The 143574-nt window shown below is 45.6% G+C and overlaps 3 protein-coding genes and 1 non-coding gene across 8 annotated transcripts; 1 reads left to right on the top strand and 3 right to left on the bottom strand.

Moving 5' to 3' along the window:
* Positions 1 to 78947: 78947 nt before the first annotated feature.
* LOC135363860 (ral guanine nucleotide dissociation stimulator-like) lies at positions 78948 to 128827 on the bottom strand. 3 transcript variants are annotated; one of them, XM_064586337.1, is made up of 7 exons: positions 128754 to 128827; positions 107506 to 107617; positions 82730 to 82840; positions 81376 to 81566; positions 80711 to 80770; positions 79643 to 79836; positions 78948 to 79379 (listed from the first exon to the last, which is right to left on the bottom strand). In XM_064586337.1, exons 4-7 carry the CDS (start codon positions 81492 to 81494, stop codon positions 79012 to 79014), a joined length of 741 nt encoding a protein of 246 aa, XP_064442407.1. In that variant the 5' UTR covers positions 81495 to 81566; positions 82730 to 82840; positions 107506 to 107617; positions 128754 to 128827; the 3' UTR covers positions 78948 to 79011. The 3 variants fall into 3 exon arrangements, 2 of the variants coding, with proteins under 2 accessions (XP_064442407.1, XP_064442408.1); XR_010410093.1 differs by having other exon boundaries at positions 78948 to 79836; positions 81430 to 81566; XM_064586338.1 differs by lacking the exons at positions 107506 to 107617; positions 128754 to 128827 and having other exon boundaries at positions 82730 to 82997.
* On the bottom strand, positions 128640 to 128711 carry TRNAE-UUC (transfer RNA glutamic acid (anticodon UUC)). Its single transcript has one exon. It is a non-coding gene; the product is annotated as a tRNA-Glu (tRNA).
* Positions 128828 to 129476: 649 nt separating the features above from the next.
* Positions 129477 to 133822, bottom strand: CCDC115 (coiled-coil domain containing 115). 2 transcript variants are annotated; one of them, XM_045869112.3, is made up of 5 exons: positions 133666 to 133822; positions 133487 to 133590; positions 133317 to 133399; positions 132522 to 132668; positions 129477 to 130746 (listed from the first exon to the last, which is right to left on the bottom strand). In XM_045869112.3, exons 1-5 carry the CDS (start codon positions 133774 to 133776, stop codon positions 130634 to 130636), a joined length of 558 nt encoding a protein of 185 aa, XP_045725068.1. In that variant the 5' UTR covers positions 133777 to 133822; the 3' UTR covers positions 129477 to 130633. The 2 variants fall into 2 exon arrangements, with proteins under 2 accessions (XP_045725068.1, XP_045725069.1); XM_045869113.3 differs by having other exon boundaries at positions 132522 to 132653.
* A 129-nt stretch (positions 133823 to 133951) lies between these two features.
* On the top strand, positions 133952 to 141729 carry IMP4 (IMP U3 small nucleolar ribonucleoprotein 4). 2 transcript variants are annotated; one of them, XM_045869111.3, is made up of 9 exons: positions 133957 to 134594; positions 134746 to 134854; positions 136986 to 137069; positions 137783 to 137892; positions 137967 to 138099; positions 138187 to 138341; positions 138427 to 138521; positions 138642 to 138715; positions 138798 to 141729. In XM_045869111.3, exons 1-9 carry the CDS (start codon positions 134592 to 134594, stop codon positions 138908 to 138910), a joined length of 876 nt encoding a protein of 291 aa, XP_045725067.1. In that variant the 5' UTR covers positions 133957 to 134591; the 3' UTR covers positions 138911 to 141729. The 2 variants fall into 2 exon arrangements, with proteins under 2 accessions (XP_054362243.1, XP_045725067.1); XM_054506268.2 differs by lacking the exon at positions 138187 to 138341 and having other exon boundaries at positions 133952 to 134594; positions 137967 to 138020.
* Positions 141730 to 143574: the final 1845 nt, after the last annotated feature.

The raw sequence follows: 143574 nt of genomic DNA, 5'->3' as shown, positions 1-143574 counted from the left end.
AATAAATAAAATCCTAAAAAAAAAAAATAAAAGATTGAGTGTAGCAGTGGACATTTTATGCTTCTAGAGCTGACTAGAAACACTCTCCTGTGTGTATTTCTTTGTCATCTTCCCCCTTGTGCTCATGGCTGTAGAGGTACATGACCTCCCAGGGAGGGAGAAGGCCCACGGTGGAGGGACTCTCGGGTCTTGAATGACCACAGGAAGGCACTCCATCTCCCACCTGATCAGCCTAGTACCTTTAAAAATGACCAAAGGGGCACCTGCCTTCCTCAGTCAGTAGGACACGTGGCACTGGATCTCGGGGTGGCGAGTTTGAGCCCCACATTGAACACAGGGTTTACTTAAAACACAAAAGAAAACAAAAGGACTTCCAAATGACCCAAATCTATTAGGCTCCAACAATTGAGCTGGTCGGTGGTGGGATGGAACCTCTGGCCTGTTCATCAGCCACTGTGCCCTGAGCACTCAGATGATGCAGGTGCTTATCAGCCAACCAGGTTTTCCCTCTAGGAGCTCAGGGTCTAGAGGGAAGATGGACAAACATGAATGAAAAACATGAATGAAAAGAGCAGTTGCTCCCCAGGAAGAGAGCAAGGGGCTACAACTGGGTCCTGAGCTCCAGCAGGTGAGGGGTCTGACAAGGCTGTGCTGAGGTGACACTGCAATTTCCTGAGGCAGGACAAAGAGCCAGCCTAGCACAAATCCAAGTATATGCAGCCCAGCAGAAGGCACCATGGTGCAGAGGATTGGAGGCCCAAGTTGATGTTGCCAGAGTGGAGGTTAGAAAGGAGGCCAGGTGTGGGGATCCTACACCACTGGTGAGTGACAGCCACTCGCACTGGGGATGGGGCACAGATTCGCAGACAGGTAGCAGTGGGAAAAGGACTTTAGGGCAGCCCCCAGGGTGGAAACCCAGAGGAGCCGGTCCACATCTGAACTGGGAGCGGCTGGTGGTTTTAGAAACACAAAGAGCAGAGATGTGCCCCGACCTGGAGGCAGTACTGGGAGCGCTGAAGAGGGATGCACAACCCAGGACACTGCAGTTTATAGCAGCACGGAAAAACGGAGACAGTGTGACCTGGAGGGCTCCCTGAAGAACAGACTGCGATCTCTCTGCTCTGACGCAGAGGGTTGGAAATGGTCTCTTCTGCTCTGACTCTCAGAAGAGACATGGAAAGCCACCAGGGAAAACCGCCAGACTACAAAAGCCCCCAAAACTGGTTCCCACTGAGCCCATCCCCCACCACAGGGGGGAAGGGCAACTCCGCCCAAACAGGGTTGCCTAAGTAACAGTGCGGCAGGCCTCTCCCCCAGAAGACAGGCTGGGAAAACAAGAGGTCAGCAACCCTAAGGTCCCAAGAAAACAGGTGCATCTTGCTTGGGTGCTGGTCAATAATTTGGACTCTATACATTCCCTCAACCACCCATCAACAGAATGACTAGGAGGAGGAACCCCCAAAATAGAAAAGACTCAGAGATTATGACTTATGCAGCAGATTTACAAATGGATGCAGATATAACCAAGATGTCGGAGATGGAATTCAGGCTAGCAATTGTGAAGACAGTGGCTAGAATGGAGAAATCAATTAATGGCAACATAGAGTCTCTAAGGGCAGAAATGAAAGCTGAATTTGCAGAACTTAAAAATGCTATCAATGAGATCCAATCCAATCTAGATAATCTAACAGCTAGGGTAAGTGAGGCAGAAGAACGAATAAGCGACCTGGAAGACAATATACTAGATAAAAAGGGAAAAGAGGAGGCCAGGGAAAAACAATGCAGAATCCATGAAAATAGAATCAGAGAAATAAGTGATACCATGAAGCGTTCCAATGTCAGAATAATTGGAATCCCGGAGGGAGTGGAGAGAGAGAGAGGACTAGAAGATGTATTTGAGCAAATCGTAGCTGAGAACTTCCCTAATCTGGGGAATGAAACAAACATTTGCGTCCTAGAGGCAGAGAGGACCCCTCCCAAGATCAAGGAAAACAGGCCAACACCTTGGCATGTCATAGTAAAACTTGCAAATCTTAGAACCAAGGAAACCATCTTAAGGGCAGTTAAGGGGAAGAGATCCCTTAGGTACAGAGGGAGGAACATCAGAATAACGTCAGACCTATCCACAGAGACCTGGCAAGCCAGAAAGGCCTGGCAAGACATATTCAGGGTACTAAACGAGAAGAACATGCAGCCAAGAATACTTTATCTGGCAAGTCTGTCATTTAGAATGGATGGAGAGATGCAGAGCTTCCACAACCGGCAGAAACTGAAAGAATATGTGACCACTAAGCCGGCCCTGCAAGAAATATTAAGGGGGGTTCTATAAAAGGAGAAAGACCCCAAGAGTGACATACAACAGAAATTTACAGGGACAATCTATAAAAACAACGTCTTCACAGGCAACATGACGACATTTAATTCATATCTTTCAATAATCACTCTCAACGTGAACGGCCTAAATGCTCCCATAAAACGGCACAGGGTTGCAGATTGGATAAAAAGACAGGACCCATCCATATGCTGCCTACAAGAGACTCATTTTGAACCTAAAGATACATCCAGACTGAGAGTGAAGGGATGGAGATCCATCTTCCATGCCAGCGAACCTCAAAAGAAAGCTGGGGCAGCAATTCTTACATCAGACAAATTAGATTTTAAACTAAAGTCTGTAACTAGAGACACAGAAGGACACTATATCATTCTTAAAGGGTCTATCCAACAAGAAGATCTAACAATTGTAAATATCTATGCCCCCAACATGGGAGCAGCCATCTACATAAGCCAACTGTTAACCAAAATAAAGAGTCATATTGATAACAATACGTTAATTGTAGGAGACCTCAATACTCCACTCTCAGCAATGGACAGATCATCTAAGCAGAAAATCAACAAGGAAACAAGAGCTTTGAATGATACACTGGACCAGATGGACCTCATGGATATATATATATACAGAACATTCCACCCTAAAACAACGGAATACTCATTCTTCTCGAGCGCACATGGAACTTTCTCCAGAATAGACCACATACTGGGTACAAATCAGGTCTCCACCGATACCAAAAGATTGAGATTATTCCCTGCATATTATCAGACCACAATGCTTTAAAACTGGAACTCAATCACAAGAAAAAATTTGGCAGAAATTCAAACACTTGGAAGCTAAAGACCACTCTGCTCAAGAATGTTTGGGTCAACCAGGAAATCAAAGAAGAACTTAAACAATTCATGGAAATCAATGAGAATGAAACCACATTGATCCAAAACCTATGGGATACTGCAAAGGCGGTCCTAAGGGGGAAATACATAGCCATCCAAGCCTCACTCAAAAAAATAGAAAAATCCCGAATTCACCAACTAACTCTACACCTTAAAGAACTAGAGAAAAAGCAACAAACGATGCCTAAGCCATGCATTCGAAGAGAAATATTTAAAATTAGGGCAGAGACCAATGAATTAGAAACCAGAAACACAGTAGATCAGATCAACAAAACTAGAAGTTGGTTCTTTGAAAGAATTAATAAGATCGATAAGCCACTGGCCAGATTTATCCAAAAGAAAAGAGAAAGGACCCAAATTAATAAAATTATGAATGAACGGGGGGAGATCACTACTAACACCAAGGAAATAGAAACAATTATGAGAAATTATTATCAACAACTATATGCCAATAAACTGAGCAATCTGGATGAAGTGGAGGCCTTTCTGGAAACCTATAAGCTGCCAAGACTGAAACAGGAAGAAATTCACAACCTGAATAGGCCAATATCCAGTAAGGAGATTGAAGCAGTGATCAAAAACCTCCCAAAAAACAAGAGTCCAGGGCCTGACGAATTCCCTGGGGAATTCTACCAAACAGTCAAAGAAGAAATAATACCTATTCTACTGAAGCTGTTTCAAAAAATAGAAACAGAAGGAAAACTTCCAAACTCATTCTATGAGGCCAGCATTACCTTAATCCCCAAACCAGGCAAAGACCCCATCAAAAAGGAGAATTTCAGACCGATATCCCTGATGAATATGGATTCCAAAATCCTCAACAAAATCCTGGCTAATAGGATCCAACAATACATTAAAAAGGATCATCCACCACGACCAAGTGGGATTTATCCCCGGGATGCAAGGGTGGTTCAACATTCTCAAATCAATCAATGGGATAGAACACATTAATAAGAAAAGGGAGAAGAACCATAAGGTCCTCTCAATTGATGCAGAAAAAGCATTTGACAAAATACAACATCCTTTCCTGATTAAACCTCTTCAGAGTATAGGGATAGAGGGAACGTTCCTCAAGTTCATAAAATCCATCTATGAAAAACCCACAGTGAATATCATCCTCAATGGGCAAAAGCCGAGAGCCTTTCCCTTAAGATCAGGAACACATCAAGGATGCCCACTCTTGCCACTATTGCTCAACATAGTAGTAGAAGTCCTAGCAACAGCAATCAGACAACAAAAAGAAATAAAAGGTATTCAAATTGGCAAAGAAGTAGTCAAACCCTCTCTTTTCACAGACGACACGATACTTTATGTGGAAAACCCAAAAGACTCCACCCCCAAATTACTAGAACTCATACAGCAATTCAGTAATTGACAGGATACAAAATCAATGCACAGAAATCAGTTGCTTTCTTATACACTAACAACGCAACTGTAGAAAGAGAAATTAGAGAAATGATTCCATTTACAATAGCACCAAAAACCATAAGATACCTGGGAATAAACCTAACCAAAGAGGTAAAGGATCTATACTCTAGGAACTACAGAACACTCATGAAAGAAATTGAAGAAGACACAAAAAGATGGAAAAATATTCCATGCTCACAGATCGGAAGAATGAACATTGTTAAAATGTCTATGCTACCCAGAGCAATCTATACCTTCAGGATGCCATCCCGATCAAAATTCCAATGACATTTTGCAAAGTGCTGGAACAAACAATCCTAAAATTTGTATGGAATCAGAAAAGACCCCGAATCACCAAGGAAATGTTGAAAAAGAAAAACAAAGCTGGGGGCATCACGTTGCCCAATTTCCAGCTATATTACAAAGCTGTGATCACCAAGACAGCATGGTACTGGCACAAAAACAGACATATAGACCAATGGAACAGAATAGAGAACCCAGATATGGACCCTCAACTGTATGGTCAAATAATCTTTGACAAAGCAGGAAAAAACATGCAATGGAAAAAAGTCTCTTCAATAAATGGTGCTGGGAAAATTGGACAGCCACATGCAGAAGAATGAAACTCGACCCTTCTCTAACACCATACACAAAGATAAACTCAAAATGGATGAAAGACCTCAATGTGAGACAGGAATCCATCAAAATCCTAGAGGAGAACATAGGCAGTAACCTCTTTGGCATCGCCCACAGCAACTTCTTTCAAGATACATCTCCAAAGGCTAGTGAAACAAAAGCAAAAATGAACTTTTGGGACTTCATCAAGATAAAAAGCTTCTGCACAGCAAAGGAAACAGTCAACAAAACAAAGAGGCAACCCACAGAATGGGGAGAAGATATTTGCAAATGACACTACAGATAAAGGGCTGGTATCCAAGATCTATAAAGAACTTCTCAAACTCAACACCCAAAAAACAAATAATCAAGTCAAAAAGTGGGCAGAAGATATGAAAAGACACTTCTCTGAAAAAGACATACAAATGGCTAACAGACACATGAAAAAATGTTCATCATCATTAGCCATCAGGGAAATTCAAATCAAAACCACATTGAGATACCACCTTACACCAGTTAGAATGGCAAAAATAGACAGGGAAAGAAACAACAAATGTTGCAGAAGTTGTGGAGAAAGGGGAACCCTCTTACACTGTTGGTGGGAATGCAAGTTGGTACAGCCACTTTGGAAAACAGTGTGGAGGTTCCTCAAAAATTTAAAAATAGAACTACCCTATGACCCAGCAGTTGCACTCCTGGCTATTTACCCCAAAGACACAGATGTAGTGAAAAGAAGGGCCATATGCACCCCAATGTTCACAGCAGCAATGTCCGCAATAGCCAAACTGTGGAAAGAGCCGAGATGCCCTTCAACAGATGAATGGATAAAGATGTGGTCCATATATACAATGGAATATTACTCAGCCATCAGAAAGGATGAATACCCAACTTTTACATCAGCATGGACGGGACTGGAGGAGATTATGCTAAGTGAAATAAGTCAAGCAGAGAAAGTCAATTATCATATGGTTTCACTTATTTGTGGAACATAAGGAATAGCATGGAGGACATTAGGAGAAGGAAGGGAAAAATGAAGGTGGGGAAATCGGAGGGAGAGATGAACCATGAGAGACTATTGACTCTGAGAAACAAACAGGGTTTAAGAGGGGAGGGGGGAGGGGGGATTGGTTAGCCCGGTGATGGGTATTAAGGAGGGCGCATACTGCATGGAGCACTGGGTGTTATACGTAAACAATGGATCGTGGATCACCACATCAAAAATTAATGATGTATTGTATGGTGAGTAACATAATAAAATTTAAAAAAAAAAAAGATGAGAGGACGTAATAAGGGTTGCCAGCCCACTTTGCTCAAGAAGATATACCATTTTCCTAATCTACAAAAAAGGGGGCCATGAATCCAAACCTCTGAGGCTGCTTCTAACTGAAGGGGACCTGTGCAACTCTCTTCTTATACTTTTGCATTCTGCAACCCTAGTTAAAATGTGAAAACACTGCTCGACTGCCATGGCAAGACAGAATGACAAGACAGAAAGAAAATTGTGAATTCTCTTAAAAAGATGAAATATTCTATTTCAAGGACAGTCTATACCAATACCTGTAACAGATTCACGTTTTGTTTTTCTGTAATTCTTTTAAAGTATGATTAATAGGGGCGCCTGGGTGGCTCAGTCAGTTAAGCAGCTGCCTTCAGCTCAGGTCATGATCCCAGAGTCCTGGGATCGAGTCCCGCATCGGGCTCCCTGCTCTGCGGGAAGCCTGCTTCTCCTTCTCCCACTCCCCCTGCTTGTGTTCCCTCTCTCACTGTCTCTCTCTCTGTCAAATAAATAAATAAAATCTTAAAAAAGAAATATGATTAATAAATACACACATGATTAACAATGAACAGATTTTTTTTTTTTGTAGAGATTTTCGACATCCACTGATTTTCTTGGAACAGACATTCTTCTTCCACACATTAAAAGCCTTCCATTTCCAGAAAAGTGCAAATATGGGAATCTTAGTGAGTTCTCTGTGTTATAGATATTCCTGTTCCCATTGGTCAATTTCGATATATTCAATGTCCTCATTATAAATGTGCATTACTGCTTTTTTGCTAATAGTATAGTAGTCATTTTTATTGATGTTTTCATAACTTACAACTCTATGAACAAATAAAAATTGAGCCAAGTGAATAAAAGTATTCAATAAAAAATACTATCATTGATAGAATAATACAGGAAAAAACATAATTAAAATCATCAAAACAGGGAGGATGGGTTAGCCTGGTGGTGGGTACTGAGGAGGGCACATTCTGCATGGAGCACTGGGTGTTATGCACAAACAATGAATCATGGAACACTTCATCTAAAACTAATGATGTAATGTATGGGGATTAACATAAGAATAAAAAAAATCATCAAAACAAAAAACAGAAAGAGGGATAAAGAAACAAAGAGCAGAAAGGTGGCACAAAACAGAAATATTTGAATGTAAGTATTATTGTGCATCAATGATTCCATGAAATGTAAGTAGACTAATGAGAAGAAGCAAATTTCAGCAAACACAAGAAGACTGAAATAAAATAGCAGACCAAACTATGCTGTTGACAAGTAGCACATGCAGACTGAAACTGAAAAGTTGAAAACAAAATGGTGGAAAAATGAACACCGTACAGAAACAACCCAAAGAAAGCTGTGGAGCTCTATTACTATAAGACAAAACCAACTCCAAGTGAAGAATTATTACCTGAAGCAAAGTGGATCATTTCATTATTAAGAGGATAAGGGCAGCGGGATAACATAAAAATCCTATATTTATATGCACGTAACAACATGACCTCAAAATAAAGGAAGAAACAGAAAATCCCAAACCATCACTGGAGGTTTTACACACCTTTCTCAAACTAATTGCTAGAACAAGCAGGAAAACCCAATCGTGCAAAGGAGACTAGAAAAACATGACTGACCAACTGGACCAAATATATCCAACACTACACACACCAACTCCAAATATCCGTCCTTTGGCATTTAAGATGAAATGATCACCAAAACAGAGTGTATGTTGGATGATGAACCAAGTCTCAACAAATATTAAAATACTGAATCACACTGAGTAAGTCCTCTGAAAAGTGTGGATTTCAACAGGAAATCAACAACACAGAGAAACCTGGAAATCCCCTCCCATTTGGATGTGAAGCAACACTTCTATGTGAGCCATGGGTCAAGAAACATACCACAGTAAAATTTAGAAAATACTCCCGACTGAATGGTAAGAAAAACAAATTTTGTGTGGGATGTAGTGTAGGAGGACAGTGAGAGTTTCATGTGTCTTAGAGAAGAAGAAATGCTCAAAATCAATTAAGGAAGCTTTTCCCATAAGAAACAGAGAAGGAATAGCAAATGGAACAGAAAGAAGTAGAAGCAACTACATTACAAATATAAAAGCAGAACTTCATTAAAAGAAAACAGATGCACGGTAGGGAAAAACAGTAAAGCTTAAAATTGGTGCTCTGAAAAACTGAGATAAATGTGACTAAAAAAAAAGAGTAGGCCGAAAAAAAGGTAACCACTGGAAAGCTGATGATGGAGACCAGTGAAGTGTTGGGACAGAAAGCTCTGCCCAGAGTGTCAGCATCACAAGACAAATGCACAACGGGAAGCAGCTAGCTCAGTGTGCCTTGCATTGCTTGTTAAGGATTCCCTTGTTCTTTCCCTCATGGACACCAGATGGCGCCACAATGCCAAGACTTCACTGCCACTGCCACTCCCAGCCCTGAACCCCTCTGTGTCAGGGACCTGTTCTGGCCACCCTTGATGCTTCCAAAACCCAGACGCATGCACCAATTCTACCAGAAAGGTGAGGAGCCTCATTCCTTGAGTAGCTTACTTCTCAACTGAAATTTCATCAGACAAATCTGACTGGTGGAGTTTTCACCCCAGCTGTAATTCTGTATTCTTTAAAGTTCTCTTTTATCCTTGTGATAGGGAAGCACATTTTCCCAGGATATAACTGATCCTATTGAATTGTCCCTGTTTCCTACAGGGGTGGTTCAATATTCGCAAATCAAACAACATGATACACCACATTAATAAAAGAAAGGATAGGAAGCATATGATCTGCTCAAGAGGAGCAGGAAAAGAATTTGACAGAATACAGCAGCTTTACTTGATTAAAACCCTCAACAAAGTAGGGATATATGGAGCATACCTCAATATCATAAAGGTCTTTTCTGAAAGAACCACAACTAATATCTTCTTGAATGGGGAAAAACTGAGAGCCTTTCCACGATGGTCAGGGTAAGACAGGGACACCCCCTCTCACAATTACTATTGAACATAGTACTGGACGTATTAGCCTCAGCAATCAGAAAACAAAAAGGAATAAAAGGCATCCAAAACAGCAATGAAGAAGTCAAACTTTCGCTATTTGCAAACGACATGATACTCCATGTAGAAAACCTGAAAGACTCCACCAAAAACATGCTACTACTAATATATGAATTCAGTAAAGTGGCAGGAAATAAAATTAATGTGCAGAAAACTTGCATTTCTGTACACAAAGGATTAAGTTTCAGAGAAAAAAAATCAAGAAATTAATCCCATTTGCAATTGCACAAATAACATAGGATAGATACCTAGGAATAAACCTAACCAAATGGGTAAATATCTGTACCCCAAAAACTATAGAACACTTATGGAAAAGATGAGGAAGACAGAAAGAAAAGGAAGAATATTCCATGCTCATGGTATGGATGCACAAACATCATTAAAATGTCTATACTATCCAAAGCAATTTATGCGTTTAATGCAATCCCTATCAATATTATTCTAGAACTGGAACAAACAACCTTCAAATTTGTGTAGAACCAGAAAAGACCCCAAAAGATAAATATAACGTTGAAAAGAAAACCAAAGCTGGAGTCATCACAATTCTGGGCTTCTACAGTATTAAAAATCTGTAATCATCAAAACAGAAAATTAGACATGTAGATCGATGGAATAAAATACAGAACCCAGAAATGGACCCTCAAATCTATGGTCAACTACTCTTTGACAGAGGGAAAGAATATCAGTTGGAAAGAAGACAGTTTCTTCAATAAATGGTGTTGTGAAAATTGGACAGCCACATGAAAAAGAATGAAACTGGACCACTTTCTTACACCCTACCAAAAAATAAACTCAAATTTGATGAAAGACCTAAACATGAGACAGGAAACCATCAAAATCCTAGGGGAAAACACTGGCAGAAACCTCTTGGACCTCGGCTGCAGCAACTTCTTACTAAATACATCACCAGTGGCAAGGGAAACAAAAGCAAAAAGAAACTATTGGGACTTCATCAGTTAAAAAACTGCACAACGAAGGAGAAACAATCATCAAAATAAAAGGCAGCCTACAGAAATGGAGAAGAGATTTGCAAACAAAATATCAGATAAATTGTTAGTATCCAAAATCTATAAAGAACTTATCAAACTCAACACCCAAAAAACCCAAACAATCCAGTCAGAAACGTGAAGAAGACATGAATAGACCCTTCTGCAAAGAAGACATCCAGAAGAGAGGTCGTATGAAAAAATGCTCAACATCACTCATTATCAGGGGACTACAAATCCAAGCCACGATGAGATACCACCTCACACCTGTCAGAATGGCTAAAATGAACAACACAAGAAATAAGAGGTATTGGAGAGGATGCTGAGAAAGGGAAAATCTCTGACACTGTTGCTAGGAATGCAAACTAGTGCAGCCACTCTGGAGAATAATATGGAGGTTGCTCAAAAAGTTAAAAATAGAGGTACCTTACAATCCAGCAATTGCACTACTAGGTATTTACCCAAAGGATAAAAAAATACAGATTCAAAGTGGTCCATGCCTCCCAGTATTTATACTAGCGTTATCAATAATAGGCCAGCTGTGGAGAGAGTCCAAATATCCATTGACTGATAAATGGATAAAGAAGGTGTGATATATATATATACATATACACAAAATGGAATACTACTAGCTATCAAAAAGAATGAAATCTTGCCATTTGCCACTACATGCTAAGCGAAATATGTCAGAGAATGACAAATACTATATGATATTACTCATATTTAGTATTTAGGAATCAAAACAGATGAATGTATGGGAGCGGGGAGGGAAAAAAGGAAAATAAACCACAGAGATTCTAAACCATAGATAACAGAAGGTAGAAGAAGGGAGGTGGGTGGGGGGATTGGCTAGAAGGTTGAAGTGTATTAAGTTGGGCCCTTAATGTGATGAGCACTGGGTGTTATATGTAAGTGATGAATCACTGAGTTCTACTCCAGAAACCAGTATTTTACTGTATATTAGTTAACTTAAATCAATCAATCAATCAATCAATCAATCAATAGGCTGTGTTCCAGTCATTGGTGGGGTCTGCATCCTGAGTAGACCCTGACCTTGTTAACACATCTCATGTTGAACTGCACAGTCTGGGACTTGACTTTGAATGTAACAAATACCAATGCTCTAGGGAATGGGGGAGAAGTGATTGTGAAAAACAAAAGGGATATTTCTGGAGTGAAGGAAATGTTCTATATCTTGTTTTGAGCAGTTGTTACAAATATTACTGAACAGGACATTGTGAAAGTTTCTAGAACTTTGGAATCTATTTCCAGACAAAATAAAGAACTTCCATAAATCACACAATATCCCCAAAATGACTTAATATGGGCCAGACACCCAAATAGGAACACTAAAATTGTAAACTTTTAGGAGGAAATCTGGACATTATCTTATAATGCATGTTATATATATATGATATCTATTATGTTTGCTGTATTCAATATCAAGTATTTATTGATGCATTTGTGTAACACCTCGCAGCCCAAAATCTCATGAGATCTCACCCAAATCTCACCTCCGAGGGCCCTTCTAACCTCATTCTCCTAAGAACATTTTGGACAGATTCAGGCAGACATGGGAAAGCTCAACCCTCCTCTCTGGGCTGTCCACATTGGAGAGCAGAGGGGGACAGGCGCCCAAGGAGTCCCTAGCCCCCACCAGCCACTGGCTGACCCAGGTGGGAAGGCCCAACCTCCTGGGGGGCCAGGAGAAACCCAAGGGTGACAGGTGCCAGAGGAGAGGAAGAGCAGGGCGTGGGTGGAGGGGAAGGGAGCTAACCAAACAGCCTCCTCCCAAACCAGCTCCAGGCCCAGGGCTGCGGATTTCACTGAAGGACCAAGGAGCCCTGGGAACATTTCCTGCCCTACTGCAGCCCCCTCCTGTCAGTGACTGCTCACTCAGCTCAAGGTTAGCTCACTGTTGGCTCCTCAAGCAGTCTTCCTTCCTTCCTTCCTCTTTCTTTCTCTTCTTTCTTTCTTTTTCTTTCTTTCTTTCTTTCTTTCTTTCTTTCTTTCTTTCTTTCTTTCTTTCTTTCTTTCTTTCTTTCTTTCTTTCTTTCTTTCTCTTTCTTTCTCTTTCTTTCTTTCTTCTTTTTTCTTTCTTTCTCTTTCTCTCTTTCTTTCTTTCTTTCTTTCTTTCTTTCTTTCTTTCTTTCTTTCTTTCTTTCTTTCTTTCTTTTTCTCTCTTTCTCCCTCCCTCCCTCACTTATCTCTCTCCCTACCTCCCTGCCACACGCCTGCCTCCTTCCTTCCCTCCCTCCCTCCCTCCCTCCTTCCTTCCTTCCTTTTATTTGTTTAGGGGCGAGATTTTGTGAAGATCTCAGGAGATTTGGAGATTTGGTCTCCGAGGCTTGGATGCCAGCTCGGGGATTTGGCATGATATCTCACAGGAACTCTATGAGATCTCATGGGATTTTGCCAAAGATGGGCTGAGATTTGGGTGAGATCTCACGAGACTTGGACTGCAAGGTCTCCGAGACTTGGATGTTAGCTGTCAAGATTTGTGTGAAATCTCACCCGAGCTCCATGAGATCTCACGAGGTTTCACCCAAGGCGGGGGGAGGGGGAGATTTGGGCGGGACCTCATGAGATTTGGAATGCAAGGTCTTGGAGGCTTGGATGTGATGTGAGCTGGCAGAGTTTGGCGGGAAATCTCCCCCAAGCCCCCTGATCTCAGGGAATTTTGCCCAAGATGGGGCGAGATTTGGGCGAGAGCTCACAAGGTTTGTACTGTGAGGTCTCGGAGGCTAGGATGCGATCTGTCAGGATTTGGAGAAAATCTCACCGGAGCTCCATGAGATCTCAGGAGATTTTGCCCAGGGCCAGGGCGAGATTTGGGTGAGATCTCACAAGATTTGGATGCAAGGTCTTGGATGGTTGGATGCGAGCAGCCGAGATTTGGAGCCAAATCTCTTGAGAGTTCCCTGAGATCTCACAAGATATCACCCAAGATGGGCTGAGATTTGAACAAGATCTCACAAGATTTGGACTTCTAGGTCTCAGAGATTTGGATGCTAGGGTTCAGGATTTAGTGAAATCTCAACTGAGCTACATGAGATCTCACGAGATTTGGCCCAAGAAGGAGTGAGATTTCAGTGAGAGCTCTTAAGATTTGGAGTGAAAGCATGCCTGAGCTCCATGAAACATCACAAGATTTTGTCCAAGTCTGGACGAGATTTGGGCTTGATCTCACGAGATTTGGACCATGAGGTCTCAGAGGCTTGGATGCATGCTCAGGGATTTGGAGTCAATCTCACTGGAGTTCCATGAGATCTCAGGAGATTTGGAGTGAAATCTCGCCCAAGCTCCATGAAATCTCATGTGATTTCGCCCATTCTGAGCGTGATTTGGGCAAGAACTCAGGAGATCCAGACTCTGAGTCTCAGAGGCATGGCTGCAAGCTGGCTGGATTTTGCAGGAAATCCTCCCCTAGCTCCATGAGATCTCTCAGGATTTTGCCCATCTGGGTGAGATTTGGGTGAGATCTCATAAGATATGGAGTGAAATCACACCCCAGCTCCATGAGATCTCACGAGATTTCCCCCAAGAAGGAGTGAGATTTTGGTGAGAGCTCTCAAGATTGGAGTGAAATCATGCCTGAGCTCCGTGAAACATCAAAAGATTTTGTGCATGTCTGGACGAGATTTGGGCTGATCTCATGAGCTTTGGACTGTGAGGTCTCTGAGGCTTGAAAGCATGCTCAGGGATTTGGGGTCAATCTCGCTGGAGTTCCGTGACATCTCATGAGATTTGGAATGAAATCTCGCCTGAGCTCCATGAAATCTCACCAGATATCGCCCAAGTCTGGTGAGATTTGGGTGAGATCTTATGAGATTTGGACTCTGAGTCTCAGAGGCACGGTTGCAAGCTGGAGGGATTTTGTGCAAAATCTTCCCTGAGCTCCGTGAGATCTCTCAGGATTTCGCCCAGGTCTGGGAGAGATTTGGTTGAGATCTCATGAGATTTGGAGTGAAATCACACCCGAGTTCCATGGTTTCTCATGAGATTTTGACAAGATGGAGTGAGATTTGGATGCAAGCTCTCGAGATTTGGAGTGAAATCTCCTTGAACTCCATGAGATCTCATGATATTTTGCCCAAGAAGGAGCGAGATTTCAGTGAGATCTCATGAGTTTTGGAGTGAAATCTCACCCGAGCTCCATGATGTGTCATGAGATTTCACTGATATCTGGGCAGGATTGGGCGAGACCTCACAAGATTTGGACTCTGAGTCTCCGATGCATGGTTGCAAGCTGGCAGCATTTTGTGCAAAATCTCCCCCAAGCTCTGTGAGATCTTTTGGGATATTGCCCAAGTCTTGGTGAGATTTGGGTGAGATCTCATGAGATTTGAAGTGAAATCTTGCTGTGCTCCATGAGATCTCACCAGATTTCACCCACGTCTACGTGAGATTTGGGTGAGAGCACACGAGATTTGGACTGGGAGGTCTCAGTAGCATGTTTGTGAGCTGGCATTTTTTTTATGCGAAATCTCGCCAGAGCCCTGTGAGATCTCACGAGATTTCACCCAAGATGGAGTTTGATTTGGGTGAGATCTCATGAGATTTGGAATGAAGTCACATGCAAGCCCCATGATTTCTCATGAAATTTCAAGAAGATGGAGCGATTTGGATGCACGCTCACGAGATTTGGAGTGAAAAACTCTTCGAGCTCCATTAGATCTCACAACATTTCAACCAAGAAGGAGCTAGATATCAGTGGCTTCTCACAAGATTAGGAGTGAAATCTCCCCGGAGTTCTGTGAAATCTCACGAAATTTCGCCCCAGTATGGGCAAGATTTGGGGAGATCTCACAAGATTTGGACACTGCATTTCAGAGGCATGGTTGCAAGCTGGCAGGATTTTGCCTGAATTCTCCCCTAAGCTCCATGACATCTCTCGGGAATTCACCCAAGAATGAGTGAGATTTCGGGGAGAACTCATGAGATTTGGAGTGAAATCATGCCTGAGCTCCGTGAAACATCAGGAGATTTTGCCCAAGTCTGGATGAGATTTCGGGGAGATCTCATGAGATTTGGACTTCCAGGTTTTGGAGTCTTGGATGCGTGCTGAGGGATTTGGAGTAAATCTCACACGAGCTTCATGAAATCTTACCAGATTTTGCTGAAGTCTGTGTGAGATTTGGGTGGAATCACACGAGGTTTGGACTCTGAGTCTCAGAGGCATGGATTTAAGCTGGCGGGATTTTGCATGATATCTCCCCCGAGCTCTGTGGATCTCTCGGGATTTCGCCCAACTCTGGGTGAGATTTGGGTGAGATCTCATGAAATGTGGAGTGAATTCACATGTGAGCTCCATGATTTCTCATGAGATTTCAACAAGATGGAGCGAGATATGGATGCGAGCTCACAAGATTTGGAGTGAAATCTCTTCAAGATCCATGAGTCACGAGATTTTGAAAAGACGGACTGAGATTTGGATGAGATGTCACAAGATCTGGAGTGAACTCACAACCTAGCTCCATGGTTTCTCACGAGATTTTGACAAGTTAGATTGAGATTTGGATGCGAGCTCATGAGATTTGGAGTGAAATCTCATCGAGCTCCAAGAGATCTCACAAGATTTTGCCAAAGAAAGAGCAAGATTTTGGTGAGATCACATGTGATTTGGAGTGAAATCTAGCCCAAACTCAGTGAAATCTCATGAGAATTTTCCTGTCTGCACAAGATTTGGCGTGATCTGATGAGATTTGGACTGTGAGTTCATGGAGCCTTGGATGAAATTCAGGGATTTGGAGTTAATCTCACTTGAATTCCTGAGATCTCACAAGATTTGGAGTGAAATCTTGACCAAACTCCATGAAATCTCATGAGATTTCACCCAAGTCTGGTAGAGATGTGGGCGAGATCTCAGGATATTTGGACTTTGAGTATCAGAGGTATTTTTGCAAACTGGTAGAATATTGTATGATATCTCCCCAGAGCTCCGTGAGATCTCTTGGGATTTCACCCAACTCTGGGTGTGATTTGAGTGAAATCTCATGAGATTTTGCCCAAGTTTGGGTGAGTTTTGGGCGAGATCTCAGGAGATTTGGACTCTGAGTCTTAGAGGCATGAATGCAAGGTGGTGGGATTTTGTGCGAAATCTCCCCTGAGCTCTGACAGCTCCGCTCCCAGAGAGGAAGTGCTGAGAGGCAGAGTGCTGTGGGGGCAGTTTTCCGGGAGGAAGAGACTGGTTCCAGTTGGGAAGCACAGAGCAGGCCCCTGGATGAGGTGACATTTGAACTGAGCCATGAGCGATGGTAGGACCGCACCCTGCAGTGGGGAAGGGCACCCTGGGATGAGAGCAGCAGAGACAAAGGCCCAGAGGGGATGGGGCAGGTGGGCCCCATGTGCCCCCCGGGGTGAGGGGCTGGAGGGGGCTGACAGGGCAGGGTGGGCCCACTCCCAGAGGGCTCTGTGTGCTGTGCTGAGGGCTCAGCTTTCTCCCCTGGGTGAAGGGGAGCTGGGGGAGTTTCGTAGGAGAGGGACAGGTGTTGCCTACCAAGAGGCGACAGAAAAATACTTGTCTTCTGGGGCACCCGGGTGGGTCAGTCAGGTAGGTGTCTGACTCTTTGTGTCAGCTCAGGTCAAGAGCTCATGGGTCCTGAGATCAAGGCCCTCCTAGGGCTCCACGCTCAGCAGGGAGTCGGCTTGAAGATTCCCTCCCTCTGCCCCTCCCCCCAGGTTCACTCTCTCCCTCTCTCTCTCTCTCAGGCTCTCTCTCGAAAGTAAATACCTCAAGCTCTCTCTATCTCTCTCAAATAAATCAGTCTTTTTAAAAAAGTTCGTTGTCTTCTAAGCTCTAAGTTTCTTGGGGACATGGCTCTCACTCTGGGGACAGGGTTAGGAAGAGTAATGCTGAGGACTTGTAGAAAGCCATTCACCCCGAGGATTTCTCCTCAGACTCTGGGAGTTGCCTTGGGAATTGCCCTTAACCAGAAACCAGGAGGTCGGGGCCCAATTCCTGCTCCATCACTAACTCACTGCATAGCCTTGCTCAGGTCTCTCTAGGGGCGTCAAGTTCTTCATCCGTAATACCAGGGGGCTGATCCCCTCCGAGGGCCCTTCTAACCTCATCCTCCTAAGAACACGTTGACAGATCCAGGCAGACCTGGGAAGGCTCAGCCATCCTTGCTGGGCTGACCACATGGAGGACAGAGGGGGACAGGCGCCCGTGGAGTCCTCAGCCCCCGCCAGCCACTGGCTGACCCAGGTGGGAAGGCCCAACCTCCCAGGCGGGCGGCTGGGAGAACCCCGAGGCGTGACGGGTGCCAGAGGAGAGGAAGGGCAGGGGGTGGGTGCAGGGGAAGGGAGCTAACCAAACCGCCTCCTCCCCAACCAGCTCCAGGCCCAGGGCTGCGGATTTCACTGAAGGACCAAGGAGCTCTGGGAACATTTCTCACCCCACTGCGGCCCCCTCCTGCCAGTGACCGCTCAGCTCAGGGTTAGCTCGCCCTGGGCTCTTCAAGCAGTCTTCTCAGGAGAGCTGTGCGTCCAGGCCAGGGCCTGACTATAAACGCAGGCTCGGCACCACACCGTCAGCGCCCTTATGTGGCTCTCCAGCCTGGGCAAGGGAGCTGCGAGCTTCCCCGGCCAGGAGCCGACCCTCCAACTCTTCTTTCTCCATGCCCCTCCGCCCGCCAAACGTCTTTACAATCTTCCTCCTGGAGGCCCTCCTTGGTTGACTCGCCCACATTAAAACTGCCTTCACAATTCTTAGGTCACGGTCTGCTACAGCCTCCTGCCTTCAAATGTTCTGCTTTCTGTCATCCTTCAGGGATTTTAAAAAGCATTTCTCCCATGTCTACGACAGGGTCTTCTTCCAGTTCAGTTGGGTCCCATGCTTTCTTTTTATTCTTTGTTGACTCCTTCAATCCTGAGGGCAGCCAGTAGGAGGTGTCAAGGAAGCTGGATGGCACTTTCTTCGAAGCCCCCTAACACCTGCTTCTCCACCATTCGGGGAGCATCCCTGCTCCTGCAACCAGGGCTCCCAGGTGTTTCTTATTAGATGGCGCCCTGGCCAGCCCTCAGAACCATCTCTGGCAGGACCGATGAGTAAACTTGAACCCTACCTTCAGGGGGGATTCTGCCCATTGGGTAGGCTACTGCTTGTCCCCCAAGAGCCCAGTTCTGGGACCCTTGGCCTGTTCCAGATCACTGGCTACACTGCACTTCTTGGCATGCATGTGGGCAGGATGCACCCATTTGGCCGACCAGGGCCTTACGGGGCCTGGCATGCCTGTGGAGCTGGAGCCCAGACCCAGCCACTTGCACATTCACCCTGAGGTGGTAGATGCACCTTGGTGACAATCTGTCCCCTTTGGACTTGCCACCTATAGGGTCCCCCGCTTCTCCAACAGCCAGGGCACCGAGTGTCTCTGATTGGAGGTTACAACAGCCAACCCACCGGCCCCACCTTGGCAAGGCAGGGCAGTGTGCTCTCTCTCTGCCTTCAGGAGAAATATGCACATTTCTGTAGCTTAGGGTTTGGGATTATACAGATGCCTGGTTTCCCCAAGATCCTGCTCCTGTGTCCCAGTGTCTCCTGACCTCTGCCCAGTTCTAGGTCGTTGGCTCCCATGACCTTCACGGCCCAGACATGGGCAGCTCACCTTCATCACCAGGCCTTGGGTAGCTGGGACCCCACAGGCCCAAGAGAGGCAAGCCCAGCGCCAATCACCACACAGTCTCCAGCATGGAGGGGCGCACACACTTAAAGCCACCCTGAGGCAGCCGCGACAGACCGAAGCCAGTCAGTCCTATTGGGCCCGGTGCCCGAAGGGCCCCGTGGTTCTCTCTCAGGAAGAGTTCCCAGGTATCTTTTATGAGATGGTACCCCCCTCCCGGCTGTCAGGACCCACACAGGCAGGCAGTCAAGGAACCTCAAGCCCTGCATTCAGGAGAACTCTCCCCACACTTGTCCTGTTCCACATCACTGGCTACTCTGCCCCAAGCTGGCGCATGCGCAGCGCTCTCCTCTCAGCTCACCCGAGGCACTGAGGGCCCTGCAGGCCCCTGGAGCCGGGGCTGGTCCCTGGTCACCAGGGTAGTGGGGTCCACACACCAAAATTAACCATGAGATCGATGGGGTACTCGACAGACGCCAACTTCCAAGCACTAAGCTACACAAATGCTCATCTTTTCCCCTACAGTAGAACCACAAGTATCTGCACTGCTTTGCCAGGATGGAGCAGGCAACTGACAAAAGCAGCCCCGGCCCGATATGAGACACATGGGAATACTGAGTGTGGGAAGCCTTGGACCCCATCAGGCTGACTGTCACCATTTAAAAGCTGCTTCCGAAAAATTTGGGGGGTTGACTCCCTCTACCCTGGAAGGTATGCAGGTGGTTGGGAGGCAGCCTGAGCTACCTAGGCCTGCCCAAGCCTGGCTGATGGGGTTCTTACTGTGCATGCACACGCTGTGCATCAACAGGGCAAGAAACGGGAGAGGCCGGTCAGTGGAGCAGGCTTCTGGGGGAACAGGGCCACCTGCCTCATTACAAACTCTAATTACACAGTTTTCCTTTGAGGGCAGAGATAGAGAAACCAATCTTGCCAGGACAGAGCCAGACAGGCTGGGTAGGGCATCTTCCAGCAAGACACACTGGGGAGCCTTTACTGCTGGTCAAGCCCGGGACCCCATCCAGAGTGGGTCCAAATGGGTTCTGACTCTGGCCAGTTGAAAACTGCAGCCTCCACGGAGGTATCACATTGCCTGATTTCAAACTCTACTATGAAACTCTAATAATCAAAACAGTAGGGCACTCAGACATACAGGTGAATGGAATCGAACAGACAGCCCAGGAGAAGCCATGCATATAAAGGTCCATCAACTGATGACAAAGGAGGCAAGTCCATACAAGGGGGGAAGGACAGTGTCTTCAATAAAGGGTGCTGGAAAGACTGGACATGCGTAAGAATGAAACTGGACTACTGTCTTCCGGCATACACAAAAATAAACTCAAAATCAATTACAAACTTGACTGTAAGACTGAAACCATAACACTCCTAGAAGAAAATATAGTCAGGAAGCTCTTTGACATTGGTCTTAGCAATATACTTTTTGGACCAGTCCCCTCAGGCAAAGGCCACAGAAGTTAAAATAAACAAGTGCCTTAATAGCAAACTGAACAGTTTTGCACTACAAAGGAAACCTACAACATAACGAAAAGGCAACCCAGTGAATGGGAGAAAACATGTGCAAAAGGTACACCCAATGAGAGTTAATATTCAGAATATGTAAAGAACTTATACATCTTCATGGCAAAACCACAAAAAACCTGATTTAAACATGGGCAGAAGACTTGAATGGACTCTTTCCTAAAGAAAGCACAGGTGGCCAACTGGCTTCCAAAAAGCTCTTCAACATCACTGATCATCAGGGAAATGCAAATCAAAACCACAATGAGATATGACTTCCTACCTTTCAGAGTGGCTATTACCAAAAAGACAAAAAATAACAGTGTTGGCGAGGATGTGGAGAAAATGGAACCCTCGCGCACTGTTGCTGGGAATGTGCATTGGTGCAGCCACTATGGAAAACACTACGGAAGGTCCTCAAAAGATTAAATATAGAAATACTGTATGACCCAGCAATTCCACTTCTGAAGAAAACAAAAAACACCAATCCGGAGAGATATAAGCATCCTTGTGTTTCTGGCAGCATTATTTACAAGGGCCAAGATACGGATGCAACCTTAAATGTCTGTCGATAAATGAATACAGAAGATATAGTACGTATATATAAGTAATCTTCTTCAGCCATGACAATGAATGCAATTTTATTTGCATCTGCAACAACTTGGGTGGACCTAAGAGTATTATGCTAAGTGAAATGAGTCAGAGAAAGACAAATCTAGTATGATTTCATTTATATTGCAATCTAAAAAACAAAACAAAACATAACCAGACTCATAGATGCAGGAAGCAAGCTGTTGGTTACCAGACGGGGAAGAAGGGGTCAGGGGCAGATGATACAGGTGAAGGGGATTAAGCAGTACAATCTTCGAGTTATAAAATAAATAGGCCATGGGGATGGAATATACACATAGGGAATATGGTCAATATAATTCCAGTCACTTTGTAAGATGACGGATGGTAACTAGACTTACCCTAAGGATCATTTCGTAATGTATAAAACTACTGGATCACTCTGATGTTGATCTACCTCAAACTAGAAGATATTGTGTATCAATGATACTTCAATTTAGCAATTGATTAAACTGAAAATATAAAAAATAAAACTGCTACCTCACAAAGATTCTGGGGCTGGGCTCCCCCTACCAAGCATACTGTGCAGTTGCTTGTGGCCAGGCCCCAGCTGCCCAAGACCTGCTGAAGGAGTGTGCCCTGCACATGCAGGGCTGCTCAGTGCAGGGCTCCCAGGGATCTGGAGCAGTGCAAGGGTTTGCAGACGCTGGTTCCAGGAGCTGGCGCTCGGGGTACAAGGGGTTTGTACAGTCACATGCCTTCTATGCACAACACAGCCTAGGCTCACCTTAGGCACAGCTGGAGGATACTGGACTAGCCAGGGCAAGGAAGGGCCACTGGCTGGCAATTCCTCCAATAAGAGACAGCTGAGCTGTCTGGCAAGGGAGACATCTGGTCCCCAATCAGGCAACCGGTCCAGACGTACTGTGCATGGACTGTGCCTGTGGGCCTAGCGGTTCAGGGTTGCCTGGGATCTGGAACAAGGCGAGTGTCCAGGTCATAGGCTCCGTCTCTACAGGGATAAGGGGTATGTCTAACTTCAAGGCATAACCTGCAGAAATGAGCATAAGTTTCCCAAAGGCACACCTGGAAGAGACTAGAATATATTCCCAGGGCGGTGCTAGTTGGCTGGAAGGTGATTCTTCCAAGAAGAGTCCTCTGGGTTCCGTGGTTCTGGAAGAGCCCTGGACCCAATTAGGCTACAAGTCCAAATAAGGATTTGCAGCTGCTGCCTCAATGTGATTCTCAGGGAATGAGCTGGGGACAGTGCTCCCCAAATCTGGGGCCGGAGGCCCTCCCACCTGCTCTGTGCTGCCCTGCAAGCAGGTGAGCTCCAGGGGAAGCTGGTGGCCTCTCAGGCTGAAGTCACACATTTCCCATTCTCGGGGGTCTTCATCCATTCTTGTTCACCACAAGTCCCTCTCCATTGGGTTGTTTGGGCCCCATGGTAGGAAGAAACTCACTGGCTGTGCCCACACCGCACCGCGCTCGGGCCTCCAGTGGAGGCTCCACGGTGCAAGGACCTGGGGTTTGCTCACCTCGCAGCCAGAGCAGGGCTGTCTCCAAACAGGCACCTAGAAATGCTGCAGGAAGGATGGATCCTGCCACGAAGTCCGGGATGGAGGAAACCAGGAGCTCTACTGGGGTACAAATCTTGTAGGGTCAAAACTCCACCTCCCAGCCTGTGGGAGGAGTCTCCCACATGATCCAAGCAGCCTCTATTAGAGAGCGCACCCCTGTCCCTCACAGCTACTCCAGCCCCGAGAGACCCTGTGATATCTAATCCCAAAGCAACCTCGGGGGCCAGCACTGATGTGGGAAGTAAAGGCAAAAGAAAAATTTTGTAACTGCTATTTGTTTCTGTGTTATTGAGTTGTATGAGTCTCTAATAATTTGGATATTAAACCTTTATCAGTTAGGCAGTTTGCAAATATTTTCTCCCATTCAGTATGTTGTCTTTTCACTGTGTTGATAATCGGTGACCCTCACAAGTGTCTGCAGTTGGCCATGTCTGTTCTTCTAGGTCACAGTGCCCTACATGCTCAGAAAGGAGACCCCCAACTACAAAATACATTCTTCTCTAGCCTGACCATACCCCATATCCGGGTCAGAGCACCTCGAAAACCTGTCACCTGCTGCTCTACCTGGCCAAGAATCAGCTCCTCCTCTCACCCCCATGGGCGCGGCTGCAACCCTCTCACGACCTTCAACACCCCTCAAAAGGCCCAGCCTGACAGAAACTCGGGGCTCACCTGTCTCTTGGTGTCTGGCCCCTCTCTTCCCTTGGAGAGTGAACCAACTCTGTCCTGCTTGTGGCTCTACTCTTTGTGCAATTCCTTTTTTTAAATTTATTTTTATTTATTTATTTTTAATTTTTTAAAAAATATTTTATTTTTTTGACAGAGTGAGAGATAGTGAGAGCAGGAACACAAGCAGGGGGAGTGGGAGAGGGGGAAGCAGGCTTCCCGCTGAGCAGGGAGCCCGAAGCGGGGCACCATCCCAGGACCCTGGGATCATGACCTGAGCCAAAGGCAGACACTTAATGACTGAGCCACCCAGGTGCCCCTCTTTGTGCAATTCTTTGCTGCCCGCGGCACCGGCCACCCTAACCCTAACATCAGAATACATTACATCTTCCAAAATTAGAGAAAAATGATACTGGTCGTTAAATCTGTTTAGAGTTTATTCTTTTCTCTTAATCCCCACTTGATCCCTACCAGGGTCTTCATGACTTCCTGCATAAGCATCCAAGAGCTTCCCCAGGGTCTGGCCTTTCTATGCGGTAGTTCCTCCTGCATCACCTGGCTCCACCCACGGCTCCTCCTCCTGCCCTTCCACCCCTCCTAAGGACCCTGGTGGTCCTGCTTGTCATTCCCACAAGACCTCCCTCCCTCTAGCAGGCCGTGCTCTCAACACTGCCCCCCAGAGCCCACGTCCTGTAACTGCCCTGTAACTGCCCCGTGGGGGTAAATCAATACTTCCTGCTCTAGAAAGCCCTGCCTTACCTGCAGAACTGGGGCAGTGACTCTCCATCCAGTCTTTTCCACTGTGCCCATGCGGAAGCCCTGAGCCCCAGCAGGGGTCCGCAGCACACTGTCATGGTTGCGGGGGTAGCTCAGCTTGCACCGCCTGGGCCAAGGCTGCGAGGCACACTGTCCAAGCCCTCAACTCTTGAAACCTCACTTTTCTCACCTACAAAATGGAGAAATTAATGTCTATGTCATAAGAATGGATGCCAATAAAATAGAACAATCTGTGTGACTCAGTGAGACTAGTATGCCTGGTCCACTTTAAACAATAAAATAAAGCAACTTGAATCAAACCAGAGTGTAGATCAGATGAGCCTGGGTTCAAGCCTCCACACAGCCAATAGTCACATATCCCCAGGCCAGTTTCTTAACTTCGCACGTCTCAATTTCCTCACTGAAAAATGGGTGTAGGTGTGATAATCCATTTATTCCTCTATTCATAAGAACACCACCAGATTGTGTGGTACCATACATCAGGCCCTGGGCCACAAGGTAGGAATGCAAGGACAAGAAAGGAGCACTCCCAGCACTGGGGGCACAGAGCCACTTAGAACACAGACCGCAGAATCACAGTCCTGGCTAAATACTGGAGTCCCCTGAGCAGGGTAAATAATCCTGATGGTGGGCTCTGCCCAGGGATTCTGAGCAGGAGGCCTTGAGGTGTGGCTTTAGGAGGGATTCAGAGCTTCCCCTCAGACCCCAACAGGCAGTACACATTGAAAACTACTGCTTTCCTTACTCTCAGAGAATTCCTTTACACCTGATTTGTTGCAGAACATTTCCCCCAAAGATTGTTTGAAGTACTGAGGACACAGAGGTGGGGTGGTCTTCAGTCCTGGGACAGGGTGTCCCAATTCCCACACTCTCTGTCAGCTCAAAGGGAGCCAGAAGTTCCACTGGAGTTCTAGTGGGTGGGTTTGCTCCAATCTTAGCTGTTTACAGCTGATAACAAGAAAGAACCTTCCCCAGAGCCAGGGACCCGCTGCCCCTCACCACGCTTTCAGCCCTTCTCAGGTAGCTGCTTCCAGCTGGGCCTTGCTCACCAAGAGAACCTGGGCTCTTCAGCCGTGAAATGCAAAACTTCTTTTTACAATACTTGTGGGTAAATGAGAGCACGTGACAGCCCTTTCCCTTCCTGGAGCTGCCTTAGGCAAACAGCCAGAGACAGGACTTCCATCCCTCTTTCTGGCTTCTCAATCCTGTCTTGCTGGCAGGACATTTCCTTTTCTTTTCCTACAGGTTCCTTGTAAAGTGTATATTTTCAGAACCTTATCTGACACAGAAGTTATCATGATTTCTGAGATTTGGTTTCAAAGACTCCAGAAAAAAAAAATGGGGGGTGGGTGCTGAATAAATAAGATTGGCAAAGGTTGACACTTAATCTCTGAACCCCAGTTCAGTGAATCATTATCCTGCTTCTTGGGTATATTCAAAAGTGACCACAAACAAAATATAATGAAAGGCAGTATGGGAGGAAATACAATTTTGGATACTACTCTTAGAACGTTAATGTCATAAGAATGGTTTGAATTCATTCGATATTATCATGTAAACTGAAGTTTTAAAATTTCATATTCAAAGAAATATAGCCCTTTAGATTATACATGGTTTGATTTTAGCGTACAATCCATTTTGCTCAAAAGAGTTTCTCTTGATTTAGAGTCATATAATTTTATATATAACTAAACTATGCAGTGAACAAGTAATAAGCATTAAATTCAAAGGTATTTGTCATGCCTGCAGTCACAGATGATTCCCCAAAGGTGTGAGGGGTCCTCCTCCAGAAAGTTTGCCCAGCCAGGTCTCCTGGTCCCGCCGGGGTCCTGGCAGCTCACAGAACTAGTCCTTGGGAGGCCCACAGGAGCCAGGCTCACCAATTCCCTTGGCTCTATTGCTTTATTTATCAGCCTCTGGAGTAAACCTCACATTTAAAGATTTTGAAAATTAAATCAGTATCAAGGACTATTTCATCCTTGGAAAAAGCATGCTATTTCTAGAAAGCCGTTTTTATATTAAAATCACAGGACGATTTGCCCCAGAGTTGCAAAGTATCCTCTTCAGTGATGATAAAAGGGTCCCAAGGCCTTATTTTGGCAATCACTCCCTTCTTGGATCCAGAGCTTAACATCAGACAATGACTGGGGCAGTCCCCTCGCCACTCCGTGGTCTTCACACACTGAGCACATTGTAGGCTTCCTCTCATAAACTCTGTACATTACATATTGTTTGATGATCTAACTGCCACAGGGACTTAAACTAAGCCTCCGTTGCCTCTCCTTTTACATGGGGGATAATAAAAACACTGCCCCAGAGGCATGCTGTATTAAATGGGCAACGTACATGACACAGTCACCACCATGCTGGGCACAGAGAAAAGGCTCCGTCTGTGGAAGGATCGATACATCCTCAGAAAGCAGGTGGGGAAATGTCTCCCTTTATATTCATGCTCCCCAGTCAAGACTTTTGGGACCCATGTCTGCTGCTTAGGTCCCACCCAAGGGCTCCCTTCTCCAGCTGGGCCCTTACCACCATACAAGGGTATGCAGTATAAAATTTCCATTTTCCTGTGAAAACTTCTTTTCATGTTGAGATTTTAATTTTTTGTGTGTTTTGTTTTGTTTTTTCGGTGAGGAAAAGGCTTGTTGCCTTAGCCACCAATGCTGATATCAGGGATTGACTACTCCTGTTGCTGTCAGCCCTGTTAACACCACTGAGGGGAGAATCAGCCCAAGTCTCCAGCCCCCACCCCACCGCCACCAGGTCTCACTGAGGAGACAGTCCTGGAGGCTCAGCATGGGCCCTGCCTGTCACAGCAGCTGACTGCCTAATGGGCTTCCACAGCAGAACCCAGAGATCTCACTGTTGTTTCTCATGGCCTAGAGAAGAAGAGGAAAGATCTATATCTTCTTTGCTTATCCATTTTATGTCCTAATGCAGTTATTCCACGACCTGGAGTAAAGATCCCTTCAAAGACAAAACCCAGTAAGACTCGACTTCCTTGGAAACAGACCTCCACTTCCTTGGAAATTGATCTTCAATGTACTGATGAGAGAAGGAGACTCTCACACCAGACGTGTCAGTGGGAAACGACCCGGAGACACCCTGTTAGGTAAGGACATACATCATCCAGATCTGAGGGCCAACAGGGGCATATAAAAGCCTCCAGAATAAACCAAAGTGAAAGCACAGATGTTCCTTCTCATTAAGGGACATGCACACTTCCTTGGTCTCAAAATATTTAAGTCATGACAACATTAATGACCTTATATCTACAAGTTACAAAATGATGGCAAAATATTTATTATACATTACATATTGTATATACTTATGTTTATATATGATTGCTTTACATTTTAAGCATATGTACATTTCTACTTTTATTTTTAATATTTTAAACTTCAAACATTTTCTTTAAACATTCTAGGCTTCTGTTTTTGTCAGCTTCCCATTATACATCACCCACTATTGCTTAATCATCATCAGTCTCATAGTTTCTTTTTTTTTATTCTTATGTTAATCCCCATACATTACATCATTAGTTTTAGATGAAGTGTTCCATGATTCATTGTTTGTGCATAACACCCAGTGCTCCATGCAGAATGTGCCCTTCTCAGTACCCACCACCAGGCTAACCCATCCTCCCACCCCCCCTCCCCTCTAGAACCCTGTTTGTTTTTCAGAGTCCATCGTCTCTCATGGTTCGTCTACTCCTCCGATTTCCCCCGCTTCATTCTTCCCCTCCCGCTACCTTCTTCTTCTTTTTTTTTCTTAACATATACTGCATTATTTGTTTCAGAGGTACAGATCTGAGATTCAACAGTCTTGCACAATTCACAGCGCTTACCAGAGCACACACCCTCCCCAGTGTCTATCACCAGTCACCCCATCCCTCCCACCCCACCCTCCACTCCAGCAACCCTCAGTTTGTTTCCTGCGATTAAGAATTCCTCATATCAGTGAGATCATATGATACATGTCTTTCTCTGTTTGACTTATTTCACTCAACATAATACCCTCTAGTTCCATCCACGTCATCGCAAATGGCAAGATCTCATTCCTTTTGATGGCTGCATAATATTCCATTGTATATATACACCACATCTTCTTTAGCCATTCATCTGTCGATGGATATCTTGGCTCTTTCCACAGTTTGGCTATTGTGGACATTGCTGCTATAAACATCGGGGTGCACGTACCCCTTCAGATCCCTTCATTTGTATTTTTGGGGTAAATACCCAGTAGTGCAATTGCTGGATCATATGGTAGCTCTATTTTCAACTTTTTGAGGAATATCCATACAGTTTTCCAGAGTGGCTGCACCAGCTTGCAATCCCACCAACAGTGTAGGAGGGTTCCCCTTTCTCTGCATCCCCGCCAACATCTGTCGTTTCCTGACTTGTTAATTTTAGCCATTCTGACTGGTGTGAGGTGGTATCTCATTGAGGTTTTGATTTGGATTTCCCTGATGCTGAGCGATATTGAGCACTTTTTCATGTGTCTGTTGGCCATTTGGATGTCTTCTTTGGTAAAATGTCTGTTCATGTCTTCTGTCCATTTCTTGATTGGATTCTTTGTTCTTTGGGTGTTGAGTTTGATGAGTTCTTTATAGATTTTGGATACTAGCCCTTTATCTGATATGTCATTTGCAAATATCTTCTCCCATTCTGTCGGTTGTCTTTTGGTTTTCTTAACTGTTTCCTTTGCTGTGCAAAAGTTTTTTATCTTGATGAAGTCCCAATAGTTCATTTTTGCCCTTGCTTCCCTTGCCTTTGGCGATGTTTCTAGGAAGAAGTTCCTGCGGCTGAGGTCAAAGAGGTTGCTGCCTGTGTTCTCCTTTAGGATTTTGATGGACTCCTGTCTCACATTGAGGTCTTTTAACCATTTTGAGTCTCTTTTTGTGTGTGGTGTAAGGAAATGGTCCAGTTTCATTCTTCTGCATGTGGCTATCCAATTTTCCCAACACCATTTGTTGAAGAGACTGTCTTTGTTCCATTGGACATTCTTTCCTGCTTTGTCAAAGATGAGTTGACCATAGAGTTGAGGGTCCATTTCTGGGTTCTCTATTCTGTTCCATTGATCTATGTGTCTGTTTTTGTGCCAGTACCATGCTGTCTTGATGATGATAGCTTTGTAATAGAGCTGGAAGTCTGGAATTGTGATGCCGCTGGCTTTGCTTTTCTTTTTCAACATTCCTCTGGCTATGCGGGGTCTTTTCTGGTTCCATACAAATTTTAGGATTATTTGTTCCATTTCTTTGAAAAAAGTGGATGGTATTTTGATGGGGATTGCATTGAATGTGTAGATTGCTCTAGGTAGCATTGACATCTTCACAATATTTGTTCTTCCAATCCATGAGCATGGAACGTTTTTCCATTTCTTTGTGTCTTCCTCAATTTCTTTCATGAGTAGTTTATACTTTTCTGAGTACAGATCCTTTGTCTCTTTGGTTAGATTTATTCCTAGGTATCTTATGGTTTTGGGTACAATTGTAAATGGGATCGACTCCTTCATTTCTCTTTCTTCTGTCTTGTTGTTGGTGTATAGGAATGCCACTGACTTCTGTGCATTGATTTTATATCCTGCCACTTTACTGAATTCCTGTATGAGTTCTAGCAGTTTTGGGGTGGAGTCTTTTGGGTTTTCCACATAAAGTATCATATCATCTGCAAAGAGTGAGAGTTTGACTTCTTCTTTGCTGATTTGGATGCCTTTGATTTCTTTTTGTTGTCTGATTGCTGTGGCTAGGACTTCCTATACTATGTTGAATAGCAGTGGTGATAGTGGACATCCCTGCCGCGTTCCTGACCTTAGGGGGAAAGCTCTCAGTTTTTCCCCATTAAGAATGATATTTGCTGTAGGTTTTTCATAGATGGCTTTTATGATATTGAGGTATGTCCCCTCTATGCCTATACTCTGAAGAGTTTTGATCAAGAAAGGATGCTGTACTTTGTCAGATGCTTTTTCTGCATCTATTGAGAGGATCATATGATTCTTGTTCTTTCTTTTGTTAATGTATTGTATCACATTGATTGATTTGCGGATGTTGAACCAACCTTGCAGCCCAGGGATAAATCCCACTTGGTCATGGTGAATAATCCTTTTAATGTACTGTTGGATCCTATTGGCTAGTATTTTGGTGAGAATTTTTGCATCCATGTTCATCAGGGATATTGGTCTGTAATTCTTTTTGATGGGGTCTTTGTCTGGTTTTGGGATCAAGGTAATGCTGGCCTCATAAAATGAGTTTGGAAGTTTTCCTTCCATTTCTATTTTTTGGAACAGTTTCAGAAGAATAGGTATTAATTCTTCTTGAAATGTTTGGTAGAATTCCCCTGGGAAACCATCTGGCCCTGGGCTTTTGTTTTTTGGGAGATTTTTGATGACTGCTTCAATTTCCTTAGTGGTTATAGGTCTGTTCAGGTTTTCTATTTCTTCCTGGTTCAGTTTTGGTAGTTGATACATCTCTAGGAATGCATCCATTTCTTCCAGGTTACCTAATTTGCTGGCATAGAGTTGCTCATAATATGTTCTTAGACTTGTTTGTATTTCTTTGGTGTTGGTTGTGATCTCTCGTCTTTCATTCATGATTTTGTTGATTTGGGTCATTTCTCTTCTCTTTTTGATAAGTCTGGCCAGGGGTTTATCAATCTTGTTAATTCTTTCAAAGAACCAGCTCCTAGTTTCGTTGATCTGTTCTACTGTTCTTTTAGTTTCTATTTCATTGATTTCTGCTCTGATCTTTATTATTTCTCTTCTCCCGCTGGGTTTAGGCTTTATTTGCTGTTCTTTCTCCAGCTCCTTTAGGTGTAGGGTTAGGTTGTGTACTTGAGACCTTTCTTGTTTCTTGAGAAAGGCTTGTATTGCTATATACTTTCCTCTTAGGACTGCCTTTGCTGCATCCCAAAGATTTTGAATAGTTGTGTTTTCATTTTCATTGGTTTCCATGTATTTTTTTAATTCTTCTTTAATTTCCTGGTTGACCCATTCATTCTTCAGTAGGATGCTCTTTAGCCTCCATGTATTTGAGTTCTTTCCGACTTTCCTCTTATGATTGAGTTCTAGTTTCAAAGCATTGTGGTCTGAAAATAGGCAGGGAATGATCTCAATCTTTTGGTACCGGTTGAGACCTGATTTATGACCTAGGATGTGATCTATTCTGGAGAATGTTCCATGGGCACTAGAGAAGAATGTGTATTCCATTGCTTTGGGATGGAATGTTCTGAATATGTCTGTGAAGTCCATTTGGTCCAGTGTGTCATTTAAAGTCTTTATTTCCTTGTTGATCTTTTGCTTAGATGATCTGTCCATTTCAGTGAGGGGGTGTTAAAGTCCCCCACTATTATTGTATTGTTGTCAATGTGTTTCTTTGCTTTTGTTATTAATTGCCTTATATAATTGGCTGCTCCCATGTTAGTGGCATAGATATTTACAATTGTTAGATCTTCTTGTTGGATAGATCCTTTAAGTAGGATATAATGTCCTTCCTCATCTCTTATTACAGTCTTTGGTTTAAAATCTAATTTGTCTGATATAAGGATTGCCACCCCAGCTTTCTTTTGGTGTCCATTAGCATGCTAAATGGTTTTCCATCCCCTCACTTTCAATCTGGGGGTGTCTTTGGGTCTAAAATGAGTCTCTTGCAGACAGCATATCGATGGGTCTTGTTTTTTAATCCAGTCTGATAGCCTGTGTCTTTTGATTGGGGCATTTAGCCCATTTACATTCAGGGTAACTATTGAAAGATAGGAATTTAGTGCCATTGTATTGCCTGTAAGGTGACTGTTACCATATATTGTCTGTGTTCCTTTCTGGCCTATGTTGCTTTTAGGGTCTCTCTTTGCTTAGAGGACCCCTTTCAAGATTTCCTGTAGGGCTGGTTTTGTGTTTGCAAATTCCTTTAGTTTTTGTTTGTCCTGGAAGCTTTTTATCTCTCCTTCAATTTTCAATGACAGCCTAGCTGGATAGAGTATTTTTGGCTGCATATTTTTCTCATTTAGTGCTCTGGATATATCCTGCCAGTCCTTTCTGGCCTGCCAGGTCTCTGTGGATAGGTCTGTTGCCAATCTAATGTTTCTACCCTTGTGGGTTACATATCTCTTCTCCCGAGCTGCTTTCAGGATTTTCTCTTTGTCTATGAGACTCGTAAGTTTTACTATTAGATGTCGGGGTGTTGACCTATTTTTATTGATTTTGAGAGGGGTTCTCTGTGTTTCCTGGATTTTCATGCCTGTTTCCTTCCCCAAATTAGGGAAGTTCTCTGCTATAATTTGCTCCATTATACCTTCTGCCCCTCTCTCTCTTTCTTCTTCTTCTGGGATCCCAATTATTCTAATGTTGTTTCATCTTATGGTATTGCTTATCTCTCAAATTCTGCCCTCGTGATCCAGTAGTTGTTTATCTCTCTTTTTCTCAGCTTCTTTATTTTCCATCATTTCATCTTCTATATTACTGATTCTCTCTTCTGCCTCATTTATTCTAGCAGTTAGTGCCCCCATTTTTGATTGCACCTCATTAATAGCATTTTTGATTTCTACTTGGTTGGATTTTAGTTCTTTTACTTCTCCAGAAAGGGTTTCTCTAATAACTTCCATATTTTTTTCAAACCCAGCTAGTATCTTTGAAGTGATGATTCTGAACTCTAGATCTGACATCGTACTAATGTCCGTATTGAGTAGGTCCCTGGCAGTCGTTACTACCTCTTGTTCTTTTTGTTGAGGTGATTTTTTCCGTCTTGTCATTTTGTGCAGAGGAGAATAGATTAATGAGAGAACAAAATGCTAGCAGAGTAACAACGTCCCCAGAAAATATACTCTAAACAAATCAGAAAAGACCTGAAGCATTGGGAAAAGAAAGGGAAAGAGAGAAAAAAGAAAAAGAAAAAAAAAAAGAAAAAGAAAAAGATAAAGATAAAAACAAAAACAAACAAAACAAAACAACAACAACAACAAAAACCCAGAATGTGATCAAATATGATCAGGCTGGCATATAGATCAGTGCCACACACCAGATTTGGGGTGTATTTTGGTCTTTTAGAAGAAAGTGCCTCCCAAAATTTTAAAGAAAGAAAAACTTATGCATGTACAAAAATAAGGGTTGATATGATGAAGGGATGGAATATGACTGTAAAGATGGAAATTATAAAAAATTTTATAAAAGGAATTGATAAGAAGTTGTTTGAAAAAAGAAAGAAGAGGATTTAAAAAAAGAAAAAAGAAGAAAAGAAAAAAAAGGGAGAGGATGTGATCAGGCAGGGGAATAGAAAACACCATATACTAGAGATTTAGGGTATATTTTAATCTGTTAGAAGAAACTATCTCAAAATTTTAAAGAGAGAACAACTTATATATATAAGCCAAAAATATGGCTTATATATATACTATACTATGAAGGGATAGAATATGACTCTAAAAATGAAAAATAAAAGTGTTTTTTTTAAAAAAGGGATTGATAAGATGTTGGTTGAAAAAGGGAAAAAGAAAAATTTAAAAAGAAAAAAAAAGAAGACAGTTAAAAAAAATTAACTTTGAAAGACTAAAGAATCATGGTAAAAAAGCCATGAATTCTATGTGCAGTATTCCCCTAGCGCTGGAGTTCTGCCATTCTCATTGATCGGTAAACTTGGTCTTGGCCAGCTGTTCTCGCTGATCTTCTGGGGAGGGGCCTGTTGCCGTGGTTTCCAAATGTCTCTGCCGGAGGCGGAATTGCCCCGCCCTTGCCCCCTCCCGGCTAAGTAATCTGCTCGGGTTTGCTCTCCGGGGCTTTTGTTCCCTGCGAGCTTTCCGTACAGCTTTGGAGGTGGAGAGTGAAAATGGCAGCCTTCCAATCTCCGCCCTGGAGGAGCCGAGAACTCGGGGCCCCACTTCTCAGTGAGCCCCCAGAGAAAAGCCGTCCATCACTCCCGTCTCCCCGGTCTCCGGCTGCACTCCGTGCTCACCCGGCCCGTGATGCGCGTTTCTATCTCTGGCACCCGACCCCGGTGGAGTCTCCAAACCCAGTAGATCCCGGGGGAGGAAGGGGAGTCTCCCCGGATCTGCCACTTGTTGGGTCCCTGCTGGAGGAGCAGTGGCCTGACAGTGCCGCAGATCACGGTTTATGGCAACCCCGAGCTGAGAGCCCGCCCCTGGGCTCTGCCTCTGCAGCCGGCTTCCCGGCTCCGTTACCTGGGAGCTCTGCCACACTCAGGCACCCCCGGTCTTTCTGTGACCCCGAGGGTCCTGAGACCACACTGTCCCGGAGGGTTCCACCCCCCGCTTAGCCACCAGAGTGACGTCCCTCAGCGGAGCAGACTTTTAAAAGTTCCGATTTTGTGCTCCGCCGCTCTATCAGTTGCCAGAAGCGGCAGACAGAGGCCCCTCCCCCGCCATCAATCCTCCCGAATATCGCCTCAGATTCACTTCTCCACACGTCCTACCTTCCAGAAAGTGGTCGCTTTTCTGATGAGAGAGTTGTTGCTATTCTTTTCTTCGATCTCCTGTTGGGTTTGTAGGTGTTCAGAATGGTTTGATCCCGGGCGCCTGGGTGGCTCAGTTGGTTAAGCGACTGCCTTCGGCTCAGGTCATGATCCTGGAGTCCCGGGATTGAGTCCCGCATCGGGCTCCCTGCTCAGCGGGGAGTCTGCTTCTCCCTCTGGCCCTCCCCTCTCTCATGCTCTCTCTCTCTCTCAAATAAATAAAATCTTAAAAAAAAAAAGAATGGTTTGATCCCTATCCAGCTGAATTCCTGAGAGGACACGAAATCCAGGTCTCCTACTCCTCTGCCATCTTGCTCCGCCCCCCCCCCCCCCCCAGTCTCATACTTTCAATGTTTTTAAAAGGTTACCATGGAGAGAAACATAAGGGTAACAGAGAAGAAATCAACAATGCTCCAGCCCAGAAGCTCCAGCAGAAAACACTCCACTGGACCCTGAATAATTCTGGAGAGGGGAATGGAAGCATGGATGGCTGGCGGCCCCAGAATTCAAGTCCCTACCTCAGGGCTTTCCAAGGTGGTAAATCGCCTTGTCCCCTGAATAGTTTTGTGGTCATGTCTGTCACTGATCTCCGAGTTTAGGATCTGAGAACAACCTGGAATACATTAAGGATAAAATGAAAACCCCAACAGAGCTCATTTTGTCATCTTCACATGATGATATACTATAAAAGTGAAAAATATGTCGGAATGAGGTGCTCCTTTCCTGTGAAAGCAAGTTGGGCCCTTTCATTGGTACAATGTTGCATTTGCTCAGGTCTAGAGGAGTGTAATTTAAACATATTCAAAACGATTATTCCACCCCAAGTGAAAGCGCACCCTGGCTTGGCTTATTGCAGACTCTCAGGTTCCAGACCCCACGTCTCTGGCTGGGGTGGGGGATGATGTCCCTCTGGGGGGGACAAGGGGTTGGGAGGGTTTTCTGTAGTCATCCCACCTGTACGTGGTCCCCAGCCTGAAGACCTGGTTTTAATCACTGTCCAGGCAAGTCACAGCCTGACTTTAACATATGAAAGGAAGGAAGAGAGAAAAATGCTACTTGCTGGGGCCAGGGTTTCTCCTTGGGTCCTTGAGCCGGTTCCTGACCCTCCAGGACCCCTGGCAGTTAGTTTTGAATCCTTAAACTAACAAGCAGGGTTTACCTGAGCAAACACACATGGGCATGGAGGTGAAGTTTACTGCCTCTCAGGGGAGGCTCATAAGGCGCTCTCTGGGGGAGTCACCGGGAAAAGCCAGGAGGCAGCGGACGCCAACACCCAGGTGTCCCCCCAACAGGCGCGCCCCCGCCGCTGCGCGGCTGCAGGGATGGCGGGGCCTGCGTGCTGCGCAGCTTCTGCATATGCCCCGCCCACTTCCCCAGCCGTACCTGGGAGCACGACCAAAGGCTGAGGTGCGTGCCTGCGGGAGCAGGCTGCGAGTTGGGCGGGGGAGTGGGCTTGACCTTGCAGAGAGGAACGGATGCGGTTGGGGGGTGTCGGGGTAGGGCGTGGGGAAGGGGAGTGGGGAGTGTAGGGGCGCGGGCGCGGAGCACGCGCGGGCCCAGCTGGAGGGGAGCGGACACGAGGGGCGGGGCCCGGGCGGGGCGCGTCGTGGAGGGGAGCGGACACAAAGGGCGGGGCGTGGAGGGGCGTGGGTAGCGCATGCGCGCCGACCCCGCTGATGCTGGCTCTTTGCTCAGGAAATGCGGCGCCCTGTTGCACGGAGCCCGGACCTTCCACCGCTGCTGCCTTTGCAGGTGTGTGTTCGCAGCTCTGCACTGTCTCCCCCAGCAGACGCGGGGCAGCTGCGGTAAGAGGATCGCGTCCTGTGCACACAATCCCCGCTCGCAGGGCATTGCTCCTTGGTACCCTCCAATCCGCAGAGATGTAGCTGTGCCAGGTGACACAGAAATGAGAAGCTGGGTTGATTGATCACTTAGGAAAGTCACATTGGTTGTGAATCACATAGCATATTATCATTATTATTTAAAGTGATTCCTAAGTTTACTCAGCCCCGATTGCTGGCTTTAAATGTGTTTTCCAAACAGTGTCCTTGGAGTGCGCAGACTTTGGGGAGCACAGCAGCTGGAAAGCAGAGCCAAGCCTGGCAGAGAGGTTGCCCACTCAATCTCCAGTGACTGCCCTACACCACGCCAACACTGTCTCCTTAACTTTGAAATGAGGAGGGCACCGGAGCAGGACAGGGACAGGCGTGGATGGCCAGGCGCCGCCCTTTAGAGCCAACCAGGCAGTGCTCCCAGAGAAGGAAGGCACCTTGTAACCACCCTCAGACCTGCCAGGCATATGAAAAGCCAGGAGGGTGTGGAGAACACATGGGGTGAACACTCATTTGTGAGAATTCTGAGCAGGGAGCAAACTCAAGGCACATGTTTCCCTTGTTAAACTCAGGAACATGAATTTTCTGGGTCAGAAAACAGACTTAGGAAAAGGAGGCACAGCATTTCCATCCCACATCCTGCACCCTCTCCCATCTTCGGCATGCTCTGCCTGGACTCCAGTGAGAAGCACAGTGAATGAAGGCCCACCCCATTCAGCCTCTTCATCGGCCCTGGGGGCCTTGGCTGTGCAGTGAGCAGTCAAAGCTCCCAGACCCCCTTTTCTGTTCCTCCGTCCACCTTCTTCGACTCTGGCCAAATCCCACAGTTGAAGGGGATTTACTTCCTGATATCACAGCCCTTCAACAACACTCCCCACCCCTTTGTCCACTGTCAGGACTGCAGGGGAGGGGCAACACCACTGGGGGTGGACCCTCCAAACCAGCGTCCTGCCCCTGCCTTCCTGGTGGGCCCAGTAGTGGAGGAGCGCACTTAATGACTGCTCAGCTTCCAGTCCACTTTCCTGCTCCTCCCTCCCTGTGCTGCAACCTTGGGGAGGATGAGCTGTCAAGAGATGCTGAATGAAGGTACAGCCCATCAACCCCCCTTCCTGCCCCTCCCTTCTCATCCAGCTGTGCATGGTGTGGCCAGTGCCAGTAGGGAGAGAGAGGTGATGGTACAGTATTGCACGATGTTGCGGGTTGTCTTCCCTCTCTCCTGCCCACCGGGTTTCCCAAAGTCCCCCCTCTCCTTCCATTTGCCCAGCTTATGCCCCTGATTCGCTGGCTGCTCCTTTTGTGGCCCAGAGAAAGGAGGACACAAGTTAGGGAACAGGCATTGGAATGGCAAGTGGCACCTTTGTGGTCCTACAGGTGAAGTCATTTCCTACATGCCCTTGGAGCTCCCAGCAGGAATGTGGGGACAGGGCTAGCTGCGGGCATTTGCAGTCTCCTATGCAAGGCCAGCTTGGGTTCAGAAGCAACAGGGCAGGGACCAGATTCCAGACCCTCTGCTTACTGTTTTCTATCCTTGGAGACCTCCGAGGCTGGGAATGCTGTCTACCAAGGACTGGGACAGTGGCTCCTCCATGTGACTTCTGCTCATCACAGTTAAACAAAATAGCCATGTTTCACAGTACTTTGTCAGGTGCCGAAAGGACAGGAGCACTTTTGTACTGTTGGACCTTCCTTCCTCAGGGCGGATGACCGTGCTGGCTTGCTGACGGAGGTTATGATGACAGGAGGGATGGTGATGAGAATGATGATGGCTCTTAGCATAGTTCAGGCACTGTCTCCACTTTATCCCGTTTGATTCTCTTAAGTCCATGAAATAGGTATTATTGTACTTTTTATATTTGAGGAAGCCGAGGCTTCGAGGAGTTAATTCCTACAGCTAATAAACATGATCTGATATTTCTTTCGTAAGAGATAATCACAAAAGGCTAATTGTCAATTTAGAAAAAATACATTTTATAACATTTAATTATTTAAAAATAGTGCAAATAAACATACCATAGCATATTGATGTAATTATTATTCTATGAATAGTAAGAATATTACTCTATGAATAAAATGGCTACCCTTTATGGACTACATAAGGACATCCCTGAAGTATGTCAAACACTTTTTTAAATTGTGATATAATTTGCAGATAAGAGTATATTAGTTTCAGGTGTACAACATAATGATTTGCTATTTCTGTACGTTGTGAAATGATCACCACACTAAGTCTAGTTAGAATCTATCACCTCCCATAATTCTGGTTTTCTTTCTTGTGATGAGAATTTTTAAGATCTACCCTCTTAATAACTTTCAAATATAGATTTATTAACTTTAGTCAACATGCTGTACATTACATCCCCATGATTTATTTTAAAACTGGAAATTTGTACCTTTTGATCTTTGATCATCACGCACTTTGCCTACCTCCCAGCCCTCACTTTGGCAGTCACCAAACTTCTTGTATCTATGAGTTGTGTTATTTTTATTTAAGATTCCACATGTGAGAGCTTATGGTATTTGTCTTTCTCTGTTCCATTTATGTAATTTAGCAGAATGCCCTCAAGGTTCATCCGTGTTGTCACAGATGGCAAGATTTCCTTCTTTTCTATGGCTGACAAATATTCCATTGTGTGCGTTTGTGTTATCTGTCATATATTTTCTTTTATCCACATTTATGTCATATTCATTTTATTTATATCATATTATTATTATATCAATATTATCAAATATTTATACATATTTATATCATATGTGTTCTTTGTCCATTCATCCATCAGTGTTCACTTAGGTTGCTTCCATGTTTTGGCTTTTGTAAATAATATGCAGTGAACACGAAGGTGAATATATATTTTTGAGTTAGTATGTTTGTTTCCTTTAGATAAATGCCCAGAGAGGGAATTGCTGGATCATATGGAGTTCTATTATTAATTTTTTGAAAACCCCCATACCCGTTTCCATAGTGACTGAACCAGTTTACATTCCCACCAATGGTGAGTAAGGGTTCAGGATGTAACTCTTAACTATTGTGTCATTTCTGTACTCTTCCTATAGGAATAATTATCAATACATAGTAAAAATATTTTTGATAGTGTTATTTAGAATATTGAAAATATGGCCTTAGTCTAAATCTATAGGTGTTTTAAATCCTTTACTGGGATGTTATGAGGATTTTGAAGAACATATGGAAGATAGAATGGAAAAGTATGTTCCTAATATAATGAAAAAGATGTGAATCAAGGATACGTGTGGATGGGTGAGTTGCCAGTAGATAACATCATACTACAAAATCATGACCCTCCGGCCCCTCCAGGGACCTGAAGACCAGGGGACCTCCAAGGGCCCTTCTTGCCCTGATGCTCTGTGGGTCCAAGAATGACAGGCTTTCTTAATGCCAAATAGGATGTCTTTCCAAGGGCATGGTTTTCCATTCTGATTCAGAAGAACACTATTTCTTAACCTGCCGTCTACCTTCCCACAGATGTTGAGGGGATAAACTGTATGCCAAATAATCTTGTTTGTTGCTGTGAGCTATTTTGTCATTTTCCTGTTACATGATGTAAAATAGTGTTTTGTGAAGAGTACTCTGAATAAATACTGAATGGATGGTCTTTGACCAGTTAGTTCCAAATACAGCTCCAAAGAAGAAACACCATATAAGCCGTTATCTATTATTAGATTGCATTCAAAAGAAACCATTTTGAGTATTCTAAAAATGATATGCTTGAGGCAGGCAACTCTCATTACCTCTACTATTTTCTTCATTTACATTTGTTATTTTTGCATTTAAAGAGACAGTGTAGCATAATGGAAAAAGCATTGGAAAATCCCTCGAAAATACTTGTTCAACTCCCCCAAAATACTTGTTATAATGCTTATGAAAGGTTGAATAACTTGCTTGTGTTTCAGTCTCTTCAACTGCAAAATTAGAGCTGAATATTTAATCCATGGATTTGTTAAGATGAAAAGGACTTCACCTGTTACATATGCACAAAATAAATTATTGTTTTATTATCATCCCCATCAACAGTGTTCAAGTCAGTATAATGAGGTTTCAAAAATTATTTCATAATCTAACATTTATATGCAAGTTTACTGAAATGTGTTTTTTAGTTTGTGACAATATCCACTAATTGAGGGGCATTAAGGTAATTGTGATAAAAAAAAAAAAAAAAAGACAGGCTTCCAGCTAACAGGAAGCTTAGTGCTGAGCCAGGCCAAAAACTCATTATACCAAGGGGGTGGTTCTTCCCCCATGTAGCCCCCAAAATTAAGTATTTCATTAGCCTCAAGAACCAGTTTCGTGTTCCAAAATTTAGAGTCTAAGTACTGACACGGTGAAGTAGCAAACTCAAGTGCCTTCAGGGGTAAACAGGGAATGTGAATGTCAGGTTGGGGTCAGGTCAAGCCTCACCTCATGCTTCCAACTCAGTTTTAAAAACGGTATTTTTGATACCAACCAACCCAAACAAGGAAACAACCATCATAGGGCCAGAACCAGCCTGTCGGCCTCTGGGTGACATGGCCCTCCAGGGTCGTGGCCCCAGCCAGCAACAACATGCTGTGTGGGAGAGACAGAGACCCTTTGTCCTGCCCTCCGGGGACAGTCTCCCATGCTAGGTGCCACTGTAATGGGTAAGATTCTCTGGGTGTCATGGCAGGAGAGGAAGCCGTCTGGCTCCCAGAGGTATCTGCAAATTGGAGAGTTTTAGGAATGCTGCTTCTGGACCCCACATTGAAATATGACATTCTCCTCATTCAGGATGGTCTTCAAACTTTTTTCTTTTTAATTTCCCACTGCCCTCCAGTAAAAACACTTGAGTATGTTCCCCATTCAGTGGTGTGAGACAGTGGTCATGCAGAGCAGGTGCAAACTTGATTTTACTTACATCTTCTTTCTCACATTTGCACAGGACTAATACACATGATAAAAATCTGTGCTGTGTCTGACCAAGTCTGAAAATGGCCTTTTGATAAGGATGTGATACAAATCCTAGGTCACGGTAAGTCATCCACTGGAGACAGAGTTTCCTTTTTGGTAGGGGCTCAGTTAATGGCCAGAGAACAATTGATTCAGTCGATTCTAAGAAGTACAGTAAATATTGTAAGGCTTAGTTTTACATTTTCTGTAAATGTATAGTGGAAGTTCTAATATTGTCTCTCTGAGCTCAGTGGGTGACTGTGGGCCTCCCGAGAGGGACACCGTATGGTACTCACAGCCCCAGTTTGCGCACCCCCATGGGCAGGGCTGACTTGGTCTAACCTCATTCCCAAAGCTGACTAAAGTAGGAGCCTGTGAGTTTGTATGCAAGAAATGACTGCCAGCAGGGCCTTAATCCTTTCCTGTGGGGAGCCTGTTTCCTTCCAGCAGGGAGAGCCAACACTGAAGCTCAGTATGGGCTGACCCCGTTCTCACCTGGATTATTTTTTCAGACCTGGAAGATTTTGTCGCCGCATGCTCCAATGAACTGAGTGCACAACGCATGCTGAGTGTCCTCTTCCTTCTTCCGTGCTTGCTCTTCCAAAGCCTCCTCAGGGAAGGGGGAGACTGCCGACCAGACCCTAGTTGACCGAACCAGACTGCTGACCGAACCCACAGTTCCACACCGGCAGAGCCTTGGCATCCCCGCGCATCCTGAGCCAGCGTGGTCCTCTGTGGGAAAGCCGGGACTTGGGCAGCCTCTCATTTTCTGTGTTGTAGGGAATAGATTTGTTTGATCTCCTATCAACTGAAGCATTCGATGAATGTTTTCATTGTTTAATAAATATTTTCATGAATGAGACTGTCACGCTTCCCTAAGCCTTATTTCAAAGTCTGTGACTTAGACACCGTGAGAAAACACTTGTGCTAGGGCCTATTCAACCCTAAATTCTCTCTGATGATTTCAGAGTAAACTGAGCACGTGGCCCCTCGCAGATGACAGCTCTTCCTCGAGCACCCCTTCATCCCCCACAACACAGATGCACCATGGCTGTGGCGACACGTCCTGTCACGCATCTGGGCACTGTTCATCTCCCGCACCGCTCTCTGTGTCCTCGGCAGGTAGACACGGCCCCACACGGGCTGTGCTCCGGGTCAAGCAGAGCTGCAGCCTCAGAAAAGCTTCATGGATAAGGAAGGCAAGAGAGGGGAGGGAGGGTGGGAAGGAGGGAGCCAAGACGTGGGTCTGACAGCCAGTCAGCCCACCTCCTTTTCTGCGCTTCCTCTACTAACCAGGGCCCTTGTGACACCCTTTACAGGGCAATTAGCACTGCCTGGGATTATCACCATCTCCTTAAAAGGGGAAGATTCTACACAGCAGAGCCCATTCTCAAGGCAAGGCAGAGTGAGAATTAGCACAAAGAGGTTACAGCCTCAGGCTCTAGGCTAGCCCTCCACTCTTGGAGTCCAGCCATCTCCTAGCCCGCCAGGCAAGCACAGCTTCCTTGCAGTAGGCCAGGCCCCGAAACTTGTCCCAGACTCAAACCTGTCCATGCACGTGATGCGCCTTGCTCTTGCGGCCTTGCTCTGTTGGATCTGGGAACTGTATATATCCAGTGACTGGGGAAGGAGAGGAATACATGAGCGGAGGCTAATGGGCCTCTTGAAGCCTTGGGTGGGGGGAGCCTTGACACAACCCAAAGGTATGTATTCTTCCAAACACTGCGGTGCCATCCAGGATCTGCTATGCTGGCGTGCGTCAGATAATTTCGAGACATGTGTTACCATCTGGTCTCCATCAGGATTCTATGATCAATGTGCAAACAAGGAGTAGAGAGTGGAAAACACAGGGTTAATGATTAATCATACCTGGGGCTGACAGGAGCATAAACCATAAGTAAGGAACATAACCAACAACAACATGAAGCTGGGTTAATAATGTAACTCATACAACTCTAGTATTGCTTATGCTTTCAAGACGGTCTAGGAAGCAAGCATCCAGCCTCAGTCTGAACCCCAAGGTGAAATCAATCTGAATTTGCAAAAAATAAAGGGACTGAAGGCCCATCTTCCTATTATTTGCACAGTACTCGGGAGTCAGGTGTTCTAAGCTGGATCTGCCAATGATATTAGCTCTCTGATAATTTTCACAGTCCTGTTTGAATAGTTCCTACAATGAGAAATCAGAGTGAAAACAAGAAGAATATTACCAGTTACTCTGGTAAACACAAATAAAATGGGAGCAAGGAAAGGACTCGGGAATAGATAATACAGCCTGCGTTAAGATATTAATTGATCAAGATATTGATATTTTATAAGGCTTATGCAATTTCATTTAAAATGTTCCCAGCTGAACTCAATGGAAAGGCCATCCCATGACATCATATCACCCATGTGATGACGTAACGCCGCACGTACTGGAGTACTTTTGGGGACAGAAAAGTGCCCTGCCCCAGACAGTTACCACATGCTCCACTGTCAAATGCTGCACTGGAGGGTGGTTTTGATCTTTGCACTGGCCTTACCATACCTAAATAATAATAGAGGCCACATTTGAAGACACTAGGGAAGAGCTGTTCATACAGTAGAACTACCATGGACTGAAGGACCGCTTAAGCGCTGGCACTGGGTCATCATGTGGGAGCTCCTACAAATGCTGGTATGGTAAATGTGTAACTCATGTTGGCCGAACTGCCCCAAAGGCCAGTCCTCCAGGGAATGCCCAGAGGTCAAGGCAAGGATTGTTCGTAATGAGCCTCCCCTTGGACCCCATGCATTGTCTCAGGAAGCCTGGTGCTGCTTGGGCCTCCGGAGTTTATTGTACACCAGCGATACCTCCATAAACCTGGGGGGAAATGTCATCACCACCGAAGAACATGTTCACAGGGCTGGAAATGAACAAAAACCATACTTCCGAATCTCTGTTGCTGAGTCAATCATAACTTCATCTAATAATAAACCTCACCTCTGAGCAGGCTTTTAGATGGCATTTGATCAAGCACGAGAAGAGGAAAGGCGCCATAACTGTCTTTGTGTGCTCTGTGAGGGAACAGAGCCTTGAAGACTGAGTCGGCCCAGGGTCGGCATCTGAGAAACGGGGCACTGAAGTGTTGGTGCCTTGATTTAAAGCCCATGCACTGTCTCTCACGTCTCCATTGCCTGGAAGGGACTGTACTTTCCTCCTATGAGTTTGGCACCAGCTGTGACTTTAGTCCTTGCTCTACAGCTTCCTGCGTGGGGCGCTTGCCAGACCCAAGACGTCAGTACCCCAGTCTTTGCTCAGCACTCAAGTCCTTTCCTCATCCAATGGGTACTTCCCCCAGATGCTTCACTGCTTCTCCTTCTCTCACTCCCAAAGTCTTGTGATTACAGACAGTCCCAGAGGGAATCCTCCCACAGACTTCAAAGTTTGGAGTTCTGGAGCAGGCCTCCTTCCTGGGGCAGTCAGGCCCTGGGGCAGCCACATCCCACACCCAGCTCTGGTAGGAATCTGAGAAAAGAGGAGCCTTCGGGCAGACTTGGGGGACATTCACTCCAAATTTCCCCAATTGGGATAAGTTTCCCTTCAGAAAATGCTGTCAAAAGTGGAATGTTGTTCCCCTATGGAAAATCTTTCTTCCTCACCTGTCCTTGCCATGGTTTCTGTGTCATATGCAAAAGACACTGTAATATAAAAAAGAAGCCGAAGATGTTCATCAGGGACTGAGCATTAAGGTGGGCACCCGCCTTCCGAAGAGGATGAAGGAGGGGGCCATATCTTGCAGGTGGAGGAAGAAAAAAACAGTGGTGGGAGAGGAAAAGCACCACTTAGGTTCCTGTTGACTTGACCAGTAACGATAGGCTGTTGCTGTCTTATGGGGACCTTTGGAAGATAGCAAACCTAGGTCCTCATTCTGAGTAGATATAAGCATAAAATGAGACAAATTGCAGTTTGAGTTTTCCTTTCAGATCATGTATATGTATGAAATACGTTGCATCTGAATGCACTTTGTGTGCCCTGTCAGGGTCAGTATCTTCCTCCACAAAACAAAATCTGAGACTGCTGGATTGAAAAATGTCACTTACTCACCCCCAGAAACTCCTAGAAATCCATCATCTCCAGAGTATACTTTCCATGCCGTCCACAGGGAGGCTCTAAGGATTAAGAGTCATGACCTCAGTCATTGCTGGGCTCAGGTGGTGATACTCTACAGAGTCTCTGATCTGGAAACCTTAGCCTCTTCATCTGTCCCATGGTCTCATGCGTATAGTGTCTTCCTTCTGCCCTCAGAAGTCTTGATACCCATTATCTTATAGTTTGAGGTGGATCAACATCAGAGTGATCCAATAGTTTTATACATTATGAAATGATCCTTAGGGTAAGTCTAGTTACCATCCGTCATCTTACAAAGTGACTGGAATTATATTGACCATATTCCCTAGGTGTATATTCCATCCCCATGGCCTGTTTATTTCATAACTGGAAGTTTGTACCACTTAATCCCCTCACCTGTATCATCTGCCCCTGACCCCTTCTTGCCCCTCTGGTAACCAACAGCTTGCTTCCTGCATCTATGAGTCTGGTTCTGTTTTGTTTTGTTTTTTAGATTGCAATATAAATGAAATCATACTAGATTTGTCTTTCTCTGACTCATTTCACTTAGCATAATACTCTTAGGTCCACCCAAGTTGTTGCAGATGCAAATAAGATTGCATTCATTGTCATGGCTGAAGAAGATTACTTATATATACATACTACATCTTCTGTACTCATTTATCAACAGACACTTAAGGTTGCATCCATATCTTGGCCCTTGTAAATAATGCTGCCAGAAACACAAGGATGCTTATATCTCTCCGGATTGGTGTTTTTTGTTTTCTTCAGAAGTGGAATTGCTGGGTCATACAGTATTTCTATATTTAATTTTTTGAGGACCTTCCGTAGTGTTTTCCATAGTGGCTGCGCCAATGTACATTCCCAGCAACAGTGCGCGAGGGTTCCATTTTCTCCACATCCTCGCCAACACTTGTTATTTTTTGTCTTTTTGGTAATAGCCACTCTGACAGGTAGGAAGTTATATCTCATTGTGGTTTTGATTTGCATTTCCCTGATGATCAGTGATGTTTAAGAGCTTTTTGGAAGCCTGTTGGCCATCTGTGTTTTCTTTGGGAAAGAGTCCATTCAAGTCTTCTGCCCATGTTTATAAATCAGGTTATTTGTGGTTTGGGCATGAAGTTCTACAAGTTCTTTACATATTCTGAATATTAACTCTCACTGGATGTACCTTTTGCATATGTTTTCTCACATTCACTGGGTTGCCTTTTCCTTATGTTGTAGGTTTCCTTTGTTGTGCAAAAGCTGTTCAGTTTGATATTAAGCCACTTGTTTATTTTAACTTCTGTGGCCCTTGCCTGAGAGGATTGGTCAAAAAAGTATATTGCTAAGACCAATGTCAAAGAGCTTCCTGACTATATTTTCTTCTAGGAGTGTTATGGTTTCAGTCTTACACTCAAGTTTGTAATTGATTTTGAGTTTATTTTTGTGTATGCCGGAAGACAGTAGTCCAGTTTCATTCTTACACATGTCCAGTCTTTCCAGCACCCTTTATTGAAGACACTGTCCTTCCCCCCTTGTATGGACTTGCCTCCTTTGTCATCAGTTGATGGACCTTTATATGCATGGCTTCTCCTTGGCTCTTTGTTCGATTCCATTCACCTGTATGTCTGAGTGCCCTACTGTTTTGATTATTAGAGTTTCATAGTAGAGTTTGAAATCAGGCAATGTGATACCTCCGTGGAGGCTGCAGTTTTCAACTGGCCAGAGTCAGAACCCATTTGGACCCACTCTGGATGGGGTCCCGGGCTTGACCAGCAGTAAAGGCTCCCCAGTGTGTCTTGCTGGAAGATGCCCTACCCAGCCTGTCTGGCTCTGTCCTGGCAAGATTGGTTTCTCTATCTCTGCCCTCAAAGGAAAACTGTGTAATTAGAGTTTGTAGTGAGGCAGGTGGCCTTGTGCCCCCAGAAGCCTGCTCCACTGACCGGCCTCTCCCGTTTCTTGCCCTGTTGATGCACAGCATGTGCATGCACAGTAAGAACCCCATCAGCCAGGCTTGGGCAGGCGTAGGTAGCTCAGGCTGCTTCCCAACCACTTGCATACCTTTCAGGGTAGAGGGAGTCAACCCCCCAAATTTTTCAGAAGCAGCTTTTAAATGGTGACAGTCAGCCTGATGGGTTCCAAGGCTTCCCACACTCAGTATTCCCAGGTGTCTCATATGGGGCCGGGGCTGCTTTTGTCAGTTGCCTGCTCCATCCTGGCAAAGCAGTGCAGATACTCGTGGTTCTACTGTAGGGGAAAAGATGAGCATTTGTGTAGCTTAGTGCTTGGAAGTTGGCATATGTTGAGTACTCCGTCGATCACATGGTTAATTTTGGTGTGTGGGCCCCACTACCCTGGTGACCAGGGATCAGCCCCGGCTCCAGGGGCCTGCAGGGCCCTCAGTGCCTCGGGTGAGCTGGGAGGAGAGCGCTGCGCATGCGCCAGCTTGGGACAGAGTAGCCAGTGATGTGGAACAGGACAAGCGTGGGGAGAGTTCTCCTGAATGCAGGGCTTGAGGTTCCTTGACTGCCTGCCTGTGTGGGTCCTGATGGCCGGGAGGGGGGTACCATCTCATAAAAGATACCTGGGAACTCTTCCTGAGAGAGAACCACGGGGCCCTTCCCATGCTGGAGACTGTGTGGTGATTGGCGCTGGGCTTGCCTCTCTTGGGCCTGTGGGGTCCTAGCTACCCAAGGCCTGGTGATGAAGGTGAGCTGCCCATGCCTGGGCCGTGAAGGTCATGGGAGCCAACGACCTAGAACTGGGCAGAGGTCAGGAGACACTGGGACACAGGAGCAGGATCTTGGGGAAACCAGGCATCTGTATAATCCCAAACCCTAAGCTACAGAAATGTGCATATTTCTCCTGAAGGCAGAGAGAGAGCACACTGCCCTGCCTTGCCAAGGTGGGGCCGGTGGGTTGGCTGTTGTAACCTCCAATCAGAGACACTCGGTGCCCTGGCTGTTGGAGAAGCGGGGGACCCTATAGGTGGCAAGTCCAAAGGGGACAGATTGTCACCAAGGTGCATCTACCACCTCAGGGTGAATGTGCAAGTGGCAGGGTCTGGGCTCCAGCTCCACAGGCATGCCAGGCCCCGTAAGGCCCTGGTCGGCCAAATGGGTGCATCCTGCCCACATGCATGCCAAGAAGTGCAGTGTAGCCAGTGATCTGGAACAGGCCAAGGGTCCCAGAACTGGGCTCTTGGGGGACAAGCAGTAGCCTACCCAATGGGCAGAATCCCCCCTGAAGGTAGGGTTCAAGTTTACTCATCGGTCCTGCCAGAGATGGTTCTGAGGGCTGGCCAGGGCGCCATCTAATAAGAAACACCTGGGAGCCCTGGTTGCAGGAGCAGGGATGCTCCCCGAATGGTGGAGAAGCAGGTGTTAGGGGGCTTCGAAGAAAGTGCCATCCAGCTTCCTTGACACCTCCTACTGGCTGCCCTCAGGATTGAAGGAGTCAACAAAGAATAAAAAGAAAGCATGGGACCCAACTGAACTGGAAGAAGACCCTGTCGTAGACATGGGAGAAATGCTTTTTAAAATCCCTGAAGGATGACAGAAAGCAGAACATTTGAAGGCAGGAGGCTGTAGCAGACCGTGACCTAAGAATTGTGAAGGCAGTTTTAATGTGGGCGAGTCAACCAAGGAGGGCCTCCAGGAGGAAGATTGTAAAGACGTTTGGCGGGCGGAGGGGCATGGAGAAAGAAGAGTTGGAGGGTCGGCTCCTGGCCGGGGAAGCTCGCAGCTCCCTTGCCCAGGCTGGAGAGCCACATAAGGGCGCTGACGGTGTGGTGCCGAGCCTGCGTTTATAGTCAGGCCCTGGCCTGGACGCACAGCTCTCCTGAGAAGACTGCTTGAAGAGCCCAGGGCGAGCTAACCCTGAGCTGAGCGGTCACTGGCAGGAGGGGGCCGCAGTGGGGTGAGAAATGTTCCCAGAGCTCCTTGGTCCTTCAGTGAAATCCGCAGCCCTGGGCCTGGAGCTGGTTGGGGAGGAGGCGGTTTGGTTAGCTCCCTTCCCCTGCACCCACCCCCTGCCCTTCCTCTCCTCTGGCACCCGTCACGCCTCGGGGTTCTCCCGGCCGCCCGCCTGGGAGGTTGGGCCTTCCCACCTGGGTCAGCCAGTGGCTGGCGGGGGCTGAGGACTCCACGGGCGCCTGTCCCCCTCTGTCCTCCATGTGGTCAGCCCAGCAAGGATGGCTGAGCCTTCCCAGGTCTGCCTGGATCTGTCAACGTGTTCTTAGGAGGATGAGGTTAGAAGGGCCCTCGGAGGGGATCAGCCCCCTGGTATTACGGATGAAGAACTTGACGTCCCTAGAGAGACCTGAGCAAGGCTATGCAGTGAGTTAGTGATGGAGCAGGAATTGGGCCCCGACCTCCTGGTTTCTGGTTAAGGGCAATTCCCAAGGCAACTCCCAGAGTCTGAGGAGAAATCCTCGGGGTGAATGGCTTTCTACAAGTCCTTAGCATTACTCTTCCTAACCCTGTCCCCAGAGTGAGAGCCATGTCCCCAAGAAACTTAGAGCTTAGAAGACAACGAACTTTTTTAAAAAGACTGACTTATTTGAGAGAGACAGAGAGAGCTTGAGGTATTTACTTTCGAGAGAGAGCCTGAGAGAGAGAGAGAGGGAGAGAGTGAACCTGGGGGGAGGGGCAGAGGGAGGGAATCTTCAAGCCGACTCCCTGCTGAGCGTGGAGCCCTAGGAGGGCCTTGATCTCAGGACCCATGAGCTCTTGACCTGAGCTGACACAAAGAGTCAGACACCTACCTGACTGACCCACCCGGGTGCCCCAGAAGACAAGTATTTTTCTGTCGCCTCTTGGTAGGCAACACCTGTCCCTCTCCTACGAAACTCCCCCGGCTCCCCGTCACCCAGGGGAGAAAGCTGAGCCCTCAGCACAGCACACAGAGCCCTCTGGGAGTGGGCCCACCCTGCCCTGTCAGCCCCCTCCAGCCCCTCACCCCGGGGGGCACATGGGGCCCACCTGCCCCATCCCCTCTGGGCCTTTGTCTCTGCTGCTCTCATCCCAGGGTGCCCTTCCCCACTGCAGGGTGCGGTCCTACCATCGCTCATGGCTCAGTTCAAATGTCACCTCATCCAGGGGCCTGCTCTGTGCTTCCCAACTGGAACCAGTCTCTTCCTCCCGGAAAACTGCCCCCACAGCACTCTGCCTCTCAGCACTTCCTCTCCGGGAGCAGAGTCCTTTGCATGTTTTGCCTTTGCCTTCCTGTCCATCCTGGAGGGGAGTTCTTGTTCATGTTCATGTCCTCCCAAGCACGCAGCCCGGGGCTTGAAATATGCGAGACCTCACAGTTGCTGAAGGATGTGTCCTTGCTGGCACCCCAGCCCCTCGACCCAGGAACCCTGTAGGGAGGACCTACTGTGGGCACCTTCCCTGAGCCCCTGGCTTCCTCTAACCTCTCCCCTTCCATCAGGCAAGATGGCCTCCTCTTCCACCTCTACCGGCCTTTCTGTCCAGTCCTCATGAAGCCTTTCCTCTCTGCCCTGGTGCCTCCTGAACACTCTGCCCTCCGAAAGCCCAAGGCTCCCCTGTGTGCTCCACCTTGGCCCCGAGTGCATGCTGCCTGCCCTGTTGCGATGGCACAGGGAGTAGTGGCTAAGAGTTCCGACTGGCTGTGTGACCTTAGGCAATTTACTTAACCTCTCTGTGCCTCACTTTATCAGTAAAGTAGGATACTTACAGGACCTACCTTGAGCATTAACACACTACCTGTAAAGTTGAAAGAGCTCAGTCAATACGAGGTATTATAATTAGTTGTCTTTTATGCATTCACACCACAAGTATCAGTTGAGCACCTACTATGTGCCAGCTACTAATGGCACATGCTGGGGGAACTTGGTGAGTGAGTCAGAAGACATGGGGCCACATAATGCTGTATGCGGAATTCCTAATCACATGTTGAACTCTTGCGGGTAGGGACAGGGCGGGCACAGTGCCAAGCACACAACAAGTATTTAATAACTGCAGGCTGAATGCGTGCTTGAGCGAATGAGTAAATCCCTTATGACTGAGTGAACAGTGCAGGGATAGCCCAGGAACACGAGTGGAAACCTGGGGTGCCCGCCCTGCTGGGGTCAGCCCTCCACTGTTGGAGCCAATTAATGGAGGACGTGCCGACCCCAGCAGGCGGCTGGTCCTGGGTGTCCTCCCTCCTCACCACGGGTAGGGAATTCCTGTGGGTGCAGGCCATCTGGGCAGGCCCCTGGGCACTTCTCCTGTGAGCTCCCCCTGCACCCTCTGCTGCCTCTGTGGAAGCACTTCTCACTCTGCAGGGAACACCACACACAAACTTCCAGGGCAGGGACTGGGAGCCACTGCTGAAGCTGGCTGGCCTAAGAACAGCTACGGCACCAGCAGGCGGGCAATCGGTGGCAACTGATGGGGGGCTTTGGGGTTGGGGACACTAGGGAGTGGTGGACACCTTGCTGATTGGCATTGTTCCCAGCCGCAGGGGACGGCCGGGACTCAGCCTCAGGCAAGGTCAGCCAGTGGGAAAATGGACCAGCTGTGGCTGGCCCTCTCGAAGGTCCTGGAAATCTGAATTCTCAGTGAAAACACCTGCTTCTAAAATGTGTCAACTAATTTTAGAGACAAATGAAAGCCTTAAGAGTGAAGCCATGCCAAGCAGAGCATGACTGCAGGTAGGCAGTGTGTAACCTCTGCTCGGCCCTGCAGTTCTTGACCTTCGGGTCTGTGTCCACTGCTCTGCCGTGGCCCCTCCAGGCAGGAAGGCTCACCTCTGCAGTCCGAGGTTGGAGCAAGGGGCTGGCTCAGTAGGCGTTGCAGGAAAGGAGCATATGTTGAATGAATAAATGCGGGAGTGCATGAATAAATGAAGGAACGAGTGAGGGTGCACTGAGCGCTGGTCTGTTGCGCAGTGACCTTCTGCAGAGCTATTGAGTGTGACCCTGTAGCGTCCAATCAGGACGAGAGTGACCTGGGGGCAGCGAGAACAGGATCAGCAGTTGGCAGGACTGAGAGGCTAGACAGGCTTTGAAACACAAGGGAGTCCCCACTGGGGGGTCCCGTGACGCCTGTGGGTTCTTGCAGGTCAGAAGGCCATAGCGGGCCCCGTGATCCCAGGCCCACCCAGACGCGAGGGAGGGCCGGGCTGCACAGTGCAGGTCCTGGCCCAGGCAGCCTATTCTGGGCTCCCGCAGTTGGGGCTCCCACCCACCCAACCTCCTCAATGCTCCCCAAGGCCAGAGGTTGGGATGCAGGTGGTGGGAAGTAAGGTCTTCTCCTTCCGGAGACTCAGAGCTTACTACTAGAGCTTGATGAAGGGAGGGAAAGTTCTTCTCTACCCTCAAGGTCTTAGCAGGACTAAGAATTAAAATTGCATGAGTCAGATTAATAGGATAATGTTTGGAAGCCCAATAATGCAACTGAGACTCAAAGAAGGGACCAAGGCAGGCAGTTTTACCCATTTTAGACAAAGTGACAATAAATCTGTGAGGCATTGACAGGGCAAAGAACCCTGAGCTTTGGGAGCTTGGATTAGTAAGGAAGTCTAGACAGAGGTTGGGCTGGAGCAGTACATGGTAAAAAGGAACAGGGGTTGTTTCTAAAGCCTTTTGGGCTCTAAATTCCCCAGCTCTGGGAATAAGGCAGTCTCTTCACGTCCTGCTTCAGAGGGGGTACCTGTTCCATGCGAGATGTTATTTCCTGCTTTCAGGGGAAGGTCTAAGTGTCCTTGCACAGGCTGAGTCCTAAGTCACTTGTACGGAAAATATTCAGTATGCCAGGGGCACCTGGCTGGCTCAGTCAGTGGAGTGTGGGACTCTGCATCTTGAGGTCATGAGCTTGAGACCCAGGTAGGGTGTAGGATTGCTTAAAACTAAAATCAGAAACACATCAATAATCAGTATACCAAAATGGCACATTTTGGGGGCAGCCTGTCCTTGGCCTCTACAATGAACTGGGGAGATTTCCTGGTCTGCACAGGATCCCTGGAGGTTGTCCCTGGGAGACGTGGGTGCGGTCTCCTTAGCTGTGTTCAAGCAAATGGGCAAACAGGTGAGCAGACAGCGGCTCCTGCGGCCCTCGTCTTGTCCCTGTCCTCCTTCCCCCATGCCCAGGACCAAGACTGGGGCTGTCTCTGCCCCTCTGTGCAGCTGTCCTGCTGTGGGCCGCCAAGGGAAGCTCACCCCTTCCAAGTTGATGTGTAAAGGACAGGTGGGGACCCCAGGCACACAGTGGGACCTCTTCAGGCCCTGCCTCTTTTCACCTGTGGGACCCTGGGGGAAAGGTCATGGCAGAAGGGGGAGCTAGGAACTGGGTCCCAGCCCTAGCTCTGCCAGACTTGCTGTATGGGCTTCGGGGTAGTCATTCATCCTACTGGCCGGGACTCTCTTTCCTTTCCTTTTCCTTTTTTTCTGCCTGAGTTTCACGGGAAGTATTAGCCATTGATCAGTTGCATGTAACAGCCAGTGCTCAGATACCAAGTGCCCTCCTTAATGCCCATCGTCCAGTTATCCCCCCCCCATCTCCCCTCCAGCAACCCTCAGTTTGTGTCCTAGAAGTCAGCCTCTCTGATGGTTTGCCTCCCTCTCATTTTCACCTGATTTCATTTTTCCTTCCCTTCCCCTATGTTCATCTGTTATGTCCCTTTTCTTCACTAAGTGAGGAGGCTAGACTTGCTGGCCATTAGTCATTTCTAGGGCTGCCTCCAGGCTTGGCTGGAGCCTGGAGGGGGTTGGGGTTGCCCCAATACCACATGCCTCAGGGCTCCAGGGCCCTGTCTGCTCCCTCCCCCCACACCCTCCACCCCATTTACCTGCAGCTCCCCCAGCAAGAGAGGTCAGGCTCCCTCTCCCACAGGGCGGATGGCTCCTGGGCCAAACCCCTTCCTGGCCACACCCCCTGCTGCCTCTTCCTGCACACCTCCCTCCCTCTGTCTTCCCTGTCCTCCTTCCCTCCATCTCAGCCCAGGACTCCCAGATGCTCTTCCATGGAGATTTCTGGATCTGGACTCCCGACCACAGGCCTCCTGACACCCCCGCCCCCACATTACACATTCTGTGTCTCCGGTGTATTGGGATGGACATGGGTAAGTCAGACCACTGTCCTTTGGGCTAGTCCACACCAAGGCTGACCGCCACCTAGCTTGCTCATGGCCTTCAGCCACCAGCATCCCCTGTGTTCTCTGAGACAGACTGCTGGGGGCAGCTTGGACCCTGCCCCTGACTCCATAGGGAGGCCCCTCCAGTAGGCCTGCTCCTTAGATCCCCACCTACCTCCTCCCAAGGTAGAATGTCCTCTACATCCCATTTTACCTGCGGTCTTTGCTCAAACTCTCCTGACTTCTGGGAAACCTCACCTACCAAATAGAAAAATCCCGTGTTCCCCTTCCTGTTCCCTGGCTCCTGGTTTTCCAATCCCTCCTCTTCTATGTCTCTCAGAACCTGGTGTTTGTCCTTCTTATGTCCCTGAGATTCCAGATCCTTCCAGACATTCCTGGCCAGTATCTCAGTATCTCCCTGTTGGTTTTCCTCTGCCTGTCAGGTCAGGAATCTATTCGTAACATTCAGTCCTTTATAGAAAATAAAGGGCTTTCGCACTCATCGCCGTGTCGCTGTTCTAATGTCTGGCCTTTGGGTCCCGCTCCCTCACCACTTATTTAACTCTTTGAGAGGGGGCTTCTCCTGTGCACTCAGCCTTGGGTGATAAGCTTTGCATAGGAGACATCTGATGAACTTTTACAGAGTAATATGTGACTGCCTTGGTCTTGATGGCACCACGCTTAGAAGGTTACTTCCTGTAATGAAGAGGCTGTGCAGCCCAGGAGAGTGCAGAGAAGGAAAGAAGGGAGGTGGGAGGAGTGCTGGACAGGGATGTGGGGAGACCCCTGTGGGTGAGTAGCAGGGAGCATGCTGCCCCCTTGTGGCCCATCAGCGGCAGGACAGCCGGAGGCATTCCTGGGATCCCAATGCTCCCAGTTTGTGCTCTCAAGACCCTTCCTTCCACGCTTGAAAAATTATTGAAGATATCAAAGAGCAGTTCATTACGTGGGTTACATGTATTAATATCTACAATATTAGACTTTTTAAGGTTTAAAATACTTATTAATTCACTTAAAGTAGTATTGGCAAACACATCTTAACAGAGGTTTGTTTGTTTAATTTTAATTTTAGTAGAGATCATACAGTGCAAAATGGGTTTCTGTTGTAGAATTCAGAGATTCATCACGTCCATACAACCCCAGTGCTCATCACAACAAGTGCCCTCCTTAAAACCCATCCCCTATCTTGCCTACCCCCCACCCACCTCCCTGCATCAACCCTCAGTTTGTCTCTATCCTTAGGAGTCTCTTGTGCCCTCTATCTTTCTCTCATTTACTTTTCTTTTCCCCCTTCCCATATGTTCATCTGTTTCATTTCTTAAATTCCACATACATCTTATATTAACACATGTTTAAAGTGAAAAATACTTATGTATTTTTAAAAAAGCTAGTGAGAAGAGTGATTTTTTTACATTTTTTGAACACCTCTTTTTTTTTTTACTTGTATTTTTTAGTTTTATTTAAATTCAAGTTAGCTAACATATAGTGTATTGTTAATTTGGGGGGTAGAATTTAGTGATTCATCATTTGCTCATGACATCAAGGGCCCTCCTTAATGCCCATCCACCAATTACCCCGTCCCCCCACCCACTTCCCCTCCAGCAACCCTCAGTTTGTTCTCTGCAGGTAAGGGTCTCTGATCGTTTGTCTCCCTCTCTGTTTTTAGCCTATTTTATTTTTCCTTCCCTCCCCTAAGTTCATCAGTTCTGTATCTTAAATTCCTCATATGAGTGAAATCTGATGGTATTTGTCTTTCTCTGAATGACTTCATTCACTTAGCATAATACCCTCCAGTTCCATTCACAGTGTGGCAAGGGGCAAGATTTCCTTCCTGTTGATGGCTGAGTAATATCCATTGTGTATCTATACCAAGTCTTCTTGATCTCTTCATCAGTCGATGGACATCAGGGCTCTTTCCATAGTTTGGCTCTTGTGGACATTGGTGCCGTAACACTGGGGCGCATGTGCCCGTTCTAATCACTACTTTTCTGTCCTTTGGATACATACTTAGTAGTGCAATTGCTGGGTCATAGGGTAGTTCTAGTTTTAAGTTTCTGAGGAACCTTCATACTATTCCGAGTGGCGGCACCAGTTGACATTCCCACCTGCAGCGTAAGAGGGTTCCCCTTTCTCTGCATCCTCGCTAACATATGTTGTTTCCTGAGCTGTTCAGTTTAGCCATCTGACCGGTGTGAGGTGGTATCTCATTACGGTTTTGATTTGTATTACTCTGATGAAGAGCGATATTGAGCATTGTTTTATGTGTCTGTTAGCCATTTATGTGTTCCTTGTGGATTTGTCTGTTCGTGTCTTCTGGCAATTTCTTTTTTTTTTTTTAAGATTTTATTTATTTATTTGAGAGAGAGAATGAGATAGAGAGAGCATGAGAGGGGGGAGGGTCAGAGGGAGAAGCAGACTCCCTGCTGAGCAGGGAGCCCGATGCGGGACTCGATCCCGGGACTCCAGGATCATGACCTGAGCCGTAGACAGTCGCTTAAACAACTGAGCCACCCAGGCGCCCTAGAAAAACCTGAAAAAATAAAACACTAAAAAAAATAAACATACCGAGAATGCTACTTAGTGTTTCCCCTAGGAGCTGAAGCTTTGCAGCCCTCTCTGATCACTAAACGTGGCAGGACTGAGTGGTTTGTGCTGGCCTTCGGGGGGAGGGCCCTGAGCACTGATCCTCAGGTGTACTTCAACTAGTGCAAATGCCCCTCTCCCAGCAGAGGCAGGCCTCAGTGTAAGCGGCTCTGGATTCCAGGAGGTGGCGCTCTTTTACTCCCTGAAGGCTTGCGGCCCCAATGGGCGGGATGAATATGGCTGCACCCTGCTCCCTACCCAGGAGCTGAAAATTTGCCCCCCAGCTCTTCAGTGAGCCCTCACAGAAAAGCAGTCTGTCTTACCTCCCCGGTTTCTGTCAGAACTCTGTTCACCTGCCAGTGACGAAGCGTTCCTATCTCAGGCCCGAGACTGAGTTCCAACTCCAGGTTCTATGGATTCCTGTGGCCCAGACTCATGCTGTACGTCCTGGGTGTTGGAGGGCTTGCCATGCTTCTGCTTTTTGCTGGACCCTTCCCAGGAAAGCCACCCCGCAACCATGCTGGGATTCGTGGTTTAGGGCTACATAGAGCAGGAAGCCAGCACCTAGACTCACGGCTTTCAGCCAGCCTTTCCGATCTGACGTCTGGGAACTCTGAAGCATTCAGGCCCCACCCGCTCTTCTTGTGACCCCCGGGATCCTGAGATCACACTGTCACAGCGGGGACTCCACCCTGCTTCCCCACTTGAACACCTTTAAGTCCCCCACAGTAGGAGACTTATAAAAGTTTCCATTTGGCACTTCTTCGCTCATGAAAATTGCAGTAGCCTCCTTAAGCCGGGTGCCTCCCCACTGCTGTATCCTCAGCCATATGCCCCTCACACTCATCCCCACCCGCGGCACTCGGGCTCGGAAGCTGCAGCAGGTGCCACAGCGGGAGCTGGGCCCAGTTCTTGCGCTCCTTCCGGATCTCGCTCTGGGGCTGGTGCTGTAGCTCCCAGAAGAGAAAGTATCATCGGCCTCATGGGCTTCCCACGTCCCTTCTAAATAAAAGAAATGTTCCGACCACTCAATGCTGTCTGAGTCCATGAAGCAATCCCTGGGAGGTCTCCCCAGACTGCAGGCCATGGGGACAGGGATCTGGGACTACTCACTGCTCCCGGCCCAACCACAGTCGATGGAGGCTTGCTCTGCATGGCCTAAGCTGTTCCTTCCACAGGCCCTCACCAGTCACCCCCTGTCCTCCTCACCCCAGCATCTCTCTCGTTCTAATTCACCCTCTGCCTCTCCCCCCTACTTCTTCTCTTTCCTCTCTCATAAATAAATAAAATCCCCCTGAAAAGTAAAAGATTGAGCATGAAGGTGGACATTTTGAGCCTTTTAGAGCTGGCTAGGAACACTCTCCTGTATGTATATCTTTGTCACCTTCCCCCTTGTGCTCATGGCTGCAGAGGTACATGACCTCCCAGGGAGGGAGAAGGCCCACGGTGCAGGGACTCTGGGGTCCTGAATGACCACAGGAATGCGCTCCATCTCCCATCTGAACAGCCACTCAGCGCTGGCTTGTGGGGGAATCCATGGTGACATGCTACCGAAACTTGGGGAGATATTTGGTAATTCAGCATAACGAAATATACCTGCTAAATGTTGAAATCACCAAGTTAACTTCAATAGTTATCAGCCTAGTAGCTTTAAAAATGACCAAAAGGGCACCTGGCGTCCTCAGTCAGTAGGACACGTGGTGCTGGATCTCGGGGTGGTGATTTTGAGCCCCACATCGAACACAGAGTTTACTTAAAACACAAAACAAAAGAAAACAAAAGCACTTCCAAAGGACCCAAATCGATTAGGCTCCAACAATTGAGCTGGTCGGTGGTGGGATGGATCCTCTGGCCTGTTCATCAGCCGTTGTGCCCTGAGCACTCAGATGAGGCAGGTGCTTCTCAGCCACCAGGGTTCTCCCTCTAGGAGCTCAGGGTCTAGAGGGAAGATGGACAAACATGAATGAAAAACATGAATGAAAAGAGCAGTTGCTCCATAGGAAGAGAACAGGGGCGACAGCTGGGTCCTGAGCTCTGGCAGGTGAGGGGTCTGACAAGGCCATGCTGAGGTGACATTGAGATTTCCTGAGGCAGGCCAAGGAGACACCCCAGCACAAATCCAAGTATATGCAGCCAGCAGAGGGCACCACGCTGCAGAGGAGTGGAGGCCCAAGTTGATGTTGCCAGAGTGGAGGTTAGAAAGGAGGCCAGGGTGGCTGGAGGAAGCTGAGGAGGAGAGCAGAGAGGGAGAGGAGGAGGGGCAGGGCCTGGGGCAGGTGGACAGTCTCAGCGCCCTGCTCCTAGTGCTGGGTCACACCACATCTCCCCACAATCGGTGGCTTTGCCCACAAACACTCACTGGGGCACAGTCTCCGGGGATCAGGACCCCAGCAGTGCTCAGCTGGGGGCTCCTACCAGAGCCTCTCAGGAGGTTGGGGCTGTTGACAACACCAAGGCAGGACCTGCTTCATTTAGAACCCGAGCTCACTTAGGGGTGTTGGCAGGATTCAGTCCATCTTGAAGGCCTGAGTTCTTCTGTCTGTTGTTGGCCCTCGGTGCTAGGCCACGTGCACATGCCTGTGTCATGGTTCCGCATAGGGGCTTGTTCCCCAGTGTGGGGATCTGAGAGAACACGGGTCAGGGTCAGCACGGGGCCGGGCACGGAGCTTTTATAACCGAATCTCAGAAGGGGCTTTGGTTTGTGTTGCCATGTTCTGTGGAATGGAAGTGAATCACTATGTCCAGATCACACTCCAGGGGAGGGGGTTATACAAGGATGTGTACACAGGAGTTGGGGATCGGCGGTAGCCACTGAGGGGAGAAGGGGAAGACCTCTGCTGGGTCAGTGCCTTGCCCAGGATCGAGGACTGGTAAGAAGGCTGGACCAGGCACGAACCCAGCTCTTTGAATGTCCTCAAAGTTGGGGCCCTGGATGCACCTCACCATTCAGTGGGGGCTCTGGAAAAGGTCGTGTTGAAGTAAGTGGCTACAGACATGGAGATGGTGTGGGGGTGAGGGTGAGCATTGATATCCTACAGGAGGCATTCCAGCACGTTCTTGTCTGAGGAGGAACCAGGTCACGGCAACCCACTGAGTGCCCCCCTATCCACATCACACCCATTGGAAAGGAGGTAATGGCTCGCAGCACAGGACAGGCAGACTCTAGGGGTAAGGGTGGATTCTGACCTACAAGGGCCAAGGCTCCACCGCCTTCTTTAGGGTTTGCTCTGGAAATTAGGAAGCCTAAGATCTTGGGAAGCTATTGCCCATCCCTCTGTCGGAGGGGCTGCCCTCTTCTGGGTCTCCAGAGTGTGAGCCCTGGTGTACACACGTGCACAACATGCTGAGCGTCCACAGGCGCACACGCACACGCACACAGACACACACACACACACACCAGTAGGGACTGTGGGGTGGAATCTGACCAGTACCGGACTCAGAGGTGAGAAGAGGAAGAAAATGTGGTTGGAGGTATTTCCTACATGGGACACCACTCCTCCAGTTTCATAGATATCATCCCACATATGCCTGGGACGTCTGGAGGAAGTCCGTGCTGGAATACTGTGCACTGGACAGACCAGACACAGACCGTCCCTGACAAGCACAGTGGCTTAGGCAGGGTCAGACCAGGTAGGAGTGGAGAGTTGTGTCTGACGCCGAGTGTGTTTCCAAGCTGGGGCCCTGGCTGCACCCAGACCTTGCCTGCGGGCTGTGGTGAGGGGTGCACTGTGTCACTGGGCACAGATGTGGCCTTGCATGCAGACCGGGGATGAGCAGCCGGCAGCCCAGAGCACTGTTGGTGGGGTGTCAATCCAGGAGTGGACCCAGGTAGGGGATCCCAGGCAGTGAAGTCACTTCCTTGACCACAGACCCCAACAGAACTTGGAAGCCCCGTGACCAGGCACCCACATTCTACTGTAGTCCCGTATCAGGGTCACTTGACTGGAGACATCCGATCGTGAAAGATGTTCTCTTGTTGTTTGCCTACTTCCTGGGGCTCTGGCTTCCAGAAACCCCAGGGTAAGGGCTTTTTCACCTGCTGCAGACATTGGCTCAAGGCTCGCCCCCGCTGCCTCAGGGCGTTTGGCACGAGGGGCCATAAGGTAATACAGAGAAGGCCGGGCCAGGCCAAGCCACCTCCCTGAGCCACCCCAGGGCAGCCCCATCCCCTCCTCTTGAGTTTCCGGGAAGGAGGGATGTGGGGGGGGGAAGTCCTGCCCCTGGGCTGGAGGACGTCACAGGGCAGCGGATGCCCTGGCGGTGCCTTCATGTTCACACCGACATCATGGTGGGCGGGGGGTGGGGAGGTGGGAGGGCGGGCGATGAGGATCCCTGAGGGCCTCTCACCTGTGCCAGAGTGAATCCAAGGCCCTGAGGCTGTGTCACGTTTCTCTCCGCGGTGGAGGGCTGTGCATCCTGTGGTGTGGTGTGTGTGTGGAGTGGAGTCCCTGGATCCGAGGCCCAGCAAAGGTAGCCGCACAGGGCTCTGAGGCCTCGTGCCTGGCTGCCTGGCACTGTCTCTACAGAGCTCCCGACAGGAGACGGGGCAGGACCTGGACGATGAGGGCCTCCGCGCTCCCTCCGTGAAAGACAGGAAGGTGCCCCGCACTGGCAACAGAGTCCAGCGCTGGCTCAGGGTGAGTGCAGGTGCTGGGCTGACCCACCCCCCAGGGCCCCGATGCAGCAAAAGGGCCTCAGGTCCCAGAAGCCAGCCTGCTACTGCCCTGGGCTCCCTCCCACAGTCCTGCTCCATCTGAATCTGCATCCCCATCTCCTCCCCAAACTTGCCCTCAGGGCCCTGCCCCTGCCTGGGCCAGATGCACCGTCATTGTCCACGTATTTGTAGGAATATCAGAAAAGAGACTTGAAACCATGTCTCATCCCATTCAGCTAGAATCGTCTTGCACTGTGCTATGCATTTTGCTAACTAGTCCTCCGGGTGTCCCCTTTGGCCTAACAGTCCTTCCCCATCTTCTCCAATCTTGCACATGATCATGGTGAGTTGGGAGAGTTTTCCCCAAAGGGACATGGGGCTCATGGTACTCTGTCTCCTGCTTTGCCCTTTGGTTGTGAAAGTCCACATCCCTCGAGCCCCTACAGGGTCAGGAGCAGGGGCCTCATTGTACAACATTCCAGAAGGGCAGTCAGTTACCACAGCCACTGAGGCCTTGACTGATGCAGGGTTTTGATGGGACTCCCCTCTGTGGCCAACTCACAGTGCTGCACTAAACATCCTACATGCCCTACTATCCTGAGCCCTCTCACCTAAGAAAACGTGTCTGTGCTCTCATGTCAAGAATGGGGTATGTTGTCAGAGATCACGGGATCGATGCCGTTCATCCGGAGAGGTGGTGTCCGTACTCAGCTAACAACCTGACCTGACATAAAATGTGTTCCAACATCATCGACTTCAATTCCTTGTATGGATGCCAAGGACCTTTTTTCTTTTTCCTGAAAGACTTACTGATTGGTCGATTGATTGATTGATTTGAGAGAGAGGCAGGGGGAGAGTGGGGAGAAGCAGAAGGAGAGACAGAATCGTCAAGCAGACTCTGCCCTTAAGTACGGAGCCCTACGAGGAGCTCGATCTCAAGACATTGAGATCGTGACTGAGCCAAAACCAAGAGTCTTAGGATTAACCCAATGAACCACCCAGGCACCTCATTGTTTTTTCTACTGTGGGCCCTCTTGTCCCACCTGTTGCCATAAGTCATTGAGATCTTGGGGATTTGGTCTGCGCTCCCACCCCCAACCCTCCTGGTGGCTACAGAGCTGAGTGCATGTCTCCTCCATTTCACCTCAGGATAAAAACGGCTCAGCCACAGAGAGGAATGAGACCCGCATGCTCTGGACCAACCGGGCTGACCTGCTGGAGATGCCAATAACACCTGGTGCTTGCCTTCGTAGGCAGAGACCTCAGCCACATCTCCACATTCCTAGGCACGTACACAGCTTTTGCCACCACCCCGAGGTGCTGGACCTCTTCTTTACAACGTGAGCACCCTGCCCCTCCACAGCCCAGTGAGATCTGGCCACCGCCTGGTTGTGAGTCTTGGGAATGTAACCAAACTTCCTCGAGCCTCGCTTTGCTCCTCTGACTGGGGCAGACTTATTATAGGGACTCGGTGGTGTCCTTTAGGGACACCAGACCTGGGGGCCTGGGCCTGCAGAAAGGCCTGCTAGAGGGGCTGTGGTTGTGCTCATTTATCATTGTCCTGCTCCTCACAAGGAATCCTCTGCCTCATCCCTCACTGTCACTATGGTCATGAGCTGGGCTGTTTTGCCATTTGAAAGGGAGATTTGAGACTCCATCTGGGGTCCGTGTCCTGGGTGAAACCAGAGCAGGGATGCCTGGGGCTGAGCAGGGGGCCCAGGCCCACTCAGATATCTGTGATGGGGTGGTTGGGACCCTTCCATTCATCAAGCATTCAGGAAGCCCCACTCAGTGCAGGCGCTTCCCTAGGAGCTGACTGACCCCTGCACAGAGCAGACAGCACCCCAGGGCTCCAGACTAGTCGGGGGTCAGACAGTGACACTACACATGATGAGAGGTGGCATCCACAGGACATTTCATGTGGTGCCCCTCTGGCCTCCTCTAGATATGGGGGCATTCCCTCTACTTCGGATGAGCTCGGCGGAGGCCTGGAGCAGCGGAACATGTGAGTGAGCTTCGGCTACTGCAGGAGGGAATTCCCTCCCCATGAGGGCAGCGAGGGGACTGTGAGATGGGGGGCAGCTGGACCCTCATCCCAAACATCTGCGACTCCTGTTTTAGGATTCTGGGAAAAAGGGGAGCTGTGGGTGGGCTGTGGGCACTGTGGGAGAGCAGAGGGGGCTGGAGGACAGCTTCAGCCCCTAAGAGAGTCAATGCCCATCCCTGCCCCCTCCCAGCCCTGTCTCTACCCCACTCCCGGGACCCACAGCAAGGAGTGTGGGGCCATCACACTCAGCGATCTGGTGGAACCTGGACACTGGGTGCTCAGCAGGTGCTCAGGAGACCCAGTGAGAGCTCAGGGACAGACGTCCCCCACCCTGTGGGAGATGAGTGTGAGTGGAAAGAGACCCACTCATGGCACCTAGTGAATGAGGCAGCATTAGGCACTGGAGGTAAAGCTGGAGATATTGGGAGGGTCCTGGGAAGGCCTGGCATGAGACAGAGTCCCTTTGCTCCCTCCTTGGCTGGATATTCAGAGCAGTGATGTGTGCAGTGAGGGCAATGAACAGGCCCGACACCGCCCTTTCTTGGCTGCATGCAGTTGAATCCAAGTGGCAAGTGGGCAAGGACACAGACTGACGAGTGTGCCCGGACTCCCCCAACAAGGACAGAAATAGCCACACCATTGATCAAGGGCTCCCCCTCACAAAGGCTTTTGGCAGCCTGTCCTCTGTGACCAGGCCTGTGTCAGGCAGTCCTTCCAGATCACAGGTGGACAAGGAGTAGGCCCGGTCTCTGACATTCAGGGGTTCCCTGGGACATCTGTGTGGGAGGGTGCTTTGTCCTCTGACTCCCTGCCTACCTGTCTGTCCCCAGGGCCATCTCCTCCATCCTGGGCACATGGCTGGACCAATATCGCCAGGATTTTTTCCAGCCCCCAGACTTTCCCTGCCTGAACGTGCTGCTCAAGTACATGGGCCTCCATATGCCAGGCTCGGACCTGGAACGCCGTGTCCAGCGTCTGCTGTCACAGCTGCAAAGCGTGGAGCCCCCGGAGCCAGAGGCTGGGGGTGAGGAGGGCCGGGGGTGCCTGGCGAGGGCCCGTGGAGGGGACCGGGCGGGCCACGCAGAGCAAGCCTCCATAGAGTGCGGTTGGGCCGGGAGCAGTGCGTAGTCCCAGATCCCTGTCCGCATGGCCTGCCGACCGGGGAGACCTCCCAGGGATCGGATCCTGGACTCAGACAGCACTGAGCGGGGAGAAAAGTTTCCTTCACTTAGGAGGGACGTGGGAAGCCCATCAGGCCAACGATACTTTCTCTTCCTGGAGCTACAGCACCAGCCCCGGAGCGAGATCCGGAAGGAGCGCAAGAACTGCGCCCAGCTCCCGCTGTGGCCCCTGCTGTCGCCTCAGAGCCCCCGCGGGCCGAGCCCGTCCCTGCTGCGGGGGCTCAGCCACTAGGGAGAGCAGGGGCGCCCCCTGCCCCGTGGGCGCCGGCGCAGGTGCTAGTCAGAGCGCTCGTTCACGCTCCTCCGCTGGAAGAGCCACCCGCACCGATGCCCGACCCGGAGGTCGAGCAGGGTCCAGGCCCTGGTCCTGGGGTCGCCGCCGGGCCCGAGCAGCCCCCTGCCCCAGTGGAGCAACCAGCCCCGGCCCCCGAGCAGCAGCTCGTGCTGACTACAGCCCCGAAGGACGGCTTCCCCTCCCCTGGCATTGCATTCTTTGTAGTGTTTCTGGTCTGTATGCACCTGTATAATGGCTTCCTGTACTTTGTTCGTTAAATAAAGTAGAATCTGAGTTTACATAACATTTTACTCTGATCCTTTTCTTTTCCTTTTTTTTTTTAAATAGAGACTTTATTTACTGATTTGACAGAGAGAGCGTGCGACAGTAGGAACACAAGCAGGGGGAGTGGGAGAGGAGAAGCAGGCTTCCCGCTGAGCAGGCAGCCTGATGTGGGGCTGGATCCCAGGACCCTGGGATCATGACCTGAGCCGAAGGCAGAAGCTTAAAACTGAGCCACCCAGGCGCCCCTACTCTGATCCTTTTCTTTTCTTTCTTTCTTTCTTTCTTTTTTTTATAAAGTTTTAATTTATTTATTTGACAGGGAGAGACACAGCGAGAGAGGGAACACAAGCAGGGGCAGAGGGAGCAGGAGAAACAGGCTTCCCGCTGAGCAGGGAGCCTGATGGGGGCTCATTCCCAGGATCCTGGGATCATGACCTGAGCAGAAGGCAGAAACTTAAGGGCTGGAGCCACCCAGGCGCCCCTCTGATCCTTTTCAATTGTATATCCAGGTGCCATGAGGTACACTCAGAGTGTTGCTCAACCATTCACTTCTAGAACATTCCCATCACAGAGAACACTGCTCTTCTCCCTGTCTCTGATGTTTACCTGTTCTGGGATTTTCCTGTGCCTGGAATCCTACAATATGGCCTTTTGTGTCTGGTTACAGAACAGAAGAGTGATTCATAATGTTTTTCAATTTTTTATAAAAATAACATTTTTATTACAAAGGAATGTTCCTGACAATGCAAAGATTCTGGGAAGCCACAAAATGAAGTCTTTTCATTATGTGGGATAGGTTCCCATTTATAAGGATGCCTCGAAACGCAGAAACCACAAGAGAAATGTCAGGGTCCTTGAGACACCTTTAAATTCTTTCATTTTCCTGAATAGACCACGTTTATCTTATTGTAATGTGCATATTATAAAAATGTTAAAATCTCACATGAAATCTTCCCATTTCTACTAATATATTTGGTATTGAAGTAAACAGTTCTTTAGGTATTAGCCAGATTATGTTTATTTAGTAAAATAATCATTTGAATATGAAGAAAAGAAGACACATTCCTTCTCCAAGAAATAATCACCCTTAACACATGAGTCCACCTTCTAGTCCTTTCCCTCTGAGTGCAGTGTGTGTGTGTGTCTGTGTGTGTGTGTGTGTGAGACATGGTGGGGCAGGGCGGTTCCAGGGCTGGGCTCTCGATCTACCTGACGTCCCCACAGTGGACAGACACTGTCACTCCTGTCCCCTGGGGCATTCTCAGTGGCCACAGAGCATTTCCTCAGCTGCCCCAGCTGTTCAACAGTTGAGCCATTTATACGGATTTGCCTCTCAGAATTACACTGAAAAGTATATCCGTGCCATAAATCTCTGTTTCTTTAGGCCCGATTCCTAGAGGAACAGTTGGAACCCCCTTGAGCCACATTTCTGGAGTATTGGCCACAGACTCCTCTATCTATGCTCTCTTTATTAAGGTGGAGCCTTGTTTGGGAAAGCAGGGACCCCGGAGACTCGAGATGAGCCCTGAAATCATGAGGAGGACAAGCCGGCAGTGAGGCCGTCAGGGTCCCCGGCAGTGACCCACAGAGCAGGGACGAGCCTGCCCACAGCCCCCTCATGGGTCCTCCCCCACAAGCATCCCTGCCCCGAGTCCTGGGACACACCTCCCGCAGGCCCGTCCCGGGACGCGCCCCAGCCGCTCCAGCCCCTCGTGCGCCATAACTCAGCTTCTAACTCGAGCAACCAGGCTGTGCTCCAGGCAGCAGAGGGCTGCATGTCGGGCCCCTCCTGTCTGCTTGCGCCCTGGCCATCCTGGCTGGAGCCCATCGTCTCAGGGAGGAACCTCGGATGGCAGCGGTTAGTGGCGACAGTGAGAACCACTGGCACCTCTGTGAGCACGAGAGACCTTTAGAAAGCACACTGGGTGCCCATGGGAGCTGCAGGATGGACTGAGCCTCAGCGAGAGGCGTTGGCACTGGGCATAGCCCCTCCACAGCCCTCAGGCTCCTCCAGCAGTGACCCCCTGCCCCTGCCTGCCCCAACCGTGGTGTCCCTCAAGTTCAGCTGGTGCGAGAGAGGGGGCTGCACTTCCCGCTCAAGACACCATGTGAGGAGAAGGGGGAGACCCCTGTCCTCCCCCAGCGGCAGGTGAGGGGGAGTCCACTTCACCTGAACCTGTATGGGAGGCCATGGCCAGTCACCCCTGTCCTCTCTGCCCCAAGATGGAGCTCCCCAGGCACAGAAGACAGATCCTCAGAGAGAGAACACTGGGGGCTCTCCCTGCAGGAAGAGAGAGAAACACCATTGGATGGGGAGCAGAGGAGAGAGGAGAGCTCTGAGCACGAGGGGGAGGGCTGCCACAGGCTGGGGCGCTGCCGTATTGGTCAGGGGCACAGGCTCTGTGTGGGCTTGTTCGGGGTGGCCAGGCTTCATCCTCCCGAGGTTTCCATCAAAACCAAATTCACCTCCAGAAAATACTTTCAACACCAACCACCAAAAGCCTCTGGGATCCTGGCAGCCAAGGAGGCCCGAGTTGCCATGTACCAATGATTACACGGTGGGGGCAGACGGGGAACAGGCATGATGGAGCTGAGGGCAGCTCCTTTTGTCTGCTATGGAGGGATAGAGCCCCATCTCAAGGCACCCCAACATTTGTTCCCAAACCAGGTGACAGTTCAGGGAGCTCCAGGCTGCCAGTGTCCACACTGGGGATTGTCCATGCCCAGGACACAAGCTCTGGGTGATGTCCAGTCCCAGGGCTCACCTGGGTCTGATGGGGGCGCACCAGTGTTGTGGGATCCCAGCTGAGGGACGTGTCACCCATACGGGAAGTGACGAAGGCTTTCTAGAAGGACAATTGAATTAGGGGGAGCCGGGCTTGCCGGGTGGAGGGGACAGACTGAGGCAGAGGCCCAGAGCCCATGGCCCCAGTGGGCTCACAGTGGGCTAACTTAAACAGGTACAGCTAAGGATTACTGAGTGTCTTTTGAAAACGTGAATCATGTCAGTCAATTCCAATAACAATTCCACGAGGATGGTAGAAATGCTGTCCCCTTTTGACTAATAAGGGAATCCAGGCTTTAAGGAACTTCCAACTTCCGTGCTCCACAGTGAGGCTGAGGCGGGATTTGACTCCAGGTTCCTGCCACCCCTGGGGGCCCCACCTGACAAGAAGGCTGCATCCAGATGCTTCAGAAGGGACTTCTCAGGTCTGAGGTTACATGAACCTTTGTGCCTGGTGCCAGGGAGAACCCTCCTCCTGCCCAGATGAAGGCTGGCTGGTACTGGGAGAGCCTCAGGGCCAAGGCCTGCCATCGTCAGACAACAGGCCCAGGCCCAGCCCCAGTCAGAGCGGGCACCACTGCCCCCTGAGTTCAGTGAGGTCCCCAGGCCTCGGGGTTTAGATGTGGATTTTGCACATCTGAGTTCCAGGGAGGAGCCGTTTCGATGGAGCACAGAGTCCAATGGCAGAGAGTCAGCAGTTCTAGCCCCTGCTCAGCCTCTTGGTAGCTGGGTGACGCCAGGCGGGGCTCTGAAGCTACAGACCCCATCCCTAAAACGGAGAACGTACCGGCTACTGCTACGTGGTTGTAGAAAGAAATGACTGGTACAGGTCCTGCCTGGAGCCTGGAGCACATGGGGAGCCAAGAGGACAGACAGTCCTGTTGGGACCAACTTACCCATGTCTCTGTTCTTCCACTTGTTGATTCTGGGGTCATCCTTGAGAAACAGATGCCAAATCTAAGGTGAGGGGGAGTTCTTCTAATGCTTTCTTCTCAGAGGTCTATAGCTTCAGCTCTTAAATTCAGGTCTGTGATCCATTTGGGGTTCATTTTCTGTCTCACGTGAGGTGAAGGTCCATCTTCATTCATTCATTTATAATTTCCTGTATCTGCACATGTAAGAAGGGACACGATTTAGTCACTGTAGGACCTTAGATTGTTACTTGTCAGTAACAAGTTGAGTTGTCAGTAGATCCCAAAGACTTTAGAATAAATCATCCGGAAGCAATTGCCTGATTGTAAAGGAAGTCCCAGAGGAGATTCACTTGGGTCTTCTGTGGACTCTCCGAGCAGGGTCCTTGTTGAGAGCACACACCCCCCTCTGGTGGCCACAGGAGGCACTGCAGGAGCGCTGCGGGGCTCCCTGATCTGTCTGTGAAACAAGCCACATTCCACCTGGGACATCTTCAAGGATTCCCGGCGAGATCAAAAACAATTCTGTACAATTCAGCGTTTCTAGGTGATCTATGAAGAAATAGGCTTCTTCCCAAGTGCACTATTTCGAGAAGTATTTTCTGAGCAGCTGAGTCAGGCACTGAGTTCCAGAACAGAAGAAAGTAGAGAGAACCGTGGAGGCCTCCCAAAACGCACAGGGTGTAGGTTGGGAAAGTATTGGGAATAATTGGTCCACGCCACAGCTCTGTACATCCGGCTTAAAGAAAACAGTACATGAAAACAAGCCATATTTATGGATTCCTTTGATTACATTAATCACAAAACATTTTAGAGAATTTGAAAACTATCACTGAGCATATCTGTATCCTTTCTTCTAAGTTACATGGCATCGACTTATATTCCCAGTTAATTTTTCACTTATTAGGGGAACATGATATGATATATTGAAGCCCTAATGACTCTATAAAAATACTCACAGAACTAACAGATGAATTCAGTAAAGCTGAAGGACACAGATTCAACATATAAAAATGAGTTTCATCTCGACACACCAATAAGAAGCTATCATAGAGAGAAATTAAGAAAATCATTTTTAATTAATAATCACTGAAAAAGACTAAAATCCTTAGGAATTATTTTCATCAAGAGGTGAAAGACCTGTATACTGAAAACCATAAATCATTAGTGAAAGAATTTGAGGAAGACAGAATTAAGTCAGAAGGCTTCCCACGCTAATGGATCCCAAGAATATATGTAATCAAAAGGCCCACATTATGTAAAGCAAGCTAAACGTTCAGTGCTCACCCTACCAACATGTAATGGCATTTCCAGAAATAGAACAAATAATCCTACAAAGTGAAGAGTACCACAGAAAGCCCTGAGTAGCCAAAGCCATCTTGTGAAAGAACAAAACTGGAAGCATCATGCTTTCTGATGTCTAAGTGTATTACAAAGTTGTAGAAATCAAAACGGTATGGTATTGACATACAGACAGACACACAGATCAATGGAACAGACTGCAAAGCCCAGAAAGAAATCGACAATTAATTCATCAATTAATTTACAACAAAACTCCAAGAATATAAAATAGGGGAGCAACAGTCTGCACAATAAGTGGTGTTGGAAACACTGGGCAGCCGCAAGCAAAGGAATGCAACTGGATGCCTGTCCAACCCCATCCACAAAAAGGACGTCAAAAGGTAGCAGACTTCAACAAAAGAGCTACACCCATAAAATGCCTACATGAAAATGGGGCAGAATGCTCTTAACAACCCCCCCTTTTTTAATGGGCTCCATGACCAAAACGGGGCTTGAACTCAAGATTCTGAGATCAAGAGTCAGATGCTGTGCCCGCTGAGCCAGCCAAGAATCTATTAATAGTATGGAGCACAGAGGTGTCAGAATATATCTATTCATTTGTTCACCTTAACACACAATGTTTTTGGAAGAATGTTTCTTGATATCATTCTTGATACTGATTTTTGGATTTAACACCAGAAGCAAAGGCTACAAAGCAAAACTAACAGCTGGGACTACACCAAACTAAAAAGCTTCTGCACAGCAAAGGAAATCACCGATCATCAACACATTGAAAAGACAACATACTGAGTGGGAGAAAATATTTGCGAACTACCTAACTGAAAAAGGGTTCATATCCAAAATATTGTGAACTCATCCAATTCAATAACACAAAACTTAGCGTTTAAGATGATACCTGGAGGCTCTGTGACATACTCAGGATCCGACGGGGGAGCCTGGAGCCTGTACCAGATACTCGCCAAAGCCATTGCTGATGAAGTACTTGATTCTGAACTTACGTGACTAGGAGTCTAGAGAACTAGAATAAAATCACAGCCATGTAAGCACTAAAATAAATTGCCATAATAAAACCATATACTTCTGAAAATAGACAACTCCAAAATAAATAAAACGATAACATTCAGACATTGCACATACGCCAAATATCCTTCCCTTTCTTCTCTTTTGGAGAGTCTCATGTTGCCCCTTACACGAAATCTTCATCAGCTTCATCAGGAACTGTCACCTCCATAGAACTCCATTTGTAGACTTTTTACCAATGCTTTTGACATTGTAATATATAAGGTTTGCCTAAGACTGTAAGTTTCTTTCAGCTGCGACCTTCATCTTCTATTTTTCTCTTTTATTTTCCAAAAACCTAGCAGAGAAGATTGTATTTGCTAAATAAGTAAATCTATTCTATTTTTTTAATAAAATAAATGGAGTGAAAATTGACAACTCTAAAATCAGAAAACTCAAATATAAATACAAAAATCAAAGAAAATCCATGACTAAAATAAAAAACTAAAAATGATTAAGTATAAGAATAAAATACTAATTAAAAAGAAGCCAAGAAGAAACTCTAAAATGCAATCATGTAAAAACATGCATATAATGGAAAATCGCTTTGACGTTAAATGAATCAGAGCATAGATAACCATGTAAGGCGTGGCTACAGATTTGGGGAAGATGAAGCCAGTGTCCCTTCTGAGTTGTGCAGGCTGCTCGCTACATTAAAGAGCAGAACCCAGATGAGAAGGACAGTTGCAGCAGAAGCAGCAAGAGAGCAGAGCCCTACGAAGGAGGAGTGGGGGACACAGCTAGAACAACTCCAGAAGCAAGCTGCCCTGGTTTTGAGCACTTCACAGCAACAATAGGAGAGAGAGCTCTGTGAGGCTAGAAGGTCTCTCTGAGTCATAGGGCTTCCCACAAATCCAAGAAAACAAGTTTCCTGACAGGAGAGCCCTGCTGTTGAATCCCAGACAGTGGGGCTGTAGGGGAAAAGGGGAGGGAGTGCAGAATAGGGCCACTGCCCAGAAGGAAAGCACTGTTTCCTGACACACTTCATCTACTTTGATGGGCTTTGCTCAAAAACGAAGTAAAAAGCATTAAGAAAACGATACAGGATATTGAATGACACCATAAATTAGAATTAGAAAAGCTCAGGCATGGAAGGACAGGCCTCAGGGAAGAAGAAGAAGCATATTGAAAGGTCACCTTGTAAATGAAATGTGAAGTAGTGAAAGCAAGCCCGCAGACAGCGCTGTGTGAGAATGGAAGCCGAGAGGAGGAAAACGCGAAAAAGAAACTAAGCAAGAGATGACAAGATCTGAGAGAGAATGTCAAAATGTGAGCATAAGGGGAGAAAATGAATAATGGGAGTGCCTGCGAGAAAACCAAGGCAAAGACACAAAAGTGTTAAAAGTCATAGGTCAGAAATGTTCCTGGAAACAAAGTAATGCTTTCAACCTGTGTATTCACAGAGCACCCTGTGCACTGAGTCAGAATGACAGACGGCAGGACATCGTCTAGTAAAATCATTGAGAGAAAAATCCAGTTAAAATTAAAATGTAAAATTTAATGAAAATTTAAAGAAAAAGGGAATCCTTGGGCATCTAGAAAAAATGGAGCAAATGACCTATAAAGGACAGGAAATTAGAATGTCATCCACATTTCTGAGTGCCATATTTTGTGTCAGAAGAAAATGGAGGAATGTATGGAAAGACACTGAAGGGAAGAAACTGTGAGCCTCGGATTTTATAGCTAGAAAACCTGATTTATACGGAATAAAAGTCTTGGCATTCAAGTCATCATGCAAGACCTCGGGCAGTATTTTTCCCATGACCCCTTGAAGAGAGAGGACCGAACTTAGGACGAGAAATGCGGGGAAAGACTGTAAGGCCAGATGGCAAACACTACACCTGCGGAGACTTTGCATGACTAAGACTCTATGACAGGGAGGATGACCTTAGTGGCCGTCACTGGGGTCATTGCCTCAGAATAGTTTAAGAGCTTTCTTGGCCTGGGAGGCTCTTTATTTTAGGTAAACATATTTTTAAAACAACTGGTAGTAAAAATTGCTTAATGTACACAGTATACGTCAATTAATTGATTTTGAATTAAAGACTCTAGAGCTTCCAACGTTAAATGGGAAGCTTATTCACCAAAGCTCCTTCTAAGTCCACACAGCTCAGGAAGGAGCTACCCCCTTCCATTAGCTGACTTGGGAGGGACGCGTGTTCCCGGAGGAGCCGACAGGTGGCGCTGTTGTCGGCCTCAGGGCTGATTGAAGCCCCCAGCAGTGGGCAGGCCGCAGCTCCTCGGAGGCCCAGGCTGGGGGTTGCGATGAGCAGGGACCGAATCTGTAGCACAAGCAGGAGTCCACAGGGGTCACAGCGATGGATGGAAGAGGGGCTCAGCAGGGTGGCTGTGTGGGCGCGTCTGGGGCCCTGGGAAGATGACCTTGACCCCTACAATGCTCAGAGGCCAGACGCCCAAGGTACTGAGGTCTGTTTGCTGCTCTGTGCGGAGGGTGTGATCTGTCAGCACACAGAGCCATTTCACCTGGGTGACGGGCTGGGCAGTTTTCGGGGTCAGGTGCCCTGCACAGGGAAATCATGCAAAGGGAAGGGGAAGAGTCCAGGTCTCCAGGGAGGAACAGTCCGAGTCCCACAGACCTGGGCTGAGGGAGGAGCCGGTTGTCTCAGGTCTCACGGAACAGGAGGGCAAAGGTGACCCTTCCTCTCCCCCCACCCCTCCACTCAAGACAGTCCTGTCGTGAGATCTGCACCTCAAAAGTGGGCAGCTTCCTGGACGGCTTCCCTTTTGCCTTTATAAGGCTTTTTCCTTCTAGCACAACCACCAAACCTTGCCTGTGCCTTTCAGTTAAAAAAAAAAAGTCTCAGGCGGTGGTAATAAACACATAGGAAAGCAACAAAGTATACGTGAACTTCTCTGCCTTCCCAGCTTCATCTGTGCACCTGTTCCACACGCCCAGTTCTCTACTTTAGCATGACCTTGTACTCAGTCCCTTCTCTGGAGTCCATGACGAGAGAGTTTCTGGAAGCAGACGCCTGCTGGAACGAAATGCAGAGCTGGAAGGAATAACGCATGTCCAGAGCCACGCAAGGCAGGAAAGTTCCTGTGCAGGGAGTGCCCAGGGAAGAGCCAGCACTCCTGCGGCCGCTCCAGCAGGGGGCGCCCAGCTCTCCGGACTCCCAGCCCTGCTACCTTGGCATTCAGGCTTGCTCAGCACATTAGGGCGCAGCTTGGCATTCAGAACCCAGGGCAGGGCTAGGAAAGCGCGTGAGAGGGGCTGCAGAGGGATTTTATGGACACTGGGAACCCAATGACCGCAGCTGCCTGGATGAGACCAGGTACTTCAGGGTGAGAGTCCTGAAAGCGGGAATGGGAAAGAGCTACAAAAGGAGCTCCTGACTACGAAAGAGATAGCATTAAAGAGACCGAAAGAGGAGGCAAATCACATGGAGGTTGCTACTCTCCGTTTCTGAACCTTGTGCTGGACTCAAAGCCGCCGCCCAGGACAGCATCCGAGAGGGGGGAGCTCTTCTCTCTGCACTGTCCAACATGCTGGCCACTGGCACCCAGAGTGGATGCACACTTGAAACAGGGCTCACTGATACAGAAGCAGGCCCATTGGGCTGGGGGCTACCATGCTGGGTAGTGCAGCTCTAGAGATCCAGTGATGAGGAGCATGCCCCAGTTTCCTTGCAGAGGGGTTCACTGGCTTGGGCACATACGCAGGGGCCCTGGGGACACTGAAAGAGGAAGGTCGACATTCAGGTCCTAGAAGAGTTCCCCGCAGTTGGCCCACTTGCAAACAGGGGTGAAGAGCAGGGTCCCGCCGAGCCTGGATACACACCATCAAAACAGGAAGACCCTTCACTGTCTTCAGAAGCCCACCCTTGCTGAGAGGCTGGGCAGGCACCTGCTTCGTCTGGGGCCCACAGGCCTGAGCCAGTTATGAAGGGATCCTTTGCACACCCGAACCAGATCCCAGTCCAGGAGTGTATCCCCCTGACCTTGCCAGGGCTGAGAAACAGCAATGAGGATGGCATGGCTGCTGCCCTTGCAGGACTTGTCCATGGCCAGGATCCCGACCCTGTGAGCAGGAGGACACACAGGGGAGAGTCTGGGCCTGAGAATTCCAACAGCCTTGTAGAGAAACTCCAACAGATGTCCCCCAGGCCATAAAGAGAGCAGCAAGGACCAGCTGAGCTCTAGGCTCTGCCCCCATCTCTGCGGGCCTCGCCCCGCACTGAAGCCGGCGCCCTCCCCACTCCCACTGTCCTAGAACGTGCTATAGCAACTGCCCTAGCCCATGAAGCCGCCCTTCCGTGTGTATGCGTTTCTGGGCCAATCTTTGGAGACCTGACTTCGCTTCCCTGCCTCTCGCCCGCTCCTGTCGGTGAAATTGCTAAAGTCTTAGAAGGAAGTACCTGTCCTGGCGCACAGGTAGTTGGAGAAGACAAGAGAGGAGAAGGAAGACCTACTGCAGTCTTGTAGGGAGACCCCCAGGTGGTGCTCATGCCAGCCGCAGCCTCATATCCAGCCTCATCCCCGCTCAGAGGAGCACCAATAATGGGAAAGGGACGTCACTACCTGGTGGGCTCCATGGGTGAATGCAGCACTTTGCAGATTGACTGACATGATTCACGTTCTCAAAAGACACTCAGTAATCCTTAGCTGTACCTGTTTAAGTTAGCCCACTGTGAGCCCGCTGGGGCCATGGGCTCTGGGCCTCTGCCTCAGTCTGTCCCCTCTGCCCGGCAAGCCCGGCTCCCCCTGATTCAATTGTCCTTCCAGAAAGCCTTCGTCACCTCCCATATGGGTGACACGTCGCTCAGCTGGGATCCCACAACACTGGTGCGCCCCCATCAGACCCAGGCAAGCCCTGGGACTGGACATCGTTGTGTCCTGGGCATGGACAATCCCCAGTGTGGACACTGGCAGCCTGGAGCTCCCTGAACTGTCACCTGGCTTGGGAACAAATGTTGCGGTGCCTTGAGATGGGGCTCTATCCCTCCATAGCAGACAAAAGGAGCTGCCCTCAGCTCCATCATGCCTGTCCCCCTACTGCCCCCACCGTGTAATCATTGGTACATGGCAACTCGGGCCTCCTTGGCTGCCAGGATCCCAGAGGCTTTTGGTGGTTGGTGTTGAAAGTATTTTCTGGAGGTGAATTTGGTTTTGATGGAAACCTCAGGAGGATGAAGTCTGGCCACCCCGTACAAGCCCACACAGCCTCGGCCCCTGACCAATAGGGCAGCGCCCCAGCCTGTGGCAGCCCTCCCCCTCGTGCTCAGAGCTCTCCTCTCTCCCCTGCTCCCCAGCCAATGGTGTTTCTCTCTCTTCCTGCAGGGAGAGCCCCTAGTGTTCTCTCTCTGAGGATCTGTCTTCTGTGCCTGGGGAGCTCCATCTTGGGGCAGAGAGGACAGGGGTGACTGGCCATGGCCTCCCATACAGGTTCAGGTGAAGTGGACTTCCCCTCACCTGCCGCTGGGGGAGGACAGGGGTCTCCCCCTTCTCCTCACATGGTGTCTTGAGCGGGAAGTGCAGCCCCCTCTCTCGCACCAGCTGAACTTGAGGGACACCACGGTTGGGGCAGGCAGGGGCAGGGGGTCACTGCTGGAGGAGTCTGAGGGCTGTGGAGGGGCTATGCCCAGTGCCAACGCTTCTCGCTGAGGCTCAGTCCATCCTGCAGCTCCCATGGGCACCCAGTGTGCTTTCTAAAGGTCTCTCGTGCTCACAGAGGTGCCAGTGGTTCTCACTGTCGCCACTAACCCTACATCCGGATGAACGCACGTCTGTAACTCACTGACCCGTGCTGCCATCCGAGGTTCCTCCCTGAGACGATGGGCGCCAGCCAGGATGGCCAGGGCGCAAGCAGACAGGAGGGGCCCGACATGCAGCCCTCTGCTGCCTGGAGCACGGCCTGGTTGCTCGAGTTAGAAGCTGAGTTATGGCGCACGAGGGGCTGGAGTGGCTGGGGCGCGTCCCGGGACGGGCCTGCGGGAGGTGAGTCCCAGGACTCGCGGCAGGGATGCTTGTGGGGGAGGACCCATGAGGGGGCTGTGGGCAGGCTCGTCCCTGCTCTGTGGGTCACTGCCGGGGACCCTGACAGCCTCACTGCCGGCTTGTCCTCCTCATGATTTCAGGGCTCATCTCGAGTCTCCGGGGTCCCTCCTTTCCCAAACAAGGCTCCACCTTAATAAAGAGAGCATAGATAGAGGAGTCTGCGGCCAATACTCCAGAAATGTGGCTCAAGGGGGTTCCATCTGTTCCTCTAGGAATCGGGCCTAAAGAAACAGAGATTTATGGCACGGATGTACTTTTCAGTGTAATTCTGAGAGGCAAATCCGTATAAATGGCTCAACTGCACTCAGAGGGAAAGGACTAGAAGATGGACTCATGTGATAAGGGTGATTATTTCTTGGGAGAAGGAATGTGTCTTCTTTTCTTCATATTCAAATGATTATTTTACTAAATAAACATAATCTGGCTAATACCTAAAGAACTGTTTACTTTAGTACCAAATATATTAGTAGTAAATGGGAAGATTTCATGTGAGATTTTAACATTTTTATAATATGCACATTACAATAAGATAAACGTGGTCTATTCAGGAAAATGAAAGAATTTAAAGGTGCCTCAAGGACCCAGACATTTCTCTTGTGGTTTCTGCCTTTCGAGGCATCCTTATAAATGGGAACCTATCCCACATAATGAAAAGACTTCATTTTGCGGCTTCCCAGGATCTTTGCATTGTCAGGAACATTCCTTTGTAATAAAAATGTTATTTTTATAAAAAAGTGAAAAACATTATGAATCACTCTTCTGTTCTGTAACCAGACACAAAAGGCCATATTGTAGGATTCCAGGCACAGGAAAATCCCAGAACAGGTAAACATCAGAGACAGGGAGAAGAGCAGTGGTCTCTGTGATGGGAATGTTCTAGAAGTGAATGGTTGAGCAACACTCTGAGTGTACCTCATGGCACCTGGATATACAATTGAAAAGGATCAGAGGGGCGCCTGGGTGGCTCCAGTCCTTAAGCTTCTGCCTTCTGCTCAGGTCATGATCCCAGGATCCTGGGATCCAGCCCCACATCAGGCTGCCTGCTCAGCGGGAAGCCTGCTTCTCCTCTCCCACTCCCCCTGCTTGTGTTCCTGCTGTCGCACGCTCTCTCTCTCTGTCAAATCAGTAAATAAAATATCTATTAAAAAAAAAAAAGGAAAAGAAAAGGATCAGAGTAAAATGTTATGTAAACTCAGATTCTACTTTATTTAACGAACAAAGTACAGGAAGCCATTATACAGGTGCATACAGACCAGAAACACTACAAAGAATGCAATGCCAGGGGAGGGGAAGCCGTCCTTCGGGGCTGTAGCCAGCACGAGCTGCTGCTCGGGGCCGGGGCTGGTTGCTCCACTGGGGCAGGGGGCTGCTCGGGCCCGGCGGCGACCCCAGGACCAGGGCCTGGACCCTGCTCGACCTCCGCGTCGGGCATCGGTGCGGGTGGCTCTTCCAGCGGAGGAGCGTGAACGAGCGCTCTGACTAGCACCTGAGCCCCTGCTCTCCCTAGTGGCTGAGCCCCCGCAGCAGGGACGGGCTCGGCCCGCGGGGGCTCTGAGGCGACAGCAGGGGCCACAGCGGGAGCTGGGCGCAGTTCTTGCGCTCCTTCCGGATCTCGCTCCGGGGCTGGTGCTATAGCTCCAAGAAGAGAAAGTATCGTCGGCCTGATGGGCTTCCCACGTCCCTCCTAAGTGAAGGAAACTTTTCGCCCCGCTCAGTGCTGTCTGAGTCCAGGATCCGATCCCTGGGAGGTCTCCCCGGACAGCAGGCCATGCGGACAGGGATCTGGGACTATGCACTGCTCCCGGCCCAACCGCACTCTATGGAGGCTTGCTCTGCGTGGCCCGCCCGGTCCCCTCCACGGGCCCTCGCCAGGCACCCCCGGCCCTCCTCACCCCCAGCCTCTGGCTCCGGGGGCTCCAGGCTTTGCAGCTGTGACAGCAGACGCTGGGCACGGCGTTCCAGGTCCGAGCCTGGCATATGGAGGCCCATGTACTTGAGCAGCACGTTCAGGCAGGGAAAGTCTGGGGGCTGGAAAAAATCCTGGCGATATTGGTCCAGCCATGTGCCCAGGATGGAGGAGATGGCCCTGGGGACAGACAGGTAGGCAGGGAGTCAGAGGACAAAGCACCCTCCCACACAGATGTCCCAGGGAACCCCTGAATGTCAGAGACCGGGCCTACTCCTTGTCCACCTGTGATCTGGAAGGACTGCCTGACACAGGCCTGGTCACAGAGGACAGGCTGCCAAAAGCCTTTGTGAGGGGGAGCCCTTGATCAATGGTTTGGCTATTTCTGTCCTTGTTGGGGGAGTCCGGGCACACTCGTCAGTCTGTGTCTTTGCCCACTTGTCACTTGGATTCAACTGCATGTGGCCAGGGAGGGGCGGTGTCGGGCCTGTTCATTGCCCTCACTGCACACATCACTGCTCTGTGAATATCCAGCCAAGGAGGGAGCAAAGGGACTCTGTCTCATGCCAGGCCTTCCCAGGACCCTCCCAATATCTCCAGCTTTACCTCCAGTGCCTAATGCTGCCTCATTCACTAGGTGCCATGAGTGGGTCTCTTTCCACTGACACTCATCTACCACAGGGTGGGGGACGTCTGTCCCTGAGCTCTCACTGGGTCTCCTGAGCACCTGCTGAGCACCCAGTGTCCAGGTTCCACCAGATCGCTGAGTGTGATGGCCCCACACTCCTTGTTGTGGGTCCCGGGAGTGGGGTAGAGACAGGGCTGGGAGGGGGCAGGGATGGGCATTGACTCTCTTAGGGGCTGAAGCTGTCCTCCAGCCCCCTCTGCTCTCCCACAGTGCCCACAGCCCACCCACAGCTCCCCTTTTTCCCAGATTCCTAAAACAGGAGTCGCAGTTGTGTGGGATGAGGGTCCAGCTGCCCCCCATCTCACAGTCCCCTCGCTGCCCTCCTGGGGAGGGAATTCCCTCCTGCAGTAGCCGAAGCTCACTCACATGTTCCGCTGCTCCAGGCCTCCGCCGAGCTCATCCGAAGTAGAGGGAATGCCCCCATATCTAGAGGAGGCCAGAGGGGCACCACATGAAATGTCCTGTGGACGTCACTTCTCATCATGTCTAGCGTCACTGTCTGACCCCCGACTAGTCTGGAGCCCTGGGGCGCTGTCTGCTCTGTGCAGGGGTCAGTCAGCATCTAGGGAAGTGCCTGCACTGAGTGGGGCTTCCTGAATGCTTGATGAATGGAAGGGCCCCAACCACCCCATCCCAGATATCTGAGTGGGCCTGGGCCCCCTGCTCAGCCCCAGGCATCCCTGCTCTGGTTTCACCCAGGACACGGACCCCAGAGGGAGTCTCAAATCTCCCTTTCAAATGGCAAAACAGCCCAGCTCGAGACCATAGTGACAGTGAGGGATGAGGCAGAGGATTCCTCGTGAGGAGCAGGACAATGATAAATGAGCACAACCACAGCCCCTCTAGCAGGCCTTTCTGCAGGCCCAGGCCCCCAGGTGTACTTTCCCTAAAGGACACCACCGAGTCCCTATAATAAGTCTGCCCCAGTCAGAGGAGCAAAGCGAGGCTCGAGGAAGTTTGGTGACATTCCCAAGACTCACAACCAGGCGGTGGCCAGATCTCACTGGGCTGTGGAGGGGCAGGGTGCTCACGTTGTAAAGAAGAGGTCCAGCACCTCGGGGTGGTGGCAAAAGCTGTGTACGTGCCTAGGAATGTGGAGATGTGGCTGAGGTCTCTGCCTACGAAGGCGGGCACCAGGTGGTATTGGCATCTCCAGCAGGTCAGCCTGGTTGGTCCAGAGCACGCGGGTCTCATTCCTCTCTGTGGCTGAGCCGTTTTTATCCTGAGGTGAAATGGAGGAGACATGCACTCAGCTCTGTAGCCACCAGGAGGGTTGGGGGTGGGAGCGCAGACCAAATCCCCAAGATCTCAATGACTTATGGCAACAGGTGGGACAAGAGGGCCTATAGTAGAAAAAACAATGAGGTGCCTGGGTGGTTCATTGGGTTAATCCTAAGACTCTTGGTTTTGGCTCAGTCACGATCTCAATGTCTTGAGATCGAGCTCCTCGTAGGGCTCTGTACTTAGGGGCAGAGTCTGCTTGACGATTCTGTCTCTCCTCTGCTTCTCCCCACTCTCCCCCTGCCTCTCCCTCAAATCAATCAATCAATCGACCAATCAGTAAGTCTTTCAGGAAAAAGAAAAAGGTCCTTGGCATCCATACAAGGAATTGAAGTCGATGATGTCGGAACAAGTTTTATGTCAGGTCAGCTTGTTAGCTGAGTATGGACACCACCTCCCCGCATGAACGGCACCGATCCCGTGATCTCTGACAACATACCCCATTCTTGACATGAGAGCACAGACACGTTTTCTAGGTGAGAGGGCTCAGGATAGTAGGGCATGTAGGATGTTTAGTGCAGCACTGTGAGTTGGCCACAGAGGGGAGTCCCATCAAAGCCCTGCATCAGTCAAGGCCTCAGTGGCTGTGGTATCCGACTGGCCTTCTGGAATGTTGTACAATGAGGCCCCTGCCCCTGACCCTGTAGGGGCTCGAGGGATGTGGACTTTCACAACCAAAGGGCAAAGCAGGAGACATAGTACCATGAGCCCCATGTCCCTTTGGGGAAAACTCTCCCAACTCACCATGATCATGTGCAAGATTGGAGAAGATGGGGAAGGACTGTTAGGCCAAAGGGGACACCCGGAGGGCTACTTAGCAAAATGCATAGCACAGTACAAGACGATTCTAGCTGAATGGGATGAGACATGGTTTAAAGTCTCTTTTCTGATATTCCTACAAATACCTGGACAGTGGCGATGCATCTGGCCCAGGCAGGGGCAGGGCCCTGAGGGCAAGTTTGGGGAGGAGATGGGAATGCAGATTCAGATGGAGCAGGACTGTGGGAGGGAGCCCAGGGCAGTAGCAGGCTGGCTTCTGGGACCTGAGGCCCTTTTGCTGCATCGGGGCCCTGGGGGGTGGGTCAGCCCAGCACCTGCACTCACCCTGAGCCAGCGCTGGACTCTGTTGCCAGTGCGGGGCACCTTCCTGTCTTTCACGGAGGGAGCGCGGAGGCCCTCATCGTCCAGGTCCTGCCCCGTCTCCTGTCGGGAGCTCTGTAGAGACAGTGCCAGGCAGCCAGGCACGAGGCCTCAGAGCCCTGTGCGGCTACCTTTGCTGGGCCTCGGATCCAGGGACTCCACTCCACACACACACCACACCACAGGATGCACAGCCCTCCACCGCAGAGAGAAACGTGACACAGCCTCAGGGCCTTGGATTCACTCTGGCACAGGTGAGAGGCCCTCAGGGATCCTCATCGCCCGCCCTCCCACCTCCCCACCCCCCGCCCACCATGACGTCGGTGTGAACATGAAGGCACTGCCAGGGCATCCGCTGCCCTGTGACGTCCTCCAGCCCAGTGGCAGGACCTCCCCACACATCCCTCCTTCCCGGAAACTCAAGAGGAGGGGATGGGGCTGCCCTGGGGTGGCTCAGGGAGGTGGCTTGGCCTGGCCCGGCCTTCTCTGTATTACCTTATGGCCCCTCGTGCCAAACGCCCTGAGGCAGCGGGGGCGAGCCTTGAGCCAATGTCTGCAGCAGGTGAAAAAGCCCTTACCCTGGGGTTTCTGGAAGCCAGAGCCCCAGGAAGTAGGCAAACAACAAGAGAACATCTTTCACGATCGGATGTCTCCAGTCAAGTGACCCTGATACGGGACTACAGTAGAATGTGGGTGCCTGGTCACGGGGCTTCCAAGTTCTTTTGGGGTCTGTGGTCAAGGAAGTGACTTCACTGCCTGGGATCCCCTACCTGGGTCCACTCCTGGATTGACACCCCCACCAACAGTGCTCTGGGCTGCCGGCTGCTCATCCCCGGTCTGCATGCAAGGCCACATCTGTGCCCAGTGACACAGCGCACCCCTCACCACAGCCCGCAGGCAAGGTCTGGGTGCAGCCAGGGCCCCAGCTTGGAAACACACCCGGTGTCAGACACAACCCTCCACTCTTACCTGGTCTGACCCTGCCTAAGCCACTGTGCTTGTCAGGGACGGTCTGTGTCTGGTCTATCCAGTGCACAGTATTCCAGCACGGACTTCCTCCAGACGTCCCAGGCATATGTGGGATGATATCTATGAAACTGGAGGAGTGGTGTTTCATGTAGGAAGTACCTCCAACCACATTTTCTTCCTCTTCTCACCTTCTCTGAGTCCGCTACTGGTCAGATTCCACCCCACAATCCCTACTGGTGTCTGTGTGTGTGTGTGTGCGTGTGCTGTGAGCATGTGGACGCTCAGCATGTTGTGCACATGTGTACACCAGGGCTCACACTCTGGAGACCCAGAAGATGGCAGCCCCTCCGACAGAGGGATGGGCAATAGCTTCCCAAGATCTTAGGCTTCCTAATTTCCAGAGCAAACCCTAAAGAAGGCGGTGGAGCCTTGGCCCTTGAATGTCAGAATCCACCCTTACTAGAGTCTGCCTGTCCTGTGCTGCGAGCCATTACCTCCTTTCCAATGGGTGTGATGTGGATGGGGGGGCCACTCAGTGGGTTGCCGTGACCTGGCTCCTCCTCAGACAAGAACGTGCTGGAATGCCTCCTGTAGGATATCAGTGCTCACCCTCACCCCCACATCATCTCCATGTCTGTAGCCACTTACTTCAACACGACCTTTTCCAGAGCTCCCACTGAATGGTGAGGTGCATCCAGGGCCCCAACTTTGAGGACATTCAAAGAGCTGGGTTCGTGCCTGGTCCAGCCTTCTTACCAGTCCTTGATTCTGGGCAAGGCACTGACCCGGCAGAGGTCTTCCCCTTCTCCCCTCAGTGGCTCCCACCGATCCCCAAATCTTGTGTACACATCCTTGTATAACCCCCTCCCCTGGAGTGTGATCTGGACATAGTGATTCACTTCCATTCCACAGAACATGGCAACATGAACCAAAGCCCCTTCTGAGATTCAGTTATAAAAGCTCTGTGCCTAGCCCCCTGCTGACCCTGACCCGTGTTCTCTCAGATCCCCACACTGGGGAACAAGCCCCTATGTGGAACCATGACACAGGCATGTGCACGTGGCCTAGCACTGAGGGCCAACAACAGACAGAAGAACTCAGGCCTTCGAGATGGACTGAATCCTGCCAACACCCCTAAGTGAGCTCGGGTTCTAAGTGAAGCAGGTCCTGCCTTGGTGTTGTCAACAGCCCCAACCTCCTGAGAGGCTCTGGTAGGAGCCCCCAGCTGAGCACTGCTGGAGTCCTGATCCCCGGAGACTGTGCCCCAGTGAGTGTTTGTGGGCGAAGCCACCGAGTGTGGGGAGATGTGGTGTGACCCAGCACTAGGAGCAGGGCGCTGAGACTGTCCACCTGCCCCAGGCCCTGCCCGTCCTCTCCCTCTCTGCTCTCCTCCTCAGCTTCCTCCAGCCACCCTGGCCTCCTTTCTAACCTCCACTCTGGCAACATCAACTTGGGCCTCCACTCCTCTGCAGCGTGGTGCCCTCTGCTGGCTGCATATACTTGGATTTGTGCTGGGGTGTCTCCTTGGCCTGCCTCAGGAAATCTCAATGTCACCTCAGCACGGCCTTGTCAGACCCCTCACCTGCCGGAGCTCGGGACCCAGCTGTCGCCCCTGCTCTCTTCCTATGGAGCAACTGCTCTTTTCATTCACGTTTTTCATCCATGTTTGTCCATCTTCCCTCTAGACCCTGAGCTCCTAGAGGGAGAACCTGGGTGGCTGAGAAGCACCTGCCTCATCTGAGTGCTCAGGGCACAGCGGCTGATGAACAGGCCAGAGGATCCAGCCCACCACCGACCAGCTCAATTGTTGGAGCCTAATCGATTTGGGTCCTTTGGAAGTGCTTTTGTTTTCTTTTGTTTTGTGTTTTAAGTAAACTCTGTGTTCGATGTGGGGCTCAAACTCACGACATCAGTAACCACATGCCCTACTAACCGAGGAAGCACGGTGTCTCTTTGGTCATTTTTAAAGGTACTGGATTGGGGGAGAAGAGGCAAGATGGCAGAGGAGCAGGGGAGCCCGTTTCAACCAGTCCCTGAATTTAGCTGGATATCTACCAAACCATTCTGAACACCCACGAAATCAGCCTGAGTTGTAAGAATATAATCTGGATCTCTACAAACAGAAAAGCCTGTTGCAAGGTAGGACATTTGGAGTCGTGAATCTGTGGGGAGATATTGGAAGATAAACAGAAGTGGGAGAGCCTCCACAAGCTGCCTCCTGGAAAGTGATGTAACACCGGAGCGGAAAAGCGTAACCCTTAGAAATCTGCTCTAGGGAGCAACATCCCTCTCTGAAAGGGGCTCAGGAAATGAAAAGGCAGAATTCTAGGTGGAACACTGTGGTCCTGGGACAGGAGGAACTGCAGGGCTAAAGGGGCTTCCTGGCCCGGCTTAGTGCCCGAGCAGTGGAGCCAGGAAGCAGGTCATGGGCAGCGAGCCCAGGAAGGGTCTCTCTGCTCCGATCCACATAAACCGCAAGCCGGGCCGGTGGATAATCGCTCTTCTCCCGGGCAGCGTGAAAAAATCTAGAACCTGCGCTGGGGACCAGGCAAAAACTGGCGGAGCGTTAGCAGCGGGGAAAGGGCTTTAGAGCAGCGCCCAGACCCATAGCTGCAGGTGGATGCGCTCACAAGCCCAGGACCACTCGGGTTTTAGAAGCACAAAGGGCAGGGACAGGCCCGGGGCCCTGGGCCGAACTCTGGGAGCGGTTTTTGGCAGCACACACAGAAACGGAGACTGTTTGTCCTGGAAGGTTTAGTGAGGAGAGCAGACTGAATTTTCTGCTCTGGGCCAGAGGTTTGGCTGCGGCCATCTTTGCTCCGACCCTCGGGAGAGGCACGGAGAGCCGCCGGGGAGCAAAAGCCACACACACACCTGGTCTCCACGGAGCTCATCCCCCTGACGGAGGGCGGGGCAACTCCGCGCAGGCAGGGCTGCCCAAGAAAACAGGCGGCGGGCCCCTCCCCCAGAAGCTGGGCTGGAAGAACAAGAGCACAAGTCTACGGACCCCATAAGACTGTAAAAGCCCAACACCAGGGGAAAATAGTATATTGAGCTCAAGGCATTGCCTCACGGCTTATTTTTCAGATACAACTCTCTTTTTCTTTTTATTCTTTCTCTTATGCTTCTTCTCTGTTTTTTCTTTTTACCTTTTTCTCATTTCAACTAGATGTTTAATATATCAACTTACATTTCATAGTAGCTTTTTAACTTGTACTTTTTCACACCTATATTTTTTTATAGATATATGCTTTATTGTAGTCTTTTTTTCCCTATTCAATTTTACCTTTATATATATATACAAGTTTTACTTTCCCTGTAATTTTGGAAAGTGGTGTTCTCTAACAGCCCAAAATACACCCAGGAACAACTGAAATGCCCTCCTTTTTCCACACTGAGAGATTATAGCCTCCCCTTCCCCTCACCCCTTTTAAAATTAAAAAAAAATTTTTTTTAATTTTATACATTTTATTCTTGTGTTTCATTCTGGCTTTGTTTTTTTCGGTGGTGGCTTCCGACTACTCCAGACATTCCTAGAGTGCACCTTGCTTGGTTCGTGGTTGATATTTTGGACTCTGCTCATTCACTTAACCATCCCTCAGCAGAATTACTAGGAGGAGGAACTCTCAACAAAGAAAAGAAACAGACAATGTCATCTGCCACAGAACTAATGGATATAAGCAAAATGTCAGAGATAGAATTCAGGATAGCAATCATGAAGTCAATAGCTAGGCTTGAAAGAAGCACTGGTGACAATATACACTCTCTAAGGACAGAAATGAGATCTAATCAGGCCAAACTTAAAAATGCTATGAATGCGATACAGTCTAAACTGGATACTCTAACAGCCAGGGTAAATGAGGCATAAGAACAAATTAGTGATCTAGAAGACAAGCTGATGGAAAAGAAGAAAGTGGAGGGAAACGGAGATAGGCTTCTGGTAACACATAAGAAAAGGATTGCAGAGATTAATGATGCCATGAAACTTTCCAATGTCAGAGTTATTGGGATCCTTGAGGGGGTGGAGAGAGAGAGAGGGCTAAAAGGTATATTTGAGCAAATCATAGCTGAGCACTTCCCTAATCTGGGGAAGGAAACAAGCATTCAAGTCCAAGAGGCAGAGAGGACCGCTCCCAAAATCAATAAAAATAGATGAACACCCCAACATATAATAGTGAAACTTGCAAATTTTACAGCCAAGGAAACAATCCTGACAATAGCCAGGGAGAGGACATTCCTTACATATGGAGGGAGGAATATCAGAATAACATTAATCCTGTCCACAGAAACCTGGCAAGCCAGAAAGGGCTGGCAAGACATATTCAGAGTACTAAATGAAAAGAACATGCAGCCAAGAATACTTTATCCAGCAAGGATGTCATTCAGAATGGACAGAGAGATAAAAAGCTTTCAGGACAGGCAGAAACAGAAAGAATATGCAACCACCAAGGCAGCCCTGCAAGAAATATTAAGGGGGGATGCTGTAAATGAAGAAAGACCCCAAGAGTCACATAGATCAGAAACAGAAAATCTATAGAAACAGGGACTTTAAAGGTGATACAATGGCACTAAATTCATATCTTTCAATAGTCACTCTAAATGTACATGGGCTAAATGCTCCCATCAGAAAAACAGCAGTAGATTGGATAAAAAAGCAGGACCCATCCATATGCTGTCTACAAGAGACTCATTTTGAACCTAAAGCCACCTCCAGATTGAAAGTGAGGGGATGGAGAACCATCTACCATGCTAATGGACCTCAAAAGAAAGCTGGGGTAGCAATCCTCATATCAGACAAATTAGATTTTAAACCAAACACCATAATAAGAGAAGTAGAGGGACATTATATCATACTTAAAGGGTCTACCCAACAAGAAGATCTAACAATTGTAAATATCTATGCCACCAACATGGGAGCAGCCAATTATATAAACCAATTAATAACCAAAATAAAGAAACATATTGATAATATATTAATAGTAGGAGCATTCAACACTACACTTTCAGCAATGAACAGATCATCTAAGCAGAAGATCGACAAAGAAACAAGAGCTTTGAATGACACACTGGACCAGAAGGACCTCATAGATATATACAGAACATTCCACCCTAAAACAGAATACTCACTCTTCTCAAGTGCACATGGAAATTTCTTCAGAATAGACCACATACTGGGTCACAAATCAGGTCTCAACCGATACCAATAGATTGAGATTATTCCCTGCATGTTATCAGACCACAATGACTTGAAACTGGAACTCAATCACAAGAAAAAATTTGGAAGGAATTCAAACACTTGGAAGTTAAAGAGCATCCTGCTAAAGAATGATTGTGTCAACCAGGAAATTAAAGAAGAACTTAAACAATTCATTGAAACTAATGAGAATGAAAACACATCGGTCCAAAACCTACGGGATACTGCAAAGGCGGTCCTAAGGGGGAAATACATAGCCATCCAAGCCACTCTCAAAAAAGTAGAAAAATCCCAAATGCACAAGCTAACCTTAGATTAGATTAGAGCAGAGATCAATGAAATAGAAATCAGAAAAAACAGTAGAACAGATCAACAAAACTAGAAGCTGGTTCTTTGAAAGAATTAATAAGATCGATAAACCTCTGGCCAGATTTATCCAAAAGAAAAGGGAAAGGATCCAAATCAATAAAATCATGAATGAAAGGGAAGAGATCACAACTAACACCAAGGAAACAGAAACAATTATTAGAAATTATTACCAGCAACTATATGCCAACAAATTGAGCAACCTGGAAGTAATAGATGCCTTCCTGGAAGTTTATGAACTACCAAGACTGAAACACAAAGAAATAGACAATCTGACTAGACCAATAATTAGTAACGAAATTGAAGCAGTAATTAAAAACCTCCCAAAAAACAAGAGTCCAGGGCCAGAAGGCTTCCCAGGGGAATTCTACCAAACATTTAAAGAAGAAATCATACCTATTCTACTGAAGCTATCTCAAAAAATAGAAATAGAAGGAAAACTTCCAAATTTGTTCTATGAGGCCAGCATTACCTAGATCCCAAAACCAGACAAAGACCCCATCAAAAAGGAGAATTACAGACCAATATCCCTGATGAACACGGATGCCAAAATACTCAACAAGATCCTAGCTAATAGGATCCAACAGTACATTAAAAGGATTATCTACCATGACCAAGTGACAAGTGGGATTTATTCCTGGGATGCAAAGGTGGTTCAACATTCAGAAATCAATGAACGTGATAGAGCACATTAATAAAAAAAAAGATAAGAACCATATGATCCTATCAATTCGACAAAATACAGCATCCTTTCTTGATTAAAACTCTTCACAGTACAGGGATAGAGGGAACATCACTCAATATCATAAAAGCCATCTATGAAAAACCCATAGCACATATCCTTCTCAATGGGGTAAAACTGAGAGCTTTTCCCTTGAGGGCAGCAACACAACAGGGAAGCCCACTCTCACCATTATTGTTCAACATAGTACTAGAAGTCCTAGCCTCAGCAATCAGACAACAACAACAACAAAAAAGAAAGGCATTCAAATTGGCAAAGAAGTCAAACTCTCTCTCTTTGCAGATGATATGATACTTTAGGTAGAAAACCCAAAAGACTCCACTCCAAAATTGCTAGAACTCATACAGCAATTCAGCAACATGGCAGGATACAAAATCAATGCACAGAAATCAGTTGCATTTCCATACACTAACAACGACTGAAGAAAAAGAAATTAAGGAATTGATCCCATTTACAATAGCACCAAAAACCATAAGATACCTAGGAATAAACCTAACCAAAGAGGTAAAGGATCTGTACTCTAGAAACAGAACACTGATGAAAGAAATTGAGAAAAACACAAAAAGATGGAAAAACATTCCATTCTCATGGATTGGAAGAGTAAACATTGTTAAAATGTCTATGCTACCCAGAGCAATCTACACATTCAATGCAATGCCTATCAAAATGCCATTGACCTTTTTCACAGAGCTGGAATAAATAATCCTAAAATTTGTATGGAACCAGAAAAGACCCCAAATAACCAGGGGAATGTTGAAAATGAAAACCAAAGCTGGGGTGGGGGGGCATCACAATGCCTGACTTCAAGCTATAAAACAAAGCTGTAAACATCAAGACAGCATGATATTGGCACAAAAACAGACACATAGATCAGTGGAACAGAATAGAGACCCCAGAAATGGACCCTCAACTCTATGGTCAACTAATCTTCAACAAAGCAGGAAAGAATATCCAATGGAAAAAAGACAGTCTCTTCAACAAATGGTGTTGGGAAAATTGGACAGCCACAAGCAGAAGAAACTGGACCATTCTCTTACACCATATCCAAAGATAAACTCAAAATGGATGAAAGACTTAAATGTGAGACAGGAATCCATCAAAATCCTAGTGGAGAACATAGGCAGTAACCTCTTCAACCTCAGCCTCAGTAACTTCTTTCAAGACACGTCTCTAAAGGCAAGGGAAACAAAAGCAAAAACGAACTATTGGGACTTCATCAAGATAAAAAGTTCCTGCACAGCAAAGGAAACAGTCAACAAAACTAAGAGGCAACCCAAGGAATGGGAGAATATATTTGCAAATGACATAACAGATACAGGGCTGGTATCCAAGATGTATTAAGAACTTAAACTCAACACCCAGAAAACAAATAATCCAGTCAAGAAATGGGCAGAAGACATGAATAGACACTTCTCCAAAGAAAACATACAAATGGCTAACAGACACATGAAAAAATGTTCATCATCATTAGCCATCAGGGAAATTCAAATCAAAACCACACTGAGATACCACCTTCCACCAGTCAGAATGGCAAAATTTAGAAGACAGGAAACAACAAATGTCGGCGAGGATGTGGAGAAGGGGGAAGGAACCCTCTTACACTGTTGGTGGGAATGCAAGTTGGTACAGCCACTTTGGAAAACAGGGTGGAGGTGCCTCAAAAAATTAAAAATAAAGCTACCATACGACCTGCAATTGCACTACTGGGTATTTACCCCAAAGATACAGATGTAATGAAAAGAAGGGGCACCTGCACCCCAATGTTCATAGCAACAATAGCCACAATAGCCAAACTGTGGAAGGAGCCGAGTGTCCTTCAACAGATGAATGGATGAAGATGTGGTTCACATATACAATGGAAATTACACAGCCATCAGAAAAGATGAGTACCTTCCACTTGCATTGACATGGATGGAACTGGAGGGTACTACGCTAAGTGAAATAAATCAATCCGAGAAAGACAATTATCATATGGTTTCATTCATATGTGGAACATAAGGAATAGCGCAGAGGACCATAGGGGATGGGAGGGAAAATTGAATGGGAAGAAATCAGAGAGGGAGACAAACCATGAGAGATGCTGGACTCTGGGAAACAAACTGAGGGTTACAGTATGGAGGGGGGTGAGGGGATGGGCATTAAGGAGGACACGTGTTGCAATGAGCACTGGGAGTTATACGCAACTAATGAATCATTGAACACTACATCAAAAACTAATGATGAACTATATGTTGGCTATTGAATTTAAATTAGAAAAGAATTTGATATTATAAAATGGAAACAAAACACACAAATAGACTGGACATTAGGATAAGTTTACAGCAATCATCCATATTGCCAATTTCAATTTCCTGTGTTCGTTAAAACTGTTTCATTCTTCTTACTAATTGGCTTAGTGTCACAAATCTGAATTTATAAAAAACTTGTACCAATAAAATGTCCTTTTTACATACATATAGTTAGCTTGAAGAGTACTATTAACCAGAGTTGGAAGAACACTATATTATATAAATTAATAGGAACACACATGAGATAAGTCTGAGTCTTCAAATATAGTAACTTATAAAAGGGATCTCAACCATTGTTTAATTCCTCTTTACAAAGAGATTTAAGCCATGTTAAAAAAAAAAAAAAACAACCTACATTTCTCAGTTACGTTCACTATAAGAGCTAGCATCTCGTTTTTTATTTTATTAGTGTGTTTATGTATATGTCCATATATATACATGCACACATACACCATTTAAAAGGAGAACAATAGCTTTTATCTAGAGTTAAATACATACTGAAAATAGCGTCAAATTTCCTACTACTTACATTCCCTGAGAGTAATCACCAAGTCAGAATGGGAGTTTTCTGTTTCTGAAGCATCTTTTTGGTGGGGGGTAGGGGTGGGGAAGTAATAGTATAAACACTGAAATGTATCATTTTCAGTTATGAGAACTAATATTTTCTCTATAAACTAGTTACCTTACTTCAAGAAGTAAACCATTATATGAAAAGTACAATTATTTTAAGTAAAAAGTTCTGTCAAATGATTGATCTAAAAAGGAATTTCAGATTTGAAATAGTAGCAAAAGAAACATATATAAAGCTTTAAGTTACATTAAAAATAACTGATTTAAATATTTCTATGCCTTTGCTTATGAAAATCAACCTGCCTTAACTGCAGGTATTAAAAGGCAGAAAACCAAGGATTCTAGCCTGACTTCGCCTCTTAATTAGCCATAAATTTGGGCAAATTTCTTACTTTCTCAGATCTCCTTTTCCATGTAAACCAGGGACTAGCCAGAAAATAAAGAATTTCATGATTAAAAGGGCCTTCCTGATAACACAGTCCAGCCCTCTCATGTTAAAAATGTAGAAACAGAGGCCTAGAGATTTTAAGGAACTATCCTAAATTCACAAAGGCACAAAACCAAACCTAATGTCCAAATCCAGTATTTATGCCATGAAACTGCTGTAAGTTTAAGAAAGTAGTTATTCCTTATATGTAAGGATGGCTACTGATCCATTTCAACAATAGAATGATGAAAATGAAAGCTCTTATCATCTGGCCCTTTTGGGATCAGTAAACAGGCTGTCCAGATTGCTGGCCAGGTTAAATATAAATCTAAGAGTTTCTCTATGCACGGTGTGCTGTAATAACCAAGTTAATTATTATACAGAAATTATATTATTAGCACTCCTGTTAAACTTTGGGGTTTCACAGAAATATTAAATGTGCAAAGATTCATAGACTCCACTCCACACTCATCAGATCTAACTTTATTTAAAATAACTTCTGAAATTTCTACTGGTTCTTCAAGAATTCTAGTTTTAAAAACTAAGATCAATATCATAATGTAGCCTGTTAAAGCAACACATGCAACTGAAACTATTCTAAGAATATAGATAATATATTTCTACCTGCATCAATTACTATACTTATAGTTTGGATATTCTTTTAAAAAGTCCAAATATTTTTTACTTTGAGATGAATAGCCACTTTTGAGAATGACTAAGCTTACTCTCTCCTAACAAGAGATGCTATCAAAGCCAAGCTGACCAGAAATTCTTACTATTCATGGAGAATGTATAATGAAGACCCCAAAGAAAAGGAAATCTAAGAAAATAAAATTTTGATAGTGTTTCCTCCCTTTGGTTTTCTTTTAGTTGTTATGATCAAAGATACCTGATCATAATTTACATATTTAAAAGTTTACATGAAAATATTTAAAAGCACTTTAATATAGCATCAACCTGCCCAGAAAGAAAGCTTAAAATGCTGTAACAACAAATACAAACAAAATACCAAAACCCCATATCATCACCATTTAAAACTTTAAATGGTAAATTAGGGAGGTATCTAAGTCTATATTTCCAAGTAAAGCAACCTGTTAATTACTCAGACTGATTACTATCAGTAATGCACTGTCATATCTAACTATCTGCTTCTCACTGCATCCCTTAGGGTAGAAATTATTATTCCCATGTTACAGGCTCAGAGAGTATATGGCACCCATCCAAGTCTGCATGCTTTGTAACTGTAAGATTTAGAACAAAACCAGATTTCTGCAGAGGCGGGATCAGGAGTAAAAACATAGTAACAATAGGGAGACAGTACTTCCTAAGACAGCTGGTAGACTCAATGAAATGGCTACTTTATGTACTGTAGTTTAGATAAAATGTTTGTGAAGATTCAGGGCAGTTCAATTTTATAGGTTCTAAATACTAGCTCAGAAGGCTAAATTTTATTCAACAAATAGTAAGAAACACCCAGGGATTTAATAGGGTTCAATATGAGAAAAAAAGAAACCTGCAGCAGGAGGGGAAAAAAACGTTTATTGAGGTCCCACTAGCACAGTTCCATGCAATTTATAATGTAGTATAAAAAGATGGAGAGATGAGAGGCAAGGTGAGCAAAAAATAAGTCAATAAACATGGAGGAAAAGAAAAATTAATATTGAATACTAACAGAACAATGGATCAAATTATATTTTATATTTTTTAAAGATTTATTTATTTATTTATTTATTTATTTATTTATTTATTTATTTGACAGAGAGAGAGAGAGATCACAAGTAGGCAGACAGGCAGGCAGAGGGAGAGGGAGAAGCAGGCTCCCTGCTGAGCAGGGAGCCCAATGAGGGGCTCAATCTGGGACCAAGTCCCAGGGACGCTGGGATCATGACCTGAGCCAAAGGCAAATGCTTAACCGACTGAGCCACCCAGATGCCCCCAAATTATACTTTAAATGATTAATATAACCACTCTGAAGAAAACTTCTGAATATTTTGACTATATACCATCGGCCTGGGGAAAAAAAAAAGAAAATGAAAAAAAAGAATTCCAAAGAAATCTTGGATTCTATTTAATGTGTTTGGTTTTTGTAATGGTAGGTGAAGTCTTAATTTTTATTCTGTGTGTATTTTAGGATTCAGCAAATGAGTACATATACTGAAGTTGTTGGGAACTAGGTTAATATGGTAAAACAGAGATGCAATATGGAAAAAGGAAAGGGAAGTAGAAACCTGTGTATCAAATGTGAAGGAAAAGGAACATGATGACTGCATGATTAAAATTATACATAAGGCAACTTCATATTGAAATTGCTTGTTTCCTCCCAGCTCTGGGTGCTGAAAAAGCTTAGAAACAATGATACTCCAACAGCAATGAGCATCAACTGGTGCCAAGATCTTGGTTTCTCATCATCATTTCCCACTAAAAGGCATCAAGATGCTTTCAAGAAATGGTTGCTCCCAGGGAGGGGTAGAAAAAGTACAAGATAAGCCTGGAATATCTGGTAAAACTATAAAGTAAAAATCCTCAAAAAAATGATTGGGAAAAATCAAAAGGTCACAGGAGCCACTCTAAAGGGGCTGCCACAGAGCAAGTCTGGAACAATTTAAGCATCAATATGAATTACAGTATATATAAGTCATATATATAGTTTATATACTACATATACAAATAAACCATATTTATAAGCCACAAACACACTCTCTCACACGTAGAATAAAAATTAATGAGTTGGGGCGCCTGGGTGTCTCAGTTGGTTGGGTGGCTGCCTTCGGCTCAGGTCATGATCCTGGAGTCCCGGGATCGAGTCCCACGTCAGGCTCCCTGCTCAGCAGGGAGTCTGCCTCTCTCTCTGACCCTCCCCCCTCTCATGCTCTCTATCTCATACTCTTTCTCAAATAAATAAATAAAATCTTAAAAAAAAAAAATTAATGAGTTGGGGGGGCGGAGCAAGATGGCGGAGGAGTAGGAGACCTGGATTTCGTCTCCTCTCAGGAATTAGCTGGATAGGGATCAAACAATTCTGAACACCTACAAACTCAACAGGAGATCGAAGAAAAGAATAGCAACAACTCTCTCATCAGAAAAGCGACCACTTTCTAGAAGGTAGGATGTGCGAAGTGAATCCGAGGCGATATTCGGGAGGATAGACGGCGGGGGAGGGGCCTCCGTCGGCGCTTCTGGCAAGTGATAGAACCACGGAGCACAAAATCGGAACTTTTAAAAATCTGCTCCACTGAGGGACGTCACTCTGGTGGCTAAGCGGGGGGTGGAACCCTCCGGGACAGTGTGGTCTCAGGACCCTCGGGATCACAGAAAGACCGGGGGTGCCTGAGTGTGTCAGAGCTCCCAGGTACCAGAGCAGGGAAGCCGGCTGCAGAGGTGGAGCCCAGGCGCGGGCTCTCAGCTCAGGGTTGTCATAAACCGTGATCCGCGGCACAGTCGGGCCACTGCTCCTCCAGCAGGGACCCAACAAGCAGCAGATCCGGGGAGACTCACCTTCCTCCCCTGGGAGGAGTGGCACAGGAGTGCACCACAGGGATCTGCTGGGTTTGGAGACTCCACCCAGGGTCGGGTGCCAGAGATAGAAATGCGTGGTCACAGGCCGGGTGAGCATGGAGTGCGGCCGGAGACCAGGGAGACGGGAGTGACGGACGGCTTTTCTCTGGGGGCTCACTGAGGAGCGGGGCCCCAAGTTCTTGGCTCCTCTGGGGCAGAGATTGGGAGGCCGCCATTTTCACTCTCCGCCTCCAAAGCTGTAGGGAAAGCACACAGGGAACAAAAGCTCTGGAGAGCAAACCCGAGCAGATTACTTAGCTGGGTGGGGGCAAGGGCGGGGCAATTCCACCTCCGGCAAAGACATTTGGAAACCACGGCAACAGGCCCCTCCCCAGCAGATCAGCAAGAACAGCCAGCCAAGACCAAGTTTACCGATCAATGAGAACGGCAGAACTCCAGCGCTAGGGGAATACTGCACATAGAATTCATGGCTTTTTTACCATGATTCTTTAGTTTTTCAAAGTTAATTTTTTTTAACTCTCTTTTTTTTTTTGAATTTTTCTTTTTCCCTTTTTCAACCAACATCTTATCAATCCCTTTTTTAAAAAAAAAATTTATTTTTCATTTTTAGAGTCATATTCTATCCCTTCATAGTAGTTACCCATATTTTTGGCATATATATATAAGTTGTTCTCTCTTTAAAATTTTGAGATAGTTTCTTCTAACAGATTAAAATATACCCTAAATCTCTAGTATATGGTTTTTTCTACTCCCCTGCCTGATCACATTCTCTCCCTTTTTTTTTCTTTTTTCTTTTTTTAAATCCTGTTCTTTCTTTTTTCAAACAACTTCTTATTAATTCCTTTTATAAAATTTTTTATAATTTCCATCTTTACAGTCATATTCCATCCCTTCATCATATCAACCCTTATTTTTGTACATATATAAGTTTTTCTTTCTTTAAAATTTTGGGAGGCACTTTCTTCTAAAAGACCAAAATACACCCCAAATCTGGTGTGTGGCACTGATCTATATACCAGCCTGATCATATTTGATCACATTCTGTTTTTTGTTGTTGTTGTTGTTTTGTTTTGTTTGTTTTTGTTTGTTTTTATCGTTATCTTTTTCTTTTTCTTTTTTTTCTTTTTCTTTTTTCTCTCTTTCTGTTTCTATTTCCACTGCTTCAGGTCTTTTCTGATTTGTTTAGAGTATCTTTTCTGGGGACGTTGTTACTCTGCTAGCATTTTGTTCTCTCATTAATCTATTCTCCTCTGCACAAAATGACAAGACGGAAAAAATCACCTCAACAAAAAGAACAAGAGGTAGTAACGACTGCCAGGGACCTACTCAATACGGACATTAGTACGATGTCAGATCTAGAGTTCAGAATCATCACTTTAAAGATACTAGCTGGGCTTGAAAAAAGCATGGAAGTTATTAGAGAAACCCTTTCTGGAGAAGTAAAAGAACTAAAATCTAACCAAGTAGAAATAAAAAAGGCTCTTAATGAGGTGCAATCAAAAATGGGGGCGCTAACTGCTAGGATAAATGAGTCAGAAGAGAGAATCAGTATTATAAAAGACCAAATGATGGAAAATAAAGAAGCTGAGAAAAAGAGAGATAAACAACTACTGGATCACGAGGGCAGAATTCGAGAGATAAGCAATACCATAAGATGAAACAACATTAGAATAATTGGGATCCCAGAATAAGAAGAAAGAGAGAGAGGGGCAGAACATATAATGGAGCAAATTATAGCAGAGAACTTCCCTAATTTGGGGAAGGAAACAGGCATGAAAATCCAGGAAGCACAGAGAACCCCTCTCAAAATCAATAAAAATAGGTCAACACCCTGACATCTAATAGTAAAACGTATGAGTCTCAGAGACAAAGAGAAAATCCTGAAAGCAGCTCGGGAGAAGAGATATGTAACCTACAATGGTAGAAACATTAGATTGGCAACAGACCTATCCAGAGACCTGGCAGGCCAGAAAGGACTGGCAGGATATATTCAGAGCACTAAATGAGAAAAATATGCAGCCAAGAATACTCTATCCAGCTAGGCTGTCATTGAAAATTGAAGGAGAGATAAAAAGCTTCCAGGACAAACAAAAACTAAAGGAATTTGCAAACACAAAACCAGCCCTACAGGAAATCTTGAAAGGGGTCCTCTAAGCAAAGAGAGACCCTAAAAGCAACATAGACCAGAAAGGAACACAGACAATATACGGTAACAGTCACCTTACAGGCAATACAATGGCACTAAATTCCTTTCAATAGTTACCCTGAATGTAAATGGGCTAAATGCCCCAATCAAAAGACACAGGCTATCAGACTGGATTAAAAAACAAGACCCATCAATATGCTGTCTGCAAGAGACTCATTTTAGACCCAAAGACACCCCCAGATTGAAAGTGAGGGGGTGGAAAACCATTTACCATGCTAATGGACACCAAAAGAAAGCTGGGTGGCAATCCTTATATCAGACAAATTAGATTTTAAACCAAAGACTGTAATAAGAGATGAGGAAGGACACTATATCCTACTTAAAGGGTCTATCCAACAAGAAGATCTAACAATTGTAAATATCTATGCCCCTAACATGGGAGCAGCCAATTATATAAGGCAATTAATAACAAAAGCAAAGAAACACATCGACAACAATACAATAATAGTGGGGGACTTTAACACCCCCTCACTGAAATGGACAGATCGTCTAAACAAAAGATCAACAAGGAAATAAAGACTTTAAATGACACACTGGACCAAATGGACTTCACAGACATATTCAGAACATTCCATCCCAAAGCAATGGAATACACATTCTTCTCTAGTGCCCATAGAACATTCTCCAGAATAGATCACATCCTAGGTCATAAATCAGGTCTCAACCGGTACCAAAAGATTGAGATCATTCCCTGCCTATTTTCAGACCACAATGCTTTGAAACTAGAACTCAATCATAAGAGGAAAGTCGGAAAGAACTCAAATACATGGAGGCTAAAGAGCATCCTACTGAAGAATGAATGGGTCAACCAGGAAATAAAAGAAGAATTAAAAAAATACATGGAAACCAATGAAAATGAAAACACAACTATTCAAAATCTTTGGGATGCAGCAAAGGCAGTCCTAAGAGGAAAGTATATAGCAATACAAGCCTTTCTCAAGAAACAAGAAAGGTCTCAAGTACACAACCTAACCCTACACCTAAAGGAGCTGGAGAAAGAACAGCAAATAAAGCCTAAACCCAGCGGGAGAAGAGAAATAATAAAGATCAGAGCAGAAATCAATGAAATAGAAACTAAAAGAACAGTAGAACAGATCAACGAAACTAGAAGCTGGTTCTTTGAAAGAATTAACAAGATTGATAAACCCCTGGCCAGACTTATCAAAAAGAAAAGAGAAATGACCCAAATCAACAAAATCATGAATGAAAGAGGAGAGATCACAACCAACACCAAAGAAATACAAACAATTATAAGAACATATTATGAACAACTCTATGCCAGCAAATTCGATAACCTGGAAGAAATGGATGCATTCCTAGAGATGTATCAACTACCAAAACTGAACCAGGATGAAATAGAAAACCTGAACAGACCTATAACCACTAAGGAAATTGAAGCAGTCATCAAAAGTCTCCCAAAAAACAAAAGCCCAGGGCCAGATGGCTTCCCAGGGGAATTCTACCAAACATTTCAAGAAGAATTAATACCTATTCTTCTGAAACTGTTCCAAAAAATAGAAATGGAAGGAAAACTTCCAAACTCATTTTATGAGGCCAGCATTACCTTGATCCCAAAACCAGACAAAGACCCCATCAAAAAGGAGAATTACAGACCAATATCCCTGATGAACATGGATGCAAAAATTCTCACCAAAATACTAGCCAATAGGATCCAACACTACATTAAAAGGATTATTCACCACGACCAAGTGGGATTTATCCCTGGGCTGCAAGGTTGGTTCAACATCCACAAATCAATCAATGTGATACAATACATTAACAACAGAAAGAACAAGAATCATATGATCCTCTCAATAGATGCAGAAAAAGCTTTTGACAAAGTACAGCATCCTTTCTTGATCAAAACTCTTCAGAGTATAGGCATAGAGGGGACATACCTCAATATCATAAAAGCCATCTATGAAAAACCTACAGCAAATATCATTCTCAATGGGGAAAAACTGAGAGCTTTCCCCCTAAGGTCAGGAACGCGGCAGGGATGTCCACTATCACCACTGCTATTCAACATAGTATAGGAAGTCCTAGCCACAGCAATCAGACAACAAAAAGAAATCAAAGGCATCTAAATCGGCAAAGAAGAAGTCAAACTCGGGCACCTGGGTGGCTCAGTTGGTTAAGCGACTGCCTTCGGCTCAGGTCATGATCCTGGAGTCCCTGGATCGAGTCCCGCATCGGGCTTCCTACTCGGCGGGGAGCCTGCTTCTCCCTCTGACCCTCCCCCTCTCATGCTCTCTCTCTCTGTCTAATAATAAATAAAATCTTAAAAAAAAAAAAAAGAAGTCAAACTCTCACTCTTTGCAGATGATATGATACTTTATGTGGAAAACCGCAAAGACTCCACCCCAAAACTGCTAGAACTCATACAGGAATTCAGTAAAGTGGTAGGATATAAAATCAATGCACAAAAATCAGTGGCATTCCTATACACCAACAACAAGACAGAAGAAAGAGAAATTAAGGAGTTGATCCCATTTACAATTGCACCCAAAACCATAAGATACCTAGGAATAAATCTAACCAAAGAGACAAAGGATCTGTACTCAGAAAACTATAAAATACTCATGAAAGAAATTGAGGAAGACACAAAGAAATGGAAAAACGTTCCATGCTCATGGATTGGAAGAACAAATATTGTGAAGATGTCAATGCTACCTAGAGCAATCTACACATTCAATGCAATCCCCATCAAAATACCATCCACTTTTTTCAAAGAAATGGAACAAATAATCCTAAAATTTGTATGGAACCAGAAAAGACCCCGCATAGCCAGAGGAATGTTGAAAAAGAAAAACAAAGCCGGTGGCATCAAAATTCCAGACTTCCAGCTCTATTACAAAGCTGTCATCATCAAGACAGCATGGTACTGGCACAAAAACAGACACATAGATCAATGGAACAGAATAGAGAGCCCAGAAATGGACCCTCAACTCTATGGTCAACTCATCTTTGACAAAGCAGGAAAGAATGTCCAATGGAACAAAGACAGTCTCTTCAACAAATGGTGTTGGGAAAATTGGATAGCCACATGCAGAAGAATGAAACTGGACCATTTCCTTACACCACACACAAAAAGAGACTCAAAATGGTTGAAAGACCTCAATGTGAGACAGGAGTCCATCAAAATCCTAAAGGAGAACACAGGCAGCAACCTCTTTGACCTCAGCCGCAGGAACTTCTTCCTAGAAACATTGCGAAAGGCAAGGGAAGCAAGAGCAAAAATGAACTATTGGGACTTCATCAAGATAAAAAGATTTTGCACAGCAAAGGAAACAGTCAACAAAACCAAAAGACAACCGACAGAATGGGAGAAGATATTTGCAAATGACATATCAGATAAAGGGCTAGTATCCAAAATCTATAAAGAACTCATCAAACTCAACACCCAAAGAACAAAGAATCCAATCAAGAAATGGACAGAAGACATGAACAGACATTTTTCCAAAGAAGACATCCAAATGGCCAACAGACACATGAAAAAGTGCTCAATATCGCTCGGCATCAGGGAAATCCAAATCAAACCTCAATGAGATACCACCTCACACCAGTCAGAATGGCTAAAATTAACAAGTCAGGAAAGGACAGATGTTGGCGGGGATGTGGAGAAAGGGGAACCCTCCTCCACTGTTGGTGGGAATGCAAGCTGGTGCAGCACTCTGGAAAACAGTATGGAGGTTCCTCAAAAAGTTGAAAATAGAGCTACCTTATTATCCAGGAATTGTACTACTGGGTATTTACCCCAAAGATACAAAAGTAGGAATCCAAAAGGGTATGTGCACCCCGATGTTTATAGCAGCAATGTCCACAATAGCCAAACTGTGGAAAGACCCAAGATGTCCATCGACAGATGAATGGATAAAGAAGAGGTGGTATATATATACCATGGAATATTATGCAGCCATCAAAAGGAATGAGATCTTGCCATTTGCGACGACGTGGATGGAACTGGAGGGTATTATGTTGAGTGAAATAAGTTAAACAGAGAAAGACATGTATCATATGATTTCACTGATATGAGGAATTCTTAATCGCAGGAAACAAACTGAGGGTTGCTGGAGTGGGGGGTGGGGTGGGAAGGATGGGTTGACTGGGTGATTGACACTGGGGAGGGTATGTGCTCTGGTAAGCGCTGTGAATTGTGCAAGACTCTTGAATCTCAGATCTGTACCTCAGAAACAAATAATGAAATATATGTTAAGAAAAAAAAAGAAGAAGAAGAAGAAGGTAGCAGGAGGGGAAGAATGAAGCGGGGGAAATCGGAGGGGTAGACGAACCATGAGAAATGATGGACTCTGAAAAACAAACTGAGGGTTCTAGAGGGGAGGGGGGTGGGAGGATGGGTTAGCCTGGTGGTGGGTATTGAGGAGGGCACATTCTGCATGGAGCACTGGGTGTTATGCACAAACAATGAATCATGGAACACTACATCTAAAACTAATGATGTAATGTATGGGATTAACATAAGAATAAAAAAAAAGAAAAAAAAATTAATGAGTCTAGTTGATAATAAATAAGTGGAGGAGGTGCGAAAGCTCATTTTTAAAGGAGAATGCCAACTTATTAATGTAAGAAAAATAGTTAGATAATCACTATTTTACAGCCATTATAGTAGTTACAGGAGAAAGCAAAAACCATCCATGGATACTAGAATTCCTGGGAGGTTTAAAAAGAACTGGGATATTTACAGTTTCCTCACGGATTATTTATTAAATACAAGGAGTAAAAATAGTAACTTTGCAAAGAACACCATCACAACTAAATGATTAAAGTTACCATCACTAATAATGGGGCAAAATGACATCGTGCACCTCCAGTCTGATGTACTGAGGACACAACATCACTTATGCAGGCTCCTGTCTGAAAAAGCAAAACCTGAATCCAATAAAGAGGAAACAGGCAAACTCAGATTAAGGGATGGTTTACAAAACAACTGGACTCTACTAATCAAAATTCAGAATCAACAAATACAAAGAATGTCTGAGAAACTGTCTCAGATTAAAGAATAATGAGATAAAAGTTAATTGTAATGGATGAAGCCGTCAGAAGAGAGCTTTCAGTTGCTCCCATCAATATTATCTTACCCACCCCACTTCACTTTGTGTCCTGCCTTCTTTCTTATTACTATGAGTGAACTGTGCATCTCCTCTTTAAGGCTATAAAAAATGTAAAATAATAAAATAATATTGCATATCCCCTTGCATATTATATCTTGTCCCTCTGACTTGCTTAAGGACATTGCTCTCACAAGTGTCCGTTCTTGCTTCTTGTATCATCAGTATCCCCTCTAGTAACTCATTATCCTAAGTATACAAACATGCTGTGATTTCTATCATTTTAGAAAAAACATTCTCCAGGGGCGCCTGGGTGGCTCAGTCGTTAAGTGTCTGCCTTTGGCTCAGGTCGTGAGCCCGGGGTTCTGGGATTGAATCCTGCATCTGGCTCCCTGCTCAGCAGGAAGCCTGCTTCTCCCTGTCCCACTCCCCCTGCTTGTGTTCCCTCTCACTGTGTCTCTCCTGTCAAATAAATAAAATCTTTAAAAAAAAAATTCTCCTGACCCCACAGTTCCCTTCAGATATTGTTCTTTTTCTCTGCCCCCTCAAAAGAAAAAAATCCTCAAAAAAGTTGTCCATATATTCTCATTCTAATTCCTCTCCTCCTGTTCTCTCTTGAATCCATTCCAAAAAGTCTTTTTTCAAATTTCACCTTGTACCACTAAAAATGATCCTGGTCAGGACCACCAGCAACATTTACATTTTTTTTTATTTTTTATTTATTTTTTTTATTTGAGAGAGAGAGAATGAGAGACAGAGAGCATGAGAGGGAGGAGGGCCAGAGGGAGAAGCAGACTCCCTGCCGAGCAGAGAGCCCGATGCGGGACTCGATCCCGGGACTCCAGGATCATGACCTGAGCTGAAGGCAGTCGCTCAACCAACTGAGCCACCCAGGCGCCCCAACATTTACATTTTAAGATCCAAAAGTTGGGGCACCTGGCTGGCTCAGTTGGTGGAGCATATGACTCTTGATCTTGGGGTTGTGAGTTTAAGTCCCATGTTGGGTGTAGAGATTACTTAAATGAAATCTTAAAAATAAATAAATAAACTCCAAAAGTCATTCTCAGTCCCCTTCTTGGCCAATCAGTATTATTTGGTAGTTAATTGTTCCTCTACTTTGAAACACATCTTTTTCAAGACATACACTGGGTGTTCTTCCTATGTCAGTAGTCATATGGATCTCCTCTTCCTTCTTCATCCTTATTTTTCTGACCTGGAAGGAAGCACCCCAAGGCTCTGTCCCTCTTACCACTTTTCTATCAATACTTACCTCTTTTACAATCTAATTCAGTTTCACAATTTCATTTAAATACTACTTAAACACTGATCTCTTCCAAATTTCCATCCCCAGCCCATACCTTTCCCCTCTACTCCAGATCCATATATCCACTTCCTATGCAAATGTTCCACTTATAGGTCTAATAGACATCTCAATTTTATTATGTCCTAAACTGAACTCTTGGTCTTCTCCATCCAAAAAGCACTCCTGCAGTCTCTTCCATCTCAGATGTAAAAGATCCTCACCATCTGCACCACAACCACTATGGTCCAAGTGATCTCTTCTTGCCTAAATAACTGTTAAACCTCCTAACTGGCCTCCCAGTTTCTGTCCAGAATCTCTCTGTAATCTGATCTTAATAAAGCAATTAAAACTTGAAAAATTTACAGTAGATTATTTTATCCTCTGCACAAACTCTGACAGTGACACCCCATTTATTTCACTTACAGGAAAAGCCAAAGCCCTTATAATGGTACAATGTCCTGCATAATCTGGCCCAGGGTTTTTGTGTGTGTGTATGTATGTATATGTTTTTAAAGGAGGAGGCAGGCAAAATAATAGAAAACCTGCTACTGATTTTTAAATAGTTTAATTAGCAAACATCTATAGAGTATTACCTATGTATGTGCTACTGTTCTAAAACATTTCACATAAATTAAGTCATTTAATATACATAACTACCTTGTGAGGAATGGATTATTATTACTATACTTTACAGATTAGTAAATGAAAGAACAAGATTAGGGGATGTGCTCAAGGACACACAGCTAGTAGAGATAGAGCCAGAATTCGAACCCCAGAAGTCTGATTCAGAGTCAAAGCTCTTCACAGCATTCTAAACTGCAGAACACGATAAACTCAATGAATGAAAGTGACCTCTTAAAATATGAAAAAAAGGAAGACTACATATTAAAAAGATCAGTATTACTCAGATCTGATAACTTCTTAGCCAAACATTTTATAAGATTTCATTCAGTTTAAAAAAATATTTGGAAATGTCCATGACTAATAATTGTTAGGATGAGAAGAGACAGTCAAAATCCAAGATAGCTTTGGGGTATTTAATTCTGGCTGAAAGTTTCAAGAATCTTTATCTTAGGGCTAAACCACATGTTCCTATAAGGTCTCTTCCTGCATTTGTATATTATGAAATATAATCTCTTATAGCAATTCAAAATTGCAGAATAACAAAACCAGGAAACCGTGTAAAATAAACTTAATCAAGTAACACAAAAGGTAAATGATCTGGCTGAGAACTAGTAACAGTTGGGTTACTGACTTATTTCAGGCCCAGAGAAATAATTGATTTAAGTCATCTTTATCTAACTCAAAATTAAACTACTAATATCCCTGGTTTTAGCTTATCCTTTACAATTTTCCTGATAACAGGCTAGCCATTTCCCAGCACATCTGCCTCTTACAATTGGTACCTTGTGGAACTCAGTTAGGTATTATCAAAACAAACCAAAGAAAGAAAAGATAATGGTTTTAATCTGAAAGATTGTCCAGGCTGAAATTTCTACAACCTCTTTTACTATAATTAGTAAAACACATTTAGGCCAATAGATCTAGACTTAGAAAGTCCAATAATTCTTTATGTAAGAATAATAATAAGCACAGAAAACAACAAGGCCATTGTTATCACCATCTCTCCTAAATATAAGATTGTCTTTTTTACATACATGTAACTATATACCATGCTTCATTTATTTGCTTACCTAGACTTTTTTTTTAATGGAAAGGCACCCAGAAGAGTTTTTCACAGAGAATTCATTTTTGTACTAAAACAACGTGGAATGTTCCAGTTTTTTGGCAGAACATTTAGTGTTTTGGGCACCTGAGTGGCTCAGTTGGTTAAGTGACTGCCTTCGGCTCAGGTCATGATCCTGGAGTCCCGGGATCGAGTCCCACATCGGGCTCCCTGCTCAGCAGGGAGTCTGCTTCTCCCTCTGACCCTCCTACCTCTCATGCTCTCTGTCTCTCATTCTTTCTCTCTCAAATAAATAAATAAAATCTAAAAAAAAAAAAGAACATTTAGTGTTTTTATACTTTATAGCACTAATACAAAATGAGGATACCAAAGCCTTCAATAAGTGGAGTTATAATTGTCTAACCTGCTTGGTGGGAGTCCAGTCTTGAAGAACAAAGAAGGAGGAAAAGTAAACTCAGCTTTTGTAGATGGAAGTGCTGCTTCTTTCTCTGAATTTCCAGTTCTTCCTGTTGTACCTTAAAAAAAAAAGGGTTATTATAGCTTATCTAATAGATAATACACTAAAGGTGTTAAATAAATTTGTAACATCAGATTTGAAATTAAATATGAATAATGCTTTTGAAGAATATTTAATAAAATTACCCTATTTTAGAACACTATTAGGTGAAAGGTACCAAAGATGGAATTGGGGATCAAAATGTTCCCAACCATTAAAAAGTTCACACTAATGTCACTTAAAAGTCCAATAAGCTATAACTCTTCAGTCCTTTCATAAATTCCCTTAAATCTCCACAAATAAGTCCAAGATACTTGGTTATGACTCCAGGTTTCAGAGTTCAAAGATCTTGAAGAATTTTCCCCTTCTATGTTTACTGTCATTCTAAGAAAACCACCAGTGGCCATTTTAGCCATTCTGACCATTTTCTATTCAGATTCAGATGAATAACCTGTTCCTGCACTTCCATACCATTTGTTTCCTCCTCGTCATCAACAGTATCACCATCCTGCCAGTTCAGTACACATAGAAGCTTGAAGGAGTCATCTGTCTCTTTAATAACCTCTTTTCCCTCTTTATACTCACTTTCAAACCAGTTATCTACTTACTCCATAATTTCTCCCAGATTTAGCCACCCTTTCTGCTCCTAGCAGTTCTTTTGAGTATGGTCCAGTCATACTCCTTTATACTGGTGAAATATTTCTTTATGCTCTTTTGCCTTTATACTCACCTTCCTATCTTAAATTATCATTAATTTATTAAATTTAAACTAAGTTGCCCTATACTTGAATAACATCACACCATATTTTATGTCCTACTTAAATTCCACTGTTCAGTCTAAATTCAGCATCATTCTCTCTCCCCATGAGGCAAAGGCCAAGAAAATCTCAGACACCTTGACTCTGATACATTCAAAACATTGATTCAATTCCAGAAACCACCTACCTCTCACATAATCATTGTGTGAGAAAAAGAATATATTTGAACCATTAAAGTCAGATCTCTTATTAATACTACTGAACCCAATCCCTAATGGGTGTCTTCATATAATTAGGGTTTAACATTGACAGTTTAGAATTCCACTTCTTGAAAAAATCCATTTAAAGGCCCAGATCCTAGTGAGGGATGACGGAGGATCAGCACTAAGAAAATGAGGATAGAAAGAAAGAAATGGGTTTGACAGACACTTGAAAGGTAAACTGACAGAATGTGGTGACAAGGGAAATCTACATGGTTCATCCATCAAACATTAAATATCTATAATCTATCATCTAAAAATCTATTACCAGAGGCTGAGACTAGAAAGAAAAATACAACAAAATCTCAGACCATGGGACCAGACACATGAACAATCAGAGCAATACAATAAATGCTACGTGTGTGAGAAAAAATGCTATGTGAACACAGAAAAAGAAATGCAGGGTGGTGGGATGGGTTAGCCCAGTGATGGGTATTAAGGAGGGCACGTATTACATGGAGCACTGGGTGTTATATGCAAACAATGAATCATGGAACACTACATCAAAAACTAATGATGTACTGTATGGTGACTAACATAACATAATAAAAAATAATAAAATAATAAAATAAAATTAATTAATTAATGAAATTAAAAAGAGAAAAAAAGAAATGCAATATTCTTTCTGCAGATGTCAGGAATATTGAGAGTTGACAGTATGGTTTCAACTGTTCCCCTGAGCTCCAGTAATTTATATCCAATGTCTTACATATCTAATAAACAACTCAATCTTACCATGGCCAAAACAAAGCTACTGATTTCCCACTATCCCCTGATCTGATCCTCTCCAAGTCTTCCCCATAAGTAAATAGCACCATCATTTACTGAGTTGCTCAAGGAAAAAAAAAAAAAAAAAGAAATCCTAGCCATTAGCCAATAGATATGACCATCCTATGTCAATTTTACCTTTATGATACATACCGAATTCAATCACTGATTATGTCTACCCCTAAAATCCAGGTTAAACCTACTACCACTTCTCAACTGTTCTGCTAAATTTTCTCTCTGTTTTAGTCTTACCTCTGTAAAATCCATCCTCTATATACAGGCAAGCAATCTTATTAAAAAGTGTAAATCAACTCATGTTTCTCCCTTGCTCAGAATTCTCCAATAGCTTCCCAATGCAAACAGAATAAAACCTAAATTTATCATGGTCTACAAGGATTTACACTGCATTTAGGTTTTATTCAAATCTGTATCCCAAATACCTAAAAACAGTGCCTGGCATGCAATAAGTGCTCAGTATATATTTTTACTTGATTGACTTTGGGCCTCAGCTTAAATTCAAAGTCTTTCATAGGACATGGAGTTTATAACTACATAATTTTTGGCCCAATTATCTAATTAATCACTATTTTTCCCATTAAGTGAGAAAAACTCTAAGATCACAAAGTCTAGGTCTATAATGCTCCCCTCCCCTCCCTACTCAAGCCTGAAATGCTTCCTGGCATAGTCAACACTCAATTACATGCCGGGAAGGGGAAAGGGAGAAGAGTTGAAGAAGAGGAGTTGAAGAGAGGGAAAAAAAGAGAAAGAAGAGAGCATAGATGAAAGATTATTTACAATAAGGGGAAAAGCAAGAAAGGCATCAGGAAGACTCAATACATTTTTAAACATGTAAAAATTATTTCTGTTTCCTCACTTAGTTCTCCTTTTCTCCTTAATTTCTTTGTAAAGTACTCATTAATTCTGAAAATCTTTGCCATTTTAGCAACTCCCCTAATCAACCAGCATCAACTTGTTTGTCTTCAGACGTTGCACACAGGATTACACAGCCTCAAAACTTGTTTAACCAGAATGGGACTACTTTTTTTTTTAACATGATCTAATATTTTGAGAAATGACTATAAGATACCATGACAGATTTCCTAAAAACAGTCATGTCAGGTCTTACATATCCATACAAAAGTTGAATGAAGCCTATAACCTTGAGAAGCTAAACATTTATCCAAATTATGTTACCAGTGTACCAAAACTTAAATTAGTTTGTGAAATTTCCTTCAGCTGGCCTTCATAACATTATTTATAATATCTAAAAAGACATTAGAAAGCAGAGAAAAAGTAAAAACATAACAGAAGAAAATATCCCAGAAATGAAGGATATACGCTACCAGAGTAAGACGGTACAAATAAATGCTTGATACAATAGGTGATAATAGACCAAGACACATAGTTGTGAAATTTCAAAGCATGGTGACAAAGCTTATACTTATCCACAGAGGAAAACAAAATCATCTACGCATGTGTGTGCACGTACAGACATAAAAGTATTTTCAGAGAACATTGTAGTCAACTTCTTCTTACACGTATATGTCATCTATTCCCACAAGTCACTCTTCTTTGCCCCTCACTCCAAATTAAATAATTACACAATTGCTTTTGCACCCAATTAAGAGATTTTATTTTTTATACCTATTAAACTTTATCTCCTTTCATTTCACTAAAAACAAAAACCAAAAAAAACAACAAAAATCTTATTTATATCGAAGTATATAAAAGATTGTAAGAATATCAAAATTTAAGAATCAATGAGGCATTATAAAAAACACATAGGGTTCATTGGTACTACTTTATCTACTTGTTAGTATGTTTGAAAATTTACTTAACAAAAAGGAAAAAACGTTATTTAAAGAGGCTGGTAAGTTGCTTGTCTCTCAGTTGATTAAGGACTTAAAAAAGTGTCTTTGCTGTAGACATGAAAAGAACTTAAATTATGATTCTTAAATCTGTTCCTTTTTCCATTCACTAGTTTAAGATGGCTTCCTCATTCATTTCATCCTTACAGTACAGCAATAGCTCCTTATCTGGTCTCTGATTTCCTTTTCTCCTCCTTAAATTCTAAAGTCTACCCTTCTAAAGAACACTTGTCAGTTCTTTTCCTAAAAACTAGATTTGCTCAGGCTATTCTCCCACTCAAGAACTTTCAAATGGCTTCCTATTGCCTACACAAATGTCTGCAGGCTAGTTTAAGATTAAGGTCTTTCCCATCAAGGCCCACATCTACCATTTCCAGGCTTCTCTCCTATAATATCTCTCATCTACCCCAACTCTCCTTTCATGCTATCTGGTTTTGCTCATATTGCTCTCTCTGCCTACAACGTTCTATATTCCCCTCTCTTCTACTAATGAAAACTTACTCATCTTTCAGTTATCATGTTTGAATCCTTCTAGACTCTCTGCACCGTAGGATAACCCACTCTATCCTCTGAACTTCCTACTGCACTTTGATAATACCACTAACATAACATTTCTCACAATATATCATGGTTCATATATACACGTCACTCAGATCATGAGCTCCTTGAATATAGAGACCCTGTCTTACTACAGTATCTAGCACAGTGCTGTGCACATTAGAAGTGCTCAGACATAACAGGAAAATTAGGGAAGTCCTTTTCTTTCTGTCTCACCAACCCTAATAATTGTAATTCAAATAGTGGACTAGTAAATAAGAGCTTAGACTTTCTTTTTGTTGTTGTTTAAGATTTTTTATTTATTTATTTGAGAGAGAGAGAGAGCAGAAGACGGGGGAGGGTCAGAGGGAGAAGCAGACTCCCGGCTGAGCAGGGAACTTGATCCTGGGACTCAATCCTGGGACTCCAGGATCATGACCTGAGACGAAGGCAGTTGCTTAACTGACTGAGCCACCCAGGCACCCTGAGCTTAGACTTTCTTTTTCCAACTACACCTTACACAGCTGCCAGAATTACTTATACGTCACTTCCAGAATTATATCACTTATAAGGCACTTTCTTGCTCATAAATAGGCAATAATTCCTCCAACTTGTCCTTGTTTCTAGTCTTTCTAGAACTGAACCAGACCCTACAAAGCCATCTCTTTTCTACTCCCTCCCAAAAAGAACTCATCCAAGAAGGCTAATTTCTTAAATAATACTCTCATCAACTATCTACTCAAGCTGAGTTTCTTTTATGCCCAAGCCATCTCCTAAACTATAATACTTTTTCTTCTGTTCTCCACACCCACAAGGTTCTGATTAAAATCGCATATACGGGCGCCTGGGTGGCTCAGATGGTTAAGTGTCTGCCTTCGGCTCAGGTCATGATCCCAGTGTCCTGGGATCGAGTCCCGCATTGGGCTCCCTGCTCCTTGGGAGCCTGCTTCTCCCTCTGCCTCTCTGTCTCTCATGAATAAATAAATAAAATCTTTTAAAAAAATTAAAAAATAAAATAAAATGGCATATACTTCTCTAATACTGCATCTTTAGACTTTAAAAAAATACAGAAATAGAAAGGAACTATATATAGCTTTCAATATTATTTCTAATCCCAGGGTACTTTCTCATCAACTCATTTCTCCAATTTCTATAGCATTTTGTCTAAAATAAACATTTTTGTACCTGATAATGCCTAAGAAATTTACCTCTGCATATTTGGGATACACATTACATTATTACAATATTTTTTTGTATTCTCCAGAGTTTCAGGATAGATAGTAAAAGACAACTCAGGCTTTTTTAAAGAATAATAGTCCTACAGAAATTTGAACAAGGATATTTCTTTATTTAAGGTGATAGAAATTTGTCTGAAATTTAATGTCAAATTGCAGCCTAAAAATGCCAAACACTCCCAACCAGTAGTTGAAGATATTGAGCAACATCAATAAAATATGTCCTACAGACCACAATATACATAAAAAGTGTGAGCCACACACATTATTAAAATACACACCCTAGGATGACTCAGTCGGATAAGCCTCATACTCATGATTTCTTCAGCTCAGGTCATGATCTCATGGGTCATGAGGGGGAGCAGCCCATTGGGCTCCCCGCTCAGCAGGAAATCTGCTTGAGATTCTCTCCCTCTGCCCCTCCCCCCACTCGTGCACGCTCTCTCTCTCAAATAAATATTAAAAAAAAATAATTGAAAAAATAAAATACATACCCTATTTCTACATCAGCATTTCTAACAGGTTAATAATATTTAATGCACATTATCAAGGCAAGAAAAACCATTAAACTATACCCATCATATTCAAATCTTTACTCATTCAGAACCAAATAAATCAGAATGGAACAATGACCTCCTCTCATATAACCAAAAGAAACTTCAAAATAATTTTGGTAGACAGTATGTATATAAAAAAAACTCATTCATGGTGACCACTTTTTTTTTTTTTTAGAAGATTTTATTAAGTTATTTGAGAGAGAGCGAGAACACAGAGGGAGAAGCAGACCCCTGAGGAGCAGAGAACCCGTTGTAGGACTCGATTCCAGGACCCTGCGATCATGATCTGAGCCGAAAGCAGACGCTTAATGGACTGAACCACCCACGCGCCCCACAGTGACCACTTTCAATAAGAGACCAGCACCTAGGAGTGTCTTTTTATTCTTTAGTTTCAGAGGTCTATTGCAAAAAGACAAAGGATACAGAACCGGGCAGTTTACAAAGGCACCTTGTTTTCATTTCTGTTAGAGAAAATAAAAAGGACCACTGCAAACGAACTATTTTATCATCAAGACAACTTTTCTACCTGTTCATTGTAAACAAGTGTAACGAGATATTCAATCCTTAAACAAGATAGCACTGAAAAGAACCTGATGACTATCTAAAACAGAATAGACATCAGTACACACTTTCAAAAGATTGACAGCAGAACAAGAACCAAATACTTACCCAAAGTAGGATGTAAATTAAGATTAAATTCTCTACCCAGAACCGTGTCCTGCAGAGCGGCTACATCTGTGGCTATAGCACACATATTGCATAAGGCAGTATTGCAGGGGACAGGGCTGCACGCCCAAAAGGGTCACAGGAAAGTGCCTGCCCGCAGAAGTTCCCTGAGTATATAACTTGATCTAAAAGTCACTCCCAGTCTTCATTCCAGTCTTGTTCAAAACAAGAATTAAGAACTAAGAATTAATAAGGTAAAGGAAAAGGTACACGATCAGGTTTCGAAAAAAGTTTGTAGGTTGCTGTGTATCGTAGAAGAACGAAAATACGATATTATTCTTTGGATTGGGTCTGTGATCATATGGAATGGAGAAGTCAGAAGTCAGACTTGATATCCAAGTGGGAATATCGACCTGCAAGTCACTACCTAAGCCTAATCCTTTTAAGTTATTAATTTTAAAAATCAGTTTTATCCTATTCTGTTGAGTCTTTCTTAGAGACTCTCAAAAATGCCTAAGCTTCAGGGTAAATACCCAGTAGTGCAATCGCTGGGTCGTAGGGTAGCTCTATTTTTTATGTCTTGAGGAACCTCCATACTGTTTTCCAGAGTTTCTGTACCAGCTTGCATTCCCACCAACAGCGCAAGAACCACAACCTCGCCAACGCTTGTTGTTTCCTGTCTTGTTAATTGTGGCCATTCTAGCTGGTGTAAGGTGGTATCTCTCATATGTGGAACATAAGGAAGAGAGCAGAGGACAACAGGGGAAGGGAGGGAAAACTAAATGGGAAGGAATCAGAGAGGGAGACAAACCATGAGAGACTCTGGACTCTGGGAAACAAACTGAGGGTTACAGAAGGGAAAGGTTGGGGGGATGGGGTGACTGGGTGATGGGTATTAAGGAGAGCACCTATTGGGATGAGCACTGGGTGTTATATGCAACTAATGAATTGTTGAACACTACAACAAAAACTTAGGATGGCTGTATGTTGACTAACTGAACATAATGAAAAATTTTTTAAAAATGCCTAAGCTGCTTGAGACATCTTAAACTATAAGATACATTACACCAATAATTTTAGTGTCATACAGATAATAAGCAGCATGCCATCTTTCTTACCATTTTTTAAAAGAAAATTGGGAAAAATAAGTCTCCAAGTCTGATAAAAATTATACCATGATCTAAAATGAGAGCTTAGCTTTTCGTACGAACTTTTATGTCCAACAAACATATGCTATAATTCAAAATAAAATCACAACATATAGCAAGAATAGTTTTACTTGGCATTTGTTAGCATAATAGGCTATAAATTCACATGCTTGCAAAAATGGAGATAAAAAACAACAATCAGCAAATTTGGAAGGAGGCTGAAGGTTTGGGAAAAAGGTAGCTATTTCCACTTTAATCTCATCCCTTGAGTAGTGGTATGGGAGCAGACTCAAGAACAAAAAATGAGAGCAACCAAGGATAATTTACTAAAATTCACCTTAAAAATTGAATCTGCCATCTTGGATCTCTGTACCTGGTGTAACTTCCATAGTACAGTCTTCAGCCCAAGTCAAATAACATATTTCCCCATTAAGATACCACGTAATTTTTCATTGAGAGGCCATATAAAGACAGACTAGCTGTGACTAGTCTATGACTTGAAACTAAGAACATCGGATAATCATTAATATGAAACTGAAAGGGAAGGTAGGGAAAAAACAAACACGGTAAAGAGAATGAAAATTTTAAACTATCTTATAGCATTTAACCACCTTAATGGTGAAAAACTTATTTATCTGGGGAGTAAGTTTGAGACTGTAGAAAAGGCTGGGGTATTCTGGAATAGTTACTTAATTACTATAATTTTATTTGTAGTAGAGGTAACTGGTATAACTTCAAGTCCCATTCGTAACCTCTTTTGTTTTTCACAGTAAGCTTTCCAGGTATCTTCATTAAAATCATAATTTAAATAATAAGAAAGATCAGCATCTAAAGATATATCATAGTGTTAGTGTACAAATATCTCAATTCTATTTTTATGTAGCATGTAAAATTTAATAAACTATAAAAATATAAATCTTGTGTAGGTTTTATCACCCCCTCTAATTTTCCCAATTCTCCCAATTATGAACATAAAGCAACAGGACTATAAAAATTATTTTTATATAAAAATAAGTATTTTATATATAAATATTATTTATATAAAAAAAGTATTTTCTTTAAGCCAGAGAGTATTATGCTAAGCAATATAAGTCAGTCAGAGAAAGACAAACACTTTATGATTTCACTCATGTGGAATTTAAGAAAAAAACAAACAAAAAAGGGGAAAAAGTATTTCCTTTAGAAATGGCATTAAGGAGGGCACGTGATGTGATGAGCATTGGGTGTTATACTGAACTGATGAATCATTGAACATTATATCAAAAACCAATGATGCACCATACTTTGGCTAATTGAATTTAAATTAAAAAAAAAAAAGAAGAACCATTGTAAAGTAAAAAAAAAGAAATGGCATTATAATAAAAAATATGCGAGTCTACTTTGATATTATGCACAAAAGGGTGGCCTAAAAAAAAAAAAATCCATTTAGGGTGACTGAATCTTAAAGTTCCAGTAGTCCAAGGTTTTGCCCCAGATGGTTGATAAGAGGGACTCGGTTATAAGTTTTAAATCATGTGGCCTAGAGAGAGGGAAACTGAAGAACTCCATAAAAATCTTTTTGCTCCTTCCTGCTTCTATTCTTGCTAGGAACTGCACCCTCCACTTTATACATGCCCCATAGGGCAAATATATAAGGGACAGAGTTAATAATTTCTTTAGAGTCTTCCAGCAAAATAGACAACATCTAAGGAAGGACCAGGTGAGAATGACCAGAAGAAACCATCATACACACATTCCAGACCATTGGTGCTAGACATTTCTATCCCAAAACTCCCTGGCTTGAAGGAATAATTGACTTATGAAGGACACTTGGGAACTTGTCCATGTTCTAACCAGTTCCTGGATGCCTGAGAGGACATATACACTGGACTACAATCCTCAGGAAAAATCCTAGACCCAGAGCAAAGACAAGGCTCTCTCCTTTCCTTTCTAAGTCTCCCAGATACTCTGCCAGTCCCTGCTCTCTCTATATACCTTCAGTAAACTCTGCTCTCATCTCCTGCTGGCTTGCATTTGATTTCTATCCTGTGTGTAGCCAAGGAACTTCTTGGCTGGTCCTGCAAGACACCCTCTCTAGGTCCTTGGACCCAGCCTGTCTGTATCAGCCTGGGCAATTTGGGTGTTGTCAATAAGGGCATCAGGTTGCCCTTATTAAATATATGTGGCTGAGGTTGGAGCTCCAGCATTAACCTGTAGGCAGGCCCTCTCATAACGGCCAATTACTATAAGCCCTTTGCCTCAGTTGTTGGCTTGGTTGGTGATGGGCATGTTTCTTTGGCTTGTAGGGTTTACATTAGCCAAACAAATGGCATGCAGGCCTCAGCATTTGCCATGTTTAATTAAAACTATAGCTTCTTTGGGGCCCGTGGGTAACTCAGTTGGTTAGGTGTCTGCCTTCGGCTCAGGTCATGATCCCAGGGTCCTGGGATCGAGCCCCACACTGGGCTCCCTACTCAGCAGGAAGCCTGCTTCTCCCTCTTCCTCTCCTACTCCCCCTACTTGTGCTCTCTCGCTCTGTCAAATAAATAAATAAAACTTTTAAAAAGAAAAAAAAAGAAACATTGCTTATTTGGAGGGTTTGGGCCTATTATAGACCAATGAAAGCACTTAATAATAATAAGACAACAGTCAAAAGAATGGTGTGCAGCTGCAGTCAACAAGCTTTTGTTGTCTGATACTGGTTTTCCTCTGGAATACATCATCATTACGGGGTATGGTGTTGATTTTATTATTATCTCTGTGATTTTTATTTAATAAGTGGAATTTTCTATCTACCTTTTTTGGTATTCCACATTGTCTATGGGAATGGCCCTGGAAACTGATTTTAATTTCCTAAAGGGGATCAGAGGGAGAGCCCAGTTTAATTATGTACCTCTTATAACTAAATATTCAGGAAGACTTTTTTGTTGTTGGGGATGCCTGGGTGGCTCAGTCAGTTAAGCGTCTGCCTTCGGCTCAGGTGATGATCCCAGAGTCCTGGGATCGAGTCCTGCATCGGGCTCCCTGCTCTGTGGGGAGCCTGCTTCTCCCTCTGCCTCTGCCTCTCTCTCTCTCTGTCTCTCATGAATAAATATATAAAATCTTAAAAAAAAAAAAAAAGACTTTGTTGTTGTTTTGGGGATTTAGGTTTTATTGAGTGGTAGAAGTTTAGACTCAAATGGGCCCCATATTAGATGACTACTACTGATGGCCCATGGGGCAATCAATGGTTAATGAGTCCCAGGAGAGTATGCACCTTCAGTCAGGACTCCAGGTCTTACGGGATGAAGATGAAATTAAAAGTTTAGAGAGATAGGGAGAGCCATATTAAAGGGGTCTTTGTATACATGGAGGTAAAACATAACCCCCTTAAAGTATAAGAAAGAATAATGGTAAAGTTTGGGGGGGGCTTTTGTTTTGTTTTTTAATTAATTTTTTAATTAACATATAATGTATTATTTGTTTCAGGGCCACAGGTCTTTGATTCATCAGTCTTACAGATCCCTAGTCCATCTATTATCAGAGATATCTTGGCTACAGGATGAAAGGCAGTAATATTCCACTGAGCTCCATTTGTGATGGTGGCAATGCTGTCCATAGAGTCTATATATTTCCATCCAGCACTCACCACAACATATACCCTCCCCAATGTCCATCACCCAGCCACCTCATCCTCCCACCCCTTTCCCCTCCAGCAAACCTCAGTTTGTTTCCTAAGATTGAGTCTCTTATGGTTTGTCTCCCTCTCTGGTTTCATCTTGTTTCATTTTTCCCTCTCTTCCCCTATGATTCTCTGCCTTGTTTCTTAAATTCCACATATCAGTGAGATCATACGATAATTGTCTTTCTCTGATTGACTTATTTTGCTTAGCATAATACCCTCTAGTTCCATCCACGTCATTGCAAGTGGCAAGATCTTTTTTTCTTTCTTTCTTTTCTTTCTTTCTTTTCTTTCTTTCTTTTCTTTCTTTCTTTCTTTCTTTCTTTCTTTCTTTCTTTCTGTCTGTCTGTCTGTCTTTCTTTCTTTTCTTTCTTTCTTTTGATGGCTGCAATGGGAAAGTTTTTTAAAGTTGGTTTATCCGTCAGGATTTTTCAGAGATGCAAGCTAGCAAATCCAAAATCTGCCTGATGAGCTAGTAGGATGCAAACCAGGAGAATCATTGCTGCAGTTACAGTCTAAAGGCAGTGTGCTCTATAACCAGGAAAGACTGATATTACAGATGAAATTGGAAAGCAGTCTGCTGGAGAATTTTCTCTTGCTCAAGGGAGGCTAGTCTCTTTGTTCTACTCAGACCTTCAACTGATTTGATGAGGCCCACCCACACAAGAGAGGGCAATCTGCTTTACTCAAAGTCTACTGATTTAATTGTTAATCCCATCCAAACATGCCCTTACAGAAACATCTAGAGTAATGTTTGACCAAATATCTGGGCACTCTATGGCCCAGCCAAGTTGACACATAAAATTAATAATTATGGTTGTGAATTAGGTCTTAAGGCCTGGGGCAAGAAGAGATTCATTAGTCAGACTGGAATCTGAAAAAGTTGTTGTTTGAGGAGACCATATGTCTCTCATTTAAACTATCTGGGAACTATCAAGGACATAAAAGTTTTACTAAATACCTTTTTTTAAGAACCCAGCACTATGTATTCTGAGAAGTAAAATTTGTACCTTGGGAAATGTCTGTAACTCTGAAGAGAATAAAGAACATCCTGGCAAGGCTTCCTATTGTGGTAGATTTTTATTTACCCAGGATCCAATCTAGTGCTAAGATGACTGCCTTAAGTTTGACCAATTGCATTGATCCCTAGTCCATCTATTATCAGAGGTATCTTGGCTACAGGATGAAAGGCAGTAATATTCCACTGAGCTCCATTTGTGATGGTGGCAATGCTGTCCATAGAGTCTATATATTTCCATCTCTGCTCACTCAATTTATTTCAAGGGACTCACTGGGTAGCCAAGTGATCTTGAGGAGAGATGACCTCCTCTGGCACTGTGGCATCTGACAATGGACTAAGAACAGGGAAGGCCTTCCCATCCTGTAGGTGGAATATGCCAGAGGGCCCAGGATTCCCTCCATCCTGTCTTCAGGAACCTGTATAGTCATGTTGAGCTTGTGATATACTGTTTCCATGATCCAAAGCATAATGGGCAGCTGGGTATGGATGGTCACAGGTTCAGGGTCTGTGAGAGCCCTTATTTCCAGGACATCCCAGTATGTAGCCAGCAGTTTTCATCTTAATAGATTTTATTCCAGGCCCAAGAGGACCAACTTCTTGCACCAGAGGCTTTGGGGCAACTTATAACATTATATGTGATCCAGAGACCCCAAGGGGCATGAGAAAAGGAATCAAACCTCTCCACTGAAGGAGTCTCTGAGGGCACTAATGGAAGTAACTGTTAATTTTAATTTGGACAGATTCTAAAGTATTTGTTGGAGAAACCCACTTAAAATAGGTTGATTTGTAAGTAGCAGCACCAGTGAGATTAAGAAAAATTTGTAAATGAGGAGTATGTTGCCTCCAGAACCCAAAAGAGATTTGTATGTCCTTAATTGTCCTTAATGAATGTGTCCAATGAGTATCCTTGGAGGACGGTCATCACTGTAATGTCATCCTGGCGTTGTGGAGAAAGGCAATGTAGTTAAGATCCTGTCTGTAAAGATTATGGATTATGTGTGATAGTAAAGCTGTGAGAAACCCCATGGGCAGCCTGGAAAGAGTATATTGTGTCCCTTTGGAGGTGAGGCAAACTGCAGCTGAGAAAAATTGGCACTGAACAGAATACATTAGATAAATCTGTAATAGTAAAATATTTACCGATTGTTGATTGGATGGAGTCAGTAATTTTAATAATACTGGGCACTAGGTATAAAATAATTACTGATGAGACCACAAAATTAGGGTTGCAGTAATCAATCCTGAGTCACCCATGCTTTTTTTGTTATTTAAAATCAGACAAAATTGAGCTGTTAAAGAATCAGTGGGGATAGTCACTCTTTTATTAATTAGGCCTTTTTTTTTTAAGATTTTATTTATTCATTCAACAGATAGAGAGCACCAGTAGGCAGAGTGGCAGAGAGAAGCAGGCTCTCCGCTGAGCAGGGAGCCAGACATGGGGCTCAATCCCAGGACCCCAGGATCATGATCTGAGCCAAAGGCAGCTGCTTAACCAGCTGAGCCACCCAGGTGCCCCTCTTAATTAGGTCTTTTACAATAGTTTTACTCCATAAAGGCCCTGTTCTAACCTACATTGGGCCATATTAACTGGAGGTCTATGGAGGTCTCACTATTATCCTGCCAATTTGTTAATGTCAAAAACTTAATTTAATTTTAATTGATTCCTCATTGTGTTAGAGGATCTATGTCCAATCTGGGATATTTTAGATGAATAAGTACTATGGTTATGGGAAATTTAGGCAAGGCTATGGTTAAAGTGACATACTTATTTTTCTCTATTTTATATTTTGTGCCTTTCCTAAGATTATAGGGGATACAATGTTTATACTTAGTGGGACCCCAGGTATAACTGTAATTTGAGCCCAAGCATTGATTAAGACCATGAAGCTTTGTCAGTTGGTGCATTTTAGCAGATGTTAAAGTTAATTTAGAACCTATATTGTTGAGGCACAAAAGCCCTTTTGTTTTTTGTCATATGAAGTCTTTTAGTAAATTTTCCACTTACAATTGAGTCAAATTAAATATATATACTTTATTTACTTTTTATTTTCCACCCTGCATCTACATTTCTTTGGGTGCTTTTTTTTTTTTTCCTTTTTCTTTTCCTTTTTTTGGTTAGTTTATTTGTTCGTCTTAGTCTTTTAGTTGCCTGAATCCACAATTTCTAGTTTCTGTCTCTGGCTAATAACACTATGTGTGTACCTTCTAAGTGGTTACAGGAAAAGCAGGGGAGAGGGAGGAGCCCCTAATAGGTGGCACTTCCTCCTTCCAAGCCATCCAAATACGCCTCCCAAAGATTGGGGGTTTGTACTTAGAGAGCTATAACAGCCTCTTCTTGGGATAGTGCAGTTAGCTCTTGGTCTGAAGTACCAATTCTTTTTCATTGTCTTTTTGGTAAAATCTTTAAAAATGACTTGTATGTCCAGGCAGGTAAAAATTTTAGTTTTTGTTTTAGTCTCCTGTTTGTCCCAAACTATTTTGACCTTTGAGTATTGACCATTCCCAAATGGTCCTATCTGTAGGGGGTGGCCGCCCTGTCTATGATTCTAATTTGACCTTGGAGGGGTCCACATCCACTTCCAGGAGAGCAACAGTGGCCTTATCAGTACTTTGAGGATCCAGGTTTTGAGCATAAGGCCCTTGGTGCGCTGGTGAGCAGCACTACTCAGAAAGGCCCATGAGTGTTGCCCAGAGTTTTACATTCCTGAAACAATAGTGTGACTATCTCAGGGGTCTTAGATAGAGTAGGGATAGTGTCCCCCAAACTTTCCCTTTTCATTAAGCTTTGTGCTATTGGCTTCCATCCAGGTGGCCTCTCCTACCCCGCTGAGTCATGCAGTTAGACAAGCAACAGCATAACAATCATTTCCTTTACCACAGGACCTGTGGGTGCCATGGTCACGAGGATGCCTCATATTGACGCTATGAATGGTTTGAGAAGAGAGTAGTTTCCTACATAGTGTGGAACAGGCCAAATAAAATGATTCTGTTATAGGATATAATGACTTCATTGGCCCCACCACTTGCCGACCGGTAGGCTAATCAGACCCATCCCCTGCCACTTGGGTGGGATCATACCTTACTCCCTTCAGAGGAACCTTTTAACAATCAGAAGTAGCCAATTAATTTGAGCTGCACCCAGGTGCTCTGTCCTGGACACTTAACACCTTGACTCAGAGAGGACACAAGGGAGGACTGTTCATAAATTTCACAATTTGTGGAGTAGATTCACAGCAACATCTGGTAGAGGCAACAAAAAGTAGCTATGGCCCACAGCACCAACATGCCAGCTGGTGGCACAGCTGCTCAGGTAGCTACTGCTGCCTGGAAGAACCTGTAAGTCAGGAAAGTCTAGTGACATGTCATTTGGTCTGGAAGCAAACCATCCTGCTTTGCTGGGCCAATTGTTTTGGTAGGTTTTATTTATCATGATTATTTATTATTATTATTATTATTTAGGTATGGTAAGGCCAATAGATCAGGAGACAACTGACACTGAAAAGATAGTTTATTTTACTCAAAGTTCTCAAGAGAAGAAGTACACATCATGTGGGGGCAAGAGGGTGGCAGTGGGGGACAAAAATGACCAATGGTGAGGTCAAGAGACAGAGAGGGCAAAGAGGAACGTGTACACAAAAGATTTTATGATGATTTCCTTGGGAATGAATGGATTAGGCAGGGTAACCAGGGTTAGGATTGGCTAGTTTGAATCATTTCAGCAGGCTCGTGGGCATAGGGGCTTCCCCTGTCTCATATCTGGCCCTGGAGTGATTAGGATAGGTATATAGCAGCCCATAGTGTGAGAGCCTAATAAAGAAAGTGGTTGGGGTGTGGATTTAATTAGCTACTCAAGAAGGGGAATTGACTAGCCTCCAGCCAGAGCTTCAAAACTGAGTCAAGATAGCATTTATAAGAACTATATTACAAGAATCCACTGGTCTTGTAATTTGTTCCAACATGTGCTCAGTGGTCGGGTAAAGAGTGTCTTCCCCCAAATTCATGTCCACCTGCAACCTGTATATGTATAATCTTATTTGGAAATAGGATCTTTGAAGATGCAATTAAGTTAAGATGATGTCATACTGGATTAGAATGGGCCCATATCCAATCACTGTTGGATTCCAATCAATTTCTGCCTCCATATGAAGATGGAGGCAGAAATTGAGCAATGCATCTGCAACCTAAGGAATGCCAAGGATTTCCAGGAGCCACCAGAAGCTAGGAGGAGGCAAAGGAGTTTTCCCTAGAGTATTCAGAGGACATGTGGCCATAGAAACAGCTTGATTTTAGACTTCTGGCCTCAGAACTGAGAGATAATAAATTACCCAAGTCACTTATAATGGCAGCCTTAGGAAACTAATACAGATTTTGATACCAGGAAGTAGGGTGCTCCTGTAACAAATACTTGAAAATGTCGAATGTGGCTTTGGAATTGGTTAAGGGATAGAGGCAGAAGAATTTTGAGGCACAAGATAGAAAAAGCCTAGAATGCCTTGAAGAGAGGGTTAGTGGAAATACATATGGACATTAAAGGTTATTCTGGTTAGAGCTAAAAGATAAGTAAGGAGCACTGTAGAGAACGCTTCTATCCTCTTTAGAGAATACATATATTGACACGAACAGAATTTTAGTAGAAATATGAAAGTTGAAGGTGCTTCTGGGCAAGAACTTAGAAGGAAATGAGAAACATGTTATTGGACACTAGAAGAAAAGCAATTCTTATTTTAAAGTGGTAGAGAACTTGGCTGAATTGTATTCTACTGTTTGACAGAAAGTAGAACTTAGAAGCAATGAACTTAGATATTTAGCTGAAGAGATTTCTAAGAAAAGTGTTGTAGGCACAGACTGCTTCTCCTTGATGCTTACAGTAAAAAGCAGAAGGAAAGAAGTAAATTAAGAAAAGGATAGTTAAGCAAAAAGGAGCCAGCTCTTGATGATTTTGGTGGTTCTCAGGCTATCCAGATTACAAAGGATTCAAATATTAAGAAATTCACTGTTGGAAAGTGTGCTCTGGAAAAAGGGGCCAAGGGTGTGGCTGGACAATCTTTTGCTGAAGAGATTGGGCTTGTGACTCATGGATCCAACTGGCCATCTCAGCAAAAGCAAGAATAGAGATGGGGTTATCCAGGAAAGATCTATGGAGGACCCTCTTGTCTGAGGACTGAAACCCCATGAAATGCACAGGAAGCTGACAAGGGTTCTGAGAATGTTATACCAGGAAAACTACTGGAACCTGAACTCCAAGGAACAGAGATGGAAGAAAATGAAGGGAGGCTGTGGGACTTCCAAAACCCTAAAATAGGACATGGGCTGACAGAGGTTCTCAACTATAGACATGCTTTATCCCCCAACTTTTAAGTTTTATTGAAAGGTAAACATGAGGGGTGCCCGGGTGGCTCAGTTGGTTAAGCATCTGCCTTCGGCTCAGGTCATGATCCCAGACGGGGTCCTGGGATTGAGCCCCACATCAGGCTCCCTGCTCAGTGGGAAGCCTGCTTCTCCATCTCCCTCTGCTGCTCCCCCTGCTTGTGCTTTCTTTCTGTCAAATAAATAAAATCTTTAAAAAAAAAAAAAAGGTAGATATGATGTATCAGGTAAAAGCAACCAAGTTAAATAGGCTATTAATGTGAGCTTTTATATTTATCTGGCTAAGAATCACTCTGTGTTTATTGTTTGCTGTGGCTGTAGGTATCAGAGGCTAAAATTTCCTCCAGTGTTCTTATTTTAGTCTCCTCTTCTGTGTTTGGGTTTCCCAGCAGATTTCTTACATAGATTCTGAGCCCTACAGTTCTTTAAGTTGTATTATATATATCATAACAAGAACCTTAGTGATGTGGTGGTAATATGTGGGAGGAGGGGGAAGTACTGTATAATCCTATAGTCTTTTACTGAGCTTCTGCCCGAAGACTATAACCTTCTAAAGCTTCCCAGCTTTTTTCTCCCTTTATGTGACATAGGAAGGCTAGAGAGGGTTGGGTATTTCTCTTCCCCCAGATTGGGTGGGCTCTAGTAAAACAGTTTCCCTGAGGATAGGCCTTTGTTAAGGAGAACTGGGTGCGCTGGCAATTTTCCAAGTGGTTACTTTTCCCTCCTTTTGCCAGAAGCACCAGGGGATTCTTCTCCAGTCTTGACCCTAAGAACCTGTTAGGGTTCCTGGAGGTAAAAACCCACAAGAATGTGAGGGTTGTCAATGCAAAATGAATAAAACTTTCAGAAACTCTAAAAGAAAGAAAGTTTTATCACAGCCCAAGTTAGGACAGCTGCCTGGGAAACACACTCTTCACAGGAAAGATAATGCTCCAGAGAACGAACGCTTTGTACAGGGTTATAGATTTTTTTTATGTCTTGTAAAAAGGTCAAAAGATTACAGATGAACATATAGGCAGGAATCATAAATTTTAATTTAACATTAATGCAATGCTAAATGCAAGGAGTAGGAGTATTCATTGATACCTATGGTTTTCCTTTATGGCTTGGCGGGCCATAAATCAGGCTTTTGGTTTAAATGAAGTTTATACAGTCATGCTAACTTAGAAATCTAAAATGGCTTCCCCTTGGGAAAAATTAAAGATGTTACTGCAGATAGAAATCTCTTCTTTTGCCTTTGACCAATGTCATACTCAAGAGCTTTATTCGTTCACAAAATCTGTACATGCTCTGGTTGGGGCCTCTTCATTTCCTTAGTTTATAAATAAGAATGCCCCAGTTCCTCTGGTGAATCTGCCTGTTTCTCTCTGTCCTGGCTGAGGAGTCAGGAGGAGAGGTGAGGTTGTGCTGATCACCCTGCAGCTGAGGTAGAAAACCTTTGATTTTGCCATCTCTGACGAATTTCTTCCAGTTTTCCTGAGGGCTCTGACTCTGAGTCTGATGGCCATTGGATCCATGCCTAGATCCCAAATGGAGTTGGAAACTGTTCTAACTGGCAAAATCTTTTGTTTGTTTGTTTTCAGTTTTCATTTGAGGAAAACCGACATTTACCTGACTGGCTATTTCTAGTCGGTTTGTAGATGTGTGAGTTGGTTCTGAACCTGCCCAGGGAGTGTTATGGGCTCCATGTTAAGGAGGGCCACAGTCACAGTGACTTTCTCACATTGAAAAACTTGAAAATTATATCAATAATTATCTACATCAGAGCCAAGTTATATTTGCTTTATAGCAAACTGTGGAGAACTAAAAGTGCATTGTACAAAATGTTTATACTGTTCTCGTATTTCACTTATGTCATATTCATGTGACTAGATCAGTACTTTCTAGAAAATGGTTCTGTTAATAATTTAGTGAGTCGCTGTTAAAATTGCTATGGCAATAAATTGATGCCTCTTAGCTATTTTTGTCTAAATTAAGCCACCATGGTAGCAACTACCTAGGATTCTTGTTCTGCAAAAGAACAATAAATATTAAACATGTCAAAATAAAATAAAGTAAAAGAAAATAAAAATAAAATAAAATAAACTTCCTTTATAGATTAGGCCTTTAGAGAGTTTTTCTCTCAACAGGGTCAATTAGCCTTTAAGTTTTCCTACCAGTTACTAGCTCCAGCAACAGCTTCTGAGCCTGGTATACTATGACTCTCTGTAGTCAGTCTTCCCCCCAATTTTCAAGGCAGCAATTCAGCCGTGACTTCAATTTTCCCATGGATCTAAGAAGAGTTGTTAAATTTTAGTTTATTCAGCTTTTTTTTCTTGTGAGGACAGAGTGATGACTTCCCAGCTCCACTGTATCCTATTTTAACCTATAGAATTTAAATTAATATGATTACAGAAATAATTTCTCCCCCTTCCCCCCCTACCAAATGTATGAGTGAATAAATGAGTGTAGTGGTCCACTTCTGAAGGCAGGACCTTAGCCCTGCACATAACCTCCCTGGGTTGACTAAGTGAACCAGACAAAGGGGGTGGAAAATTGACAAAGGCACTTAGTATCTCATGTTTGTATGTTTGGCTCTCCTTGTGACTGGAAGTGTGCAAGTGTTGGGGGTCAAGAGGGATTCTTAAGTTTTAAGTAATTTCCATAAAGGGTTGGGGGCAAACTGGATTGCTTAAAAACTCTAACCACTGGACTAGAAGGCAAACAAAGCGGCCGGAAGACCAGAGAAAATTAAATTGCCAGAGACTTCTTCCAACTGGCCCTCTCCAGTCCATTCATACACTTCATCCTATGCTCCTCCAGAGACTCAGCTCCACTTGTTGCAGCCCAGCCTCTGGACTGGCTCTGGAGCAGAAGCTGCAAGTGTCTTGACTTCACCCATCCCTTCCTCCCTCCCGGAGGGTGCCCCCACCCAGAGATTGACAATAAATTTTGAGTATTTTAAATATTATTCAATATTTAAATATAATGGTATTCAAATCTATAATGTATACGGTATCTTATATAATTAATAAATTACTGATCGAGAAAATAGTTTTATGATGTGATGAAAATTAATACTTCGTTCAAAACACAGAATGATATAGGTCCCGGAGCTCCCCGGGCCCCAGTTTCTCCAGGCTTAATTGGAAAGAAACGCCGAATTCGACCTCAGGCATTCTAGCGGCGAAAATACAAAATTCTCGCCTGGCCAGTAGAAATGAAAAATTAGTCTTCTTCCCATACCGGGAGTCGAACCCGGGCCGCCTGGGTGAAAACCAGGAATCCTAACCGCTAGACCATATGGGAAGTGCTGAAAACACGCCTCTCGTTTCTGTAGACATCACTTACCTCAGCTTGCCGTCTGCCCCTTCACATAACGGCTTCTTACCCGTTGGGCTCGCTCCGCCCCCGGAAATTCTGACTGCGGCTGCGCGAACCCCAGCTTCAAGGGCCCCCCTTCCCCCAAACTGGGCCCCCCCTCCCCCCCCCCCCCCCCCCCCCCCCCCCCGGGCTGGAACATCCGGGTCTCTCTAGGGGGCGGGAACTCCTGCTCCCGGAGATCTCCCAAAGGACTGGAGCCAGGGCAGATTGCAGAGCGTTTGTGGTTTTCTCAGGCCCTATTTGCCTACCATGCTGGGCATTCAAACAGTAAAATGAAGGCTATTGCTTGACCTTCGACATCAACTTACATCTAAAATAAAGGACCCCATCCGGGACAGAGTTCCTCATGAATATCTTTTCTGTGAAAAACAAAAACGTATTGTGTTTTTACTTATTTTGACTTCAAAATCTCACTGGGTTGACACTTCCTAGCAGGATTTTGTTCTGAAAGTCAACCTGTGTGAGAAGGGATGTACTTTTTTTCTCTAGTTTCCTTTTGAGTGCTTCCATAGGCTTTCACTGACAACTCAAGCTCAATGTGGCAAAAACAAAATAAACAATTCCTCCCAATCCAACCACAAATACGACCTACTGCGATTAAAGTAAATGTTAAAGACTCGAGGATTAAAAGAGTGTGGTACCTGTGTATTAACTGACAGTAAAATCAATGAAACAATGGAAACTCCAAAATACGGTATGGGTTTATGTGAAAGAAAAAAAGGTGACATCTCAAATCAATGGTTCAACATACAGTATGTAGACCTATGGTAGAAAAAACAAGCTGGATGCAGGATTCACCCCATACCTCACTGAAACCACAAAAGTTCTTAAGGAAAATACTGGAGAATTCCTTTATCATATCATTTACAACCCCAAATTCAGAGATGATAAAACAGCTGATTGATAAAGTCAACTCTTAAATCAATAAAATTAATTTAAAAAAATATGAGAACTGGGTGGTGGTTACTATAGCTTTCACCTTATTCATTAAACTATTCAATTATTTTGTGCAGTTTAATGTGTTTTATTTTACAATAAAGGTTTAAAAAAAAACACCATAAGCAAAGTTACAAGAGAAATTGGGAAAAATATTTACATTCCATATTATGAACAAAGGATTAATTTTCCCGCAGCATAAAGATTACCTCCTAGAAACTACTAAAAATACCAACAACCCAGTAGGAAAATGAAGCAAGGACACAGATCCCAGCACATGAAATACATTTGGCCCTTCAAAAATTAAAAGCAGCTCAGTCTCCTATAAAGATAAAGGAAGAGTTCCTAGAGTTCCCTTGAAAATCTAAGTCAGATCTTTTCTACTTTCTGGCTTAAAACCTGCCAAGGACTACCTATCTACTTAGGTGTTCATGTTTTTTATTGACATGGAATCAAACTGTCCTGATTTGTTAGCCATGTTTGCTTTTTTTCCTACATCAAAATTAGTTTTGAGAATCTAGTTAAACTGAAGCACCTATTTGTTGTCCTTCCCTGCCACTAACTGTGCAGTATTTCATCCTGTAAAGAAGCCACAACTGATATATCAATGAGGCTGTTCTGGTTATTTATGAACTAACCTAACAGCTTTGCCCCTGCCCCACATGAATGTGTCCTAGGAGAATACAAGCTTAGAAGTGGTTTCACAGTAGTGACTTTCAACATTATTCAGTTTGCCTCTTCAAACTTTCACACCTAACAAAGCTAGAAACATGCAAACCAGAGAAATTTTAAGGAGCAGGGATTAGTTGGGGTGGGAATAGGGGCAGGGGCAATCTGTGAAGGAAGAAGGCCTGAGATAAGGCAGCCACACCAAAGAACAGCTGTGCTCACTGCCCGCCTCTGGTCACAAGTCAGGCAGACTCAGGCTCCAGCTGCTTGAGTTTCTCCTGGAGCTCCTGGAGTTGGCTTCGACCCCAGTCGATCCGGATCTGAAGGCTGGCCATGTCTGCAGCCAGCTGCAGGCCTAGAGGAAGAGAGAAGATTGTCACCATGGTATCCTCGATGTGACACATGACTCAGGGGGCTCTGAATATCTCCAGGTACTGGAAAGGCTCCAGAACTTTCTAGAACTATTCCTAAAATATTTCAAGAGCCTTGCATTGGCTGCTTCAGAACCTCACTAGACCCACACCCTCACCTCCTTCAGATCTTTACTAAAATGTCACCTCTTCAACAGACTTTCTTTACTCCCTTATATTACCCATCAGGGACTAAAAAACACTGTTGCATGCCCTCATTTCCTTCCTTCTTTCCTTCATTATAATAGTCCTTCACTGTTCTCGCCCTCTCTCTTTCTGTTTTCTCTGCCCCCAGGAGTATTCCACATTCTGGATCCACATCTAGGTAGCTTTTGCCTGATGCTTCTGCTTAACAGTCTTCTGGGCCCTCCGTGCCCAGTCCACTCGCCAGTTCAGTCTTCAGCCTACCTGCCTGACAGCAGAGCTGGCCACACATCTGCTCACCTCCCTCCAGGAAGCACTTTCTCCTCTTGGCTTCTGGGATCTCTCATCCTCTGCTTGTTGCTCCTGCCTCACCACTACTTCTCAGTCTCCTCGAGTGGTTTCTCCCCTTCCTCCTCCCACCTTCTGTCCACATTTTGAGGCCCTCTACTGATCTTAGCTTAAATGCTGTGTATGTGTCAGCAACTTGGGAGTTTAAACACGAGTGTTATGCAGTGGGCTCCTAAATCTCTCTTTCCAGCCCAGGTCTCCTCCAAACTCAGATGCATGTGCCCAGACACCCGAGCACAGTCTCCACCACACAGCACTAGGAACTACTCTCACCCAACTCCTGACTTACCCTTGGCTGCAGCTCTCTCACACCAGGTGAGGGCAACTTCATTCCCTCAGGTGTTCCTGCTGGAATCTGTGGGCTCAAGCTTCATTCCTCTCCTTCCCTTACTCTCAAATTGATCTGTCAGTAAATCCTGTGGCTTCTATTCTCAAAACATGCAGGTTCCCATCACTTACCCTCTCCTTCACTGCCTCCACCTGCATCTCAAGCCTGGCTGCTCCCCATCACCTGCTTCCTCCCTCTGCTCTTGTCTGTTCCCACCCAGCACCACAGTCTTCCTATCACTCTGTGGGTCCAACTGTGCCCCCCTCTCTTCAGAGCCACCCATGACTCCCAAAGTCCTCATCAGGGCCTGTACCTCAAATCACCTGAGCCCAGCCACCTCTGACCTGAGCTCCTGGCACTCCCTGCTACATAAACTCCACTCCAACCCATTTGGCCTCCTCTCTGCCATCCTAAACATGATCTCACCTCAAAGCTTTTGCCCTGGCTGGTCCCTCTGCCTACAGCACTGATCCCCCAGATCAACCACAAAGTTCTCTCCATCTTTTCAGAGAGGCCTTTCCAGGCCACCCTTCGTAAAATAGGTACCCTCACCCACTCCTGTCCCACTCCATCCACCATACCCTATCTTATTTTTCCATAACAATTCTCACTACCTGGTATTATATATGGGCCTACTTATTTATTTGCATGTTTTCATTCTCCCCTCAATAGAATAAACATTCCATGAGGGGTGTTTATCTCTTTTGTTTCCTGCTGTATCTCCAGCACCTAGCATGAGCCTGGAACACTGCCAACAGCCAGTAAATGCTTTTTGGAAAAAACAGCAGGTGTGCAAAAAAAGCCTGCTATGGATAAAACCTGGAAAACCCTTTGCAGATTAACCCCAGCCAGGCATGGCTTTAGTACTCAAGTTCTTCCTGCAGATAGAAGTCTACTCACCCTCCCGGAAGCTGGCTTGGGCATGACGCAGACTGTGAGGAACGAGGATTCCAAACCAGTTCAGAGGGTCCCGGGGGGCTGGGGAGGACTCCAGCTCTGGGGTTCTGGTGAGACCCTTGCGCCTGCGCAAAGCTGGAGAAAGACAGACTGGAGGCTGAGGGTCTCGTTACCTGCGCTTGTCTTCTCTGTGACAATGTTGAATTTGATCTGAGCTCATGTTCCTGACAAACACTGAAGGCTGGAAAATCCCTCCAACCATTTATGTTCCAGAAAACAGCTTACCACAAAGAACAACCCTTCCCTTTGTGATTCAGATGAGATGCCCAGACCACTCCTCATGACTCTCACAAGATCAGCAGATGACCCCCTTGTTTACCACAAGGTAAACAAGGAGCCACACACTGACTTTTCCCATTTTGCCTGAACATGCTGAAAGGCCAGACAGACCCTCCAACTTCCCGTTCGTCTCATAAATGATTGAGATTAGAAGTTTGTCCCTCTGAAACCAGACATATAAACATTTTCTGTTCAACTGACTGAAGTTTCCCCCAATTGCAAAACTATCCCAACTGTAAAGGACATCACCTATAACTTGTCTATTTCTCCCTACAGAAGTCTAAAGCAAAAACAAAAACAAAAACAAAACTAAAAACAGCCTGCTGAGACACTGTGATCCTCCAATCTGGGCCGCTCTCTCCATCGCAACACTCTTAATAAAATCATCTCCTCAATTATCGTGTACATTTTGTTTTTGACATCGGGAGGACGCCCTGACGGGAAAAAAGGGGGACTCACCTGCTTCACGGGGCCCCACCTCTTCTGGAGTCTGGGCGCTGGCTCTCACCACCCAGAACTTCTGGAGTCCGTCCTGGGCCTCGCTGAAGAACGAGAAGGTAGGATCGACATTTGGAGGCCCCAGCCTGGACCCTGCCCGCCCACCCGTTCCAACATGCACGGCTCCTCACCTGATGTAGACGCAGACCTGAGGCTCCATGCGGGAGGCATACTGCAGAGGACCTACAGATTTGGCACCCATGGCATAGCGAGCTTTAGAGAGCGAGAGCCAGCCCTGGGATACGAGGGGAACGATGAAACTCAGTTTACCTCCGCATGCCCGCCCATCCCTCCCTCCCCAAGATCCCACCTCTTCCACCCGAGCGTTCAATGCCGCCCGCTTCGCCTCCAGTTCTTCCAGGTCCCGGAGCAGTTGCAGAAGGAGCGAGTCCACCTGCGCCCTTACGTCCGGCGCAGCCATGGGCCCACGGTACTGAGGTCTGGTACCAGCCTCCTCACAGGTTGCCCAATCGCCGCTCGCCATACCGCCATGACAACCAATAGGCTCACCTTAAAGGGGCGTTCCCAGCCGTGGGCCGAGTTGCCCAACGATTCCAAAGGCAAGCGCTTTTGGGAACAGCGACCCAGAATTGACTAGCTGTGTTCTCCGAAGGGTGTAAGGCAACGGAACAGTCGGCTAGAGCTGGCTAGAGCTGTGGGTGGTTCCGAGTCGCTTTAGGAAGAGGCCGCATTTTACACTTGAACTTGGCCAAAAGGCCGAGAAGCGATAAGAGGCCGCATTTTAATAGTAGGGCAATAGCTGTGGTGATGGAAGAGGTATAGCTGTATGGCAGCCATTTTAAGGGAGAAAATGCTTTAATTCCAGGAGCCGGTAGGCAAGCCTCCAGTCAACCGCTATGCTTTTACAGTTGCTGGGTCATTTCGAACCGCCAGTTATGATTACTCTAGCGGTTCATCATCTTAAAATTGGGCATCCTGCACAGCAGTGATAAGTAATGAAGCCAGGCACCGACATCTTTAGTAAGGGCGGTCCTAGCGACGTGACAAAGTTTTGACGCCAGCCTATTGGCTGTTCCAATAAGCATGCGCCTCCAGATTGGCCAATCGCCTTGCGACTCCCAACCCACCCTCCGTCATCTTAACATTGGGCACTCTCGACAGTAGCAGAGTGTAGCGAAGCCTCCAGCGACCATCTTGGTTGAGGGCAGAATCGAGGGTGGTGTTGCTTACGCTGCCCCGGCATTCTCCTGGACCCACGTGGAAGTCGCGCTCAGGATGGTAGGAGGGATGTTTGAGCTCCTGTTTTTGATGTTGGGGACTCGCGCAGGGCTGGGGATGATTCCTAGGCTTGGGGGTTGGTAAGGCTGGTGGCCACCGGGCCCGGCTGTGCGTGGCGAGAAAGAGGCTGATCCGACCCTCTGTTCCCTAGCTGCGTCGTGAGGCCCGCCTTCGCCGGGAGTACCTGTACCGCAAGGCCCGCGAGGAGTCGCTGCGAACCGCCCAGGAGAGGAAGGAGAAGGTTCGGCGCGCCCTGGAAGGTAGGCACGTCTCAGCCCCCCCAGCGGGGGCGGGGGGCGGGGGGGAGCTCTAGACCTGTCGTTATAAAAGACCATTGCGGGCGCCTGGGTGGCTCAGTCGTTAAGCGTCTGCCTTCGGTTCAGGTCATGATCCCGGGATCCTGGGGTCCAGCCCCGCATCTGGCTCCCTGCTCCGCGGAAAGCCTGCTTCTCCCTCTCCCACTTCCCCTGCTTGTGTTCCCTCTCTCGCTGTCCCCCTATCTGTCAAATAAATAAATTAAAAAAAAAAAGACCATTTGTTTGCATTTTAAAATCTAACGGAGTAAAAGACCAAATGGTATAAAACGCGTTTATATTAGCATTTCTTAGTGTTTGTGTGGCTGAGCATCCTTTCAAGTATTTACTGGCCTTTTTCCTTGTCTTTTGTCTTTGCAAATGTCCCTTCCGTGATGCTATAAATTTCATATCTTGTCGTATATGCTGCGGTGTCCAGATTTTACAGTTTGCCTATTAGTTTTGTTTATAGTGTATTTAGTTCTTCCCAAATTTTAAATTTTTACGTTGTCCTATAGATGTTCTCCCTCCCGCACCTACCCCCATTGTTTTTTGGTGTTTTTTTTTGCTACCTTCTTCAGTACAAAATAACAAGAATATCTTACTGTCTTTTTAGCGTTATTATGATTCCGTTGTATTTTAAAAGCATTAAACTGTTGAGAATTTAATTTTATTCGACTTGTGAATTAGGATCTAACTTTGCAATATTTTCTCCACTTTTTATTTGTCATACTAATGAACAGTGATAGCATGCCTGAATGGAAATGTTATATTTATCCCTATTTTCTTGGTTCTTGTGTGGGTTCTTGTGTAGAACTTTGTTTCCTATCTGGATGGTACATCAGCTTACTACCTCTGATTATTTTATTTTATTTTATTTTAAAGATTTTATTTATTTGAGACAGAGAGAATGAGAGATACAGAGAGCACATGAGAGGGGGGAGGGTCAGAGGGAGAAGCAGACTCCCTGCCGAGCAGGGAACCCGATGCGGGACTCGATCCAGGGACTCCAGGATCATGACCTGAGCCGAAGGCAGTCGCTTAACCAACTGAGCCACCCAGGCGCCCCCTCTGATTATTTTAAATTCACTTTGGTTTTCTGTGTTTTAAACATATAAAGTGCATGTGGTATGTGAGTATATGTTTACCTTAAGCGTTATGTTAAATACCTGTGACCTATCTGCCCACATTATTAATAAAAAATGCTCAATATATTGAAATTCAAGAATATTTTCCCCAACTCAGATAACCACAATACAGGATACTGTTTAAAAATTAGCCATTTCCTTGCTTTTCTTTGTGCTTTTATCGTACTTGTTTGTATCCCTAAATCATACGGGTTTGGTTTTCAGTTTTCAAAGTAGTTATTAGGTTGTATGTATTCTTTCCCAGCTTTATGTTTTCATTCAGCATTGTTTCTAAGATCTATTGAGTGTAGTGGGGGCTCCCATTTCCCTGTGCTTGATGTTGACCTCATTTTTTAGTCTGGGGCAGTTAGGAACAGCATTGGTGCTATGAACCTTCTCTTCCATGTGCAAAAATTTCTCCAGGGCATATTGGAAAGACCTGCTGGTTCCAAGGGCATGTTCATATTGAGCTCTGTACTCCAAAGTGGGCATGCCCACAGCCCAGCCCTTTTTTAACCAAGTCTAGCTTTAGTTCACAGAGGAAACCTCTGACCCAAAGCATCAGGTTTAGCAGTTTTGTTGTCAGAGGGTTTCAGGGTTTCTGGTCCACCTTCATACAGAAAGAGCACTCTGTATTTGTTCTTTTAAAAATTAGTTTGTTAATTTTTTTCTAATTACAAAAACAGTATATACTTGCAACTAAATATTTTAGAAAGCCCTAAAACCATGAGACTCAGGAACCATAAAAAATGAACTCTCCTGTAACCATTATTAACAGGTTGGCATGTAGACAAAAGTAGTTTTGTCTCTGTCTTCCCCCTGCCAAAAAAGTTGTGTATCACCTTTCTGCACAGAAAGGAGTGAAAAGGATACTTTCTAATAAAGTCTACAGTTTTTGTAAGCCACAGTGTTATATAAACTGAGGGCTCCATGCATGTGTCTTACTCAGCCCCTCTGTGTTCCCCCTGCAGAGAATCGCCTGATTCCCACCGAGTTACGCAGGGAGGCTCTGGCCTTACAGGGTTCCCTGGAGTTCGATGACGCCGGCGGTGAAGGTAAACTTTCCTGACACTGGGCCAGCTTCTCCCCCTGCACTTGAGCCTGCTGGCTTCCGTCTCATTCCGCAGACACCTTGAAGGAAAGGCTGTGGAGCTCCTTCTTGCAAAACTGTCTCCCAGATGCCCTCATGACTCTGCACAGATGGCACCTCAGGAAAGCTCTTTCTTAGTGCTCCCAGTTTCGTTTATATAACATACAGTATTATCCCACTTACTCTGTTTTGTCTGTTAATTGCCCCCCTTACTAGAATGTGAACTCTGCTGAGGCAAGACCGTGTCCGTTTTGTTCACTGCCATGTCCCCAGGTCCCAGCTCTTCATTAACACCCAGATGTTTCATTCATTGCATTATTCAATAAATATTAAAGGTATCACAGACTTTATGAATTTTTGTTATGAGGGAAAGGAGTCTGTTACCTTTGGCCTTAACAGAATCTAGACTTGCGCTTAGGTGGTAGCCATTAGCCCTCTGTGATAAAAAAATAAACTAAAATTAAATCAAAATTAAAAATTTAGTTTGTCAGTCATACTTGGGTTTATAGCCAATGTGGCTGGGGAGCCACCCTCTTGCTCCGTGCAGATATAGAGCATTTTATGTTCATCGTCGAAGGTGTTGTCAGACAGTGCTGCTCTAGACAGATTCAGCCACCCTCAAGTTAGCATTTTATTTCCCAAGACAGTGTCTCGTTGTTGCCTCTCATGCTCTGACAGGTGTGACCAACCACATGGATGATGAATATCGATGGGCAGGGGTCGAGGACCCTAAGGTCATGATCACTACCTCCCGAGACCCCAGTTCCCGCCTCAAGATGTTTGCAAAGGTACCAGTAGTGGGAAGTGAGTGGGAGGTGCTAAGGCACTAGTGGCCCCAGTCCTAACTCGAGTTCATGTACAGGAGCTGAAGTTGGTGTTCCCAGGTGCCCAACGCATGAACCGTGGCCGGCATGAGGTAGGGGCACTGGTGCGAGCCTGCAAAGCCAATGGTGTCACCGACCTGCTGGTTGTCCATGAGCATCGAGGCACACCTGGTAATACTGTGGGTGGGAACAGGGTGTCTGCTGGGGTGGTTGTCTGAGAGCAGATAAGGTTTCTGACGGCCCGCCTGGCCCCACCAGTGGGGCTCATTGTTAGCCACCTGCCCTTCGGCCCTACTGCTTACTTCACACTGTGCAATGTGGTCATGCGGCACGACATCCCTGACCTGGGCACCGTGTCCGAGGCCAAGCCTCACCTCATCATGCATGGCTTCTCCTCCCGACTAGGCAAGCGGGTGAGTCTGGGTCCACGGGGTGATGAGGGCTGGGGGCACGGAGTTCCCGGCTGGGCATTTGCCACTCTCCTTCCCTCTGACCCAGGTCTCCGACATACTCCGTTACCTGTTCCCTGTGCCCAAAGATGACAGCCACCGGGTCATCACCTTCGCGAACCAAGATGACTATATCTCCTTCCGGTAGGTCCGTGGGCTGGCCTCAGAATAGTGTCCTGACCTTTGTGTCCCACTGCTGTTTGTTACTGACCCACATCTGCTCCCTGTCTTCCATTACCCGTGCCCTGCCTCCCCTTGCCTCAGGCACCATGTATATAGGAAGACCAGCCACCGCAGTGTGGAGCTGACCGAGGTCGGACCTCGCTTTGAACTGAAGTGTAAGTCTGGGGCTTCCCTGCCCTTCTGGTGGTGGGGGGTGCTGGCGGCATAGGTGGCAATGTGTCCATCTCCGCCCCCCAGTGTACATGATCCGCCTGGGCACGCTGGAGCAGGAGGCCACAGCCGACGTGGAGTGGCGCTGGCACCCATACACCAACACGGCACGCAAGAGGGTCTTTCTGAGTGCTGAGTGAACCCGCTCGCTGGTCAGGACGTGGGCCTGGACCCAGGACTCGGGGAGCGGTCAGAATAAAGTCTGTGTGCCACACCAGCCCCTCTGCCTCTGTGTGGTCAGGACAAGCCCACTGTCAGGCTGAGTGTGAGAGACAGTTTCCACTGGGTCTTCTTAGGTGGGGAGCTGACAGCTCAGAGACATTTGCAGGTGTGCTGTTGACATTGTGCCTAGGACAAGGCAGGCCCAACCTGCTGGCTTGCCCCTTAGCCATAGCCAAGGTTTGGGAGATTTGGTGTTGCTGTCACTTGGGAGTCAGGGGCCCTGTGAGAGCCCATCTCAGACTGGAACTGGTATGTACCCAAAGACCTTGGTTTTACACAGAACATGTATCAGGACCCTACAGCATGCCCCCAAGTTGACGTGGAATGGGGTATAACATTAAGTAAGAAAGTGATCACACCACTTGGGGCAGGCCTATGAAAAAACAACTCAGGCAGGGGGATGGAGAGTGGGGGAGACCTCTGCAGATGCCCTGAAAGCTACAGGATGGCATGAAGCAGCAGGGACCACCTGGATGACCCATGCAAAGACCCTGAGGTGGACGTGCTCATAAGGGTTCCGGGAGCAACAGTGGCCTAGTGAGAGGAGTCTTGATGGAGAACAGGCAATAGGACTTCACAGGGATGTCTGTAACTTCTGGCCTCACTCATGTGAATCTAGGGCCTTCCGGAGCCTCTCTCACCTTGACATAACCTCAGCTCACAAATGAAGGATATGCCACTAAAACTTTTATGCAAGTTATGGAAATTCCAAAATACATACAAAGTAGAAGTAGTATGATGTTTATATTAGTTTTCTGGGACTGCCAAAACCGACTGCCACAAACTGGGTGGCTTAAAACAACAGATTTATTCTCTCGCAATTCTGGAGGCCAGAAGTCAGATCAAGGTGTTGGCTCCACTCCCAACCCCTCCTCCATTACTTGCCTCTTCCAGCTTCTGGTGGCTACTGACAATCCTTAATATTCTTTGGCCTGTAGTTGCATTGTTGTGGTTTCTGTCTGTCTTCGTCTTCACGTGGTCTTTCTCTACTGTCAAGTTTCCTCTGTGTGTCTCTTATAAGGACACCTGTCCTTAGATTTATAGCGCATCAGAAAATCAAGGATGACCTCTTCATTTAAAGATTCTGAGCTTAATCACATCTGCAAAGACTTTTTGTTTTTCCGAATAAGATCACGGGCTCCAGGAATTAGGCTGTGGACATATCTTTTGGGGCCACCATTCGTCTGACTACACGTCCTCATTCCTCACTTTCAATAGCTGTGGGGCTCCTGCCCATCCTGTTTACTGTATCCCTCTGTACCTCTTGCAGACATCACAGGCATGAGGATGATGCTCCCCTGTTTACTCTGAGCATCCTCATGGTGAGCACCATGAGGCCTGGGGCTGCATTCACTATTTCACAAGCCTAGAGCAGGCCCTTAGTCACTAGTGTTTTATTTTATTTTATTTTATTTTATTTTATTTTATTTTATTTTAAGATTTTATTTATTTATTCATGACAGACAGAGAGAGAGAGAGAGAGAGGCAGAGGGAGAAGCAGGCTCCCAAGGAGCAGGGAGCCCAATGCGGGACTCGATCCCAGGACCCTGAGATCATGACCTGAGCCGTAGGCAGACGCTTAACCATCTGAGCCACCCAGGCGCCCTGGTGTTTTATTTTTTAATAACAGCACAGAAGTCTCAGAGCAGGCCTTTGTGCAAACTATTCATTTTATTGTGGCTTCCACTGCTAAAGAAGTCTTTGAGTGTAATTCTTTCAAGTTCCTCAGAAGTCAACACACTTGGCCTCATCAGTAGTGGGGGCCTTTATGAAAGACGTTGGGTCCACGTTTTGCTCATCAGCTGTGTTTAGCCATTGGATGTGAATGGTATGTACTGTCAAATGATACTGGGGGAAACAGGACCCCTCATACTGTGCTGGTGGAAGAACCTGTAGGTAAAGGATTTTCAGATGGCAGTTTGGTAGAGTTTCTTAGCATTTAAAATGTTCTACTTCTTGAGTCACCATCCTAGGGTCAGAAGTGGTCACTGTGATGCTGCTGGGGACAGCTTAGCCACAGCTTTGCCTGGATGTTTGAGCAGGGGAATTTGTAGAGTGAGTCAATAAAATAACAGTAATTAAAGCACGAAGTAAGTTGTGGGAAATGTCCACTGTAGTGCCGTGTGTATTGCACAGATAATATCCTGAGGACTCACAGGGAGCCTTGGATTTGAGGCTTGGTACAGTGCTTAAAGGGATATTTATGCATCTTTTATTTGACTTTTTTGGGAAGAAATCAGTTCTTTTATGGTTTTGAAATGTGAAGGACAAGGGAGGAGACAGGAGTGGGCGTGGGCTTTGGTGTGTACCATTTGGAGCATTTCCTCTGGCCAGAGAGCAGTGGCCCAGGGAGAGTAGAGGGCTTTTGTGACCAGGAAAAGCCCTGTGTCATGTCTGCAACTGATTTTCGTGTTCTAGTATTCTCAGTATTCAGAAATATTAGCATGTGGGGAATCCAAGTTAAGGGCATGAGAGATCTGTGCCCTGTTTTTGCAACTTTTATATAAACATGACATTTCAAAAGAAAAGTTACAGAAGTTTTGGGGCGCCTGGGTGGCTCAGTTGGTTAAGCAACTGCCTTCGGCTCAGGTCATGATCCTGGAGTCCCGGGATCGAGTCCCGCATCGGGCTCCCTGCTCGGCAGGGAGTCTGCTTCTCCCTCTGACCCTCCCTCTCATGCTCTCTGTCTCTCATTCTCTCTCTCGCAAATAAATTAAAAAAAATTAAAAAAAAAAAAGTTACAGAAGTTTTAAAAGAATTACTGCTAATCTATTGGGTAACAATATAACATTGGAGTTCCTTTAGAAAATGTTCTTAGTTTTTATATATAGTGAAGTATTTAGGGGTGAAATATCAGCCTGATACTTGTTTGAAAATGCTTCAGCGGAGGGGGAAAAACTGAAGCAAAATACTAATTGTCACATTTAGGTGATGCAGACGGGGGTTTGTTACAATATTCTTTCTACTTTGATATGTTTTAAGTTTTTTACAGTAAAGGATTAAAAGGAAAATAATTACAAATGTCTGCTGTTGTTATTAAAGCATTTTTCATATTGTTAAGTTGTTAAAAATCTTCAATAAAATGGTTGAGGTGTGAAAATAAAAGGGAACCTCCTTTACAATAAAATTGGAAAGCCAGCAGGGAGCGATCTCACGCCCTACCACTCCTAAACTCCATTTGCAGACCCAAATGGAAGAGAAACCTTGTAAGTCCTTGCTACTTTAGCTACTACTTTGGTATCCCAGCAGGAGAAAGAAAGGTTTTCTACTCCGGCAACAGCCCCGCCAATGAGAGACTGTCACAACTCAGCCAATGAAAAGCCACTATACTTTGAACTCCCAGTTTACTCTAAGGGACTTTTTGTTTATAACAGCCCTCCCTACTTCTCACTTTCCTCTGTAAAAGAGCATTCCTCTCTTTTGTTCTCTGGACTTGCCTATGGTTTTGCCTTACCAGGCTTGTCTTGGATTGCAGTTCTCTGCTATTCCCAAATAAACCCATTTTTTGCTGGTAAAACAACTGCCGGTTTTATTTTTAACGTTGACAAAGGAGACGTGCCAACCATTAATGGTGGTTGAAAGCCATTGAGAGTTAGGGCCAAAGGGTGGTGGTAAAAAAAGAGGAAAGAGAATGTGTTCATGGTACAAAAAATAAGTGAAAATTCAAGCACAATATGAGGTACATTTTAGGCATTGGTCCACCAAACTGGTTGCAGTGAACATCTTGCCCACTATCCCTTATTCTTCCCCTAGGGTACACTCCTAGAAGTGGAATTTCTGATCCGAGGAGATGTGCAAGTCTAAACCTTTTGATATTTACTACCAGAAAGTTTATAGCAGGAGACTGTTTTTATCAGATTGGCAAAGATGAGGAAGGTTCAATATGGTCCATAAAGGTGTAGGGAGTTTTGTATAATAGATGTAAAACTGTGGGGAAATTTTATAATTTCTACTTTGATCCCATAGCCAGACCTAGGAATGTGCCCAACCTGCACACCATGTACACAGTGGTCACCGTGCAAGGATCTGTACCGTTGTCTGTAGCAGCAAAAGCAGGGAAACAGCCTGGATGTCCATCAGTAGCACTGAAGTTACATAAATTAGGATGTATCCACAGAGTGGAACACTGCAGCCACTGAGCACCTCAAGATAAAGTGTTGAATAAAAAGCATGATGACATGCCATATATGATATGCTACCAGTGTGCAGAAGGAACGGGGAGGGCCTTGTGCTGGTATATGAACTGCATTATCTCCAGGAGGGTAAACATTCAACTGGTGCCTTGCAGGAGGGAACGGTGCGCCAAGGATCCAGGGAGGAGGGAGAATTTAGTGCTACTGTGGGTAGACATTTCATTTACTTGTTGACCACTTGTGTGAGCTCCCATCTGGATTCTCTGCCCAGTTTTCTTTGGAGTGCAGGGAAGACACTTTGATTTTGTCTGATTGGCTTCAAGAATTTGAAGATGTTGTAAATACTTCTCTAATACTGATACTTCTTTAAATTACAAAAGTAACACACCCTCAAGTTAAAAAAAACAACAGAAATGCACAGTGAAAAATAAACCACCTTCCTCCTTCCT

Source organism: Mirounga angustirostris, unplaced genomic scaffold, assembly GCF_029215605.1.
Source record: "Mirounga angustirostris isolate CCGP_5_RB_7025 unplaced genomic scaffold, mMirAng1.0.hap1 SCAF_3, whole genome shotgun sequence".
NCBI lineage: Eukaryota > Metazoa > Chordata > Mammalia > Carnivora > Phocidae > Mirounga > Mirounga angustirostris.
Note: the sequence above shows the minus strand (reverse complement) of the source record. Positions and strands in the feature narration are given on the sequence as shown.

What these genes read in the sequence shown, in the direction of transcription:
- LOC135363860 (XM_064586337.1), bottom strand. Translation starts at nt 81,494, where the DNA reads ATGCCAATACCACCTGGTGCCCGCCTTCGTAGGCAGAGACCTCAGCCA. An exon ending in GGCCTGGAGCAGCGGAACAT is followed by an intron (nt 79,837 to 80,710) that starts GTGAGTGAGCTT and finishes GTCTGTCCCCAG; the next exon opens with GGCCATCTCCTCCATCCTGG. An exon ending in CCCGGAGCCAGAGGCTGGGG is followed by an intron (nt 79,380 to 79,642) that starts GTGAGGAGGGCC and finishes TTGGAGCTATAG; the next exon opens with CACCAGCCCCGGAGCGAGAT.
- CCDC115 (XM_045869112.3), bottom strand. Translation starts at nt 133,776, where the DNA reads ATGGCTGCGCCGGACGTAAGGGCGCAGGTGGACTCGCTCCTTCTGCAA. An exon ending in TGAACGCTCGGGTGGAAGAG is followed by an intron (nt 133,591 to 133,665) that starts GTGGGATCTTGG and finishes CTCGTATCCCAG; the next exon opens with GGCTGGCTCTCGCTCTCTAA. An exon ending in CCAAGCCAGCTTCCGGGAGG is followed by an intron (nt 130,747 to 132,521) that starts GTGAGTAGACTT and finishes CTCTTCCTCTAG; the next exon opens with GCCTGCAGCTGGCTGCAGAC.
- IMP4 (XM_045869111.3), top strand. An exon ending in GGTTCGGCGCGCCCTGGAAG is followed by an intron (nt 134,855 to 136,985) that starts GTAGGCACGTCT and finishes TTCCCCCTGCAG; the next exon opens with AGAATCGCCTGATTCCCACC. An exon ending in ACCTCGCTTTGAACTGAAGT is followed by an intron (nt 138,716 to 138,797) that starts GTAAGTCTGGGG and finishes TCCGCCCCCCAG; the next exon opens with TGTACATGATCCGCCTGGGC.